Raw genomic sequence first — 144,179 nt, 5'->3', positions numbered from 1 at the left:
TCCTGTGCGACTGGGAGCGATTTGAAAATTTACCCTGTCAAAGTCTATGGGAAAAAAGGGGGCTTCCGGGGCCCGCCACGGGGGCCCCGGGGGTGGGATCGCTCCACAAAGTAATAGCAATCCGATCGGGTACAATCTGCATGTTTTGGTAAATTTTTGTCTATGTAGTGTAAAAACTGTGGGAGGAGTTAGGGTGGCAAATTTGGCTATAATAAGAAGAATAATAATATATATGTGAGATAACAATATGTGGTCTTGCTATGCAAGAACACATAATAACTAGAATGTGTCGTTTCTGAAGAAACCACAAGATGTTGGCTTGTAGTCTGATTGGCTGTTGGTGGCTCCACCCACTTTTTTGAATTTTAATCCCAGTCCTCCAGTGACCAACTGCGCCAAGTTTGAAGACTGTGCCAATCAAGGTCTAAGAGCAGTGGCAGTTTGAATTCTTCCCATTTAAACACATGGCTGAAATTTGATTGGCCGTTGTAGACTCCGCCCACTTTTTCATTATTTTTTGAATCCAGTCACCCAATGACCTACGGTGCCAAGTTTGGGTATTCTGGCTTAAATACTGTGAGAATGACAGCAATTTAAAAGTTTCTCATTGAAGTCAATAGGGAAAATCTGATTTGTTGTTGTTGGCTCCGCCCACTTTTTAAATTTTTGAATCCAAAGTAATCTATCACCTGATTTCAGCGATTTGAAGCCCCTGACATCAATCATGGCAGCATTTTTCAATTTTCTGAATTTTTTTTTTCCATATTGAAATCAACGATAGAAATCTGATTGGTTGTTTTTGGCCCCGCCCACTTTTCAAAATTTTAATCCTAATCCTAAATTGTCCAACTGTACCAAGTTTGGGAAACCTGCCATTAACAGTCTAAGAGCAGCGGCAGTTTGAATTTTTCCCATTTAAACAAATGGCTGAAATTTGATTGGCCGTTGTAGACTCCGCCCACTTTTTCATTATTTTTTGAATCCAGTCACCCAATGACCTACGGTGCCAAGTTTGGGTATTCTGGCTTAAATACTGTGAGAATGACAGCAATTTAAAAGTTTCTCATTGAAGTCAATAGTGAAAATCTGATTTGTTGTTGTTGGCTCCGCCCACTTTTTAAATTTTTGATTCCAAAGTAATCTATCACCTGATTTCAGCGATTTGAAGCCCCTGACATCAATCATGGCAGCATTTTTCAATTTTCTGAATTTTTTTTTTTCCATATTGAAATCAATGAAAGAATTCTGATTGGTTGTTTTTGGCCCCGCCCACTTTTCAAAATTTTAATCCTAATCCTAAATTGTCCAACTGTACCAAGTTTGGGGAGCCTGCTATTAACAGTCTGAGAGCAGCGGCAGTTTTAATTTTTCCCATTTAAACAAATGGCTGAAATTTGATTGGCCGTTGTAGACTCCGCCCACTTTTTCATTATTTTTTGAATCCAGTCACCCAATGACTTACGGTGCCAAGTTTGGGTATTCTGGCTTAAATACTGTGAGAATGACAGCAATTTAAAGGTTTCTCATTGAAGTCAATAGGGAAAATCTGATTTGTTGTTGTTGGCTCCGCCCACTTTTAAATTTTTGAATCCAAAGTAATCTATGACCTGATCTCAGCGACTTGAAGCCCCTGACATCAATCATGGCAGCATTTTTCAATTGTCTATATTTTTCAATTTTCCCATTGAAATCAATCAAAGAAATCTGATTGGTTGTTTTTGGCCCCGCCCACTTTTCAGAATTTTAATCCTAATCCTAAATTGTCCAACTGTACCAAGTTTGGGGATCCTGCCATTAACAGTCTAAGAGCAGCGGCAGTTTTAAATTTTCACATTAAAACATATAGCTGAAATTTGATTGTCCGATATAGACTCCGCCCACTGTTAAACATTTGAATTCTAGTCACCTATTAACCGAATATATTAAGTTTAACAACCCTGCCATTAACAATGTTGAAATGGCAGCAATTTAAAATTTTCTCATTGAAGTCAATAGGGAAAATCTGATTGGTTGTTTGTAGCTCCGCCCACTTTTTAATGTCCCCAAAATGTGACAGAAATTTTCAGGTTGACCCCATGACTAAGTGACCCAAGTTTGGTAAGTTTCACTCCGAATCTGTATGAGTGACAAACGTTTGCATTTTTCCAATAAAACTCTATGGGAGAAAAAAAGAGGTTTTCGGGGGCCCGCCCCAGGGGCCCGGAGGGTAGGATCGGTTAACAAAGCACAAGCAAGATACTCGGGTATGTGCCGACCAAGAGTGCAAAGTTCGGTATTTATACTCCTAAATCTGTGGGAGGAGTAGCAATTTGAACGTCTCATTGTAGTCAATGGGGAGAATTTGATTGGTTCTCTGTGGCCCCGCCAACATTTTCGGGTCTCCGAAATGTTCTAACAAATTGCGCGTTGACCCCATGACTAAGTGACCCAAGTTTGGTGACTTTAGTTTAAAATCTGTGCGACTGGGAGCGATTTGAAAATTTTCCCTGTCAAAGTCAATGGGAAAAACGTGGATTTTGGGGGCCCTGTCCCAGGGGCCCGGAGGGTGGGATCGGGTAACAAAGCAAAAGCAAGGTACTCGGGTGGGTGCCGACCAAGTCTGCAAAGTTTGGAATTTGTACTCCTAAAAATGTGGGAGAAGTAGCAATTTGAAGGTCTCATTAAAGTCAATGGGGAGATTTTGATTGGTTGTTTGTAGCTCCGCCCACTTTTTAATGTCCCCCAAAATGTGACAAAAATTTTTGGGTTGACCCCATGACTAAGTGACCCAAGTTTGGTGACTTTAGCCTCAAAGCCTGGCGAGTGGGAGCGATTTGAAAATTTACCCTGTCAAAGTCTATGGGAAAAAAGGGGGCTTCCGGGGCCCGCCACGGGGGCCCCGGGGGTGGGATCGCTCCACAAAGTAATAGCAATCCGATCGGGCACAATCTGCACGTTTTGGTAAATTTTGGTCTATGTAGTGTAAAAACTGTGGGAGGAGTTAGGGTGGCAAATTTGGCTATAATAATAAGAATAAGAACTAGAAAAGGTACAATTTCTGGGGAAATTGTGTGATGTGTTCTTGCCTCCACCAGTAGCTTACAACTGGAGTGGGCGGAGTAACTGGGTGGAGTGTAGACTCCGCCCACTTTTATAAATTTTGACCTTTGTCTCACACTGACCCACCTTGCCGAGTTTGGGTGCTGTGAGAATGACAGCTGTTTAAAGGTTTCTTATTGAAGTCAATAGGGAAAATCTGATTGGTTGTTTTTGGCCCCGCCCACTTTTCTGAATTTTAATCCTAATCCTAAATTGTCCAACTGTACCAAGTTTGGGGATCCTGCCATTAACAGTCTAAGAGCAGCGGCAGTTTTAAATTTTCCCATTAAAACATATAGCTGAAATTTGATTGGCCGTTGTAGACCCCGCCCACTTTAAAACATTTGAATTCTAGTCACCTATTAACCGAATATATTAAGTTTAACAACCCTGCCATTAACAATGTTGAAATGGCAGCAATTTAAAATTTTCTCATTGAAGACAATAGGGAAAATCTGATTTGTTGTTGTTGGCTCCGCCCACTTTAAATTTTTTTGAATCCAAAGTAATCTATGACCTGATCTCAGCGATTTGAAGCCCCTGACATCAATCATGGCAGCATTTTTCAATTTTCTGTTTTTTTTTTTTCCATATTGAAATCAATGAAAGAAATCTGATTGGTTGTTTTTGGCCCCGCCCACTTTTCAAATTTTTTATCCTAATCCTAAATTGTCCAACTGTACCAAGTTTGGGAAACCTGCCATTAACAGTCTAAGAGCAGCGGCAGTTTGAATTTTTCCCATTTAAACAAATGGCTGAAATTTGATTGGCCGTTGTAGACTCCGCCCACTTTTTCATTATTTTTTGAATCCAGTCACCCAATGACCTACGGTGCCAAGTTTGGGTATTCTGGCTTAAATACTGTGAGAATGACAGCAATTTAAAAGTTTCTCATTGAAGTCAATAGGGAAAATCTGATTTGTTGTTGTTGGCTCTGCCCACTTTTTAAATTTTTGAATCCAAAGTAATCTATCACCTGATTTCAGAGATTTGAAGCCCCTGACATCAATCATGGCAGCATTTTTCAATTTTCTGAAATTTTTTTTTTCCATATTGAAATCAATGAAAGAAATCTGATTGGTTGTTTTTGGCCCCGCCCACTTTTCAAAATTTTAATCCTAATCCTAAATTGTCCAACTGTACCACGTTTGGGAAACCTGCCATTAACAGTCTAAGAGCAGCGGCAGTTTGAATTTTTCCCATTTAAACAAATGGCTGAAATTTAATTGGCCGTTGTAGACTCCGCCCACTTTTTCATTATTTTTTGAATCCAGTCACCCAATGACCTACGGTGCCAAGTTTGGGTATTCTGGCTTAAATACTGTGAGAATGACAGCAATTTAAAGGTTTCTTATTGAAGTCAATAGGGAAAATCTGATTGGTTGTTTGTAGCTCCGCCCACTTTTTAATGTCCCCAAAATGTGACAGAAATTTTCAGGTTGACCCCATGACTGAGTGACCCAAGTTTGGTGAGTTTCACTCCGAAGCTGTATGAGTGACAAACATTTGCATTTTTCCAATAAAACTCTATGGGAGAAAAAAAGAGGTTTTCGGGGGCCCGCCCCAGGGGCCCGGAGGGTGGGATCGGTTAACAAAGCACAAGCAAGATACTCGGGTATGTGCCGACCAAGGGTGCAAAGTTCGGTATTTATACTCCTAAATCTGTGGGAGGAGTAGCAATTTGAACGTCTCATTGTAGTCAATGGGGAGAATTTGATTGGTTCTGTGTGGCCCCGCCCACATTTTCGGGTCTCCGAAATGTGCTAACAAATTGCGCGTTGACCCCATGACTAAGTGACCCAAGTTTGGTGACTTTAGTTTAAAATCTGTGCGACTGGGAGCGATTTGAAAATTGTCCCTGTCAAAGTCAATGGGAAAAACGTGGATTTTGGGGGCCCTGTCCCAGGGGCCCGGAGGGTGGGATCGGGTAACAAAGCAAAAGCAAGGTACTCGGGTGGGTGCCGACCAAGTCTGCAAAGTCTGGAATTTGTACTCCTAAAAATGTGGGAGGAGTAGCAATTTGAAGTTCTCATTAAAGTCAATGGGGAGATTTTGATTGGTTCTGTATGGCCCCGCCCACTTTTTGGGGTCCCCGAAATGTGCCCAAAATTTTCGGGTTGACTCCATGACTAAGTGACCCAAGTTTGGTGACTTTAGCGTCAAAGCCTGGCGAGTGGGAGCGATTTGAAAATTTACCCTGTCAAAGTCTATGGGAAAAAAGGGGGCTTCCGGGGCCCGCCACGGGGGCCCCGGGGGTGGGATCGCTCCACAAAGTAATAGCAATCCGATCGGGTACAATCTGCACGTTTTGGTAAATTTTTGTCTATGTAGTGTAAAAACTGTGGGAGGAGTTAGGGTGGCAAATTTGGCTATAATAATAATAATAACTAGAAAAGGTACAATTTCTGGGGAAATTGTGTGATGTGTTCTTGCCTCCACCAGTAGCTTACAACTGGAGTGGGCGGAGTAACTGGGTGGAGTGTAGACTCCGCCCACTTTTATAAATTTTGACCTTTGTCTCACACTGACCCACCCTGCCGAGTTTGGGTGCTGTGAGAATGACAGCTGTTTAAAGGTTTCTTATTGAAGTCAATAGGGAAAATCTGATTGGTTGTTTGTGGCTCCGCCCACTTTTTAGCATCCCCAAAATGAGATATACATTGGCACAGTCCTCCAGTGACCAACTGTGCCAAGTTTCGGGAACCCTGCCATTAACAGTCTAAGAGCAGCGGCAGTTTGAATTTTTCCCATTTAAACAAATGGCTGAAATTTGATTGGCCGTTGTAGACCCCGCCCACTTTTTAATTTTTTTTGACCCCAGTCACCCAATGACCTACGGTGCCTAGTTTGGGTATTCTGGCTTAAATACTGTGAGAATGACAGCAATTTAAAAGTTTCTCATTGAAGTCAATAGGGAAAATCTGATTGGTGGTTTGTAGCTCCGCCCACTTTTTAATGTCCCCCAAAATGTGACAGAAATTTTCAGGTTGACCCCATGACTAAGTGACCCAAGTTTGGTGACTTTAGTTTAAAATCTGTGCGACTGGGAGCGATTTGAAAATTGTCCCTGTCAAAGTCAATGGGAAAAACATGGATTTTGGGGGCCCTGTCCCAGGGGCCCGGAGGGTGGGATCGGGTAACAAAGCAAAAGCAAGGTACTCGGGTGGGTGCCGACCAAGTCTGCAAAGTCTGGAATTTGTACTCCTAAAAATGTGGGAGGAGTAGCAATTTGAAGTTCTCATTAAAGTCAATGGGGAGATTTTGATTGGTTCTGTATGGCCCCGCCCACTTTTTGGGGTCCCCGAAATGTGCCCAAAATTTTCGGGTTGACTCCATGACTAAGTGACCCAAGTTTGGTGACTTTAGCGTCAAAGCCTGGCGAGTGGGAGCGATTTGAAAATTTACCCTGTCAAAGTCTATGGGAAAAAAGGGGGCTTCCGGGGCTCGCCACGGGGGCCCCGGGGGTGGGATCGCTCCACAAAGTAATAGCAATCCGATCGGGTACAATCTGCACGTTTTGGTAAATTTTTGTCTATGTAGTGTAAAAACTGTGGGAGGAGTTAGGGTGGCAAATTTGGCTATAATAATAATATATATGTGAGATAATAGTATGTGGTCTTGCTATGCAAGAACACATAATAATATATATGTGAGATAATAGTATGTGGTCTTGCTATGCAAGAACACATAATAAGAATATATATGTGAGATAATAGTATGTGGTCTTGCTATGCAAGAACACATAATAATATATATGTGAGATAATAGTATGTGGTCTTGCTATGCAAGAACACATAATAATAATAATATATATGTGAGATAATAGTATGTGGTCTTGCTATGCAAGAACACATAATAAATAGTCTGAAAGTATATCAAAAGATACTCATATGTGTATACCTATATACACATACACCCATACACATATACACATGCATGCATATATTTCTACTGATGGTATGGGGTTTATTACAAGATAGTTTCACTGATCTCGTTTAGTCCAAAAGGGGTCAGGGTGTCCATTTGGAATATCCAAAACACCTCTCTTCTCTGAAGGCTCTTGAATCTATTGTAAGGATTTTCGGGTATACAGGGAGTGCAGAATTATTAGGCAAATTAGTATTTTGACCACATCATCCTCTTTATGCATGTTGTCTTACTCCAAGCTGTATAGGCTCGAAAGCCTACTACCAATTAAGCATATTAGGTGATGTGCATCTCTGTAATGAGAAGGGGTGTGGTCTAATGACATCAACACCCTATATCAGGTGTGCATAATTATTAGGCAACTTCCTTTCCTTTGGCAAAATGGGTCAAAAGAAGGACTTGACAGGCTCAGAAAAGTCAAAAATAGTGAGATATCTTGCAGAGGGATGCAGCACTCTTAAAATTGCAAAGCTTCTGAAGCGTGATCATCGAACAATCAAGCATTTCATTCAAAATAGTCAACAGGGTCGCAAGAAGCGTGTGGAAAAACCAAGGCGCTAAATAACTGCCCATGAACTGAGAAAAGTCAAGCGTGCAGCTGCCAAGATGCCACTTTCCACCAGTTTGGCCATATTTCAGAGCTGCCCAAAAGCACAAGGTGTGCAATAGTCAGAGACATGGCCAAGGTAAGAAAGGCTGAAAGACGACCACCACTGAACAAGACACACAAGCTGAAACGTCAAGACTGGGCCAAGAAATATCTCAAGACTGATTTTTCTAAGGTTTTATGGACTGATGAAATGAGAGTGAGTCTTGATGGGCCAGATGGATGGACCCGTGGCTGGATTGGTAAAGGGCAGAGAGCTCCATTCCGACTCAGACGCCAGCAAGGTGGAGGTGGAGTACTGGTTTGGGCTGGTATCATCAAAGATGAGCTTGTGGGGCCTTTTCGTGTTGAGGATGGAGTCAAGCTCAACTCCCAGTCCTACTGCCAGTTTCTGGAAGACACCTTCTTCAAGCAGTGGTAGAGGAAGAAGTCTGCATCCTTCAAGAAAAACATGATTTTCATGCAGGACAATGCTCCATCACACGCGTCCAAGTACTCCACAGCGTGGCTGGCAAGAAAGGGTATAAAAGAAGAAAATCTAATGACATGGCCTCCTTGTTCACCTGATCTGAACCCCATTGAGAACCTGTGGTCCATCATCAAATGTGAGATTTACAAGGAGGGAAAACAGTACACCTCTCTGAACACTGTCTGGGAGGCTGTGGTTGCTGCTGCATGCAATGTTGATGGTGAACAGATCAAAACACTGACAGAATCCATGGATGGCAGGCTTTTGAGTGTCCTTGCAAAGAAAGGTGGCTATATTGGTCACTGATTTGTTTTTGTTTTGTTTTTGAATGTCAGAAATGTATATTTGTGAATGTTGAGATGTTATATTGGTTTCACTGGTAAAAATAAATAATTGAAATGGGTATATATTTGTTTTTTGTTAAGTTGCCTAATAATTATGCACATTAATAGTCACCTGCACACACAGATATCCCCCTAAAATAGCTAAAACTAAAAACAAACTAAAAACTACTTCCAAAAATATTCAGCTTTGATATTAATGAGTTTTTTGGGTTCATTGAGAACATGGTTGTTGTTCAATAATAAAATGAATCCTCAAAAATACAACTTGCCTAATAATTCTGCACTCCCTGTATGCAAATTGCTATTATAAAAACTTAAGCAGCAACTTTTCCAATTTCTAATATTTATGTAATTCTCAAAACTTTTGGCCACGACTGTATGTTTGTGTCACTTCTGGGTTAGTATTCTCTATTATTTCTTTCGCTTGGTTCTTTTTATATTCGTATTCGAAATGTCTTTTTATCGTCAGACTTTTACGAAATTTTTGCATATCTAGATATAATTCAAAGGCATTAACTTTGTTGTATGGGCAAAAGGAAAGGCCTTTTTGTAAAAGGCTGTGTTCTGGGTCTGTAAGGTTATGGGATGATAGATTGAAAATCTTGACTGTTGGTATGGGGTCGTTTTAGTTCTTTATTTTGTCCTGTCTCCTTTTTATATTGGCTTTCCCTTTTTGGTGTTGCCCTCCTCTACATCCTTGTGTTCTAATTTTCTTTTTCCCGGAGTGGGGTTGAATAACTCTGTTATGTGTGGTGTAGTTATTAATTGTTGTTTGGGGATCATTTTTTTTCGTAGTTGGTGGTGGTAGGGGTTATATATCTGATCGAATGCGAATGTGGCCTCCAACACAGCCGCTACACTGCAGAGTCAACCAACATAGATATAACATACAGAAACAGAATGTAAAACACAGCATCTCCAGACACTGCATGACCACAACAGAAAAAAATAAACATGCAATAAAAATCACACCTATCGACCATATACCCGAAAATCCTTACAATAGATTCAAGAGCCTTCAGAGAAGAGAGGTGTTTTGGATATTCCAACTGGACACCCTGACCTCTTTTGGACTAAACGAGATCAGTGAAACTATCTTGTAATATACCCCATACCATCAGTAGGAATATACGCATGCATGTGTACATGTGTATGGGTGTATGTGTATATAGGTATACACATATGTGTATCTTTTGATATACTTTCAGACTATTTATTAATATTATTATTATTTTATTATTACTATTTTTGGATCCCAAAAACTTCTTTTGGGACCCAATTTTTATGCATTCCTCTATGCATGTCTTCTAGAAATGTTTTTACACCTTTTGTATATATAGAAGTTCTACCAATGTCCACATATACATATATATGCTGACACACATTCAACAACCCTCCCCCCTTTTTTACTCATTTTTTACTCATTTTTTACGCATTTTTAGATACAAATCTCAAGCACATCCAAGCCCCTCTTCGACTAACACATTCATGCCCGAAGCCAAGAATCCAGGCTTCATACAACACACAAAAAACCCTGTGGATAAATCTCCAAAGAAGGGAAAAAGATCCCCCCATAAAACTCTTTTTCTTCGCTCTATTTTGCTTTTTACCACAATCCTCTATTTTTCTCCCAACATCCAATAGTGACGTATGGGCCCATTAGCGATATTTTTCGCATACATCCAGCCAATCATCCCTTCAGTACTCCCACACATACTGTTTGTGACAACATAAAAATAAAAAATGGTCTCTTCACACGCACCTTGTGTGAAACATAACAATTGAAAACAATAACAGAATATATATTCTCTCATATAATACAATATGCAAGCGACATCGGGGTGCCCCATTCTCTTGTCTGCCCCCACAGTCCAAGCAGCAGCAGAACTTTTTTCGCACACACCTTAACATCGTAGCGTATTTCAGTGCGGGATCCCATTGAAAAATCCAACATCCACTCCACCCAAAGGAGTGCATCTGAACACAACGCACCGCCCATAAACATCGCGGCCCTAGCAAACATATCATTATGCGGCTAAGACCCTGCCCAGATAGGACACCACCCACAAACATATCATTATGCGGCTAAGACCCCTCCCAGATAGGACACCACCCACAAACACCACGTCAGCAAGGACCGCAGAGTAAACTTCAGGCCGGCATCCAGCACACCTCCTGTGGGCGTCACACACACAACGGAGACCACGTGCGCTCACGCCCCTGTCCCCTGTCCCCTCCCACCTCCCCGCCCCCCAGAGGCCGGAATTAGCGCACCCAAACAGAGTGAATAAAACAATCGCACCCATAATAGACACAGATTTATTGTCCTGATGAAGGGGGCAGTTCGCCCCAGAAACGCGTAGATGAAACTATAAATAAAGATCCTTCTATTTATCTACTGAGTCCTGACTTCCTTCTGCAGCAGCGCCGTTCCAAAAAAGGTAAATTTTTTTCCAACCTATCTACTATAATACCAATTCTGGCATACAGACTAGATACAATTCTCTCTTAGTGACTAGTTTGTAAGGGGTTCAGAAGCAGTCTGCATACTATAGATAGTGTGACGGACTGAACATTTACTGGGGCTGCTGGAGAAGCCTGAGGGCTAGCCTTCTATGGAGACCCCCTCAGACCTTTTGGGGTTACAAGGAACTATGAACCCTGATTTATGTGTGGAGTTTATAGGCCACATATTTCCTATTGACCACTAAAGGTGCAGGGTGTGAATCCAGCAACACTCTGCACTGAGACTCCCACTGATTGTGTTAATGATGGGATTAAGATAGTTGACTCTAGGAGTAGCCGACTCCAGTGTTGATGAGTAGATCACCCTATGATACACTCAGGAGATAATCTCATCACATGTGTCTCCTTTCTCTCTATTCATTCATTAGGGAGGGGGGAAGATGTCTGTTTGCATGTTGTTCATGGTTGATTGATTTATGTTGTTAGACTTCTTGGACTGTATATATACTGAGTTGGTCTTCAATAAAATGAGTTCCTGTTTTACCTTCAACATAGAGTGTCATCTCATGTGTGGGGGAACAGCTATATTTACTCTGGGGATTGCTATCAGTATTATACTCCCCTGGAATTACAACACGGTTCTACCCACTGGAAGTTTGATCCTGATCTTGGGCCCAGGGTGGGTGGAAGACAGCGAGACCTTAACCAAGCTGCAGCGGTTTGTGGGGTCGGCAGTGATTACAGTTAAGTTAAGTGCTTGGAGCCCTCTGGAAGCACTAGGAGCATCCATCAATGGAGGGACCCAGTCGGGGCGCCAGGAGATCCGTTACAGTGGTGGCAGCAGTGGGATAGCGTCATAGTGCGAGGAGAACCTGCTCAGAGACACCGGTAACATGTTAAGTATATTGAGGGCAACGCTAGTATCCGTACAGTGCCCCTCGATACAGCTGGAATCGGCTAGTATTCGGACAGTGTTCCATGACGAGGAGGAGGAGGCAGCCACGGTCTTCAGGGATGCAGACAGAAAGGAAGTCTGGTATGATGCCCTGGAAAATGCCCAGCGGCGGCTAGGTGAGAGTCTCCCCAGTTATGAACAGCGGCTACAGAAGCGTGTGGCAATGCAGATGGGTCTCTTGAAAGAGCAGCCCCTGGACGAGTGGGTAACAGAGCTCTAGAGCCTGGTATGTAAGGAGCTTTGGCTAGAGGACGCTTAGTGGGCCCTAAGGTGGCATATCATTCAACATACCCCTTGGACGGCCGAGCACGAATTACTCGAAGGGAAGGATTATGATGGACTTTGGTTACTATGGGAAGCCTTGAAGGAGGACTTTGATCTCGGCAGCATGGAGGAGTCTAGGTTTTGGGATATCTACGACTACCGGATGGGCATTCATGTTTATGCTGACAGATGAGAGGTGAGCAAAGACATGAACCACCTTGTAACAAGGGAGGGGGAGCTGGAGCAGACCTACCAACACCTGCTCAACTCTGTTCAGCCCCAAGCTACCCGACAAGCAGAGCCAGATCTGCCATCCTACAACTGGGAAGACTGGGTGGCGATACCCCCTGCTTCCCTACCAGCTCCCAAAGTAGGGAACTTCATCGACTGGTTCTGGGAAGACCTCCCGATGGCAGGTCAAGATGGGACCGAAGTCTCTCCACCGGCCTTACAGGGATGCTGGGCAGCCGGCCCCGATCCCCAACTACAGCCAGCGTTACCCGGAGTCCAGACAGTCGGTCTGGAGTTTCAGGGAGTAGGGACAGTCGGTCCTGCTCCCCAGCGGCAGTATGTTTTGCAGGGAGAGGAGAGCAGCGTCTCCATTCCCCAGCAGCAGTGTACCTTGCAGGGAGAGGAGACAACTGGTCTCTCTCCACAACCACAGGGGGACAGCACCCCTAACTCCGATGGTGCAGATGGGACTGCGGTCTCTACACCAGACCTACAGGGATGCTGGACGGCAAGTACAGATCCCCAACCAACTCCGCGGGAATGCCAGGAGGAGGAGGTAAGCGATCCCTTCTCTTCACAGCCAATCCGCAACCCGGTCCTGGGGGTAGGATTCCCTGACCCCATCCCAGCGGAAGAGCTGGCATCTGGGCAGAGTGCAGTCAGCCTCTGCCTTCCCCTATCCTCTTGTCCAGAGCCTGACTCCCCACAGGCTACCCCCGTCACTGTGGCTGCTGGAGAAGCCTGAGGGTTAGCCTCCTTCCTATGGACTATGGACCCAGAACTATGGAGACCCCCTTTTGGGGTTACAAGGAACTATGAACCCTGATTTATCTGTGGAGTTTATATGCCACATATTTCCTATTGACCGCTAAAGGTGCAGGGTGTGAATCCAGCAACACAAAAAGGGTTAACTCTGCACTGAGACTCCCACTGATCGTGTTAGTGATGGGATTAAGATAGCTGACTCTAGGAGTAGCCGACTACAGTGTTGATGAGTAGATCCCCCTATGATACACTCAGGAGATAATCTCATCAAATGTGTCTCCTCTCTCCCTATTCATTCATTAGGGAGGGGAGGAGAGATGTCTGTTTGCATGTTGTTCATGGTTGATTGATTTATGTTGTTGGACTTCTTGAACTGTATATATACTGAGTTGGTCTTCAATAAAGTGAGTTCCTGTTTTACCTTCAACATAAAGCCCCATCTCATGTGTTGGCAAGACCCCAACCAAGCTGCAGTGGTGGGTGGGGTCTGTGGTGGTTATGGTGTCAAGTGGAGTGTTTGACAGAAAATTTAAATGGTCTCTTGGACCTGAAGCGTGTGTCTGCAACCTCTCTGATAATATAACTTAAACTAAATCTAATAATAATTCTTTATTGAAATCCTTAGATTACACAAATGTATAATGTACACTTAGGGACAAACATTTAAAACTATCAGGTCTGGGTAGATTCCAGGGTGAATGAATCTGCTGCTGATGCGTGTTTCACATGTGCATTCATATCCTCCCCATTGGGGGAAGGGGACCGCACTCTGATACTTTAATGATACGTATGTCTGAATCTACCCTTCCTGCCTAAAAGCTATAGACCTGCTTCCCTACATGTTTCGCCGAGCTATTCGGCTTCTTCAGGGGAAAACAGCACAGGTACGAGTGGAGTGTTTGGGGTCCTCGGGAAGCACTAGGAGCATCCATCAAAGGAGGTACCCGGTCGGGCTGCCAAGCGTTCCGTGACAGATAGTCTTCTGCAGTACAAAGTGAAATGATAACCCCTATGTTGAGGTAACCAGTTTTAGACTCCCTTTTGAGTAGCACCCATGGCTTCACTGACTTCATATAGACTTACATATACTTAAAATGTAATATTTGTTACTATAAAAACCAGTGTTACTCCCAAAGTTATGATACAATATCATAGACTACTATGCATTTACAACAATTTTATGTGGCATAACCCTTTAAGTCAGCAATTAAATCATCTCAGGCATCTTTTTGGTTTTGTATATATATATTTTTTTTAATTTTCATCAGCATTAAAGGAAGGAACATTGATTGTCATTTACAGAAAACATTCAAAATCATGTGTGCTTTATAATGAATGCTAACAATTCAGAAAACTAATAATTTACATGACAAGAGACAAAATCTATTACATTCTAAATTAATCATGGATCGCTTTGTTTTAAATTAGACGCTCCATGAAAAAATAAAAAGGCAAAGACATACAGTAAGCAAAAGGAAAGGAAAAAGACCCGGCAACTTGAATTTACTCATAGCAGATTTAAGAACTAAGATAGTAACAAAAGGGGAAATTAAATATTTAATACATCACATTACTGTGCTGTAAGCCTCACAGGCAAGTAGAAAGCAATACACAATTTTACATATAGATTCTAAAAAAAAAAAACATTTTCACTGTACAGAGCATACATACAGAAGTCCTTTTTATGACCTTTTAGAGAGTAGTTTTCTATACAAGAGTTTTCAAGAATCTGGAGAGTCTATAACTAAACATCTGCAATCCTGAGATGCAAGAGTTGTGGTTGACTGTATATATCCGTCCTTCATCAGTAAATGTATTGAGTTTTATCCTGAAAAAATGTGATTACTTTTAAAATTCAAGTGAAAGGTTACTCACAACTCTAAGATCTGTAATTAGAAGACAAGAAGAGAGCTGACTGGGATTAATGTCCATACAAATATCCCAAAAGTTGATGTTTTACATCACAAATTAAATGAACCAGAAAGCTATATAAATAGCTCTCTAAGCAACAATGCACATAAAATAAATTATTTTTGTAAGATATAAAATTACAGATTTTGAAGAGAAAAAAAAAACAATGCAGAATAGACATACATTTTTTACTGTACTAGACATTTCCATATTCAGGTATCATAAATTCAATAAACAAAATAATATAATGTTCATGTGGGTCTCACTAGAAGACTAGCGGCTTTCAAACATGGGTCCATTTATATTTTCTACATATAAAAATATGAAAAACTGAAGAAAAATTTCCAATTATCTCATAATCCTCTAATAACAGTATTGAATTTTAATTCAACGCAATCATTTTTACACATACAGTGAGGAACATAAGTATTTGAACACCCTGCTATTTTGCAAGTTCTCTCACTTAGAAATCATGGAGGGGTCTGAAATTCACATTGTAGGTGCATCCCCACTCTGAGAGACAGAATTTAAAAACAACAATTCAGGAAATCACATTGTATGATTTTTAAAGAATTTATTTGTCTTGCACTGCTGAACATATATATTTGAACACCTGAGAAACAGCAAGAATTCTGGCTCTCAAAGACCTGTTACTGTGCCTTTAAAAAGTCCACATCTACTCCACTCATTAATCTCACTTAGTAGCACCTGTCTGTGCTCTTTAAAGACACATGTCCACCCCACAGTCAGTCAGATGCCAACTACTACCATGGGCAAGACCAAAGAACTGTCAAAAGACACCAGAGACAAAATTGTGGACCTCCACAAGGCTGGAAAGGGCTACGGGGCAATTGCCAAGCAGCTTGGTGAAAATAGATCAACTGTTGGAGCAATTGTTAGAAAATAGAAGAGGCTAAAGACGACTGTCAGTCTCCCTCGGACTGGGGCTCCATGCAAGATCTCACCTCGTGGGGTATCACTGATGATAAGAAAGGTGAGGAATCAGCCCAGAACTACAAGGGAGGATCTGGTCAATGGCATAAGGAGAGCTGGGAACACAGTTTCGAAGGTCACTGTCGTTAAAACACTACGCTGTCATTGTTTCAAATCATGCATTGCACGGAAGGCTCCCCTGCTCAAGTCATCACATGTCCAGGCCCATCTGAAGTTTGCCAATGACCATCTAGATGATCCAGAGGAGGCATGGGAGAAAGTCATGTGGTCAGATGAGACCAAAGTAGAACTTTTTGGTCTAAACTTCACTCGTCGTGTTTGGAGGAAAAAGAAGTGTGAGTTGCATCCCAAGAACACCATCTCTACTGTGAAGCATGGGGGTGGTAACATCATGCTTTGGGGTGCTTTTCTGCGAAGGGGACAGGACAACTGCACTGTATTAAGGAGAGGATGAATCGGGCCATTTATTGTGAGATTTTGAGCAACAACCTTATTCCCTCAGTCAGAGCATTGAAGATGGGTCGTGGCTGGGTCTTCCAACAAGACAACGACCCGAAGCACACAGCCAGGATAACCAAGGAGTGGCTCTGTGAGAAGCATATCAAGGTTCTGGAGTGGCCTACCCAGTCTCCAGACCTAAATACAATAGAACATCTTTGGAGGGAGCTAAAAATCTGTGTTGCTCAGCAACAGCCCTGAAACCTGACAGATCTAGAGGAGATCTGTGTGGAGGAGTGGACCAAAATCCCAGTTGCAGTGTGTGCAAACCTGCTCAAGAACTACAGGAAATGTTTGACCTCTGTAATTGCAAACAAAAGCTTCTGTACCAAATATTAACACTGATTTTCTCAGGTGTTCAAATACTTATGTTCAGCAGTGCAAGAGAAATATATTCTTTAAAATCAAATCAGTGATTTCCTTATTTTTTTTATTCTGTCTCTCAGAGTGGGAATGCACCTACAATGTGAATTTCAGATTCATCCATGATTTCTAAGTGGGAGAACTTGCAAAATCGCAGGGTGTTCAAATACTTCTGTTCCTCACTGTATGCATAATATGGATTTTATGTTCTATTAAAGGGAATGTGTCAGCAGTTTTGACCATGCTAAACTGCTGACAGCACTGGGTAGGGGCCCAAGAGGGAAAGTTAGATGGTGTGCAGTTAAACAGTAAAGAGGACACAGTGCTCACATCAGTGCCATGGCTTCCTCAAAAAACTGATTACAGTGTTCTGGGAGTTATATCCGCACCAATCTGATATTGATAATTGATTCTGCGGACAGGTTATCAATATACTAACACTGCACAACCCTGCAAAGTGCACTGCAAAGTGCCTTTTGCATTGAGTTGCTTCACATCTGCTCCCCTTTGCTCTAAGTGACAGATGTACTGGACTCCTGGTTGGATACTATAACTGTCATTTAGACCAGAATGGAGGGGCTGTGCAGCAGCACAATGAAGCTTCACCTCCAGTGCACTTGGTAAGAGCAGACCCTGGCAGAATGAAACCTCATGTTCACACTACTCTTGAAAGTTTCAAATAAGGTATATATGTCCTGATATCCCCAGCCCCTACCTAATACTGTCAGCAGAGTAACAAGATCAAAACTGCTGACAGATTCCCTTTAATATAACATACAATCCATATAATGTATATGTTTAAAAAGATTGCACCGAATTAACACTAATGATTATAAAATCTCCACAAAAAGTATGTTATTACTGCTCTCTCCAGCTCCTACCCAGTTTTTCATGGTCAATACTGGTGACAGATTCCCTTTACAGATATTTTTTGGATGGAGTATAGAAAATCTGGAGATTGCTATCTTGAATTATTTGTGCCTTTAGGTGTAAGAAACATGTTAAAGGTTAAAAGTTTTGTTAGGTCTCCCTCACAAATGTTTGGCCCTAAAGTTCAGTCTACCCCTTCCCCCCAGAGTGAATTAGAACACGCTATTGGACCACTTAAGACAGAACTGATCCTATAGTTTTCTATGGGATAGTTCTCATAAATCTGGCGCATCAGTTTTTCTGTCTGGCGCCATCAGTGTCTAGAATCTGTGAGCTGAAGCGCAGTTCACGTATATCAGTTGTGTCTCGCTCCTGACCTCAGACGGCTGGCCAAGCACAACTCATACGTAAAGAGAGCCTAAAAAATAATCCAACATCTCATGAATCATGAAGAGTAACCTATGCACATCAGAAAGAGAATATACTAGTTGGGAATGACGGGTTCAGTAAATTCCTTATATTAAAGGTTAAGTACGTATGTTAGTAACAGATTCTGCACCTTTATACCTTGCCGTGTGGCTGTATAGGGAAGAGAACATTTCAGACTGAAAATATTACATGTGTGTCTCTCATTTAATATTAGCCCATCCTATTCTCAATAAGAAATTTACTGTAATCTAACAGATAAAGCTCATCTGAAAATAATCTATAGCTACTGTAATATATAATGTTACATTTATAGGACTTTATTTATTTCGTATGGGGTGTCCAGGCATGTATTGCTAATGTTTTGCTGGAGATGACTTCACTGGTAAACCATACTCTGCTTCTTATTTGTTTCTGTAGGATGCAATTAAGGCACTACAGATAAAATATGTCACGTACATACATATGACAAATGCAGCAGAAGACTAGCCACCCAGAATACAATAGGGTCTGATTATGATGACATCATTCTCTCGCTTTTGTTTAGATTTATGGTTTATAAATTATTATTTTTGAAAAAACATTTCTTGCAAATATTTTATGTGTATGTTTACCTCAAGTATTGATTTCAAGACTATTTAGATTTAAATACTAGTATGACACTTATAGCCTTCGGAGACAGGAAAAATAAGCCATTTCGAGTGAATTTTTTTGAAATATTTAATTTCTATTCATTTTTTTAACAATTACTGTATTAATGTTAATGTTTTATATATATTGTGGTGAAATGGATGATAAATATACAATAACATCGTCTTATACAATAAAGGCATGTTCCATAGATATGTGAAGTTTAATGATAATAAAACTGGTAGGACTGACTATAAAACTGACAAATTTGTATGTTGTTATTATAATTGTGGGAATTTTAGTTAACGCATATATTTGCAGTATTTCAGTTTTGTACAACCTCTGAGTTGTATATAGGTGTAATGAGACACCTATAAAAGTCTATGGGGCTATTGTAACTTTTTATGCCTCAAATTGACTTTGACTGAAAAAATGGGGCATATTCATTTAAATGCACTTTTTTACTGAGATATCAATGTGAAATTATGCCATATGGAGGTATTATCCAACAACACACGTTCTTATGGGTCTTTAGTATGGAGTCAAAGGAGACCCATCCATTGGTGGCTTTTAGTGAATAACGCTGCATATGATACTGCGCATGCGCTGTTGTCTATGTACCCCCATGTATTCTTAATGCATGTGAATTAGGCCATAATAACAACCCTTAGTTGTAAAAGTGTTAGTAGAAACTATTTTTGCTATGAATGTGCTCTGCATTTAAGATTTGTTAAATACCTCATATGGCTTATGAGTACAGCTAAATTAATAAGCTGATCATAATAAGATTTAGTGCAAATTCATATATATATATATATATATATATATATTAGGTAAATAACTAATAACTAATGCATTTATTAAGACATTTCTTCACAATCTAATGTTATATTTTTGATACCAAATTAATTAAAATAAACCAAACTCAGAGGGGAAATTTTCAAACATGTTATCACTGGATTTTTGATCCACGGGGTTACCATCTCTATGACTGGGCTGCTCATATTATAAATAATATGCAATATGGCACCAGTGTTTTCTAATACAGTTGTAGATTAAAATAAAAGTTGTAATCTAGAAGGTTAAATCTATAAAGACACATACCTTGTGAGACCATGCTACAATTAGAATGCTACATCCATCACTACTGATAATTAGCAATAATCATTGTCAATGCTATTACTATGACCTTCCTGAGGAAATAGACTGATATCCCACCGTGCACAAAAATTCTTTCAGCCCGGACATGTCATAAAACACCCAAAACAGGCATAAAAAGACATTCTCAGTTTTAAAGAACCTAAAGTATAAAATAATTTGGAAGATAAGGTGCCTGCCCATCTCCAGGAAAAAAGAACACAATTGTGATATTTCAAGATTCCGACTTTTGATTTTCTATGGAGCTTATTCTCCTACAACCTGTGTTGTGCTTTTGTTATTACCGTTTCCTATTTATTTCTTCATAGAGTTTCCATAATGTCTACCAGGCATACATAATGTCACAAAAGAAACCAAAGAGAGAAACATTTTTATGCTATCCATAGATTACACCTTCCATACAATGTATTCTTTTACTTTATTTGAGGTCTAATATAAAGGTACAGAGAATTAACCTTATATAATGTAGATTAAACTTTGTCTTACTTTACAATGAACAGGTCATGCCCATGATGATTCCACATATTATTGCTATAGTATAATCTCTTTGGTGCTAGAGGCCAAGAACCTATGGACCTGTTCATTAATGGTTTATCCGACATGGAAAACAGTATGGTCACAAGACTGACAAATACGTAAATGCTACAAAAGCCCACTGTTCTTCAGTCTTAATTGGAAATACTGAACAGTAAAACAAGAAATCACTGGAAAAAAGCCAGAAGATTTAATTACAGGTCACACGAAAAAGAAGTCATTGGAAATATACACGTTATAACATACCGTACTTATGTTTTCTCAAATTCAAAATTTTACTTTATATTACACACATTATTTTATATAGTAAAATAGAAAGCATCTCATAAGCTTCAAATGTGCAGGTACTGTAATAGAGTGTAAATTTGGGCTACAGTAAGGATCATGTCCTGGTAGACAAGATGTATAAATAGTTTTTGGACAACCTAGATCAGATGTCCTTTATGCTGAAATAGAAAAATATTAACTCACAAAACATTTGCTATTAGGCTGTACATCATCAACAAATTAGCATTTTAAGGAATAAAACTTGCTGGTGGGTCAAGTTCCAGTGATGTAAAAGTCTATAAAATGTGTGCTTTCATTTCATAACCGACATGTTTTATTAGAGTCATACATAGACATCATGCTTTTATTAAGTATTATGAAAAATCTGGGGGTCATGGTTTGCATTTCTGCAATTTTAAGGTGTTTTCCCACAACAGTATTCCGTAGTTCACTGATCAGCTGTGATCTAACCGCTGGGAACTGCATAGTCTTCAGAATGAAGGGGCTGTTACTCTAGTTGAAGAGGATCTGTCACCTTTCTGGACATGTCTGTGTTAGTACATCATTGTATTCACCATAGTATACCACGTTTCCTAAACTCTGGTTGTTAACAATAGGTGATTGTTCTTACACAGTCTTTCAATGTCCAATTAGTGATGAGAACATCAGACTTTGTAGGGAGACACCCTTTTGACAAGGAGAATGATAACGTCCAGTTGTTAATTTATTGAAGAAGTAGGAATAATAGAAGAATGGGACAATGAAGAGTTTTAAGAAAAAATGCCCCAGAATTGTTATACTATGGGAAATACAAGTATGTACTAAGACAAACAGGCCAGGAGAGTCAACAGGTCCTCTTTGAGTAATAAAACTCTCTTCCAATTATAACCTAAAAAGTGTGGTTCTTGTCCATTCATAGTGCACAATAGCACAATTCACATAATTCATTGTGTCAATGGCACCTGCACTGGTTATCGGTTCTCCTGCAGGGCAAGATAGGAGAACCAGGTTGGGCTCCATGATCATGAAGTGATGGCAAATCCTTATGCTATGCTATCAAGGAGGTCAGAGAGATCAACCTTTCCTTTAAACTGCTCCTTTTAATAAGATCATCTAATTTTCACTAAACAAACTGCAAGTTATGACATAACCTTATATGTACATATCTATGTATGTGAGCATAGCTTGAAATAGACAAAATCTTTATAGCGACCCACCAGTTCAAGAAAAAAACTCAGATTAACTGGTTGACCTCCTCTTCATCTTTTTATCTGCAAATCTATGTATTTTGCATTCCTCTTCTGTCATCCAAAATGGCTGCACTGCTTCTCAGACTACCTGATGTATGCTGTACTTTTAGTAGTCCATGATCTTTCCTGCCGGCCTCAGATTGGCTAGCTGGCCTTGAAATGGCTAGCACTGTTCATGTGAGCAGTGATGACCATTCCAAGAGCAGGAAGTATCTTGAACTACAGATGCACAATGTTAACCAGGTAGTCTGAAAAGAGCCCAGGAATCAGTTAAATAGTATGGTTGAAAAATGACATGTCATTTGTTTTTCTTGATCCAGAGGGTTGCTTTAATAATTCATAAATGCAAACAGATTGGAACAACAGTTCTACAGTCTGCAGATGAACATGGTTTTACAGCATATGTATTAAAGTGTAACTGTCATTTCAAGAGATTTTTAATATAGTGTAGGGAAACGTAACATTTTTGTAAGATTCGTTATTAGGAAAAGATGTTTCTTTGTACTAGAAAACAGGGCGTGGAGTCTTCTTAGCAAAGTTCTGAGTGTTGCTTAGGAGAACTTGTCTTTAGTCTTCAGTTCTACTGTGTGCTGAAGACACCTGCATGTAACATATAGAGGCTTGCAGCCTACCTCTTATCATTACCTCAGTCCCTCACTATGGACATGTGACCTAACTATTCTGCCTATATGACTTGTTACACACAGGTGTCTTCAGCGCTCAGTAGAATGCTGAAGATTGAAGACAGACTCTCCGTAGCCACACTCTGTTACAGCTTTGCTAAGAAGATTCTTTACACCTTTTTTTTCTAGTACATAGAAACATCCTAAAATATTATACAAATAAACTATATTTAGAAATAAACTGAAATTACAATTACGCTTTAAAGGGATTTTCTGGTAGAAATGAGTTTTAACAAGTTCCTACAGCATGGCCCCTGAAACCATTCATACATACCTGTTCCACACCACTTCAGTGGTCCGCGATACCTCTGCTTTCTTCATTTTCCAGTCCCTGCACTGTTTACATCCAGCTGGCTATGAGTATGGCTGACTTCAACGGTGACATGCTGATTGTAGTCACATCACCTGAAACAAGTCATTGACTTCAGTGGTTTATGTGACCATGGTCATAGCTAGCCAGATGTAAACAGTGCTGGGATCAGAAGATGGAGAAAGTGGAGGCAGTGCAGAGGAGTGGAGTGGTATGGAGCAAGCAAGTATAAATCGTCTGTTTCAGGAGCCATGCTACAGGAACTTGTTAGAAAATCATTTTTACCCAAAAACTCTTTTACATATGCTTATCAGTGATCCTTCCCATGTGCATGACCAAAAATTATATTTAAACAGGACGAGGTTGACCTGTATTTTAAAAGGGTTAAATGTATTTAAAGGTGTCTGGTAAATAAAGTTAAAATAGAACAGATCTAGTGCTCTTGAAATATATTCTGTATACTATATATTTATCTGTCCCATAATGCTGCACTATAATTAAGATTCATGGATATCTAAGGAAGTATTCCATGTATGAACCAAACCTTAGGAACAACTGCTCACCACTGTGGTCCCTTAGATCAACACTTAGGGTCTGAATTATTATACAGTGAGTGGGGAATAGGACACATGTTCAATTATTATAGTTTATAAACACCAGCAAAATATTTCTCTGTTATATGACTACATTAATATTTATTGATTAATAAAAAATTCTAAATGACTCCTCACTGCGCCCCAAACTGGGGATTAGAGAATGCATGGTTTGGCAGCACTGTTGCTTTAATCTTTTATTATGGGTGGTGCACCTGTGTCCAAAACATTTCATCTTTTTTAGTGTTTTAGCCTCAAATAGCCACCTGGCAGAAGCCCCATGGATGAAGGCTGTACTGCAGTTAATTTTTGTAGTTTCCAATTTCTGTGATATGACAGGTCTGAAAGTAATTAGGCCCCAAAGCAGAAGACTCTATAGAAGTAAACCCAATCATGAATGTTGCAAGGGATATATATAAAAGCTATCACAAAACTAAGGTCTTCTGAAGGTAAGACAGTATATGTTGAGTTGTATAGCACACTTAAGCAATGCATTGGGATATTAGTCACATCATATAATGACTGGTTATATTCTTCAAAAAATAAGAATAATTTTGGATATTGATTGCTTCAGAACAAGAATCCATTGAATTGCATTGTATTCCCCAAAGAGGCTGACAATTTAATCCCCTTGCTTCTGATTTGCTAAGCTCACAGTCTAATCAAGACAGATACAAGTGATTTTTATGAGCTGGGTTTTAAGGCAGACCAGCCTTTAAGGTATAGTCTGCTCTCTGTAGTCTCCCATCTGTCCTTGCCTGCTTCATAATCCTTTTGAAGGTTGCTACTTCAGACAGGAGAAAATAAACAGATAGTAAAGTGGAGAAGAGAGCAAATTAATTCTACTGAGGCCCAAAATATGCCGATGAGTCTGACCTTAATGTGGGTTTTTTGAAACAAAGGAGCTATTTTGTTAATCATTCATTTAATTCAAAAATAAAAAGCGGCAGATATTCTTTACACAAAATTACAAAAGACAGCGTACATATCCACAATTTTAACAAGTTGGTACTGTGCATTTACAATTATTGCTGCTGTGTTTTAACCATCTTAAAGCACAATTACGAGCCATTGAATTTAAACAGTGCAAACTACGTATGTATACATGACACCAACCACTCTCCATCAGTTTGTGTTTGCCTGTTACATTCCCCAAGTGCATGCATGGAATGTGATGTATCAGTAGTAGCAATAATGAAATAATTTTAGAAGCCTCAATGATAAGCTAGCCCTGTATGTATTGAGTTGTAGTAATGCAAGTCCAGTTTTATGGGTGATGGCACTATGGCACTTTCCATACTAGCCTTTAAAAACAGTGAACAATTCACCCAACCATCCATTCATGGAAGGCGGGCTGTGGTACGCCAGCTGGAATAGAGCTAAGGGTACTTTTACATTAGCGGCAAGGAACTCCGGCAGCACGGATCCGACAGGCTCCGCCGGAACAGCCTGCAGGAGTTCCTTGCCGCTAGTGTAAAACTAGCCTTAGACTGATTTATAATTAAAAGAGGTGGTGCAGGCATTTAATATTGATGATCTATCTTTAGGATAGGTCATCAATATCAGATAGGCGGGGGTTCAACTCTCACCTCCCCAATTGATAAACTGTTTGAGGAAGCAGCTGTGATACTGTGAGTGCAGCGGCCTCCTTGCAGTTTATTAAGTGACATCCATTGCATAGCGGCTGTGCTTGGTATTGAAGCTCAGCCCAACTCACTTGAATGGAGCTGAGCTGCACATAGGCCATGTGACCAATGAATGCAAAGTCACATGCATTGGAAGAAGCCGTAGTGCTCACTGGAATGCCGAGGACTCTTTAAACAGCTGATCGTCAGGGTGCCTCGAGTCGGACCCCCACTGATATGATATTGATGACCTATCGAGAGGATAGGCCACCAATATCAAGATCTTGGACAACCCTTTAACTCCACTACCATGAAAAGTGCCCATATGTCATCATTCTATAAATGGGGCTCCTTGGCAGTGAATTGACTTCTATATACATCCAGGTTGAATTTACTTGTAAGGGCTGGTGAGCCCAAGTAATTAAAATTTCATCCTGAAACCATCGTGAATTGAGAATTTGGACGGATATATGGCATTTCGGGTTTGAATGAAATAAACGCCCCATATGCTATGAACTAAAAGGTTAATTGCTTTATTTCACGATTAATTTGAGTAGTATGTCAATGTACTTCAGATTTATTTAGCTAATTACTGCTTGTTATGCATAAGCAGATGATTTGGCATAGAAACTGTATTATTTTGCTAATTAGTTGGAATTTAAATCAATTCTTAGCTACCATTGTGTGATGAATGCATTTAACAGTTCAGAAAAGTATGGATATTTTCTTTTCTGGTTTAGCTAAAAGGGCATGTTTCAAAGACAAAATATTGTCCAACTTTCAGAATTTACCTTGCAGTAGGAGGCAACACATATTAATATTATATTAACATTTGTATACTTTTAACAGTCTTACATCTGGTAGCATTAGAGGCAGAGTTTCTTAAGAGCTCATTTGTATCCCTTTCTTCCCAGAATTTTAGAAGATCATGTATGGCCTATAAGTCTCCTCACGCCAATTAAGGCACTCTCTCCCCATGGAAAGATAGTACCTCCGAAATCCTGATTTAGGCCTTTCACCCAGTTAGGCCAGTACTCTCTGCTCTGCACTGATGTGGGGCAATCACCCTGAAATGTCTGTCTGCAGATGAGGTGCTGGCTTATTTAATATCCAAGTCATGTCTCAAGGCCTATTTAGGGTTGAACATTGACTTACATCTGGTGACATTAGAGGCACAGCTTGTTAAGAGCTCATTTGCATCCCTTCCGTCCCAGAATTCCAGAGGAGCATGTATGGCCTATAAGTCTTCTCACGCTGATTAAGGTGCTCTCTCCCCAAATCCTGCATATAACTGTCATTGCACAATATGGTTAGATGTTCTCACCCTGCTGGTATCATGCCTTTACTTTATGCTATACTTACAGGGGTATTGCAGTTATAAGAAGTTATTCCTTATCCACAGGATTGTGGGACCCACACCGATCATGAGAATTGGTGCCCTGTACCGCCCCCCCCCCCTAAGATGGACAGAGTAGCTGGTCAGAAATGTGTGCTTTCACTACATTGATTTCTAAGGGAGCATCGGAGATAGCAGAGTATAGTGCTAGGCTAGCTTCGGCGCTCCCATAGAAATACCTATACAGAACATATGGGCCACATATGAAAAGTCTACCCAATACAATTAATGTAAAGTATAAAGTGCCACCATTTTAAAGGCTTCTTGTATGCATCTTATTATGCTATTATGCTTATACGCATTCTTTACTAAGCTTTTTAACTAGCTGGATACATACATCAAAAGCTAAAGAAAACTCACTGCATGTTTGACTGATATCACAGAGTGATGGACATGAACTTCATTACTTTTGTCTACATTTACTTTCAGTTAATAATTACTAAAGGGAATCCATCATCATGATAGATCTATTTAACTTAAGACATCGAAGAGTTTCCCTGAGAAGTGGGTGCAGTGGACTGGTAAAAAACTGCAAAATGTACAGAGTGGGACCATTTTGGCACATTAATAGGACTTTATTATATAATGGTAATGTGGTCCCGCTGAACAAATTTATGTACAAGGAGAATTTTAAAGCGCTTCACACATTGCTTCCCGAAGCTGAACCCATCAACCAGCACCAGGCAACCAGCTAATGTATATGGAGGAGTCCTGACTTTTCCCTAATGGCAGATGTTGTGGAAAGAAGGATTGGGCTGCTGGATTTTAACATGACCAATCATTTTGTGTTCTGGGAAATAAGCCATTGCCTCTCCCTCTCCCCATTCAGAACACATGCATGCTCTGCTGGTAGGGATAGTAGCTGGAGTTATGCGTACAGGTTATCTTTTTATACCTATAATTCTAACCATGACAAGAGGACATTCTCTATGTCCAGACAAAAGAATACTTCTTCATCAACATAGAAAAGGTTTCTTTACTATAAGAACAGTGAGACAATTGAATTCTGTATCAGAGAAGGTTGTGAGGGCTGAATCGTTGAACAAGTTCCAGAAGGGTCTATATGATGGCAAAAATATTGTAGGCTGTGGGTACTAAATTTCTGGAGATAGGACTTTGATTCAGGGATTTTTCTGTGCTATAGGCAACTGCCTCATAAGGGTTTTTGCTTTCATCTGGATCAACCCTATAGGAATATAGATTGGACTTGATGGAGCTATGTATTTTTCCAATCTTAGCAACTATGTAGTAAATGACTTAAGTTAAAAGGATCTTTGCTCTTGAGATATTTATGAAAGGATCTACTACCTCGAAGATATTATACTGGTATGCCTCCTACTAATTAGCAATAAAAAATTGAAAAAAAATATATATTTTCCATTTTCTTTTTCATTGTTCCTATTCAGAAATAATAAAAGTCGCCAGGATGTGATATACACTTTATACCACCAATTTCTGTGGGGTCATTGTCTATATTACCATATAGTGCCATTATACTATTAGAAACAACCCTTCTTCCAGCTATACAACTTTTTGAATGAGTATACAACATGGCTGGCTATTGGTTATGTAAAAAGTTCTGTATAATGTGAATGTTATGAAGGAAAGCATTGTTTTTTGTCTGAGAAATAAATTCGTTGCTACCTCAAAAATGGCTAAACATTTTCAGAGTGCCACATAATGCAAGGTAAATTCAATATTGCTTCAAGAAAGCTAAAACAAGGTTTCTCATCATTTTTTTAATGAAAATCAAGGACTTGGCTTGTGAAATCCTTTGACCATGTGGTTATTATTGATTGCGTATCTTAGCTACTAAAAAATTTCTTCTCCTGATTATCTTCCAGTTTTCACATAGAAAACATGGTCATTTGAAGGAAAGTTGCATATGTCCTTAACTCCACTTCACATTATTTAACACTAAACATCCCTGAGTGGTCAACAGTGCAACTTCTGCATCAAGCAGTGATTGTCATCATGAATATTAAATGTTACCGAGATTGAAAAAGTTAACTAGACAATTCCTTCATCTTTAAGAACATGCAACCCTTTAGCTGTAGTATTATTAAATGTGTCACATAAGGTTATTATGATGTGTTTATTTCTCACAATATCGATCAAGTATTGGTTGTGCCTTTATTAAAAAGTGACAGGACAAATGAATTTGTAATTGTATTAGAAATCGATGATTGTAAAAAGAATACTTTTGAGATTTGGAACCTATAGTTATATTATGTCAAATATTTTGCTCGTTTTTGTGTGTGCAAGTTTCTATATGAAACATATAACATATAGATACTTGATAATACCGCAGAGTCTAAAATTGTGCTACTTCCCTCAAAAGGCAAATCATGACTTAGTACATCATTATAGTCGCTAATAAATCTAAAAGTCTATGTGGTGCTATATGACTAGGAGACATGGACCAAAATGTTTAATTGACCACTGTTTGTTACACTGGTGTTCTAGCAATCTGTAAAGTGATCTACCATTGACAGGGAATATGACCCTTGGAAGTAATTCTTGAAACAAAAGGCCCACAGAAGTGACATTTGCTCTAAATAGGATTAGGCCCTTGATGTACATGAAGACATGGCTACATCTGTCTATTGAGTCCCTGGCTACGTCATTTACTTGTATGGAATTATGAGACTGGATTGCCATTACAAATTGTAAGCAAGACTTTTGTCAGACTGAAGACAGGACAATAAATTATGGCAAATAAGAATTGCATATTAGATCATGCAAGGTTAATGTAGTGTATGCCTGTAGTATATATATCTTTCAATAGAGATTACTGACATTTCATATTTAATGAAAAATAGGAATTTTATTTTTTTCCCTACTTTACACAAAATATACAAGTCTCTTATTCTCATATTATTTACCTTATTTGAGCTACAGCAGGAGTGGACAAAATAATATATAGTTTAGAAGCCATATGCAATAACACAGGAATAGATTTAAAATTTGTTCTGGCCTGGTGATTAGAAATTTCAGCCCAGTTACCTACCTAGTCCCTGGTATGTACTCAACACTGACCTATGAGTAATACTTCTGAAATTGCGAGATGGACCTAATTGGTAAGGAGCCCACAAGATCTTGGCAAGCTGGGAAGGCAGTTTTAGCAACATTAGTTACTTCTTTTGAGCTTATTTTTAATGTTATACTGGGTTCAGGAGACAACTTGCATGACCTTTTCTAATGATAACACCTAAGCATCACCATGTTCCTGCCCGGTGAGTCACTAGTACTAAAAATTGTTGAGAAACCCTAAGTGAAAAGATTCATCCATCTAAAAAGGTATGGTTTTAAGATAAAACTCTTGTGGATTGCGCTGTTTGTACCAGAAGAGTATGAAAAAATAATTTGCTGAAGGCCAGATCTTGCAATAAGTGGTCATGTGACAAGTAGTAGTTAGTAGTATGGATCAGGTATGTTATGCTCTTAGATAGGTACAAAACACTGTATAAAATGTCTTTGCATGCTTATGTTTTCTTATTATTCCTGTGTATTAGCATGGCATGTAGAGCAAAAAGTGAGCATGTTCCATTGAGTATGAAGCGCTGTTAGATGACCTTAGTAAAGCTGCACATTTCCAGTAACTTGTGTATTTATTGCTCTATGTGCTACATATTATTAGACAAGAAACAGGATTGTGTAGCTGGCACATGTGTCATATTTTACTTTATGAATACAAGGAAAGCTGAAATATAGAATATAAATAGGGTTTAAAGGTTTGTCACATCACTGTCTTGTGTCAACTGGATTTTGAAAGGGGATAACTACGAGCTTCCAACTGTTTGATTGGAGTTTACTACGTTAAACACTGCCAAGCTAACTGATGTGCAAGTAAATCTGGTTTACCCAATGGCACAAATATCTCGTGTTTGACGGAGCCAAACTCTCAGTGCAATTATTCTGTTTCTATCTGTGTATCTGAAGTACAAAGGTAAATACTAAGAACCATTCAATAAAAATATATACTTTCCTCAAAACTATATCTTGTACTTTTACCATTTACAAGAGCCTGTACCAGTGTTTGCTATTGTCAATTGCCTTTGTAGCTGGATATTTGTTTCTGTATGGGAGTGTTGTGTCATTTTCAACCATTACACACCTGGCATGCTTCTACTGTACATAACCCAATGTGACATTTTTACCATTTGGTAGGTATACAATACATTGGCAATTATTGTTCAAACAATGGCTTTTTTGATTGAAACTTGATTGCCCAAACATAAATTAAATACATAAATTCAAGGGGAAAAAACACAACATCATCAAAGAAAGACAGAAAGAAAACTAGCAGAATTTGAGTGTAAGTACAGGATTACACCACGGCAAAGGTGCAGTTATTGGTGTGTATTTATATATATATATATATATATATATATATATATTTATAGATATACACCATTACCATCTACACATGCATCTAAAACATAGAAAGAATTCAAATTCACTTAAATTAGAGATGAAACGGTAATCCAGAAAGAAGAGTAATACTGTAGAAGTATATGCTCATAATGATATCTACAATAAAATTCTATAAATTGTCGTCTCTCAAATTATATATATAAAAAAAAGTAAATACACCCAGTGTTCTATATATTAAGATAAATGCTTCGGCTACCAGAGGGCTTTGCAATACCTTTTATTTTCTGCCGCAGCCTCTGGCAGCAAATGTGTTAAACGGTCAGTTCCAAAGGAAAACCAAACAGTTAATAAGAAGAAGAGCCCCACTCAGAGGTGCATATTTACATTCTTCAAACTGTAGCGGTGAAAAATAATTCTAGTAAGTGCAGGACATTCCTAGTGCTGCTGTAGTGATGTTTTTTTTTGTTTCTTTTGTAGTTTTCATCAGTCCTTTTGAGCACATTTCTTTTGTCTTAGTAGTGATGCATTCCATAGCTAAGTGAAAAATCCCACTGTCTTCACTTGCAGCCAGTGCTTGAGTCAGGGTTAAATAGCTCCTTGTACAATGGAGGAAATAGCGTATTCACTATTTCTGGGTGGGATTGCTTAAATACCTGCAGCTTCTCTCCATGTAAGTTGCAAAGTGCAGTTAAGTTTGGTATCTTGGCTATTAACTGTGAAGAAATCAAAGAGATGGTTAAAATCACAAACCAGGGTTAATCCTCAGATGATGGCATTAAAAGTAAGAAAAAGGAACAGCCACATAAAAAAAAAAAAAAAAAAAAAAAAAAAGGGCTAGAGGTTAAGGCGTCAATTCAACAATGCACATGCTGGGCGAATGTGAATCTTTTTTTGATGGGGAAGCGGGAATAGATTTTTTTCAAACCCCTTTGGAAAGGACTTTTCTCCTGTGGGATTAAATTACATTGACATAAAATATACCCGATTCTAGTGTTGGGCGTGAATATTCGAATTGCGAATTCTAATCGGGAATATCGCCACTTTGAGAATTTGCGAAGATTTAGAATATAGTGCTGTATATTCCTATTCACGAATATTCTAGATTTTTTTTCATCTGAACCCATGATCCCTCCCTGCTTCTTGCTTGTGGGCCAATGAGAAGGCTGCAATGTTTTTGTCTGAGCTTAGTAACATCCCTAGCAACCAATAGGAAAGTTGCCTACCCCTTACTACAGTCCTGATCAAAAGTTTAAGACCACTTAAAAAATTGGCAAAAAATCATATTTTACATTGTTGAATCTTAACAAGGTTCCAAGTAGAGCTTCAACGTGCAACAAGAAGAAATGAGAGTGAGACAAAACATTTTTTGAGCATTCAATTAATTGAAAATAACGATTAAACTGAAATAGGCTGTTTTCAGCTGATCAAAATTTTAGGACCACATGCCTTTAAAAGGCCAAATCTGTGGAAAGATGTGGATTCATTGTCACTTTCTGTCAGGTAGTCACATGTTGTCATGGCAAAGGCAAAAAAACTCTCCCTTTTTTAACGTGGTCGGGTTGTTGAACTGCATAAGCAGGGTCTTCAAAAGTCAAATGGAAGACCCAAAAAAGTTTCACCAGAACTGAGCCGGAGGATCCAATTGGCTGTCCGTCAAGACACTGGATGATACTCGACCCAAATTAAGGCCCTTACTGGTGCTGACTGCAGCCCCATAACCATCAGACAGCATCTGAGACTGAAGGACTTAAAAAACAAAAAACGTCTTCAAAGACCTTGTCTCCTTGAACGCCACAGAACTGCTCGTTTGGACTTTGCAAGAGAGCACCAAACATGGGACATTCAAAGGTGGAAGAAAGTATTATTCTCTGATGAGATTTTTTTACCTTGATGGTCCTGATGGTTTCCAACTTTACTGGCATGACAAGCAGATCCCACCTGAGATGTTTTCTATGCGCCACAGTGGAGGGGGCGCCATAATGGTCTGGGGTGCTTTTTCCTTCAGTGGAACAATGGAGCTTCAGGAAGTGCAGGGGGGTCAAACGGCCGCTGGCTATGTCCAGATGTTGCAGAGAGCATTCCTCATGACTGAGGGCCCTTGTCTGTGTGGTAACGACTGGGTTTTTCAACAGGACAACGCTACAGTACACAATGCCCGCAAGACAAGGGACTTCTTCCAGGAGAATAACATCACTCTTTTGGCCCATCCTGCATGTTCCCCTGATCTAAATCCAATTGAGAACCTTTGGGGATGGATGGCAAGGGAAGTTTACAAAAATGGACAACAGTTCCAGACAGTAGATGGCCTTCGTGCGGCAGTCATCACCACTTGGAGAAATGTTCCCACTCACCTCATGGAAACGCTTGCATCAAGCATGCCGAAACAAAGTTTGGCAGTAATAAACAATAACGGCGGAGCTACTCATTACTGAGTTCATGTTTGGAAGTTGGATTTCTGTTTTGGGGGGGGGGGTTGGGAGGTGTGGTCCTAAACTTTTGATCAGCTAAAAAACAGCCTGTTTCAGTTTATTCATTGTTTTCATTAAATTGAATGCTCAAAAAATGTTTTGTCTCACTCCCATTTCTTCTTGTTGTATGTTGAAGCTCTACTTGGAACCTTGTTAAGATCCAGCCATGTTAAGATCCAGCCATTTCAAGTGGTCTTAAACTTTTGATCAGGACTGTATATAAGAACCTCCACAGCAGCCATTTTCTGTAGTTTTATGGAGTTCTTAGAGAGACAGCAGTGTCATTGCTGCGCTCTGTGCTTTGCTGAGTAATTTAAATTAGATAGATAGTTAGCTTTGTTAGCCATTGTAATGTTCTGTCGTGTCAACCATGTTCTCCAGTCTCAGGAAACTTCTAGCAGCTTGAAAAATCTAGCAAAAGTGACCCACACCTGTATTGTGTGCGCAATACGGGCATATTACATCGGCTATTTTCACAATCAAGAAAATAATGGCGAATTCTAGAATTGGCAAATGTATGACGAATGTTCGCCCAAATATTCGCGAAATAACACAAATTCAAATATTGCCCCTGCCGCTCATCACTACCCGATCCCTCTTTCCCCATCTGGTTTCCCCTGACATCTGCTGTCGGGGGAGAGTAGGGAGGTCCCCATACACATATGATCAGCAGCTAGCTGATCCTGAACAAATTTGGCAGGCTTGATGTATGTTTATGGCCAGCTTCAGGATAAAATTGGAATATATATCTGAAGCTGGCCATACAGTAGTCTGTAACCATGGAAACACAATGGTTTACATAGAAGCTGGACAAATGGAAACAAGTATGATATCAGGATTAGATTACACAAAATGTGTCTGTACTCTGTAACCATGGAAGCACAATGGTTTACATAGGAGCTGGACAAATGGAAACAAGGATGACATCAGGTTTAGTTTACACAGAATGTGTCTGTAGTCTGTAACCATGGAAACACAATGGGTTACATAAGAGCTAGACAAATGGAAACAAGGATGACATCAGGTTTAGTTTACACAGAATGTGTCTGTAGCCATGGATGGAAACACAAAGGGTTACATAGGGGCTGGACAAATGGAAACAAGTATGACATCAGGTTTAGTTTACACAGAATGTGTCTGTAGCCATGGAAACACAATGGGTTACAAAGGGGCTGGACAAATGGAAACAAGTATGACATCAGCATTGGATTAAACAAAATGTGTCTGTAGTCTGTAACCATTGAAACACAATGGTTTACATAGGAGCTGGACAAATGGAAACAAGGATGACATCAGGATTAGTTTACTCGGAATGTGTCTGTAGCCATGGAAACACAATGGGTTACATAGGAGCTGGACAAATGGAAATAAGTATGACATCAGCATTCGATTAAACAGAATGTGTCTGTAGTCTGTAACCATGGAAACACAATGGTATACATAGGAGCTGGACAAATGGAAACAAGGATGACATTAGGATTAGATTACACAGACTGTGTCTGTAGTCTGGAAACAGAATGGTCTACATAGGAGCTGTATATACAAAGTGGCAGGATATTTCTAATCAGTAATATATGCAAAGTTGCATAATTTTTCACTTTAGATCTATGATGCATGGGAGCAATATAACTGGTTTCAAATAATCCTTGTTTGGTATATTTCACTGAAAAAAAAAACGAAAAGTTAATAGCAACTGCTAAAAACAAAAAAGATGAAAATGAACTAGAGAATAGTAAATAATTAAAATGCTAGCTTTCTAATCAAGGACTTTATGTAAAGTATACCGAATGTCAAGCTCCAGAATCCCCCATTAAAGAAATGTTTAGCTAAATCTGAATAAGGGTCCATTCACACATCCGCGGATCCGCAAAACACGGACACCAGCAATCACTGGCACTATAATAGAATATGCCTAATCTTGTCCGCAATTGCGGACAAGAATAGGACATGTTCTATTTTTTTCGGGAACGGTCCGCATTTCTGGATCCGGGCAGCACATCGTGTGGCCCCATAGAAATGAATGGGTCCGCAATTCCGTTCCTCAAAATGCGGAACAGAATTGCGGACGTGTGAATGGACCCTAACTCTGATGCCTTTTAACACTGTTATATGCTATCACACAGCCTACCGTAACCAGAATAATATTTTTAGCCACTTGTCATGTGTTATTTAACTTCAGTATGTCAAGGATGTATTTCTACATGAAAATGCACTTCTTATGACTAGTACATACCTTTGCCAATGTCTCATCATCTAAGTGGTTCTTCTGAATCACATGCTGAAGTGCAAAATAAATTCTCTCTTGAAGCTTCTGAACTTTCCTTGGTTCTATGAGCCATGGCCTTTCTAAAAGTAAAAAAAAAAAATAGATTTATATAAGTGATTTATAAGGTTAGCTACCTGCATAGTCTTAACAGGATGTATATACCAAAGGCTAAATTTAAATTTTTGGTCTCCTCGTATGACCCATTTGGATCATGTCTTTAATTGTATAATAGACATAAAATAAACATTATAGATAAAATACATCTTATATGGATTATTGCTAAGGAATGTACAAAATGAGACCTATAACTTCTTCATATCCAGTACTTTGAATGATATGACCTTCCTCTGATAAAAGGGTCTGCATTCATGTAGCAATAAGATATACAGTAAAACTTTACAATAAAACCACCTATTTGAGAAGATCAATCCTGATCTAGACCAGATTTATCTGTGATATATTGAGCAGGGTCATGAGCTGAGCCAGCTACATATGTAGCAAGTGATAGCTATGTAATACAGCTCACATCAGAGATTACTCTGATCCTGGTCCTTTTCCCCAAAGACAATATTAAATGTGGCCTCTGGGGAGTTAGAGGGAGAGGGCTCCCTCTATCCTCTGATTATAGGTTATGTAGCACAATTATGGGGTTCAGATTGGATGCTATGGCAGCCTAGTTCCTTGTGAAGGCTCTCAGGCCTGCCATAGCAACTGTCTGTTAAGCCCTGCTCCCAACAGCACTTAATAGGAAGTTTGTTGAAATCCCATGGACTGCAATACTATTCTATTGCAGTATATGGTACAAGTAATCAGAAAATTGCATATTATAGTCCCCTTAGAGGACTAAAAATTAAAGTAGAAAAAGATTTTAAAACTACGAAACACAAAAATATTAAACATTCAAAACCCTTTCCCAATTTTACATAGAAAATTAATAAATAAACATTGATTTTAAAGCTGTTTAATCACAAACCCTTTACAAATCTCTTCCTATTCAACCCAGTTGCTAACATCCCACTTCCTAACTCTACTATGCGCTGGTTGTGATGGTTCTGCGCTCTTCCTTTAAATGGTGCCATAGGGAGCTGCCTAATCTGTTGACCTGTTTTCTGGGCACTGAATATTCACTAGAATATATCAGCAGTGACTAGAGCCAACCAGTAAAATACATTCTACGGGACCACTGTACAGCTACATGCAAATATTACCTGACCTCTGATGAAATCCCTAAAACTGCACCAACACACTTGTTTTTTTACCTATACTAGCATGCTACCTAGCCTGTTCCTCATACAGCTCTGTCCTGGAGACTCTGGCAGTATTCTGGTGACTTGCTCTTGCCTTATACTAGGCGTCTCTTAGATATGTGAGCCAGGAACATATGCTTAGACAACGATATGCAGTAGCAAGACGCTGCAAGATTATTGATTATGGGCTTCTCTGCAGCGACTTTGAGAAGGCAGGTCCCTAGGGAAAGTGGATACTGGCTGGCAGCTTCTGTACCTAGAGGTTATCTCAGACACCTTTTCCATCTATAATAATAAACGGTGTAATTTGTTCAATAATCTACCCAGTTTTCATATGAACACAGGATGTTTGAGATGCTGTACACTATCTACATGTAGTGCAGTCTACTGTGCCATCTGCAACTTGTGCAGGAGGTGGGAGACTGGGGGTCCACCCTTGCTCAGGACTCACCAGGGGATTCACCTGTTCCCTGTGGACCAGCCCAAACCTGTACATAACAGTAATTTCTGATCACACTTGTGTTTTAGCATTAAAGCCAATGAACGCAGTTATCAACAGACGTCACCTGCAAACGCAGGCATGTAACATGCTGAAGGCAATACTTATTTATAAAATAATACATCATGCTAAGATTTTTAATATTTTGGTAATTTTGTACATATTTGCTAAAGGATTAGGCTTAATTAAAGCTGGGGCAATAGTCAAAACAAACGCAAGTAGAAAAGAATGGATTAGTACTCTGACTTCACTCTGATTACAAATGTTGGTCTCTCAGAAGGAACATTCTTCAGTCAGCTAAATGAAAATGCACCATGACAGTCTGTGGTTAAACAATTTAATCATAAGAATATCCCCAGAAGGATTCTCTTTCACTCTGTGTCTCTAATGCTTTCTAGTTAGCAACAAGGAAAGAGGATTTGGTGTAAGAGGACTGGAGACTTAGAACAAATGTATTGACAAAAAGGAGGATGTGTTACTCTGCAGAGAGAACAACTCCTGTTGTTAGAAGAGGCTCGGTGCATTTGCACCACTTTACTAGACAACCACTATACTAGAAACTGAATTGAAGGTTATTTTATATTGTGGAGAATTGTGAATAATGTACAAACCAGAATCAGTATAATTATTTGCTTTCAGTCAATAAATTGAAGCAAGAGCATTTGTAGGTCAGGTGGTTGACATCGGAGAATGGTTTCAAAAAGTGTAATATTTGCATGGGACTTGATGTAACATTGAAATATTTTAGAATATATTTTTGATATATCAAATACCCAATGCAATGCATAAGACAATGTGGATCTATCATACGGTGTGCAGCCTAAATGCAAAATGCATATGATTAGCCGTATGAAGACTGATTGGAGATATGCTGACGACAATATCATTTTTATGCCATAAATTGGCTTGTGATGCGTTTATATGGCTGTGACACTCCACTTAAAGGTTCAGAAAATTCTTAGAATTAGTACTTCTAAGGAATTTTGCGACATTAAATAAGATATTTCTTACTTCTTTCTACTCTTTTCGACTACACCATGTTGTAGGGAGGGTATATAGTTACACCTTATCAATGGTGTGTGATGTATTACCTTTTGTGTGCTGTGTATGCTTTTAGATGTTTTTAATTGTTTTCTGACAGCGCTTGTTGCTTAATAAAGATTATAAATACTTTACTTCGGAGTGCCCTGTCTGATCACATGTCCTGTCTGCTTTTATGGTGTTTTCTTTTTTGGGGCACATTCACGGCACCCAGTGTGTCTATTCATTTCTTTTATATTTGGTGGTGCCAGCTGATTTATTGGTTGTGATGAACGGCAAGTGACAAACCCAGAGGGGATCAGAGAGGCAGGGACATGAGCGGCAGAACAAGGCTTTTAAATGGTGTGTACTTTTTTGCTTTCTGGTAAACTTAAAAAAAGAAAATTGAAAAAGCCATTTAATGATTGTGTGTGAGCCTCTTTAATCTTGCAATCCTTGAATACACTGCAAAGCAGCCATGCAATGACTGTCCTACAGGTAGAACGTTTTACATCTAAAACTTTCACATTTAATAAGCACTGATCTCCCAGAGAGAGTCTTGAAATCTATATCTAATCTCACAATTTTGTGGATAATGTTCATCACACTTTTCACAAACCCAAATAAAATGATGCAATAAAAGGACATCACATTATGTCCCCATAACCATATTCTGTATATGCTGGCAGTAGACTTCTGGTCCATTGTAAAAATACTACCCTAAATTTTTACACCTGTGGCCATTTGTCATCAAATCATAATTTTTTTCTTGAAATAAAGCATGAAATGTCATATTTGTGTCTAAAGGTCTGACAAAAGCAGAACTTCAGATGCACCACATATTTTAACAATACAAGACCGAAATGTGCAGAGTCCATACATGTTACTTTTGTCTAAAGGGCCCTTTACACGGGCTGAGAATCCTAAAGATAATCACTAACGAGCATTCATAGGAATGCTCATTACCAATTATCTGGCAATGTAAATGTACCGTAGATTACCCGATGAACAAGCAAAACTCTTGTTTGTCATTTGCTGGCAGCAGATTCTGCTGTGTAAACATAATCTGCTGCTAGCAAATAACAATTCAGTAAATGCAGTGGTCTCCTCCACCAGCGAGCAACAAATTGTTGGGAAGGAACACTTCCTTTCCGATAATCTGCTACTCTGTCATCCCACGTAAAGGGACCTTAGGTCTTATCTTCACATAGTCACCAGAACTAAGTAAGCAAAAACTTTCCATGATCCAGATTCCATTTGTGGACATTTGAAGTCAACAAATTAACTTATTAGGTGGAGTAGAGATTAAACAAGCACGCGTTCAACTTCTCACTCCTTTAGTAGGAAAAGAACCTCTTACTACATGTGACAACCAGACAGCACATATCCTTGCTGATTGGTAAGAGGGGTGATAACATGCATAAAAGTACCTGTTTTTCCCCCTGGGGCCACTGGACGCCGAGAAGGAGAGATGACAATAACAGGCTGTGACCTTTTCTTTCTGATGTCATTTTGTAGCTACCTCTCATAAATGCACAGAACCAGGAAGTATACCTTGGTCGCAAATTCATTTGAGCTATGTCATTCTAGGTTTTTAGGTTAATATTGCACCTAGAATATAGTGTCTTGTGCCTGGTATCATTTGAAAGCTAAACTTCTGGGCTTTGATATGATATCAAGATCTACCTTGATCCCCCACAGTTTTGTCCATTTTTGGCTGACCTCAATTATTGACAGTTATTAGCTCCCATGGGAATTTCCAAACACTGATCCTGAGTGTTATGGAAATCTGTATTAGTTTGGAATATAATTTATAGCTCGTGCTGTTCAAGTCCTCACCAAACAAGTAGGGAGGATTATGTTAGAAAGTAATGCCTTATTTCTTTCTCGAAAGGAACCAGAAGGGATGGGGATGCAATTCGGGCATGGCTTTTCTGCACCAGGATGGTAGAGTGTGATGGCATGAACCAACACCAGCATGTAAGGGCATGTTAACAGCTAAGACCTTCTCCTTCAGTCACAATTGAACAAATCTGAAATTATGTGTTGTGTCTAGCCCCCCTGCTGTCTTGTCTACAATGTTTGTCTTGTCTATCCTCTTTTGTTTTCTATGAGAGCAGAAAGCTACCAGTCTGATGCATCTATAGCTCAGGGGAGGCATTTAGGAAGGCAGCAGAGGAGTACATTGGTCCTGTGAGGCTCTGTGATTTGTTGCTTAGCAACAGCTTTTACGGAGGACGGGCTGATTGCCTAACTGGATATCACACTGAATGTTCTGGAAGGAAAGTGTGAGTGTGTGGGGTGCTGGCTGAGAGTAGGGGAGTATAGGCATGAGTCACTTCAGAAAAAGTGAGGCCTGGTTTCAGTCTGGCACTGATGAAGTGCCAAAGGACAGAACAACTATATATATATATATATATATATATATATATATATAAAAATATATATATATATATATCTATAGACATACATTAAGACTGTGAGGTAATAAGGTACAGCTGCCAACTTCTGTCACTAGTGGTCTTCCTGTATCACCGTTTAGCCCCTAGCTATATACTGAAATTTTAGATTTGTTGACAGGTTGTGTTATAGAACCTGAAGGTATACATGTGGCAAGGTGTAAGTCAAGAGAACCCAGGTACAAAGAGGGAGAGGGAGACACAACATTAAGTGAATTAAAGGAGTTCTCCAGGAATGGTTTAAAATGACTGCAGCAACCTGCCCCAGAATGTGAGCAGGACTGGTTGCCTCCATTTTCAGAGCAGCCTAAGGGGAGGGGGGTGCGGATATGCCCTCACTACACACTATACTATGGCACCTGCATATACTACATGTCAGGTTGCTCCACAATGACGGCATATTGTAGGCAGGATGACATCATTACCAGGCAGAGGTTTCGACTGGAGCCTCTGTTGCAGATTCCAGCAAAAAAAAAAAAAAAAAGATGTAATACCACAAGATTACACCAGACACTCAATGGACCCCATTATAATAAATGGCATTCATGAGGTACTACCAATGTCTGGTACTTGCCGGATCTGGGAGTTCTAGTATTCTATTCTTATGCTGGAACAGAATACCATAATCCTAACGCTGATGCACACTTTAGCATTCGGTGCAGTAGGTGATGACATGATGACATGTGACAATCAGAGATCACATACAACCCATGGTTACTAAAGGGAGTGATGACATGAAGAAAAGTTCCTGTATGAAGCAAGTAAATCTTTTCATGCTGCTCCTAAAATTCAAATTTGTGCTGCACCCTAAATCAGTCTAACAAGGGCTTTTATGGGGTCAAGATCCCCAGGCTTAGTATGGCTACCTACACTTCAGTGGTGTTAATACAAAGTGAATAAAAAAGTTATATTTATTGCTGGTCTCACCCATATAGAAACAGGAGACTTCATTTTGATCTGTAAATTCCCTAACAAGTCTAAATTTTGTTAGATTTTTTGACATTTTTATGATTTTTGACTTAGGGAAAACAGGGACTTTCTACACTAAATACTTCTATGAACGGCTCCTAAGAATATATCGTCTTTATTCAATGCACTTTATATAATATATAAGTTTGAGCAATTGATATAAACAATCCATATTCGTGGTTAATATCCGACTGCGTACCTGGTGATATCAGTACAGCCGCAGAAAACAAGGCAATTTCTTCCTCCGTCAGCTGAAGTGAACATAAACTCTTTGCAAAGTCAAATGCTTCATTCACTAAATCATCAGAACCTGCAGGCCAAGCAAAGCAGAGTGAGAACTAAATGCTAATCACGGTTCCATTTTTCTTGGAGCACAGCTTGTAGTCCTGCCAGGGAAACAGGTGCTAGCAGAAAATAGTATTTTGTTTAGTTAAAATTTCAGATTTTCAATCAACATCATGTGGAGAGATAAAACAAAAAGACTAGATCTAATTGTCTTTTAAAACAGAGTTTTTTTTAATGTCTATATTATACTTTTTAACCAGCGGTTATATTTTCTCATGAAATTGCAGCACTATTTAGAAATCCTTTTATTCCGGAGTAATTGACTGAATAATTTAAATTATAATTTGTATGATAATAATGCAGATAGGACCTCTGAAGGCGTTCTGACAACCACCTTGCATAGGCCAAAAGTACGTATAGAATCCCACTGTTGATTACAATTAAAGCACTGTGGTTGATATCTAACAGAAAATATGGGACATAAATGCGCTAAAAATATAATTAATAATGGCATGTAAGATTTTTTATTTTATTTTTTACTCAAAATATCATAATAATAACAGCAACAAAGTCATGCCAAAGTGTAATTAAAGTACAGAATTTCAAGAAAATGCAATGTTATCTCTTTCCTATGGGTCTAATAGATAGAGCAAACTTTGGCACATTTCTAAAATAAGACAATTTACCAGACATATGGATAGTAAGAATTATAGTGGCTTACCTCTCCACTGTCATGTGTTAGGTACTCTATGTCTATCTGACTCACCCAGTCAGTGGTTAATGTAATTGGCTATTATATAGATAGGCACTCTACATCTAGGGTCACACGGAGGAATTGGATATATAGAGTTGCAAGAAAAAGTATGTGAACCCTTTGGAATGATATGGATTTCTACACAAATTGATCATAAAATGTGATCTGATCTTCATCTAAGTCACAACAATAGACAATCACAGTCTGCTTAAACTAATAACACACAAATAATTAAATGTTACCATGTTTTTATTGAACACAGCATGTAAACATTCACAGTGCAGGTGGAAAAAGTATGTGAACCCTTGGATTTAATAACTGGTTGAACCTCCTTTGGCAGCAATAACTTCAACCAAACGTTTCCTGTAGTTGCAGATCAGACGTGCACAACGGTCAGGAGTAATTCTTGACCATTCCTCTTTACAGAACTGTTTCAGTTCAGCAATATTCTTGGGATGTCTGGTGTGAATCGCTTTCTTGAGGTCATGCCACAGCATCTCAATCGGGTTGAGGTCAGGACTCTGGGCCACTCCAGAAGGCGTATTTTCTTCTGTTTAAGCCATTCTGTTGTTGATTTACTTCTATGCTTTGGGTCGTTGTCCTGTTGCAACACCCATCTTCTGTTGAGCTTCAGCTGGTGGACAGATGGCCTTAAGTTCTCCTGCAAAATGTCTTGCTAAACTTGGGAATACATTTTTACTTCAATAATAGCAATCCGTCCAGGCCCTGATGCAGCAAAGCAGCCCCAAACCATGATGCCCCCACCACCATACTTCACAGTTGGGATGAGGTTTTAATGTTGGTGTTCTGTGCCTCTCCACACATAGTATTGTGTGTTTCTTCCAAACAACTCAACTTTGGTTTCATCTGTCCACAGAATATTTTGCCAGCACTGCTGTGGAACATCCAGGTGCTCTTGTGCAAGCTGTAAACATGCAGCAATGTTTTTTTTTGGACAGCAGTGGCTTCCTCTGTAGTATCCTCCCATTAAATCCATTCTTGTTTAGTGTTTTACGTATCGTAGATTCGCTAAAAGGGATGTTAGCATATGCCAGAGACTTTTGTAAGTCTTTAGCTGACACTCTAGGATTCTTCTTCACCTCATTGAGCAGTATGCGCTGTGCTCTTGCAGTCATCTTTACAGGACGGCCACTCCTAGAGAGAGTAGCAGCAGTGCTGAACTTTCTCCATTTATAGACAATTTGTCTTACCGTGGACTGATGAACAGCAAGGCTTTTGGAGATACTTTTATAACCCTTTCCAGCTTTATGCAAGTCAACAATTCTTAATCGTAGGTCTTCTGAGAGCTCTTTTGTGAGAGGCATCATTCACATCAGGCAATGCTTCTTGTGAAAAGCAAACCCAGAACTGATGTGTGTTTTTTATAGGGCAGGGCAGCTGTAACCAACACCTCCAATCTCATCTCATTGATTGGACTCCATTTGACTGACACCTTACTCTAATTAGCTCTTGGAGATGTCATTAGTCTAGGGGTTCACATACTTTCTCCACCTGCACTGTGAATGTTTACATGGTGTGTTTAATAAAAAAATGGTAACATTTAATTCTTTGTGTGTTATTAGTCTAAGCAGACTGTGATTGTCTATTGTTGTGAGGAAGATCAGATCACATTTTATGACCCATTTGTGCAGAAATCCATATCATTCCAAAGGGTTCACATACTTTTTCTTGCAACTGTATATACTTGTGTATCTTTTTGATAGCAAGATAACAAAAAGGATAGCAAAGCAGTGTATTTCGTCTCGTTATCCCCGTTGTTTGGGGTATAGTCAGCAGTGATAGTTTTATCAACAGTAGTATGCTGCTGTAATATAGTCTTATACAATGATTGTCCTGTACTGTGCAGCAAACGACGGAATACGCTGTTTTGCTATCTTTTTTGTTATCTTGCTATCAAAAAGATACACAAGTATATATTATCTTCTCACAAACCAAATTCCTGGAACATTTCCTTTATATTCACCATATAAGGACTATATGCATGCAGGATTGTGTATATCTATTGGCATTGCAATAGTAGTCAGTATATATTAGTGACATTCCAAACAGTCATTATCCTTTTAATAAATTTGTATCTTTAGGTGGTATATACGTATGTTCTTATTTATACTGTTTATGTTTTAGGGGGGGATAGCTATAGGTCTGTTTTAGAAAAGTTTTATTAATATTTTACTACTACTCAATTAACCAGACATAGCTAATTCATAAAGCTGGTATACAGAATATAGATGTATGTGATAATAAGGTGCATGCAATTTATGTTGGTGCATGCTCTGCAAAACTTGAAATTTTGCTAAATAAATGTCACTTTAAGGTCTTGTTCACATTTCCGTATGCACATTTTTCATTTTCATAGACAGCGCAGGTATTGATTTTAATGTGATTGTTTACACATCAGCATTTTTTATTACTTTGCTCCATGATGCTGACCAAAATTTCCTATTGAAGTCTATGGGTTCATGAAAAAACACTGATATAACACAGGTGAAATTCATGTTTGGTCTGTTTTTCACTGACCACTGGTAAGAGATGGTCTGGAAATTAATTTTCAGCTGATCAGTTTCTATGGAATATGGATGATACATGGGCATACGTACAGACCAAAACACAGATGGCTTTTTCCACTGATGTCAAATGGACACAGAAATGTGAACGAGGACAATGGTCACTATTAATTGTGAGATAAAACCAGGTGCGAGTCAAAAACAGAGGACAGGTGCAGATCTTTCCTTTATACCTTATCCTTGTGTAGGCTCCACTCCTAGTTTTGGCTCACAGTCACTGACGAAACACTGACTGTATGGAAGCGGCCTAATTTTGTTGTCTGTGGTCAGTTCTAAAAAGTGGCATTTTACTGAAGTTTCTCAAATTCAAAAAACTGGCACACAGATTGAAACAATTACCGGTATATACCGTAATAAAGGTAAATGTCACATCTGAAACATTTTGTAAATTTAGACACTGCTTCTATAATGTACAACGTAACAGCATCACTGAAAATTATTATTTTTTTATAATTTTGCTCTTTTGTACCCAGTCATTATTATATTGGACCTTTTTGATTCTTCTTTTCTTTCAGATCATGGTATATGAAAATATAATGTTACAGATACATACAAATGGCCAAATAACCAGTTACCTAGTGACTTGAACATCTGCATTCCTCCATATTTTCCTTCAAAAAGAACAGTGTTGTTTAATGGATTGAAGGCACGGCACATTCTTACTAGAACTACTTCCAAACAGCCTGGCAGAGAAAAAAACAAAACAGGTCAAAAAAATTACAGAAGCAGTTCAGCTCACCTCGGCCGCTAACAGGTTCCTCCTGTGCACGGCAACCCATAGGATTGGTAGTAAATCCAGAAAATTTAACCACTGGTAAAATATTCCAATATAAATGTCTTTTTTTACTAAATAAACATAAAATCCTTTGCCAGTATGAACCTTATCAGCCAGGCTTGGCTTATACGTTTCAGATGATTAATTCTTACTTGCGTTTTAACACCCCCTTTAAATATGCATGCATTTCCATCACATGATCAGTATATACAGTATAAAATCATTGGTATATTGATGAAAAGACTAGTGTGAAGATACAGTAACTACAGCATAGAGCGATAGTAGGTCTTAAAGGTGTTGTCTCAGGCTAGCAAGTGGCATTTATCATATAGAAAGTTAATACAGGGCACTTAGGCCGAATGCACACAGCCGTGTTCCGCGGCCGAGAGCGGTCCATGGTATACCGAGTGCACAGAGTCATTGGTTGCCATATACGAGTGCATTACTGTACAGCAGCGGCGGCATGAAGCTCACGGCGTCATAGCAACCAATGACGCTGTGCGCTCCTGCTCTAAACAGGAATCCAGCCCGACATACCACGGACCGCTCTCGGCCGCAGAACACGGCCTTGTGCATTCGGCCTTAATAATGGATTGTGATTGTCCATATTGCCTCCTTTGCTGGCTTGATTAATTTTTCTATCACATTATACACTGCTATTTCCATGGTTACGACCACCCTGTAATCCATCAATGGTGGTCGTGCTTACACACTGTAGGAAAAATTGCTAGTCTCTCTGGTGGCTGGGACCATGGGCACTCACATAGGCTGGAGCTTTTTCCTATAGTGTGCAAGCACGGCCACCTCTACCGGATCGCAGGATGGTCATAACCATAGAAATGAGAAGTGTATAATGTGATTGAAAAATTAATCAAGACAGAAAAGGAAGCAATATGGACAATCACAATACATTAGTAAATGCCTTGACTTTCTCTACATGATAAATGCCTCTTGCTAAAATGAGACAATCCCTTTAAGCCCCCCAATAAAGGCACAGGGGTAGAGCAGACCAGGAATTTGTACTTTGTACAATCAATACCAGTTACTGCAGGACAACCAGAAACAACTGTAGCTCATAGGCAGTAAATTCGGCAACTATAGCAAAATCACAAATCATTTTAGGACCAGCTTTTTGTTTTGTATGACCTTTTAGAAGAATGAATAAAGGTTCATTTTTGCATCTTCAATAACTACCAGTGAGATACAGTTACATATAGGTATATTCTGCCTGGCTAGAATAAGTTAGAAATAGTTCTTATTAAAGAAAAATAAGGCAAAGCTACTCTAAATAATGGAGTTTCATTTCTAAATACAGGGTGGTCCACAAAAAAAGTGGCCCGCTTCCAGCGATAGTATGGCAAGATGAACGAGCAAGTAGATTATTTATTTTATTTATTTTTTATTCTTACCCACAAGTCACAAAAGATGCTGCAGTGGTCCTTGTTCACGTCTGTGCATCTGTGGGCACGTCGGATTATGTTGGCTGATACTGCTTGTGACACTGCGGATAGTGTTTGTGATGTTTCCCTTGAGTTCATCCAGGGGATGTGGATTGTTAGAGGACACTTTCTTTTTTAAATTTCCCCACAGATAAAAATCGCATGTGGACAAGTCTGGGGAACATGGTGGCCATAACCCCTTGCTCACAGTTCTCTCCTCTGTAAACAGTTCATGAACCTGTATCTTTTTTTAAAAAGCAGGACATTTTGTCTTCTGGTGTTAGTTGGTTGTAAAACTGTTTAAAGATATCCAGGTAAATTGCGGTATTCACAGTTGATATGAAGAAAATTGGGCCCACTATTCCTGTTACTGACACTGCGCACCAAACGCCAATTTTCTGGTCGTGAAGTGGTGTTTCGTGAGTCAAATGGGGATTTTCAGCCGTATTCTGGGAATTTACGTGACCTGATAAATGAAACCAAGCTTCGTGCATCATGAAGAACAGAGATGGGTCCAAATGTCTGTCAGTAATCATAGTCAGCAACCAATGTCCGTGTTCCCTTTGTCAGACTCTTTCAGTTCCTGCACACGTTATTCAGTACGGTTTCAGGTTCGTGATACACCAACTTGCTGAGACAGTCTTCTAGTTGACTTTTGCAATCTGCTGCTGAATTTCATGCACAACTTCAGCAGTCCTGATCGATGAAGGTCTCAGTTTCTTCATGTTTGCAACAGAACCAGTTTGATGCCATTTCTGAACCAGACTCTGAATACAATGTTTAGCTGGTGGTTTTGTTCCTGGGTACTTGTCGGTAAAGGTCTCTTGCTTTTCCTTAATCAATCTGCTTCGCACATAGCCTTCCACAATCACTATTCACCGTTCCAGGGAGAACAACATCTTTCTGACACAATAGGCCACTTTTATCAAACAAAATAATAAATCAGTCTTAGTTGCCCACAGCAACCAATCAGAACTCAGCTTTCAGTTCCTACAGGGCTCTGAAAAAATGAAAGCTGAGCTCAAATTGGTTGCTGTGGACAACTAAGACAGATTTAATATTAAGCAGTTTGATAGATATTGGAAGCGAGCTACTTTTTGCGTGGGCCACCCTGTATAATGAAGAGGAGAATTTCCTTGTAGCCTTGATAAATAAATCTGGAATTTTGAAGTAGAAGAAAATGAGGGATTTTGTAACTATTTTCATATTGGAATTATTCTTATAATCCAAAAATTGTTTTAGTTGATAGGAAAAATGATCATATATAGTATAATCATTATGTTACATTGGTTGGAAAAAGACACAGGGTCATTGAGTACAATATAACTATCTTGTTAGATTTATTATAACCCTTAGTAGCTTTTGCTCTAAATAAGCAACTAGCCATTTTTTTTAAAGCTGACCTAGCATCTGCCATTACTACATATCGGGGAAGGGCATTCCATACTTTGATTACTGCAGTTAAGCATTGAGAGGAGTAGATAATCATTACAATTTGTATGCTAACAATTCAGGTTGGATGATAATCGTGCAGTGTAAATGTATGTAGCGACTGAACAACTCTACTGAAAATGCTCATTCAGCACATTATTGATGTAAACTATTAAATAATCGTTTGCCATTTTTGTACTTTTTTTTCAATTTTTTAAGCTCTTTATTTATTAAAGTTTGAAATCTAAAAAAATTACAATACAATGAATTATTATACCGCAAACAAATTCTACCTTAAACAATTCCCCACTCTAACCTCTTGAAGCCATGCTGGGGAGAAATAAAAATCTTATCCGTCCCATTTACATCATATTCCCCGAATCCTATAAGCTGAGGGGTTTAACTTTACATAATCTTTTTCAATTGCATCACCCTACCAACCTGACGTTTCCAATTATTCAAATCATTTGTCGTTTTAGAATTGTGGTAATGTAAAGGTACACAGTGTGATCTCTCATGCGATGTAAATTATGTAAATAAAAAATAGATTTTTTTTAATTGAAATCATTGCTCTCTAAATACACTGAACGATCCTTGATTGAGCGAGTAAACAAATACATTTGAATTAATTTGTACATGATAATCATTGCATGAAAATGCTTATCTGTTATCAGCTTTGAATCGTTAAATGTGACCGTACTGTTAGTCACCTAAACGATTATCTATTATGTAAATAACCCTTTAGTGTAAAGAATCATTTTCTATGTACCGATGTACCGATATCTACCGTATTTTTCACCCCATAAGACGCCCTTCCCTCCCCCAAAGTGAGGGGAAAATGTCACTGCGTCTTATGGGGAGAATACTAATGAGCTCTTTCATTACACGTCGGGTCACAGCACAGCCGACGGCAGGAAGAAGAAGACAAAGCGCTGGAGGCCAGGAGTGGTGGTGTCCAGAGCAGGCGAGGTAAGTGGATTTTTTATTTGATTTGCTGTGAGGCTGGGCCCTAATCTGAGGCTGGGCGCTGATCTGAGGCATGGGGACTGATCTGATGCATGGGTGTTGATCTAAGGCATGGGGGTCTGATCTGAGGCATGGGGACTGATCTGATGCATGGGTGTTGATCTAAGGCATGGGGGTCTGATCTGAGGCATGGGGGATGATCTGAGGAATGGGGGATGATCTGAGGCATAGGGGATGATCTGAGGCATGCAACTGATCTAAGATGGGGGCTGATCTGAATCATTGGGGTCTGATCTGAGGCATTGGGGACTGATCTGAGGCATTGGGGTCTTATTTGTGGAATGGTGGCTGATCTGTGGCAATGGGGGCTGATCTGTGGCATGGGGGGCAATCTTTGGCATAGGGGCTGATCTGAGGCATGGGGGGCTGATCTAAGGTCTGATTAGGGGGTCATTCGCATTGGGGTCTGAGCTGAGGTCTTATTGTGGGTCTGATCTGGGGTCTTATTAGGGTCTTATTAACATCGGGGGTCTGATCTGAGGTCTGATTGAGGGTCTTATTAACATTGGGGGTCTGACTGGGGCTATGAGCTAAGGTCTAATTAACATTGAGGGTCTGCTAGGTGGTCTGATCTAAGATCTAATGAAAAACATTTTTTATATTGTCCTCCTCCAAAACCTAGGTATGTCTTATAGGCCAGTGAGTCTTATAGGGCAAAAAATACAGTATATCATTTTTCCTCCACAGTTAATGAATGTCTCTTGGTCCTTGGTAAAGTTCTTGGAAAGAATAAATCATGTGCCAGTTCTTGATATTGATCACATATGTATCTATACTGTACATATAAGTGAGATAACCTCTAAGATGCCTTAACTGTTATTATCCTTGACTATTATTAATCTGTCACTGACAAGAGACCTCTTATCACATGCTTGGTATGAATATTTTACTCTGAGGAATAAACTAACCAATAGGAAATTATTATTTGCTATAGAAAGCCATGGTATGTCCAGATACAGCTGCAATGATTATGAATATGAATTACGGCTAAGTACTGTGCCGTTTGCAATATTAATGTCATATTCAGAAAAGCACGATTGATTATAGCAACAATCTGTTTAAAGTTCTCTGGAGATAAGTAGAATATGACCTTTCTCAAAGAAGCATTTCAGATGCTCAGTCCCCTTTGCACATTACATACTATATAGCATTTTTGTATAATGTCAATAGTTTCATTAAAATTAACCTTTATCTAGATGCTTCCAATAAATATATACTATCATGCTGTTCAGTAACAATAATTCTAATAAAGCATAGATTATCTACATGAGTAGTTAGTGCTACATGTCAAATCATCTCTTTCATATTCTGGCCTGGCCGTAAAGCTGACCACACAAAGCCTAATATTACTTTCCAAATCAATATGACCCCTCCTTAGATCGTCCCTAAATAAGGGTCTCTCTATAAGGAAGCCAATAAAATATAAAATATAGTTAGAAGGACACTGGATGACAAGTCTTCTGACAAAAGTTTCCAAATGTGATCTATTCCAACTGTACATACAAATCAGTACAGGCACAGCAAGGAACAGTATGCAGATTTATTAACACTAAGATTTATACAGTGTCAATTTATACTAGACAGTCTAAAGCTATGGATGATAAATCTGACACACTTTAGACTCTCTAACCTAAGTTTGTACCACCAGTTACTTGGCTTACGTTATGATAGAATATTGAACCAATATTTTAGTGTCTGTTTTAATAGCTCCATGCATTCCCCATGTAATAACTCTGGACCATCTATTCTTATGGCTCTATGTTCTGCCATCCCATTATTATCTCTACTAGAAGTTATGAATCAATTGCTAGCAGTCTGCAGTAAGGGTACAGAGGGGAGGTAACCAGTTGTAGGTGTGTACCTGCACAGTCTGACAATGGCAGCACTGATTGGATAGAGTGAGTCTGTGCAGGTACACCCCCCCCCCACTTGTTACCACCCCTCTGTACCCTTACTACAGACTGCTAGCAGTTCATTTATAACTTATAGTGCAAATAATAAAGGAATGACACAACATAGAGCCATAAGAATAGATGTTCCAGAATCGTTATTACATGGGGAATGCATGGAGCTATTAAAACAGGCATGTCAGGAGTGGTGACAGGTCCTCTTTAACACCATTCAAGTATTACCCCATTTTTAAAAAGCCACATCCCTACCCACTACGTCAAGCCTGCTCGCTGAGCGAGGCACAAAAGAGTGCAGGGAGGATTTCTCAATGTATACTTTTGACGGATGCAGATATAGGTTTACAATGACATCCCTCTCCAATAGGCTCCCATGCTATATAAAACCATAAACAGCTCAGTATACATTATTCTATTGAATGCTTCTATATGGAGTAATGCAGATGACTATACAGTGGAAAAGGTAGTTTACCAATGTATACCAGCCTGACAGAGACAAAAAAGGGCACTGTGGAAACATTTGGCATGGGTGACATTGTTTATGTAATTGTAAATTTATTTGTGAATTTCAGTTTGTTAGTAGCAAGATAAAAATGACATAATTATTACTCATGTATTATATTTGCTGCTTCAAGTATATTAGCCGATAAACGTCATTGGCGCAGCTTTACTACTGGATGTCCTAGATTTCTTATTGAGCCATAGTTCCTTAAAGGGGTTGTGCAGTGTCAGAATATTGTTGGACCTATCCTCAGGATTGGTCATCAATACCAGATCGGTTCGGGTCTGATTCCTGGCACCCCCGTCGATCAGCTGTTTGAAGAGGTCGAAGCATTGCATCCTCTTCAATGTTTACCTGCATGCCGTCTAGATTATTCACATGAATGGGGGAAGCAGCTTTAATTACACAGCACAAGGGAGACAGCATGCAGGTAACAATTGAATTCTAATTCTAAAAAGTGTATCAAATAATACTCTAGAACACCTTTATAGCCACATAAAATAAAAATGCAAACTTCTTACCTGACTTAAGTAACAATATTTGATCATTCTGGCATAGTTCCATAAAGCCTGTTATTCGCTTTGCAAACTCCACGACGTACTGTATTGCATGGGTAATCTGAATGGCACACTGCTGCCACAGAGCTTCTCTCGACTGCAAAACCAGAATAAACAGATATTAGAGTAAAAGAACAACTTAATGATGACCAGTTGCCGAATTTTATGAAAAAATTCCCTTCACGATGAATTACTTTGTCACAAAGCCAATTTCTTTGTAAGTAATGGGTGCAATGATGGGGAATGGCGATTGCGCTGTCCCCCATCATTGAACTCCTCAGATGCTGCATTCATTGCTGATTATGGCATCTGAGATGACTAGTAAGGCCTTTCAGTAGTTGATCAGTTAAAAATTTTTTTTTATTAAATTGTACTTACCTTATCCCTTTGAGTGCGAAGAAGCCACCATGGCCATCTTGCTTTGAGATCCAGCACAAAAACTTGCAAGGTCCACGATGACTTCATCACGCTGGCCGACGTGGTGACGTCATACTTCACCGCAGACGAGTATAAGTGCGGGATCTTAAAGCAAAATGGCTGCGGCCTCCTCTTCGCTCTCTAATAGATGGGGTAAGTGTTTTTACCGCCATTTTAGGGAAAATTGATTTGTTACCACGAAGCATGAGGAAATTCGAAGTACACTTCGTCAGCTTAAATTCGCTCAACACTAACAATAATATTCTTAAATCAATATTAAAAAGTGGCATCCCAATACGTGACCACTTGTCAGAGGACGTGAAAACTGCATTTACATGCAGCAATCATTTCTGTATTTTGAGGACATTTCAGCAGTTCCCTGTTTACCCTGCTGCCCAGAGATGATGCTGATTTGGGTTTTCGCATCATAGACGCTTACACTCAGTACAATTGAACATTTGCTAATTTACCATGTGATGGCGTCACCTTTACATGGGCCAATTATCAGGAAGGAGCATTTGTATGAATGTTTGTTCCTGATAATGAGCCTGTGTACAGGGCCCTTAATATCTAGAACAGACATATGCAGCAAAATATGTACCAAATGTATCACTCTGGAACATACATTACATTATGATGGTACATCTTTAGACACGTTTGTCTACATTTACACCACCCAATCTTGGCTCACTTTGCACTAGGATTTTTCACCAAAACTTTGGCACAAGTTTGTCATCTATTGGTCGTCTTGAATTACTCCCCTTTCCCGTGAAGCCATGCCCCCTCATCTAGCAAGGCACTAAAAGTGTCTAAAACACATACTATATGTGGTGGAAAGCATGTTCTTTGGTGCAACTTAAGCCAAAATTCTGGTGCCTTCAGCTTGGTGAATCTCAGGGGTTACATTTTAATATTTTATAAAGGCTGATGTACAGTAAACGTGCAGCAGAAGATCAGCTTTATATGAATAAAGAAGAGACAATAAGAATATAAAAATTGTCCGGAATGTTTCTTTAAGTGAGAAGTCACCTCTCTGACAGTTGTGGAGAAGAGCCAGACTTCCCCCCACTTGTTTATAAGCCTGATTTATTGGACTATTGTAAATGTGAATAAACTGAGGATGCTGGTTAATCAAATGTACATAGATACAATGTGACATTTCCAGTGGGTTTTGATCCTGGATATTTCTCAGAAAGCCTTATGGGCCTTGATATTTTACAATTGACATAGCTGTCAGGAAGAGTGTAATTCACCATGGCAACTTTTACTGGTGTCGTCAATTGGGCACATTATAAAGACTTTTAGAAAAACTACACATATATACACATGTATAAATATTTTGCAGTTTAATAATAAATGATGCAATTTTTTTCAGAGATTACAGTAATTTATACAATACCTTGCTCTGGTATACTTTAATTTCTTCATATGAATGAGTCTGCCAAGCTAATTGATGAAGCTCATCCATTGTGTATTGACACGTCTCCAAATGGGACTTTATGATATTTTGTGCAATTCGATCTGTGAAAATCACATAAATCAAACAATCATTATGCAAACATGTGCAAGTAATTCACTTTACTGCGCATGCGCAATTCTGCTGTGGTTTCAATGCATAAGCAGTGAAGCACTGCCCTCTGCTTCATTAGTAATGTGAATGAAGATGAGGACAGCTCACTTCACTGCACATGCGCTTTTCTGCTGTACAGTGCCTGTGGGAAGTCAAACATCGAGAAGCAAGTTTAGAAACTGACTGCCTGCCTCTTCTGCATCATAGCTACACCTAGATGACCCTATTCAAAGTATTTTCTATAGGTTATGCTTTATTACTCAGGACATACCAGAGAATCTTGGAAACATATTAATGTCTTGGATTTCAGTAAGGTGGCAATTATTGCTACTCAAAACTATTGCCATAATCCCTTTAATTGTACACGTTAGATGAACTGGTACAATAAAATATGGTTGTGAACCGTACATAGACTTTAATAACAACCTAGGTATAATTGTGTTGGAGCAACTGGTATGAGCTATTAAAGGGAGCTTCCCTTTAAAAATCTTGTGCATGGTAATGTATGATGTCACCACGCCAGCCAGCTTGATGATGTCATCATGCACCGTGCAAGGTTTCACACTTGATCTTCAAGCAAGATGGCTCTTTGCGATCAAATGAATAAGTTGAATATATTTTTTTTTTTAACAGATAAACCCCTGAAAGCTCTCAATGGTCATCTCAGATGCTGCGATCAGTGATGAACGCGGCATCTGAGGGGGTTCAATGACGGGGGGCAGTTCCCTGTCATTGCTCCTGCTACTCACAAAGAAATGCGCTTCATGACAAGGTAATCTATCATGAAGCGAATTTCTTTTTGAAAATCGGTGAAGAAGCTGAATCAAAGTTTTGAGAACTTCGCTCATCTCTATTGATTATCATTATCCCTATTTCACCGACTGGCAAAAGTCTGTTATAATTCAGCTAAAGTTACTTTATTGAGCAATTAAATAGACTTAGGGAACATATGTTGAACATAGTATCTGATCTGCAGGCAACATGTTATAGAACAGGATCGAGTAGATTGATAATACATAGTATTATGGGAAGATATTCAATATAAATTTAATTTCAAAGTATTTAATTCATTTAAGGCTACATTCACACGTATTTTGTTTCCGTGTCTGTTCCGTTTTTTTTTTGAGGATTGGATCCGGATCCATTCGGGTCTGCAAAAAATGCGGACAGCACACCGTGTGCTGTCCGCATCTGCATGTCCATTCTGTAGCCCCCCAAAAAATATACAGCATATCCTATTCTTGTCAGTTTTTTTTGCAGATCAGTGTTTTGCGGACTGCAAAACACATACGGTCGTGTGAATGTAGCCTTAATCTCAGCTCTTTTTTTTACATTTAGGAGTCCAGTGGACGGTCCTTTCAATGATTGTATAAGCATGCACACAGAGATAGCTGTTAATTGCTGATCGTGCCACGCACTGGACTCCTATACACAGAGCAGGAAAGCAAATGAATAAAGTACAAGTTATCAGATTAGCAGATACATGATTTCACTGGCTTATAGTTGTGCATAACTTAATGTAGGATGTAATTTCTTCTCTTTCATCATTTATTTGTATGAACATAATGGGAAAAGTGAGAACATCAACCCTTTCAATTCATCAAAAATAAACCTACAAAGTTACATATAGTTACATAGTTGATATGGTTGAAAAAAGACATAAGTCAACCAAGTTTAACCAAGCGATAGGTGGGGACGCGAATCCCAGAATGAATTGAGACTCAGATTTCTACACATTTTCATAAGCATTAATGTTGTTTACTTTTAAGAATTCATCTAAACCCTTTTTAAAACTGTCCACTGTTCCTGCTGTGACCACGTCCTGAGGATGTCTATTCCACAGATTCACAGTTCTTACAGTAAAGAAGCTTTGACGCTTCGGGAGACTGAATTTTTCTTCTCAAGTCATAGGCAGTGTCCCCTTGCCTTTTGAGGGCATTTTACATGGAACAGTTTCTCACAGTATTTTTTGTATGGCCCATTTATGTATTTGTATAGGTTAATCATGGCCCCCCCCCTTAGACGAGACGTCAAGACTAAATAAATGTAATTCTTTTAATCTTTCTTCATAACTAAGACCCTCCATGCCCCTTATCATTTTAGTCACTCTCCTTTGTACTTTTTCTAGCTGCAGTGCATCCTTTCTATGTACTGGTGCCCAGAACTGGACTGCATATTCCAGATGAGGCCGCACCAGCACTTTGTGAAGTGGTAGTATTACATCCCTGCCCCGCGAGTCCATGCCTCGTTTAATGCATGACAATATCCTGGTGGCCTTAGAAGCAGCTGATTGACATTGTTTGCTGTTATTTAATCTACCATCTACAAGGACACCCAAATCCTTCTCTATAAGTGACTCTCCCAGTGCTACATCACCTAGGACATATAAAGCACAGAGATTATTACTACCAAGATGCATAACTTTACATTTATCCACTAGGGATGAGCGGGAGGTGCCATATTCGATTTCGCGATATTTCGCGAATATTCAATTGAATATTCGTGTTATATTCGTCGAAATCGAATATTCGTAATTATTCCAATTATCGCAAATAATATGCGATTTAATTAATCGCGTATTGCGATTTTTTTCTTAGGCAACGTTCCTATGACTAATTGACTATGGTTAGGCTATATGTGTATTTTACGAATATTCTTAATATTGCTCTAACTTCGTCTTTTAGAATATTCGTAATATTCTAAAAGACGAAGTTAGAGCAATATTACGAAATTTCGCAAAATACACATATATATTGTAATTTAGCTAATATAGTGCTATAATCCTTTTTTTTGTTCTCAATTTTTTTTGCCTCTTCAGAATTAAGTTTTGTTAAAGATGTACACTATTAAAAAAATTACTATAGCAATATATTAGCTAAATTACAATCTATATGTGTATTTTACGAAATTTCGTAATATTGCTCTAACTTCGTCTTTTAGAATATTCGTTATATTGCTATAACTTCGTCTTTTAGAATATTACGAATATTCTAAAAGACGAAGTTAGAGCAATATTAAGAATATACGTAAAAAGTTGAAATCGCAATTCGATTATTATAACTTGAATGAATCGAATTGCGATTTCAACTTAGCACTGCTATATTCCATAGGCTAGAATTAACGAATATGGAATATAGCAGTACTAAGTTGAAATCGCCATGCGATTACTTCGAGTTATATTAATCACATCGCGATTTTAACTTGGACCTAGTTTACTATGGTTGGCTTCAATGGCTTGGTAGAATTAGCGAATATGACGAATGTATTCGTCATATTCCACAAAACGAATATACGAATGTATTCGTCATATTCCACAAAACGAAGATATTCTCCATCTTCGTTTTAGCTACCTATTCATCAACTTCGCGAATTCTAGCAATCATATAGGAAAGTTGACTATAGAGACAGCTAAGTTTAATTCGCTATGCGATTATATTACTTAGCTTTTTTTTCATAAATAGAATAATTATAATAATTATCAGGTATTATAATTATTCTATTTATTTAAAAAAAAAGCTAAGTAATATAATCGCATAGCGAATTAAACTTAGCTGTCTCTATAGTCAACTTTCCTATATGATTGCTAGAATTCGCGAAGTTGATGAATAGGTAGCTAAAACGAAGATGGAGAATATCTTCGTTTTGTGGAATATGACGAATACATTCGTATATTCGCAAATTCTACCAAGCCATTGAAGTCAACCATAGTAAGCCAGGTCCAAGTTGAAATCGCGATGCGATTAATATAACTCGAAGTAATCGCATGGCGATTTCAACTTAGCACTGCTATATTCCATAGTAGGCTAGAATTAACGAATATGAAATATAGCAGTGCTTAAGTTGAAATCGCAATTCGATTATTATAACTTGAATTAATCGAATTGCGATTTCAACGTAATTCTCATATCCGACAGTACACTCTAGTATATGGAGACGTTCCCATGGTGATGGGGACGCTCCATGAGCACGGAAGCAACGGGCACTGACTGGAGCATTAAAAAAATAAATAAAAGAATATTCGATTTCGCGAATATATAGCACTATATTCTAAATATTAGCAAAATCTCGAAATCGCGATATTTGAAAAAAATATCGCAATTCGAATATTCGCGCTCAACACTATTATCCACATTGAACCTCATTTGCCAAGTTGATGCCCAATCAGAGTGTTCAAGTCAGCTTGTAGTTTATGGAGATCTTTCATAGACTGTACAGTACTACAGGTACACAGCTTAGTGTCATTGGAAAAAATAGAAATGGTGCTATTAATCCCGTTCTCAATATCATTAATACATTAATTAAATAATAAAGGGCCCAGCACTGAACCTTGGGGTACACCACTTATAACCTGGGACCATTCTGAATAGGAATCATTGACCACAACTCTCTGGACACGGTCCTTCAGCCAGCTTTTAATCCAATTACAAACTGTACTTTCCAAACCTATAGACCTTACTTTACCGATTAAATGTCTATGAGGGACAGTATCAAAAGCCTTTGCAAAATCCAGAAACACTACATCCACACCCGCCCCTCTGTCCAGGCTACTACTCACCTCCTCATAAAACCAAATCAGGTTAGTCTGACAACTTCTGTCCTTGGTAAACCTATGCTGGTTATCACGTATAGTATTATTTATAGTCACATACTCCTGTATATAGTCCCTTAAGATTCCTTGAAACATTTTTCCCACAACAGAAGTTAAACTAACTGGTCTAAAATTAGCTGTGAAGGACCTAGATCCTTTTTTGAATATGGGCACCACATTTGCCTTGTGCCAATTACTTGGCACTGTACCAGTACCTAGAGAATCTTTGAAAATTATAAACAGGGGCACAACAATGCCTGAACTGAGCTAAGCACTCTTGGGTGTAATCCATCTGGACCTGGAGCCTTGTTCACATTTAACTTATTTAACTTATCTTGGACCATATCTACAGTTAGCCAATTGAGTATATTACTGAATGTACCAACAGCCCCAGCACCACAGATATCAGCTCCTTTCTCTTCTTTTATATATACAGAGCTAAAAAAAACATTTAGTAACTCTGCTTTTTCCTTATCTTTATCTTAGTGACTACCCCCCCCCCCCCACCATGATTTAGGGGACTTACCTGCTCGGACCTTGGTTTTTTAGCACTTATATATTTAAAGAATGTTTTGGGATTTGTTTTGCTCTCTTTTGCCACCTGCTGTTCGTTTTGTATTTTTGCTAATTTTATCTCCATTTTAGAGATTTGATTGAGCCCTTTGTAATTTTCAAATGCTACAGCTGACCACTCAGATTTGTATTTTTTAAATGCCCTTTTTTTGGCCTTTTATTGCCTTTTTTACAGCAGCTATAAGCCATGGGGGAGGGGTTAATTTAAGTGAAAGTGTTACCCAAATAATACAAATGACAGGCAAATGGTTTCCTAATGTTTGTTGTTCAATTTTTGAAAATTGAATGGAAAAAATCTAGTGTGTAACCTTTTAATAGGTATCTTATTATCATATGCAGGATCTGAATGAGAGATATCACCTATATTTATAGATAAGACAGGCTCCACCATTCACAATAGGTGATGGCACAGCTTATCTACTCCCTCCTGACCTATGCATAGGTCACAGAGCAGCCTAGAAAACTCTCATATAGAAATCAGTCAAGTCCATTTGTCTATGACCCATGTGGCTGTTCTCAAGGAACAGGAAGTGATTTTTTTTAAGTATAGATAGTGACAAGGAAAATTTTAAATAAAATCACCAAAAAAATAAATAAAATATGTTTAACATAAATTCTTGATTTAATAGGTTGTTTTCTGATGACAAATTCCCTTTAACATTTGGGATATAAGAAACTTGTGGGGTTATCATAATGAGGATGTTTGTTGTGTCAAGGTTTCTTTTACTGTATGTCAGAAAGTTTAAGATGCAGTAGTAGACAAGAACGTGATCTACGAAATTTACATGACATGCAGTTCTCTTAGTTCTTAGCCCACTCTGCTCATCTAATCCTGGCATAGTACATGGGTACAGGCTACCCATGTGCTTTGCCAAGAGTTAGTAATAGTCCAGGGAGCACAGCGCTGCTGTGGCCCCATTGATAAAATGTACTCCATACGCCATACACCACTGAGTAGTGTTGAGCGAACCCGAAATGTAAAGTTCAGGTCCATACCGAACTTTGCCGGAAAGTTCAAGTTCGGTGTTCAGGCATTTAATAAAGCCTTTCAAAGGCTGCAGGGCAGCCAATCAACAAGCTTTTAAGCTGTGGGCACTTAGAAGCCATCACAGCCATGCCTAGTAATGTCATGACTGTGATTGGCCGGTGCATCATGTGACCCAGCCTCTATACAAGCTAGATCATGTGTAGCACCGCCCATCAGCTCTAAATTGTTCAGGGACAGGAAGAATGCAGCTGAAGCGAGAGTGTTAGGAATCTGGCTTTTTGTTTTATGGGTGACCTATAATGATTTTTTTGTTGGTGCAATATACCAGCTTTGCACCCCTGACACAGAAATATAATAATAAATCTGGCTGTTAATTCTGTGGGTGACCTATAGTGATTTTTTTGTGGGTGCAATGCACCATCTTTGTACCCCTGACACAGAAATATAATAATTAATCTGGTTGTTAATTCTGTAGTTAATCTGACTGTTAGTACGGCCAGTAACATATACCCATTGTGACAGGGAAATTAATATAGTTAATCCGTCTGTTAGTTCGTGGGTGACATGTACCCATTTTTGGTGTGAGGCACACCTGCACTGCATATGTGACAGGGAAATGAATATAGTTAATACGTCTGTTAGTTCGGTGGGTAACCTCAAAGAATGGGGAGAGCATCAAATAAGGGAATTGGCCCTCATCATGGTGCTGCTGGTGCTGGCGGAGCTCCTGTTGCAGGGAGAGGACGTGGTCAATCTGTGCCAGCTACATGCCAAAATGAAACACCTTCCTCAGGTGCACATAGGCAACAGGACGTTCAGCATCATTTTGTAGGCCCGAATACCAGTAGAGGCGGTAGTAGATTGGATGGCTGACAGTGCCTCCAGTTCCTTTACATTGTCTACCACCCATTCCCCTGCTGAAACCGCAGAGTTGGCAGCTGCAGCCCATGGTCATCTGTCTTTCACCTCACCCCCTTGCAAATTAGCCAAGCAGTCTGAGCCCCAAGGCATACAGCAGTCTCTTATGCTTTTTGATGACTCTCCTGGTGGGGTTTCCATGGGTCATCCAGCTTGCCCTGCCCCAGAAGTGGAAGAGAACGAGTGCACTGATGCCCAACCACTTATGTTTGGTGGTGCAGAGGTTCCTGAAAAATGACCCCGATATGTCAAAGCTGCTGCAGAAAGTGCGGACGTCTGTGCAGCGTAACTTCGGCCTTCCCGCTCACCTCCTCATATGCAACATACCCACAAGGTGGAATTTTCACATGCTGGAGAGACTGTGCGAGCAGCAGTAGAGTTTCAGCTGCAGTACGGGTGAGTCACTCTGCGGAAAAGCACCACTTCACCACCAACGAGAGGGCCTCCATGTGGGATGTGTGTGCCGTGTTGCGCTGTTTTGAGTACTCCACCAACATGGCCAGTGCCGATGATGCAGTACTCAGCGTTACTATGCCACTTCTATGTCTCCTTGAAAAAACAGTTTGGGCAATGATGGAAGAGGATGTGGCACAGGAGGAAGAGGAGGAGAAAGAGGGATCATTTCCACGGTTATCAGGCCAGTCATTCACAAGTGGCTCGGAAGGTGGGTTCCTGCACCAACAGAGGCCAGGTACACAACTGTTCAGACAGGGCACAGTTCTGCAGGATGATGATGAGGAGGATAAGAAGGAAGAGGAACTGTGTTCATAGCAGGATGGCACCCAAAGCAGCTTATGGGCATCAATGGAGCATGGCTGGGGGAATGGCTGAGGACACAGATGATACACCTCCCACAGAGGACAGCTTGTCGTTGTCTCTGGGCAGCCTGGCACACATGAGCGACTACATGCTGCAGTGCCTATGCAATGACCGCCGAGTTGCCCACATTCTTACCAGTGCTGATTACTGGGTGGCCACCCTCCTGTATCCCCATTACAAGGGCAACGTGCTGTCCTTAATTCCGTCACTGGAGTGTGACCGGAAGATGTGCGAGTACAAGCGCACACTAGTAGACGCGCTGCTGATGGCATTTACACCTGACAGTTGGGGCTCAGTGGAAGCACAAAGAGAAGGCAGAGGAAGAAGTCACCAACGCAGCACCTCAGAAGGGAGGGTTAGCGTGGCCAAAATGTGGAAAACTTTTGTTAGCATGCCACAACAACCAGCACCACCAGCTGATACAGAACATCTTAGCAGGAGGCAGCATTTCAGCAACACGGTGGAACAGTACATGTGTACACGCCTACACGTACTTACTGATGGGTCTGCCCCATTCAACTTCTGGGTCTCCAAATTGGGCACATGGCCTAAGCTTGCCCTTTATGCCTTGGAGGTGCTGGCCTGCCATGCAGCAAGTGCATTGTCCGATCGGTGTTTACCACGGCATGGGGTGTAATCACAGACAAGCACAGCTGCCTGTCCACAGCCAACGTGGACAAGCTCACGTTCATTAAAATGAACCAGGCATGGATCCCACAGGACTTGTTCGTACCTTGTGCTGAGTAGACAAGTATACCGGCTGCACCCAGCCATTGTTATACTACAGCCATTGTTATACTACAGATTTCTCTTTGCATTCTCTTTTCTGTTTCCCAATTTTTTGGGGTCTTCCCAAATTTATAAAAAAAATAAAAAAGCAACAAAAACAGTGTTGGCTACCTCCTCCTCCTTCCCCGCCACTTCCACCTACACCACCACGTCCTCTGCCTCCTCAACCTCCTACTCCACTTTGACCTCCGCCTTCTAGTTCAAGATTATTTTGTCTTATTTTTTCTATTCTATGTTATTTTAAGTCATTTCCCTATCCACATTTGTTTTCAGGGCAACTGTCCTGCTCTTACCCCCATTTTGATTCCTTTTGCAGCTCTCTAGCCCTTACTACGACTATTTTACAGCCATTTTAGTGCACCAAAGTTCACGTCCCCATTGACTTCAATGGTGTTCCGGTTCGAGTTCAGGTGATGTTCGAGTCTTGTGTAAAAGGGAAAAGTGTAGTAAAAATAGAAAATTAATTAATAACGTATATTAGAGATAGTATTAGGGAATTAGGAACAACATATTACAAGTTTATATAAAGGTTTAGTTACTCTTTAAACAGAGGCAATAGCCACTCTACATTAGGGACCATTTACACATGTACATTGGCTCATAATAAAAATAGCCAAATACATCAGTATCAACATCCCAGCTTGTCTTGAAGAGTGACAAATATGAGTGTGACTATATGTGAACTTTGATGTAGATCATGATCCAAACCACACACTATCTCTATTACAACACTGCAGCTATCAGGGACCATAAGGAAAATGCTGTCATCAGAATCTCTTTGTAATGGCGTAATTACATTAATATGGTCCTCGTCAACTGTAAGTCACTTTTATTCCGCTTCTAAAGTCACAACATATTGATATGCCCGATTGTATCAAGAATGAGCCAGTCTAGCATCACAGTAATATATATACTGAGTGAATACAAAGAAGTAAAGTATGAAAGGTAATGTGTGCCCACCCATACATTACTTCTTGATGTAAAAGAGTGTAAAAAATAAATAAAAAATAAAAGTATTATTGTCTACAATGCAGCACAGAGGATAACGATGCACTGTAGCTCGTCACTCGCTGTCTCTTACTGGTACTAGCAGCACTTTACATAACCTAACAGCGAATGTAATACTTTTCTAGAGAGAATTTTGTATTGTTTTCATCATCTACACATATTAACACATTTAGCATTTTAAGTACATAATGGCAAATAATAAGGCATTCAGAGGAAAACATACAATAAATGGATTTGGGACCAAAATAACCTTGAATATTTTGACTGAGCGCTTGTTCTGGCACATTTTCTGCAGTGGAGCCAACCTGTTCTGTTCTTAACAATGCATAGACATTCAACAAGTTATCCGCTATCTCATGTTTATTGATTAGGATGAAAGAGCAGAGATGTGAGCGTACACTGCTTTGCAGCACAAGGCCTGTGAAATGAGGCTTCATTTATACCTCTCCAATCTCATGGAAATGTTTCGAAAAAGGTGGGGGATCAGCATCAAATTCTGTCCTGCTGGCAGACACTCTGTCTACCCCACCAGACTCCATTCATGGGTATACTGTACAAGAACACTGATATATGTGACCAGAGGATTAGGTGAGCATAGCTATTAAAGCATGACAGCTGTTTCTCAGCCAGTGCTACTGAATACAAAAGAACTATAGAATTTAAAAGCATGGCATCCTTAGTTTTTGTAATCCCCAAAAATAATAGGGAAGAGGACTTTATTTTTGGAAATGCTTATTTTTGGATTAAACTGAGTGCACACGTGGCAGGTTTATTGCAGAAATTTCTGAAACAGTCCCATTCATCTGAATGGACTGTCAGAAATCTATGTGAATACTGCAAAAAAATAAAAATAATAATAATAATAATTGTGATTTTCATTTGTATAAATTTCTGTGAAAGTCTGCCACATTGAATATATCCTAATACTGTAGGCATATGTTGCAATAGAAAATACAATATATAACAAATAATTATGATCAGAACACTAAACCTACAGTAACTATAGGCCAACACTTCTTGTTTCAGGAGCATGGAGACAATTCTGCGTCCTAGTCTTGGGCTAGATTAAAATAATTGTTTTGCTGAATTCTTCGTAGTGATTTTGTTGTATAATATTTAAGTAAAAAACAAAAGTGCTGCCAAATGTTACTTTAAAGTTGATAGTAAATAATACATAAGACTTTTTTTTGGTTTCTGGTATTTCTGGCATTTTTTATATCGGCTATGAACTTTTACTGCCATAGGCTTCTTTATTGAACGTCAAAAACACCAGGAAAAAAAAAAAACTTTACAAATTAAAGAGGTCACTAAAATTGCTTGTAAAATAACATTATAAGGGCTCATGCACACGGACGTATGTATTTTGCAGTTTGCAAAAAACAGATCAGCAAAAAATACTGATGACGTCTGTGTGCGTTCCTTATTTTGTGGAACGGAACAGCTGGCCCCTAATAGAACAGTCCTAGCCTCGTCCATAATGCGGACAATATCAGGACATGTTCTATGCTTTTGTGGAACGGACATGCGTAAACGGAATGCACACAGAATAACTTCTGTTTTCTTTGCGGACCCATTGAAATGAATGATTCCGCATAGGGTCCACAAAAAAAAACTGAATGGACAGAGAAAGAAAATATATTTATGTGCATGAGCCTTAAAGAATATTTGAAATTCATGGCTCATTTTACAAGTGTTAGAATGTGCTGAAAAAAGAGTGCAATTGAAAGAGCACTTTGTAAATCTTGAGAAAACACAGGGGTGCCGATCACTTCCAGTTTTAGCTGGCCAACAACTAGCAGGGTGAAGGGTTTGTTGCATGAAAAATATTCTACAGAGTTATTCAATAAAATATATCTGCATAGCACCACCTGCTGTTTTTTTTTTCTTATTTCTCTGACCTGCTCACTGAGAAGGCCGCACATGCTCAGTTCCATCCTTCACCTGCCTCCTGAGCTGTGATAGGGAGACAATGGACACGCCCCCTTAGCTGCAGCAGAAAAGACACGCCTCTTGAGCTGTCAGCTTGATATAAATCTAGTAGAGCAATGAATGAGGAGATCTCTAGATCCATGTGAGGTACAGGGCTGGTTCTAGCTTTGTTAGAAAGAGGTTGTTATATACTATATGATGTCTAATTTTCATAGGATAACCCCTTCAATATTCATTGGGGGAGACTTATCAAACTTGGTGTAAAGGAAAACTGGCTTAGTGCCCATAGCAACCAATCAGATTCTTCCTTTCATTTTACAGAGATTTTTTGGAAAAGGAAAGGTGGAATCTAATTGGTTGCTATGGGCAACTAGGCCAGTTTCCCTTTACACCAGTTTTGATATTGCAGATAGAACAATGGGAAAAGGCTCCTTACAAAGCAAATAGCCCAATAAATATAATTATTCTAAATATATATACAGAATAATTCTTTCTAATGTATATTTCTCAGTTTTAACTGCAATATGATACAAAATGGGATCAAAGGAAAACAGGATATAAAATAAACATGGCTGCTTTCTCCAAAAAATAGTGCCACTATATACAGATTGTGTTTGGCATTGTAGATCATCCTCATTCACTTCAATGGGTTGTGAAACAAGTCACATTCTATGGACATGTGTGATCCAAGTTCCTGAAAGACAGAAGCTGCACTGGTTGCACATATGGCATGTCCGCCCCTGACTTTGTCCCAGAATTACTAATGGAAATGTACCTAGAATCTGTCTAAAAAGTGGAGCAAACTGTCTCAACTAGGATTTCTGCACTTTTACCCCATCTTGCTTGACAAGGGACTGGACTTAGCGGAAAGGAGAGGAGCTTCATGGAAAAGGGGCATATCCCAAGATTTGCGCCACAATTCTGGTGTAAAATTCTGTCTCAGAGTAAAGCCTGTATTACAGAGGCCGATTGAGCAAGCGATTGTCAGGAGTGAAGCGCTCCCTTCTGGCAATCGCTTGCTAGCTAGCGGAGGAGACCACTGCTATGACATGCAGCGATCTCCTCTGCACAATTGCTCATCCCCATACTGTCTAGTGGTTTGCATGCTTAAAAAGCAAAATTTCCCAATGAATGAGCGTTTTCTTGATGAACGAGCGATTATCAGCTGAAAAATCAGCCAGTGTAATACAGCCCTAAACCAACCAGTAGTTGGTATAAAGTCAGAGAAAATTGTCTTTGCTTGCACCATATTCCTAATCCTGCCTGATTATTTCTAATAAATCTGGTGCAGATCTAGAAAACCTAAATTTATTCTATCTATAGATCTGTAGATCTGTAATTTGTAAATGAGTAAATTAGGGTCTTTGTGTTGCAGTGGTTTGCTTTAGGCCCCACCATTTAAGCAACATGAAGTGTAGGAGCTCTCCTGTTATTCCTTCTGTACATTGTTATCACCATATGGGATAAATTACATAATAATTCTGTATTAAAGGTTGTTATGGACACAGAAATACCAAATATGTGCAGGGGATTTCATTTTTGCAATTTATATCCATTGAAAGGCTTTTTCTCAATGGAAAGATGTGCCTTTTTAACTTGGAGACTTTTTAAAGTTTAATACAGGACTTTGACAGACGATGGCTTCTACAGTACATTGTACTGCTTATGCAGGACATTGTATTATACTGTCAGTGCAATACTGACATTCACCATCAGGGTGCACCAGAGAGTTGTAGCCTGGCGAGCATACACTGCAAGCAGGCCTAGGGCCTTTATTGGTCCCTACTCCCTAGGCTTCCATGCTAAGACATTGGCACCCTGGGCTTTGACTTGCAGGGTGCTGATAGGAGACAGAAGGAGCCCCCTCCCTCTAAATCACTTAGATGCTGAGGTTGCTATTTTCTGCGGGAAAATCTAAGAGGTTAAATGGCCTGCATTGTCACTTCTGCCAATTCAGGCCATTAGAGCATTAGCCTGGCTCTCAAGTGAAAGCCGAGCTCCGCTGCTTGGGAGACACATGTAGGGCTTAGACTAGGCCATCGTGAAAAGGTGCAGGTGTAGCCTAGGGCTCCATAGGGACCATGGTACTAAGAGTTTAATAATTGCAGGTTTTTGTTTCTTAAATCACAGATAATCACAGTTCTACTAGACAAGAATATGAATGGGTTCAGGCACATTATCAAGAATCCAGTCCCTTTCTTATGATAGTCATTGGGGGTCTCAATGCACTAATATCCACCATCATAATATTTTGATGTTTAAGCTAACATGTGAATGCAGGGTAGGAGAAACATAGTGAAGATGAAAAACCCATGCATTCATAAAGTTTAAGATACATGGGTTCCTTCTTCTATTATAAACCTTCAAGGCCACATTTCCGTTATGAGCATCAGATCAACTTACCTATTTCACTCATGCTTATTCCAGTTGTGATCTGTCCACTGTTGAAAGAGCTATACATAAATAAGTTTGGTACGGACGTAAGGTCATAAATAGGTTCTTGCTTTATTTGTTTCATTCCAGTTATGTCTATGCCTGATTGGTCCGGGGAGGGCTGTGAAGAATCCACACTGTAATACGCCTCAGACTTGGGCAAATCAATGATGTGTCCATTGGAGTAAGTGGCTCCAGTCTCATTGTTGAGATTACTTAGACCATTGCTGATGTTGCTACTATATACCCTGGCTAAGGCTTCTGCCTCTCCACTTTGCTGTTGTCTCTGCTCTTGTAACCGTTGTTGGTGTTTCTGGACTTCAGCATACAGACTATCTCGCTGTTTTTTTGACATTCGCCCAAATTTTACAGCTGGAAAAACAAAAGTGGATGTTATTATATGCAAATATCACACTTATATTCTTTTCATGACATTCTTTCATTATTATACGTTGGGAAATGATATAGTGATGCCAGCTGCAATTTACAACCTTTATGTTTCAGATGTATTAGATTATATTGGGTCAATAGACAGCTAGGAGTTGAGATGCTTTCAGGCGTTACCAACTTAAGTTTCCTATGCCAGTATAAACCCAGTGTGCTCAGGAGTGAAATAAGCCAAATTTATTTAGCGGTGCATGCCTCTTTAAAATTATGGCACATCCATGCACCACCAAATCGGTTTCTAGTAAGTTTGTTGGACCAGCCCAATACCACTAAGCCCTGCCCACTTTTTTGAAAATGACAAAAACGTACACATTTTTTTCACAAAATTGGCTTCCAAACAGCTATTGATAGTTCCCCCCCTATAGTGTTTGGTATGAGCTGCTTTCCAGAGTTAAGTTTTAGTTCAATTTTAAAGAGACACTTTTATCAGAGCGTGGTATTTTTTTTTTACTCAATATTCATAGAAAACATTTTTAAATAATTTGTTGATTTTTATTTTGGCAGTACTACGCCATTGAAAATGAAGTTTAAAACATTGAGACCTTCTTTATAGATAGTCTCTTGATTGTAAGAAATGTAATTCTCATTATATTAATAAATGTAGAATTGGGATAATATTATGACAGCTCTATGGTTCTCCTGACAGGTCTAGATAAAAATATCCAGAGAACAGCATTGAATTTGTTTGTGTAATGTGTGATGCTCTAATTGAATCAGTACAGGGGGTTCTCTCTGGTCACAGAGATGGTCTAACTGAGAGGGTTAAGTGAGACTGTCTGCCATGCTAATAATCCAAACAAAGGGGAAGTTAAGGAGCCAGGACAGGAAGAAGAATACATGTGACTTGAAATACAGAAGACCATCTACCCATTTTTTTTTTATAACAGAATTAATACAATATTCGCATACAGGTTATCAATATGGGCCCAAGAGTCAACTATCTGTGTTTTTCACTGACTAATGTGGCATTAACTATAAAGGTGCTACCGCAAGTACCAGCCACCACACGATCATTGCAGGACCGAGCTGTGGGCATGATATGGCCAAAAGCAGTAGGGTTGCCAGATTACTAATGAAAGAAGTGATCACTCCTTGCAGTTTGTTAATGGCCATGCGGTTTGATAAGAAACGGAGCGACAGTATTGATATACAGACAGGGTCTCCCACAAAATATGACCTAGGTTGCAAGCGAGCTTTTGACTGAATCCTCTCTAAAAACATAATTACCTTAATGTCTATGGGATGCTCCCCACTGTCCACTGAAGATGTCAGAAGAGAGAAGGATCAGGCGAAATTAATATTTTGACCTTATCCTTTTGTTCTCTCAGATAAGCCACTGCCAAAAGTATCTTGGCAAAAGCTTTGTCCCATCTCCAAATTGACTACACATACACATTTTAGCGGAGGTGAACGTGTGTGTGTATGGGGGAGCCGGGAGAGATAGTCATCTACCAAACAAATGACAGCTATTGAATGTGTATGGTCATCTTTATTCCCCTCTCTTGAGGAATAGCTATTGTTCGGCTTACAGCTATCTATGATATATAGCCACCTAAAAAGTGAGACTTGGAAGATGCAGAATGACTGTTGAAAACTGAAAACAATGCATGCTCTGTCATGCATTTACATTCCCGTTCTTCCCCATCTACAAGCAGCTGATCAGTTGGCTCCCAGACATCTAGTAGTGACAGGTCCGAAGTCATGGCCCCTTGTTTGAAGTGTTTCTCAGTATAGTCTTTAAGTGGTATTCTTTCATTACTTTCATTGGGATGGCTGGATTACTCACATTAATAAACATAATTTTAAATAAACAACATGGCGGCTGCGAAATGGTGGTCCAACAGGAAGAAGAACAAAACATATAACAGCCTAAATATATTATAGTAAAAGCTATTTTTAGACAGAGCTGTTAACAATAAGTAGTTGTTTGCGCTATTAGCGAGAGCAATTTTATGAACAATGTCACATGCCTATTTTGCTTACATTGAGTACCCCACTGTTTTCATACTTGTACAAACTGTTCTAAAAGCTTCGACCATGAAACATTCAGAGACAGTAATGTCTGTGGTGAAGAGACTAATTGTTCTGCTAATTCTTTGGCCTGAAGAGCGATGTTTCAACACAACAAAGACCAGAAGAGAGTGCACTGCTTTAAAGAGCTTGTTAAACTCATTCATTGTTTAGCTGCCAAATTCTAACTGGTATCTGATGTAATCAATAGACCAGACATGACAATAGTAACAGTCCTTTATCGAATGCTCCTTAGGGTCTGTCTGGAACAATTGATCAACTGCTTTCAGCTGAGGAATACATTTACGTAGGGTTGTCATTATTTCAATGGTTTTATATAGTTGTTCCAACACTTGAATAACTATATCACACGTACACTGTGAATAATGCTTATTATATATAAGTTTTTTTTTTGCTGGAAATAAACTGAAATATTGTAAAGTACAACAGCAAAACAGCCTTTCAACAGTGAATCTACTATTGCATCTTAAACAATTCAATCATAAGACTTTTCATAGACAGTATTACCTGTATAGTTGTTGTAAGTATTTGTGCTATGAGCATTTATAATTCACTTTTTGAAATAACTATGATAAACCAAAAAAATGTAATTCCATAATATGGTAAAATACATCCCCAATGCTAAAAAAGTATATATATAAACTAAGCACATTATGAGCAATGCTTTGCATAAGTTTTTCATCTTGATTATATATGTTGTTAATATAAAAGATGAAAATCCCTAGAGAAGCTGGTGGCGAGGTTTTTTTTTGCAAATCTGCCCTCCAAGAGCATAAAAGGAAGTCTCCGAGACCAGGAACTTTGGTTGAGATGGCTGGAAAGAATGCAAAAGCTAAAAAAAAAGTCACAGGTGCTCCAAATCCGAACTCCTTTCTCCTCCACTTCTAGTAACCTCTGGACTGCACATGTGACGTCATCATAACCTCCACATTCATGTCAACGCTACAGACCAATCAGTGCCATCAGTAGTTATATGTTAAGGCGGGCATGTGACTAATGCCACTGCGGAGGCCATGGATTGACCAGCAGCAGTGACAGTATGTCATACCTCCGGTACAACGAGGACCAGAAGAGGAGAAGAAGGGACCTTGGCATAATGGAAACGGGACAAATCGGTTTTGCAGCCCAAAGACTTCTGTTATGATGGAATGAATAACAGAATGCCTCTAAAAGCATTCCGTTATGCATTCCGTCATAGAATTGCGTTATGGTCCGTGGTAGCAGAATTCATAACACAATTCACCTTTAATCAACAAACGAAGTGTGAATGAATTTCAAAATATAAAATCCGCTCATCTCTATTCATCACCATGCAGGAACAGGTTAAACTTTCACGTATTGAAAATGATTTGCTTGAACAAAGCGAACTGTAAGACTTAAGACTCAGATTCCCAGCTTCTTTTTTTTTCTAATCCAACCTGCACAGAGAGGTCATTTGACCTTCTCAAACATCATCATTCCAATTTTCTACTTCATACAAGTTATATTGCTCTTTCCGTGCTCCTATTGCATCTCGACTGCATTAGATGAGAGGTTCAAAAGAATACAATTTTTTAAAGGAAGTTGACTTACCATCTCTAGACATTCCCAGGGCAAGACACTTTTGCAGTCTACAGTGTTGGCAGCGATTTCTATTTGTTCTGTCAATTAAACAGTTCCTCTGCCTTGGGCATGAGTAAGAGGCATTGTTTTGTTGACTTCTTCTGAAGAATCCCTGAAACAGTAATATATGATAAAGTATGAGCCTGTTATTCATGTTAATTAGAAAGTTTGCCTCAGTATTAAAGAAAAACTGAATTTTCAGGCTATTGATTTGTATATAATTTGCTGGATAACATTTTTGGTTTACACAACTCCTAATAGGATGTCATATAGCCTCAAACTAAAGTCTATGTAATGCAGACAGATAAAATGAAGCACAGACTAAAATTTATCAAGTGATTAAACTCTACAAAAGTGGTATATAAAAAGCCATGACTTCCTAATACTGAGCAAATTCTATGTACTACCTTATAGACTCTGTCAGATTCCCAAGAAATATACCTCTGTACATATGGCATTTGATGGAACATTCAAGAGAATTCAATAGAAAAAATTATGACATACAGAGTAAAAGTAGTGGGGTTCATACATCCCTATGGGAGCCTTACTAGAGCTCATACCAAAACAGAACTGTGATTTGGCTGTGTACATTAGGTCTATGGGGGAATTTATCATAGATTGGTGTTTTATGCTGGTCTATGATTCTTGTGTTGCTGGAGGATGTGCCTAATTTATGACGAGGGACAGGTTTCATCATGATTTAGGAGCATGCTATGGCAGTCCATATGCTTAGACTGAAATCAATGTGCTTAGATTTCAGTCTTCTTTTACAAAAGAAAACTGGCGTAAAGGAAGATAAATATGCAGGATCCACTGGCCATGCTGGCTCACTGTCCTCGCAATGTCTTCTTGGAAAGTTGCGAGGGTGGTGTAGAAATGCCACCTCATGTAATGGACTAGTGGGTCTGGAAATAAAACTTAACCTTTATTATGATACAAAAATGAGTAGAGATGAGCAAATCAATTCTAAACAAATTGGATTTGACCTGATTTTTGTAAAAAATGTCAGTGGGTCCAAATCTGAATTTTTAGTGATTACATTGGGGTGAATTTTGGAAAGAAGGGTAAAACATATTTGAAAAAATAAAAGTTTGAGAAACAGGAGAGCAAAATAATTGAGTTCTAGGAGACCTTAGCATGTCATACACAAATGTTTAGGCCAGTTGGGGCACTCTTGATTTGGATATAATCAATTCAGACCTGAATGAATTTGGTCATCCAATTTGACCAAATCAAACTCTAATTGGATTTTGAATGATTCAATCATCTAAAAAAATGTGTATCTTAGATTCAAAGCTTCTATACATAAAACAATTTTCCCTTTGTAAATGGGGTTGGGTATTCATGTGGTTCACAACTACTGTGTAGGGTCAATATTCTTCAAGGACTTACATGTCTTAATCGCACCTCGATCAGAGAAAGCTTTATCCTCACTGTTCAGGAGATCACCGCCTTAAGAAAGGGGACCCTCAGCCACTGCAACATAACCCTGACCTGTCTACCAGTCCTTAATTCCAACTGCAGCATAACCTACCATTGTCCTACAAGTTTTATCATGCATAATAGGCTCATCAAGGAGTATAGTCTTAAGTGGTCTCAATATTCAACTAATCTCAGCAGTGGCCCTTTGTATGTGGTCAGGGTTCTCCATATAAGGAGCTGATCCTGCCCATCCAAGAGGCAGGATCCCAGTACCGGTCCTATCAGAGCCAGGAGGCCGTGGTTACTGAGAGCCATGCTTCTGCTACAAGGAAGAGCATTGGAAATTACATAATTGCAATTAGGGGAATCTATCAACATACTGTCACGGCTGAGGATGGGAAAAACCCTCAGCCGTGCGATGTCAGAAGAGGGTCGGTCGCTACTTGGCCAGGACCACAGAATTAGGGAGCAGGTCACCTCCTAGAGCTTCCCTAATCTGACCCTGACTCCTAGCTACATGAGCCGACCTTGAAGGTAGGAGGGCTCATGCTCAGGATCCCTACTCACCCTCCGCAGATCCCTGAGCTAGGAGCTGGGTAGACAGCCCGTTTTTCCATGACGCGGAGAAACAGGAGTCTAAAGTGGCCAAGCTGCAAGGGGATAGGAACATGAACAGCCTATGGATATGGCAGGAGGATGAAGAGTACTTCCACACCTACCTGCCACAGACACACAGACTGTATCCCGTGCAATACAAGCTAGTGTCCACACCCAAACATAAATGGACACAGCACACACACAAACACACAGGAACCCAGATCCATAGGTGCATAAAATATGAAAGATAAAATAAAATCAACTAAGCATCGTGTATAACATTTTTATGACCACAAGGGTGGCCCTCACTGGCAGATGGTATTAGAGACCAGGAGGGTGCCTCCAGCTTACTACAAGGCTATAGTACCCCTCAGACATCAGGTCTCAACTGAGGTTAAATAGGCCATGTAGCCACACCCACACAGACACACCCAGTGCACACACACTAGGAAGGAAGTTAACCCTTCCAACACCAGGCAAGGGAAGAAAGCCACTTAAAGGGAACATGCACCCATAAATAAACCTCTTGCACAGAAACAGAGCACACCTAAATAGACAGGTTGCCAGGTGCAACCGCATGCACAACATAGCAAGTTGCCTCGCAACAGCTCAGGCTGCTATGCTGCCACATAAACAATGTTGCCAGCGGCAACCACAGGTGAGGCAACATACTTCAGCCCTCACCTGTGATTGACAACCAGACCTAGACCGCAGGCAACTGCGTGCGGTTACAGGAGTCACGACCATGACCATGGTCGTGACACATACCCCCCTTTGCAATATGAACAGAAAGCCAATGATTCTATCATATCAGATTTTTATTTTTTTTAAATGTTATTTTCTTTGTTAAATAACGTGTTACATTGAAAAAAAAAATATTATTTCAATAAGAAACATATATGCCTAATATATGTGCTTAACACTATGTAAAAAAAAATCATATCTATATCAGTCAGACTCCATGTAATAAAGAATTCTGAATATTATGAGAATGACAGGTGTCCGACACAATACAAGAAAGGTGTACCTAATGAAGTACTTAAAATGTACTATTAATTTACCTCAAGGTCTTTATAATGCACTAACATATTCTGCAGCCTTGTACAGGGGCTGTAAGGGGCTCAGATAAGTTACAATTGCAATCTTACCTCTTCACAATCTTTACAATATGATATGCTTGTGGCTACTATACTCACTGCCGACAGTGATAAGATATACAAAAAAGTAATTTGCATGGGATGTGTTATAGTTACAGGTATATTTTTTATTCAGGTTTTGCAAATTCCTAAGTAAGATATTCAGTGAAGGTATACTGTTCTATACCTTTAGCAGATGCATTAACAAATAAACTTACATAAAATCACATAGTAGAGCTCTACATGCCATGGATCAATGTACAACACACTAAGGGGGATGTATGAAAATGTGTAAAATAAATTTTGTTGTCACCCATAGCAACTAATCACAGCTCAGCTTTCATCTTTTTCGGAAAGTGGCAAAACTTTGCGCAAATGCCTTTGAAAAAGTTGTAACCGTGCAGTTTGTGACTTTTTCACACCACAAATGTGGCGTATCTTTATGATAAATCTGCCCCTATGAGTTTAAAAGTGTTATTAATGGGATACAAATTACTGGGAAAGGCTTCCAACTGAAATAAAAAATTAAAATAAGCTATACTTACCTTCACCCAATGACCACCTCAGCTAGTGATTAACTAAGAAAGCATCTCAGGGCTTCTGTGTGTGTCGAGATGGGACCAGGAAGCTGAAGCCAGCAGATACCCTGTAAGCATCTGAATGGGATCAGCTGAGGATCGATGGGGGTAAATATTGCTTCCTTTATTTTGTAATTTCCACTCTGAGGTTTTCTCCAATCATTAAATTGGCGCATTTCTATAACAGGTATATGTATATGTCCAACAATGAATCTATTTCAGCCATAAGGTCAGGGACGGATGTCTTGGGCCCAACAGAGAAAATTATTTTTGGGTCCAACCTCAATATCATCAATAATATAATAGGTTTTGATTCAGAGATATAAACACCAATGGCAAGTTCTTGGCTCCAAAGGCATCTCCAAATGTTATTTTTTTTCTTGGACCATTTGGGACCCACTATGGTATAAAAGCCTTGGCCCACCAGAGGATCCTGTGGTGCTCTGGTGGATCAGTCGGACGCTGCGTATTATGTTGGTTGGCTATTGGTTATAATAGTATCATAAAAATGTAATTTATTTTGGAGAATTTAATTTAATTTTTTACTTACTTGCTTTTGATAAATACTGTAATTCCCATCCCCAGGATATCCTATGTTTTGAGGTGGGTGATTATAGAATAAACTGTTGTCAATCAGATCAGTAATGTTCCCTGCAGCAGAATGAATGTTAACCATAAACCGGTGTCACAGCCACTAAATTAGCATGGACGTGACTTCACGTGATAAAGGTAGTACACTATGGACGAAAGCAGGAGCCATAGACTGAGAGCAGTTTAATGTACTTTAATGTACTTCTAAACAAAGTTTCTACATCCAACTTGTTTCTGCTTTAAGGTGTGTTCTATCTTCCGTAGCTAGGTGTATACTCAAAATGGTAGCCTCATTAACCATGACCTAGTACAGTAAAAACCTAAGTATAACCTTGTGGCTCAACTAATGAACCAGTAGAAAAAGTGTAATATATCACAGCAGCTTCCCAGTATGTGTATCCAACCTATTATAGGTCTCTCAAATGGAGGAGAACATTCACACGCCATTATGCCATTATTGTATAGTCTATGTCCACATGGTGATATGTGGAATCCTCTCGTTTATAAACAGTTGTAACGGTTTTTCATTTCCTCTAGCTTTTTCTTGCTTGTTTCTAAAGTCATTTTACAGATTGCTTCTTAATACGCCATCAGTTTAAGTGGTGCTACTTGTTTTCCCTCTCTTCCAATTACATGGCTTTGCTTGTTAGCTTTAATACTTTATGTTGCCGTCATTAACAGGAGTTTACTTCTGAAAAGTGTGTCATTGGGTTTTATTGTGATGTGAGCATGGCTCTGCTGGAGCAGCCTACAGCACATAGCTTTGTGAAGGGTAAATAAGGCTTCGTTTTGTACTCCACTATTATTACATGATTTAGGCAATTAGGTAGTGATGCAAAGAGAGCAAACAGAGAACACGCAGAGGAAGGATCTGTTAAAAGACTTGTCCATCAGCCAATATCGAGCAAACACAAAACTGTCCTAGATTTTGTGAAAAAGTGACTGAACACTAATCAACTGGTAGGTTTATATCAGATATAAGTAAACAGCTTGGAATTACAAAGTTAAAGAGCTCATCTAATATTTTTTTTTAAACATGATCGCTGTCTTCCAGAAACAGCGCCACACCAGTCTATGGAAGATGACTGGTACTGCAGCATGGCTTCTCTAAAGTGAATGGTGCTGAGCTGTATTACCACACACAACCTGTGGACAGATGCTGCTTTTTCTGAAAGAAAGCAGCCAACACCTAATACATCACCTTTAAAGTGTCAGCTTCCTTTTTGTATCTGTTTAGTAAATACTTGTTCCTATGAAACAACAATTCTTGAACATTCTTTCTTAGAACTTGTCAATATGTTGTCTCTGTTAGTATTCCTAAAAATGCATGACTAAATTGAAAACTGGCTGTTAAGAATACTAATTATTAAAATGGTGTGTTCCTACACAATCTGATACTATCAGCACTGGTTGGCTACTATCAGGCTGTGTAGGAAAACATCCTTTTTACACGGAGAATAGTAAACCTCAATGGTCAATGTTTTCATCCATGTACATGATAAACAGCACAGTGCGGTGTTCTAAGAAAATATATACAGCGATACAAAAAATATATATTTTTAAGTTTTACAACTTTTACTCAAGAAATACCCTTGGAAAAACAAGACCCAAAACTTTTTTTTTCTTTCTACTAAGCTGTGTGGGCTTGATTTTTACAGGGCGACTTGTCGTTTTCATTGGTATTATTTTGGGGTACTTAACATTTTTTGATTGCTTTCAATTCAGTTTTTTGGTGGTGAGTATGCAAAAAAACTATAATTCAGGTGTTTTCTTGCGCCATTATTGTACAGTATGAACTGCATGTGTTGAGTGGGTCATTATGTATCCGGCAATACCAAATATGTGAAGGGGTTCTTATTTTTGCAATTTTTCCATCGGGAGGCTTTATTTCAATGAAAAAAAGGTATATTTTTTTAACTTGGATTTTTTATTTATTTAATAAAACTTTATTTTTTTAACCATTTACTAGTCCCCCAAGGGGATTTTAACATGCAGTCTTCTGCTTATGCAGTACAGTGTATAATATTGTGGGTGCTATACTGACAGAAGCAGGCTGTGACAGAGATGTGCAGCCTGATGGGCATACACTGCAGGCAGGCCTAGGGCCTTTATTAGGCACAGGCTGCCATGCAAAGATACCCTCACCTCGCAATCTCATTTAAAGGGTGCCGATGGGAGACAGAAGGAATGCTGTCCCTCAAAACCACGTAGATGCCGAGCCCCTACTGTGGCACTAATTCTAGGCTGCCGTAAAAACACAATGCCCTAGAATAAAGCCCATTGATAACTACTGTAAAAACATATATTGGCAGTCATTAAGGGGCTACAATAGTGTTCAATTTATATACTATTATAAGTTGACTTTTTAGCCATTTCAATAGTCAACTTTGGCATATCAGTCTGTTAGTCCACAGCCGAGCTTACTATAGATTTTGTTGCTGAATTCTGCCTTTTTCCACAGGATCAGTGTCTACTGTTGGTGCAAATAAAGATTCCAACTAATTCGCATTTACGTTCTAAAAATATGTTTCTTCTTGACCTGGGACAAAGTTTTGCACTTCCTTGGTAGTTATCCCATTGTATGACACTACAATAGAGTGTATAGAAATGCACATCAAATGGTAATAATATATAATTTAGAGTTCTCATAAAGGACACATCACTTTTTATGTTACATTCGAAACAATTGAAGTACTTTTATATTGCCAGACTAGTCATCCATTTCACTTGTCAACATAACTTTTTGCAAAATTTTAATATAATTCATATATTTATCTGCACTTTAATCTCCCCAAAGGGCAATTTTCTAAAATGCATTCAAGCATATGCCTTTAATCTAGCAAGATCTTTAATCTTACAAAATCACATTTTACATTATAATTTAATAGCGAAATAGGCATTTTTCAGATATACTGTCAGAATTATCTGTCTATACATAACTGCTGGCAGTTGCTGATTGCTACCACGGCCCTGCTATCCCAGGAAGGAGAAGGCATTGCTCCACTCACCCTGTGTGTATTGGAGCTAGTATTCAGTGAAACTTCTCTGTAGTCTACCCCTTTGTCTGAGCTTTAGGTTCCTAGCTTGCTAGTGTTCCAGTGAAGGTGTACTTATCTGTTTGCCCATGAGCTATACCTCTTATTGTTCATTGACACTTATGATTCACTGCCTGAACCGACTACAGTGTGACAACTGTTTTGAACTATTTCTGCCTGTCCTGACCTCAGACCAGTTTCATAGATATGCGCAAACTCTACCTTTCCTGACTGTGGCCTGATTTTGCCTACAAATTTTGCTTGTTTCCTTGGTGAGACTATTCCAAGAGGTAGAGGAGGCCTGGGTGGTTCACCTGCATCATAGTCCAGATGCCTGTACAGGGATTAAAGTGTGTAAACCAGGGAATTGCCAGGATAATGTCCTTAGGAGCCCAAAGTCAAACCAGTTAGTTGGTACAGTTGGTCTACAACCAATGATTATTACACTGATAGTTTCTAAAGAAAGGGCTTTATTAAAATGACAAGTAATCATTATGTCCAAGGTTAAGGTAAAATTTGGCAAAGCAGACTGATATTATGGACTAAACGTGCATTCATGACACTTCTCTACTGAAGCAGTTGGACCCTAACCAATCAAACAATTTGGAGTCTTCCCTCTGTTGTCCTGCCTTATACTTCTTCTACATGAATATTCTATGAAATAAACAAATACATAAAAAGATGAATAAAGAAAATATCCTAGTGAAGATAATGCCTAGGGCTTTATGATAAAGTGAATGTGGATCTGCTGTGCTACCAAACTGATTTCACTGGTTCTCTACTCTTACGTTGGTTATCTAAGGGCCCCTCTTGCTCTTCACCATTTAAACCTTATACAGTGATCTGGACTCCACTTCAGGGGAACTACAAGGCCACTACCTCTAGAAGTAGTCTCTGCTTAGTGTCTGCTGACCCAAGGGGTCTAGAGGCACTGGTGTGGAGCACCAAAAGATCAAGGAAAACCATAGTTAGGGACAAGACAATGTCGAGGCAGGCAGAGTATGTGAAATCTAGTAAACAGTCCAAAGGTCAGGTTGGGCAGCACAAGGTTAAAATGAGTAACAGCCACAAATCAGCCCAGACAGACAAAAAATAGCACACCTTTGCAGGAAACTAGATAAGAACCTTTTGCCCAGACACCCTCCCACAGGAAAAGGCACCTTATATACTCTGAGGTGGCCAGCCATAGGCTGGGGAAGATTAAGATGTGTGCACTGGCCCGTTAGAAGCAAAAGAAAGCGCGCCCTATGGTTAGTGAGAGGCAGTGTAGGACTCAGCATTCATGGAGATGGCAGTGCAGCTCTCCTCCAGCAGACGGACCTGCTGGAGGGAACAGCAGGAGAGGCAGGCACAGGCTGCCAATATAACAATCGTGCATCCTGTTTCCTGTCTTATGGAAATAGGGGACAGGGTCCCTACAGTCTAGGGATTGGTAGGAATTTCAGCTGCTGGACATCTACAAACCAAATATTTATGGCATATTTTATTGATAAAATGTAAATGTCTGTGGTGGGAAGATTTCTTACCATGACAGGGAAGGCCTGTAACAATAACATCATCAGTGTACATAATTTTATACACACATATTTATTTATCAAAGATAATTGCTTCTGGAACATTATAAGGGAAATTTACTAATTAGCTGAAGACCAACCAAGATGACTTTTTTACTTCTACATTTCACTTCTACATTATGGTATCCATTATAAGAGATGGATACCACTTGCTCTTTTTCTCATCAAGCGTGGTGGAATTTACAACACAGGGAGTTCCAGAGGTTCCTGTGCATATGGGTGGCTATCCATTTACAAAGTCTGACTTTACCTATTACATTTTTTGGTCATAAAAATGGTTGTGAACAATTCCTGTAATTAGGTTCTCATACACTCACAACACCAGTAAGCCCCTGAACTGCATCTGCAGCATTTCACCCAAGCATCCAGTATCCTGTCTTTGTTGACAAAGGGGCAAGGTTCCCTGAAACTGCTGTGTGCATATGGGTTGCTCTTCCTTTTTAATGAGTGTCTGTCTGGTTTGGGTGACATGAGCTAATTATCATCAGTGTTGTTGTTCAGTGGCTCTGCTAGGACTACACCCCTGGGAATACATAGTACATAGTACTCTACCAATGCTGCAGGATACCCCAAAACACTCAACATTGAAGCTGCAACACTAAGAGGGACATGCTGGAAGATTATGCAAATCAAGGAAGTGGCAGATGTTGTTAAGATCTGCAGCAGATCAGATTTGGAGCACCTAGCTCCAATCTGTGGCATGTGGGAGGAGCATAAAAGCCAGATTGAAAGCAACGTTTTTTACTCACGTGAAACCTCAAAAATTGGATCAAGTCATGTGGAATGATTGTGTGATGCCTCCTGTTCGTCAACGTGCAAGTTATCACCACTTGTCGTAAGCTGGGAAGGACAGGATACTTGAACTGAGAGGCCTCAGTTTATCACTCTGCACAGATGGATCTTCTGATTAGAAGTGATCCATACTTTACCGCAAGTGAAGTTAGATGTCACATCCCAAGCTTAGGGCAGCAAACAGTGTCTACACAAAACTACCAGAAGGTGTTTGCATGACATTTGCTTATGAGCCAGATGTCCAATTACAGGTGGTTAATTCGTCTCTAAAAGGCTATCAAGATGCACAGCAAGACAGCAATGGAGGCTGAATTGGTGGTCTATCCTCTTCAGTAATGAGTCTCGCATGCAATAATAGCTGGGGATTGGTCTGAAGACCACATGGGCAACATCATGTAGTACGGCCATTTCTCCAAGTGCCCCAGGTGCCAGGCAGCCTTCATTTAATAGTTCAAATCAGATGTAAGGTTTAATGAACAAAAAAAAGGGGTTTATTAGCTCATATCCATGAAACTTTTCAGTTCTATCACAGGACATTTCTCAAGCAAAGGGATACTGAAATCTCCTCTGCTGCGTAATTTGCATATGAAATGGATGAACTGTTTTTGTCATTTATAGTACTTTTATAGTAATGCACTTTGCAATAACTGAAGATTTTCATCATGTGATATTTTGATTGTTACATGCACTGTGGACACTTTATTTTGTATTGTATACAAATTCAACTTGCAATGTATATATAATCATGGTTGTTCAGTATTGCTTTGCTTCAGAAAGGTCCTGCACTTCAAAGGGGTTATCTGAGACTTTAAGATGATCTGTTCTCTGGATAGGTCATCAGTATCAGATTGTGGGGGTCCAACACCCGGGACCTCTGCCAATCAGCTGTTTGAGAAGACACTGGCACTCGCAGTAGTGCTGCAGCCTTTTTTACAGCTTTCTTTAAGCCACGGATGACACGTTTATCGGTCATGTGGTCATGTGGCCTTGGCACAGCTCAGCCCCATTGAAGTGTATGGGACTGAATGAGATACCAAACACAGCCGCTATACAATGTACAGCACTGTGCTGGATGAGCATGGAGAAGGTGTGCCTGTGCCTTCTCAAACAGCTGATTGGTGTGGGTCCTGGGGTATAAGACCTCCACTGATCAGATGCTGATGACCTATCCAGATGACAGGTCATCAGTATAAAAGTCTTGGAAAACCCTTTTAAACCTTACGGGAGTGCTGTGGATATATATATATATATATATATATATATATATATATATATAGTACAGACCAAAAGTTTGGACACACCTTCTCATTCAAAGAGTTTTCTTTATTTTCATGACTATGAAAATTGTAAAGCATCAAAACTATGAATTAACACATGTGGAATTATATACATAACAAAAAAGTGTGAAGCAACTGAAAATATGTCATATTCTAAGTTCTTCAAAGTAGCCACCTTTTGCTTTGATTACTGCTTTGCACACTCTTGGCATTCTCTTGATGAGCTTCAAAAGGAAGTCACCTGAAATGGTCTTCCAACAGTCTTGAAGGAGTTCCCGGAGATGCTTAGCACTTGTTGGCCCTTTTGTCATCCTTTCCTGGGGCGGTCCGCATGTGAGCCAGTTTCTATGTAGCGCTTGATGGTTTTTGTGACTGCACTTGGGGACACTTTCAAAGTTTTCCCAATTTTTCAGACAGACTGACCTTCATTTCTTAAAGTAATGATGGCCACTCGTTTTTCTTTACTTAGCTGTTTTTTTTTTCTTGCCATAATACAAATTCTAACAGTCTATTCAGTAGGACTATCAGCTGTGTATCCACCTGACTTTTCCACAACGCAACTAATGGTCCCAACCCCATTTATAAGGCAAGAAATCCCACTTATTAAACCTGACAGGGCACACCTGTAAAGTGAAAACCATTTGAGGTGACTGACTACCTCTTGAAGCTCATCAAGAGAATGCCAAGAGTGTGCAAAGCAGTAATCAAAGCAAGAGGTGGCTACTTTGAAGAACCTAGAATATTACATATTTTCAGTTGTTTCACACTTTTTTGTTATGTATATAATTCCACATGTGTTAATTCATAGTTTTGATGCCTTCAGTGTGAATCTACAATTTTCATAGTCATGAAAATAAAGAAACCTCTTTGAACGAGAAGGTGTGTCCATACTTTTGGTCTGTACTGTATATATATATATATATATATATATATATATATATACTATAATTATGACCACCTGCTAATTTTCAGAGTAACTGCCATGTGCAGCACAGACAGCAGCTAGAGGAGCTCGGAGTGGGTCAATAAGGTCCTGGTAGGTTGTCATAGGTATCTGGAACCATGCTGACAGAAGTGCATCCCACAGCTGCTGGAGAGTGCAAACATAGAGCAAACACGACCATCAATGTGGTTACCTAGAAGCTCAATTGGTTTCAAGTCAGAGGAATTAGGGTGCCAGGGTAGTACCTGAATGTCTTGGTCTTGCTTTTACAACCACTGTCGGACATTTCTAGTGATGGGACATGCAGCTTTGTTTTGCTGTAAGATCCCATACTCTCCAGGGAAGACAATCAGCATGTACAGTCAGGACGATAAATATTGGGACATCAACACAATTCTAACATTTTTGTCTCTATACACCAACACAATGGATATGAAATTAAATGAACAAGATGTGCTTTAACTGAAGACTGTCAGCTTTAATTTGAGAGTATTTACATCCAAATCAGGTGAACGGTATAGGGACCAAAAGTAATGGGACAGAATAATGATCATAAATTAAACTTTCACTTTTTAATACTTGGTTACAAATCCTTTGCAGTCAATTACAAACTGAAGTCTGGAACGCATAGACATCACCAGACGCTGGGTTTCATCCCCGGTAATGCTCTGCCAGGCCTCTACTGCAACTGTCTTCAGTTCCTGCTTGTTCTTGGGGCATTTTCCCTTCAGTTTTGTCTTCAGCAAGTGAAATGAATGCTCAATCGGATTCAGGTCAGGTGATTGACTTGTCCATTGCATAACATTCCACTTCTTTTTCTTAAAAAACTCTTTTGGTGGCTTTTGCAGTATGCTTTGGGTCATTGTCCATCTGCACTGTGAAGGGCCGTCTAATAAGTTCTGAAGCATTTGGCTGAATATGAGCAGATAATATTGCCCGAAACACTTCATAATTCATTCTGCTGCTTTTGTCAGCAGTCACATCATTAATAAATACAAGAGAACCAGTTCCATTGGCAGCCATACAAGCCCACAAAATGACACTACCACCACCATGCTTCACTGATGAGGTGGTATGCTTAGGATCATGAGCAGTTCCTGTCCTTCTCCATAGTCTTCTCTTACCATCACTCTGGTACAAGTTGATCTTGGTCTCATCTGTCCATAGGATGTTGTTCCAGAATTGTGAAGGCTTTTTTAGATGTCATTTGGCAAACTCTAATCTGGCCTTCCTGTTTTTGAGGCTCACCAATGGTTTACATCTTGTGGTGAACCCTCTGTATTCACTCTGGTGAAGTCTTCTCTTGATTGTTGACTTTGACACACATACATCTACCTCATGGAGAGTGTTCTTGATCCGGCCAACTGTCGTGAAGGGTGTTTTCTTCACCAGAGAAAGAAATCTTCGGTCATCCACCACAGTTGTTTACCGTGGTCTTCCGGGTCTTTTGGTGTTGCGTTGCTGAGCTCACCGATGCGTTCATTCTTTTTAAGAATGTTCCAAACTGTTGTTTTGGCAACGCCTAATGTTTTTGCTATCTCTCTGATGGGTTTGTTTTGTTTTTTAAGCCTAATGATGGCTTGCTTCACTGATAGTGACAGCTCTTTGGATCTCATCTTGAGAGTTGAAAGCAACAGATTCCAAATGTAAATAGCACACTTGAAATGAACTCTGGACATTTTATCTGCTCATCGTAATTGGGATAATGAGGGAATAACACACACCTGGCCATGGAACAGCTGAGAAGCCAATTGTCCCATAACTTTTGGTCCCTTAACAAGTGGCACATATGCAAACTGTTGTAATTTCTACACCGTTCACCTGATTTGGATTTAAATACCCTCAAATTAAAGCACATCTTGTTTGTTTCATTTCAAATCCATTGTGGTGGTGTATAGAGCCCAAAATTTTTGAATTGTTTCGATGTCCCAATATTTATGGACCTGACTGTATGTGTGTTTGTGTATCTGCAAGGATGGATTCATACCCAAATCAGTTGAGAGTACCTTCCACATGGATGAGTGGGCCCAGAGAATGCCACAAAAACATTCTCCAGACCATAACACCAGCTTATGTTCTTCCAGCAATGCTAGCAGAGTGTTTGTCCTCTGATGTTTCTCACCTGACACACCAACATTTATGCGTTCGATGAAGCAGAAAACGTGACTCATTGGAGAAGACAACTTTTTACCAATCAAAGGAGGTCCCATTCCGATACTGCTGTGAAGATTGAAGCTTTTTCTACTGATGCAACTTTAATCTTTAGCAGAGGTGCCCCATAGCAGTCAGGTTATATATATATATATATATATATATATATATAAATAAATATATATATATATATATGTATATACTGTATATATAATACAAATATTAAATAACATTTGTTGCACAACTCTGTAGTGCTGCCTAGTTACCTACAAGAGCAATCTAATCTTAGATTCGGCTTAAATTTGTTCTAGTTTTTACAGCACCTACATAACAAGAATACAAAGTTTACATAATCTGATAGGTGGAGTTGCTGGACTGACCTACTTCATTTTAACCTTTTCTTGTTGTATGTGGCTACAAGCCAAGATGTTCCTGATGACAAAATCATGAGGATTAACACAAATTGGCAAAATTAAATGTTAATAAAGGAACATAGCAAATAAATGTGAAATGATAGTTCATATAAACATCATTATGTTTATAAGGGATAAAGATAGCAAATCCTTGTTGTACTGGTTAGGACACAGACCTCCCCACATGTCTAGTAATCCTATACCAAGCTTCTGTCAAAATATATGCAATGCTAAGAAGTGTCCAACTACAGGAGCAAAAGCCAGTATTCTAATAAAGAAAATTCTGATTTGGTTAAGAGGAAAAAACACATGACATATAACAGGTTATATCAGTGTTTTACACCAGTGGTTCTTGATGTATTGTTGGCCACTAGGGACAGGAAGAAAAAGTACATATGCGACTATGCATTTCTTTGGCCACTATTATAGAATGAAGACTAATTTCCTTGTCTGAGTATACAATGGATTTGGGCAAATTTTAAGGGTATTACTTTTTATTAATATTTTAAATTTTTCACTTGTTCAGACAAAGTATGTCAATGCAAGTTGTACAAAATAGAAAAACATACAGTGAACGATTATACAACTATTTTACATTAAAAGTAATAACTCCCTGCCCCAGTCATCTCCCCTCTCCCCATCTGGATGTCTGCATATCACCCCTCTCCACCTCATTTGATCATATAATTTTGGTACCGGCATGACTTTCAGTCTACCTAGCATTCCCTTCAAATCAGCAGTCAGGTACCACTCTGGGAAACAGAAATTTTTGAGTTTCCGTACCTCACTTATTGAAAAAGTGTTTAGATTTGTATTTCTTTTGTCTTTCCATCTTTAACTGGTCCATAAGTAGAAGTTCGTCTCATTTGTTTGTGGATATCATTACTTGAAGGAATGTGTGGTACCAACTAGGTCATCATTAAACATCTGAGGGCTACCAATAATGCTCCATCTACTAAGTGTCTATATGCCTTCCTCATCTACAAAGGCTGTCTGCATGCTGTATTGATTGTTAAAGGGCAATTCCATTCACTGCCATTTTTGGTCTTTAATCATGTCTTGTTGGATTAAAAAGTTATATTTTAATGGGGCTGTCTTAATAGGATAGGTCATCATTATGTGATTGGTGGGAGTCAAACTCCTTGTACACCTGGCATTCAGCTGAGTGTAGAGGCTGTGGCACTCTGGTGAGCCCCCTTGCAGTTTACCAAGCACAGTGTGTCCATTGGATAGAGCAGTGTTTCCCAACCAGTGTGCCTCCAGCTGTTGCAAAACTACAACTCCCAGCATGCCCGCACAGCCAAATGCTGTCCGGGCATGCTGGGAGTTGTAGTTTTGCAACAGCTGGAGGCACACTGGTTGGGAAACACTGGGATAGAGGCTGTGCTTGGTATTGCAGCTCAGCCCCAATCATCAGAATGGGAATGAGCAGTGCATAGGCCATGTGACTGATGAATTTGATGTCACTGACCTAGGAAGAGGCCGAAGGCATTCACTGGAGTGCCACAGTCTCTTCAAACAGCTGATCGGGATAGGTGTTGGGAGTGGGATCCACGCCGTTCAGCTATTGATGACCTATCCTGAGGATAGGTCATCAGCATTAAATACTTAGACAACCCCTTTAAAGAGAACATGTTGCCACAAGTGCAATACAATCTGCAAGCAGCATGCTATAGAGCAGGAGGAGCTGAGCAGACTCATATATAGTCTTCTGAAAAAATATTCAGCAAAGCTTATAATTTATGCCTTTAAAATAAATCTCTGCTCTTTCTGAGCTCAGTTGGACACAGGGGTCGCCTTATCAATGACAGCGATCTATGTATACACATTCACAGAGCAAGCTGTCAGTCACGTCACTGACAAGATGGCCCTATGTACAACTGAGCTCAGAAAGAGTGGAGACTTAAATGTATGTATTATAAATTTTACAGAATCTTTTCCCCAAAAAATATATCAATCTGTTCAGCTCCTCCTGGTCTATACCATGTTGCCTGCAGATTGCGCTCCATTTTTGGTGACAGGTTTCCCTTAAGTAATTAAAATGTGGTCATTTTTTTTTACAGACATATCTATCCTTATACAAACATTTTACTAATTTTCACAAGACCTTCTGATTGGTAGAATACTGTACACTCACCTAAAGAATTATTAGGAACACCATACTAATACGGTGTTGGACCCCCTTTTGCCTTCAGAACTGCCTTAATTCTACGTGGCATTGATTCAACATGGTGCTGATAGCATTCTTTAGAAATGTTGGCCCATATTGATAGGATAGCATCTTGCAGTTGATGGAGATTTGAGGGATGCACATCCAGGGCACGAAGCTCCCGTTCCACCACATCCCAAAGATGCTCTATTGGGTTGAGATCTGGTGACTGTGGGGGCCATTTTAGTACAGTGAACTCATTGTCATGTTCAAGAAACCAATTTGAAATTATTCGAGCTTTGTGACATGGTGCATTATCCTGCTGGAAGTAGCCATCAGAGGATGGGCACATAGTGGTCATGAAGGGATGGACATGGTCAGAAACAATGCTCAGGTAGCCCGTGGCATTTAAACGATGGCAAATTGGCACTAAGGGGCCTAAAGTGTGCCCAGAAAACATCCCCCACACCATTATACCACCACCACCAGCCTGCACAGTGGTAACAAGGCATGATGGATACATGTTCTCATTCTGTTTACGCCAAATTCGGACTCTACTAATTGAATGTCTCAACAGAAATCGAGACTCATCAGACCAGGCAACATTTTTCCAGTCTTCAACAGTCCAATTTTGGTGAGCTCGTGCAAATTGTAGCCTCTTTTTCCTATTTGTAGTGGAGATGAGTGGTACCCGGTGGGGTCTTCTGCTGTTGTAGCCCATCTGCCTCAAGGTTGTGTGTGTTGTGGCTTCACAAATGCTTTGCTGCATAACTCGGTTGTAACGAGTGGTTATTTCAGTCAACGTTGCTCTTCTCAGCTTGAATCAGTCGTCCCATTCTCCTCTGACCTCTAGCATCAACAAGGCATTTTCGCCCACTGGACTGCCGCATACTGGATGTTTTTCCCTTTTCACACCATTCTTTGTAAACCCTAGAAATGGTTGTGCGTGAAAATCCCAGTAACTGAGCAGATTGTGAAATACTCAGACCGGCCCGTCTGGCACCAACAACCATGCCACGCTCAAAATAGCTTAAATCACCTTTCTTTCCCATTTTGACATTCAGTTTGGAGTTCAGGAGATTGTCTTGACCAGGACCACAACCCTACATGCATTTAAGCAAATGCCATGTGATTGGTTGACTAGATAATCACATTAATGAGAAATAGAACAGGTGTTCCTAATAATTCTTTAAGTGAGTGTATACACCTAATAATAAGTAAATACTGGTGTATTAATCAGATTGTGTCTACTATACACAGGATGTACTTTTCTAATCATATAACTGAACACATGGCTGAAAATACTGTACAAAGGCTTTTCAGTAGTTAAATCATGGCAGATGATATATGATGCAGTATATATAAATGTATATATAACTTACATAGAACTGCATGCAGACCTACTAAGTAATCCTATTAAGATATGCAACATAGAAATAGATAAAAAAAATAATAATAATATATACTGCATTTTGCCTTCACATCTTGTCTTATTCTTACCTTGCAACCTTCACAAGTGATGACACCATAGTGGATTCCTGAAGATTTATCTCCACAAATTTTGCATGGTATCACTTCAATTTGTGCTGCAAAATAGAGAAGAGACAGCTCAGCTGACACGGCATATTTTTATTTAGCCTCTTCTATCTTTGGTCAATGACTAAAGCATCAGATTTAGATGAATAAAAAGAAGCAAAATGTAGCATTTAGAATGCACCAGTAGAAAAACATATCTTACATTTAAGCTTCTCCTCAAATACATAATTTAATAGCAATATCCAATATTTGCATGCTCTAAACCCCAGCACAAACATTTCTCTAATCCCTCTGCAGTTAGAATAAACATTTTAATGCAACTTGTAGTTTTCATGTTAATACGTTGCTTTTTGGGCTGATGTTTATATTATTAAATGGTTTACATTCACATTTACTTGTCTGTTATTATAACAGTAATTGAAATAAGAAAGGGTTTGAATACCTAATACAATCAATCTCCCATGTATCTCCAGTGTACTTATCCAGCATGTTTTTCTTTTATAATCAAGAGGGATTATTAGAATATGAGGAATGTAATGAAGTATTATACAATCCTGCCTCGCAACGATTTACTATATTTTACCTCTGAATTGCACCCATACAAAGATACTTGAAGATAGTGATTGTGTTCTTGCCTGAGAGCCATTATCCTTTGTGTCAAAGCAGGACAATTGGAGGGATGTGTAACTGAAAACTCCTGTTATTAATTGTATACACAAGGTGAAAAGAAGCTATTGCTTTCCTCGAAACATCTTAAATTACTGTAACCAACACTCTCTGTACCAAGTTTCCTTTGCAGTGTTAATGAGTGTCACAGTCTCTAACATTTCCTTCACAATGCATGTCTAATCGTGTAGGGTTGCAAATGTTTCACTTTTTCTAAACCACATTGTCATCAATTCACTTAAGGGTGTTTTTACACCCAACCATAACATCATGCCCAATGTGTATCACAGTTGTCCACAATTAGAAGAATTGTTTGGGTTACACAATTTTTAGGTGGAGTTATCAAGGTTTTCCTTCAATCAAGCCAAATTTTTCCATCGAAAGGGGGCCATGTTTGAATACTCGAAAGAGCACTTCTTGTTAGAGGAGCTGGGTCGTGGATGAGGATCCTGATAACAGCAGATTTTCCCATACTTAATGCATGCAATATCTCTTTACCAACAGGAAAAAAGAATATTGCCATATGAAGATGATAATCCCTGCCCCTACATCTTCTTATGGGCCTTCTCTTATTGGCCAGAATGGAGAGATGCTCTGTTAGAGCAACTCCAGCTGTGGCAGTTCTGACCTATCCATGTATTACTTTGATGTCCATTCTTTCGAATGTCCATTATGTAATGCTACATTTAATCTGTCTGACTAAAAATATTTAGCTACACTGATAACTGCTGATAGCAAAGACTTAGAAAGAGACAAAGCAATCAGAATCAACCAGAACAGGAAAATGTCTCATAATCCATGAAAGATCTACTGTTTGGGACTCCTTTCTAGCCATAAACTTTAGAAGACTATATCTTCTGACCCCCATCCCTATCCTATAGGCAATACAGAAAGAGAATGAGCTTCTGGTAGTAAATTATTTTCACAAGAATTAAAGAGCCAGGCACATTGAAATATAAAATCTGTTCCTTCTCTCTCCTGACATTTTGTGTCAGGAGGCCCTCATACACATTAGATGGTCAGCTGGTCCCAATAAAATCAGTAGGTTCTGTCAACATTACTCTTATGTGTATAGCGAGAGCAAACAGTCTATTACAAATGTGTCACTCTGTGATACATTCATTTTCAGTGTAAAGGTGCCACTGATCACACTGGGAATGAGCAAATGCTTGTTCATCTAGTAAAAGCTTGCTAACAGTGATGGCCAGTTTGCCGTGTTTGCCCGCGATTCCGCGAACACATGCGGGCTGCCATCTTAAATCACAAGTCCGGCGTAAGTCCTTACCTGTGCCTGCGCCGCGAGCCGGTCTGAAACAAATGCGGTCATCGGGAGCAGGCAGTTCTGGGAACAGCCCGATGAAGGCCCCCGGTGGCTGTTCTCGGAACTGCCTGCTCCCGGTGACCGCATTTGTTTCAGACCAGCTTGTGGTGCAGGCACAGGTAAGGACTTACCTGTGCCTCTCCGGACTTGTGATTTAAGATGGCAGCCCGCATGTGTTCGTAGGCGAACACGGCGAACTGGCCATCACTGCTTGCTGATGTGGCACACAAGTTTCAGGTAGTCGCCACGCTCACGGGAGCTCTGTTGAGTGCAGCCAGCTCCAATCAGCTTTCCAAACACTGCAACGTATATTGTATAGTGGATGTGCTTGGTATTGCAGCTCTGCCCCATTGACTTGAATGTGTCTGAGCTGCAAAAAGGCCATGTGATCGAGGCCTAGAAAGAGGCCACAGTGCTCACGGAGGACCGGCATCTTCTAATAGCTGCGGAGGGGGTCCCGGGTGTCGGACCCCAACCAATCTGATATTAATGACCTATCCAGAGGATAGGTCATCAATATATATTACCAAATAATCCCTTTAAAGTAGATTTTTGGCACAATTACAAGTTGGAAAAAGAGAATAAGTGTCACTTCGGGAGAAATATAAGCAAATTGCAAAGGTACTGTGGGCAGCTTGCAGTATATTACCAAAAAGAGCAGACAGGTACCCTTTAATTCTACTATGCAATGGGATAGAGATAGATAGGTAGATTACAAATATAGCTTTTTATGCCCCATTCTTGTATAACTACCACAATGCTACAGTAAATGAGTATTGAGTCATACTATTTTGCACATCAGAAACAAGTTACTCTACTTCATTTCTGATCATTCTTAGTCTCTATCTCTAGGCAGGAAACAGCCACTAAGAGAGCAAGCCTACCTGTACTGCCAAGAGGGAAATTGTCAGGTTGTACAGGGGTCTTCCATTGCATGTTAATCTTTCATGCCAAAAGCAGAGTAAAGAGCAATTCACCACTCAAGGGAGACAGGTAGCAGAGGGAAGAACACATCATGCTCGACTAAGCATAATCCTTACAATGCTCCTTGAAGGAAATTTATAACATTTTTTGTCAATACGACTACAGCACAATGTGTTTCGAAATGTAAGGCATGAGAACCGTTTCACGTTCAGCAATAGCAAATCATGGCCATTATCAAATATTAGTAAAACATCTTGTGATGTAGCAGATATTTAAGTAGCACAATTAGTCAGGTAAGCAAATATTCTAGAAAACCTCCACTATCAGCATTTATACTCATGAATAATCTGGCTTTTGTTAAATTTAATATCAAATTTTCCTATTAAGACTTAAGGTGGAATATGTAATAAAACTTGTTTTAGTGTTACAAAAAATGACTTGAGTACAGTTTTCTACATAGAGCTGTAGGTCTATTCTGCTGATACTGCACACTTTCCCTAAAGAGATTAGGATTCTAATCCCAAATATTATACAGCACAGCCTATCTTATATTTGAGCTCATCAGATCCAGCATTCTGCATGTAATCTCCTGCAGTATTACCTAGTGTTCATATAAGCTTCTGCTGTTTGAGCAATGATGACTGAGCTCTTTCAATACACCTGGACAAAAAGAAACAAGACATGCTTCCACCGATATGTGATATATTTGCAGCAGGGTGTGCTCAAACGTGACTTCCTTGCATTGTCTTTTGAAAGGATTCTCTGGGACCAAGAAATAGCTGTCATTTAATTCAATACTTTAACTTTCTAATTTACATTTGGTTCCGAAGCTGAGATCTTGGTATCCACAGCCATTGGATGCCCCATATTACTTTTCGGATGGTGCTATCCTTCTATTGATCTCCTGCTTCAGCAGTGCATGAACAGCTCTTTACCAACTTCTTTTCATGTGATACCCACTGTTATAAATGTATTTTTGATGTTGTGACATGACAAGAGGTCCAGGGACAGGCATTTATGTCACTATGGCAACTTCAAAGCAAGCAAAATGTTCACATAACTCCATCAGACAGAAAATCATAAGAAGTAGAGGAGAAGCAACATGTATATTCATTATCAATCTACTCTGCTAAATTTTAAAGTTCAGAACTCACTTAAATGTGTCACATAAATGTCACCAAAACCAGTGGATGGTGAAACCATTCCTTGTTCTTAAGCAATACAATCAAAATGAGATTTCTCATGGCTTTGTGGAATTTCAATGTGAATGCAGTTCATTCCATAAATCCAGCACTTGAGTTCTGTAAAAGCACATTATACAGTAATCAAGCGAAAATTTAAGATTGCATTTGTTTCATATAGTTCTAATAATCTAAAACCTTTGAGTGGGAATACCTCTCACTGAAGAAATCCATCAGTGTATGGAGACCTACAAAAGCCACCTTGTAGCAACCAAATCAAAAAGAAAGTGACCAAAATAAAGAGTCATCCATCTATAGACACCTTTTTCGGGGTTCTTGACCTTTCTCAGTACAAAGCATTGTTGGCTGGATGAGATACCCTTGACTTATAGAAATTTATATGAAATAAATATCCATATACTGCTGGATCTCTCCAATGAGAACCAGTATCCCCATGAGATGAATCAAAGGTATCTCATCCGGCTAGACAGTACCCTGCTCTGTACTGAAGAGTGACAAGAACCTTGAACTATCTTTCTACAGATTAGTTTCTGTTCTATTTAGAGGAGTCTCTGGTTAGTTGGTATGAGGTAGTTTTCTTCCATTTGGAGGAGAACTAATTTATATTATTTTTTTCCATGAGGCATTGCCTAAAGTAAGTCTCCATAATCCATAGGATTTCTTCAATGAGTACCAGTACCTCCCAGAGCTACGTCAAATGCATTTCATCCAACCAGTCAGTACCCTGCTCTGTACTGATGTGGACAAGAACCTCAAAACAGCTGTAGGAGTCTCTGGTTTTGCTGATATTGGGTTTTCTTACTTTTTAGAATAGCTAGTTTATAATAAAAAAAAAACATTGCTGTGCCAGATAGAGAATTTAATAGTGTTTACACCTCATAGTCCTATGGTTGATTGAGTGTCTTCAAGATGACCACAGTCACATCTACAGTAAAGCTATGACACTGCATGACAGAAACTGGTAATTCTAGTAATAGCGTTATAGCTGCCAGAAGCAAGATTCTTAAAAAAAAAAAAAAACTGTTTACATCTATGGAAAGATATTGGTGCTAAATGGTGCAAGTTTTTCCATTTCTTAATGATTTGTTTTCCCCTTGTATCATTGCTCGTAGTCACCACCCTGATAAGGGAGAACACAATAAATATACAAAAATGTAAAAAGTTTCCTAGAATTAGAGCCATTTAAAGACCAATGTATAACATTATTTGACTTCTAACCATTTGAACAAAGGGTAGAAAGTCCTTTAAAAACAACTTCAAACTTACAGCAAATCTCTAGTTACTGAGGTTTTTTCATTTATGCTTAAGTTTTGAAAATAAAATATCTTGTAAGAGTCTAGAAAGAAGTTCTCAGTATCCTTTATGCCATTTAAAATGGGAAAAAGTGGTAGCATGAACTCGTGTCCATCATCTTACCATAGTAACAGATGTCATTGCACTAGTGTCCATTAGCTGATGGACTAATTACTTCACAAATAGTACGTCAGAACTGAATTTAACTGTTCACATCCTGACATTTACTACTTTTACATGTGTACAAGATATCCGCTATAACTGATCTTGTGCTTCTTTGTATAAATAACTAAATCCATTAGGTACAATTACTTTCCATGCAGTAGGAAATATGGTCAAAATTATGATTGCAAAATACAAAAGGAATATGAATGTATTGACAGCTGTTAAATATATAATACACTAATCATAATTAACAAACACCATATTTCATAATTTCCCTCCGCTTCTGGGGAGCAACAAAAATGTATAAAACAGCAAAGATGAACCGCATACGATCTGGTTGCGTCTACCACTTTTCAACTTGCTTGAAAAATAAATATTGTAGTTTACAGGATATGAACACAGATGTTACAGTATTCACATTGGCTTTCTAGGTCTTCTCCAAGGTACTGAAACACTATCCTTTGGACTATGTACATGTGATGCCCTAGAACAGGGATCAGCAACCTCCAGCACTCCAGCTGTTCAGAAACTACAACTCCCAGAGTGCATCATTCACCTCTATGGGAGTTAGAAAAGCAGCCGAGCATGTTTGCATGCTGAAACTTGTAGTTTCACAACAGCTGGAGTGCTGAAGGTTGCTGATCCCTGCCCTAGAATGTTTTAATACAGTGATGCAAAGGTTTAATGAGTTCCCCCCACACCGAAAATTATTGATGAATCTTATTAAATGGATGCATTTTTTAAAATTATTTACAGGCAATTTTTTAGACTTGTATTTTAGTATTGATGGGAAAGGTTTGGATACATATCCAGGAAAAGTATTTAAAGCTCATGCTGCCCTGAAGCTTTGTGGGTGCACATGTAAGGGTACTTTCACACTAGCGTTATTCTTTTCCAGTACTGAAATCCAGTAAACGGTCTCAATACGGGAAAAAAAAACCACTTCCAATTTGTCCCAATGCATTCTGAATGGAAAGCAATCTGGGATGTCTTCCGTTCTGTTCCTTGTACGGTATTTGACCGGACAAAATACCACAGCATGCTGCGGTATTTTTTCCGGCCAAAATCCTGGAACACTAGCACACTTGTCGGATCCGGCATTAATTTCCATGCGCAGTTCTTTCTAGCTTTGAAAAATCTAAATACCGATCCGTTATTCCGGATGATACCGAAAAGACGGATCCGGAAAAAAATAAAGAAATCCATTTGCTTACGGATATCAGGATATGGCAGGCTAGTGTGAAAGTACCCTAAATTGTGTGGAGTACATCAGTACATGCTAAAAAAAAAAATGGGGGGGGGGGGAAAACTGTAATTCCACCACTGAGGTTTGGATTTTTTCATAAATTGCTGACTTTTCTCCGCAGGTTAGTACCATGACAATTCAAAATGTATATATATATATATATATATATATATATTTGCTTTACTGCTTTTGAGCCACAACCCATATCAGCTTGCCTATTCTGGGAGGAGCTGCAGTTTTCATGGATAACATTTAGTGTTAGCATAAACAGAGATTTTCCCTGAGTAGGGACGTCCATGCTACCCTTATAGTGTAGGGTCATATCTCATAGATAAAGACCTTGACCCTGCACTGAGATGCTATATATAACTCAGTCACAGTACAGTATGTGATTGTTAACCTCTGACAGATGTAGGCTTGAGCAGTACTGCAGGCATCCCCTTCATGTGTTCCTAGCACTGCTGTATGTCAATTATAGCAGTGTTGTTCTCTACATGTCATGAAAGCCATTGGCACACAGCGGCTTTAGTCAACCAGCAGATTGTTTGCCTGTTTATATATCAGTGGTTGCTCATTGGCGGACTCAGTGATTAGGCTGATGAGGGGCCCGGCTCTTGTGTGGTGTAGAGAGCAGCAGTTTGGGGAAGAATCCATAATGATAACCTACTGTGCTCCTGGCCCATGCTCTGCTAGCTCCCCTCCCTTCTCCCAGCTATACCTTGGAGTCTTTATAGACTCATGCCTGCGTCTAGCTGTCATCTATATTTGCAGGTCGGTGCTACTGCTGGATAGCCTGACTGCCAGGGGGCCCATTGCAATTGCCCTTGCTTGCCATATGGTTAAAGCAGCCCTATCCACACCCAGTGTCACCTCTGAAACCACAATAACATTGTTTTAACCAGATAATAAATATTAACATTAACAAGAAGAGCTTTTTAAAATAATAAAACAAATACACCACAATATACAACAAAATATTAGTATAGTAAAGTGGCAAAATGCATATAAAAATGTGTAATCTGCTTTTTCATGTGACCTATGGACTTTTTGCATTGAAAACACAGCGTTTTCTCATATTTTTTTCCAATCTTGTCCTATATCATTTCTGATATCTGAAATTATTCTTATTGCTGTCTTCCATTTTACTCCGAAAAGTTGATTTAATTAAAAAAGACTTAAATCAACAATAAAATATGTACTGTATATATTTTCAGGCTCCAAGCAACATCAGCTGATAAAAAACTTTCTCCAATCCAACACGTTTGTCTCTGTGCTTTGAAGCAGGCCGAATGCACATCCCCCACCAGATTCAAGCTAAATAAGATCATGTCCAGTGGATGATCTGTGCTTTTCCTGGAACGGATGTCCAATAATCGCATAACTGAGTACTTTTTATTACAATATTTACAATATTACTATGAAGTCTACCCTCTAAAATGAATGGTTACAATGGGCATTCCGTTGTGTGATAATAACAGAGCGCAATGAGAAGCATTAGCAGGACCTTTTTACCTGCTCTGATGGAATCGACTCAGCCTACTTGATCACCTGGTAGGAACTAGTGGGAAACATTTGACATATCTAAACAATTGTTCCAAATAGATTTTCTGCAGAAAACATATTGATTAGTCTAAGCTGAAAATCTATACCCTTCAGATCAGCAGTAATCCCTTTACTTATATAATCACAATATAAGGTGACCTAATGCAATCAGAACATCCATGAATGGAAAGGCCTTATGTGCCTGATGTTATGTACTACTTTAAGTCCTTAAAAAACAAAAACGATAGAATTACTGCCCACAAAACCATAATCACACTATGTGTACTCTATAGTCTTATAGTATGACAGCAATGTAGACGTCAACACATTCAATACTAATATCAAGTATGTTATACAAATAGCACTAAGACCAAAAAATGCTTTATAGCTCTATGTGTAATAAACACTAGTATCAAACACCTACTGCAACATTAACACTCACCAATCACATCAGATTTCAGCCTGAGATAGTTGTCACACATTTTGTGTTGGTAAAAGACTGAAATGGAAATGCATTCCCTGAACCATCCAGTGCACACAGTGCTGTTGCTTCAGGAGTCTATTAGACTGCATTAATGAGATTAAAGGAAAGGGATGTTAAAGGCATAGACTATTCCATTCCATTACGTAAGGATGAGTGACAGCAGCGGTGAAGAGAAATCGCAGGATTATTTCTCCAGGAAAGGATTCTGAAGTAGTCCTTCCATTTGCAATGATGATTAAAAAGGTCCATTACTAACGCCACTGATATTCATTTAAAGTCATTAAGATAAAATTGGGATAATAAAGTAGGGATATATTTTCACCCAAGTAAATCTTTATGAGATTATATTATATTAGTATTGAGGGAAAAACAGATGCATGTATATGAACTATGATGTTGTGAATCTTATTTAGTAGTAGTGTACCCCAAGTTTTGAACACAGTTTAATTAACATAGTGAGAAAATAAGGTCCTCACTAAAAAATATTTGCTGTCTGTCAACTGTATAATGCCTTAAATCCATATAAACGTCTACATGCTCCCAACGTTCAACAGGAATAAATCTGGACGCACACCACATTCCAAGAATCCGCCATAAACACTGCTACTAACAGTACAACATGACGGCATCCACCCGATTGTCTAAATTTCCAGTAAACTTTATTAATCCTCATAAATATGCATTGTTTGACTTGAAACTTGAGAGATACCCCTGTACAGGTCGAAATGTTGCATATATTTTGCTTATTTATTAAAGCTCATCAAAAATTGTAACACTCGGCTAGATACCGTCATGTTCCCTATATTTAATGATTTATCTGTAGCTACATACTGACCACTCTGGGGACAACAGCTGAGAAGATGCAGCAAGTTTGGCTTTTCTGATGAAAATGGATTGAAGAAATGTGCATAATGCAGTATAATATGTCATGTAGGTTCTATACTCATAGAAAAATGTAAAAAATAATGTAAAAGTGAGGCATGTTAGTAAATATGGTTACATCCTACTAGTTAATACTATATATATGACCATAACAACTATATGAGTACTAAGTTTGCTACTGTTGCACATGCTGCATACAAATATTGTAAAATAAATCAGCCTTCAACCATGATATCTTTGAAATGTTTGGATTGACACCTGTGGAATAGCTCTGGTTCTTAAAGAAACCTATCACCACAAAAATGCAGTGTGAGCTACAGGCAGACTGTCATATAGCAGGAGGAGCTGAGCAGATTGATAGTTTTATGGGAAAAGATTCAGTAAAACTTATAATGTACTCATTAAAATTCCTGTTCATTCTGGGCTTGAAGTCAAGTAGGAGGTTCTATCAGTGATTGACATCTATCTCTGTATACACAGTCATAAAGGGAAGGCTGTCAGTCACTGATAGGACCGCGTCCATGACTTCAAAGCCCCGAATGAGCAGCGATGTAAATGAATAAATTACAAATTTTACTGAATCCCATAAAACGATATCTCTGCTCAGCTCATCCTGCTCTATAATATGCTGCCTTCAGTTCACACATCATGTTAAATATGGAAATGTTTCATTCTTGTACAATCTATCAGTGTCCAATCACCCCCAACTGGTAACACTCAGTTAGTAATTCATTAATAAATATATAGTAGCAATTACAGAGCAACAACAAAAAAACAAACAAAAAAAAAACGAGTTATACGAAAAGATGTCCGGAATCGTTGTGCCGAGTATTTTTTAAAACAGAAAGGATAGGTGACAGGTCCTATTACAAACTCAATGCCAATATTGCCCATAGTCAAACCCAAGCCATGGTTGTGACTTCACACATCATTTTTACAATTTCATTATTGCACACTATTGCTTTTCTCCTCTGCCTAATCCAGTGACTTTTTCATTGCCTGGTCATAGTAAAAATTAAGAAAAAATTTCAAATAAAGTAGACCCTTAATTATTTATTGTGCCTGCTGTTAACAGGATCTAGATAGTGAAACTGAAGTGAAGAGAACTGTACTGGCTTCATATATATTTTAAGCACAGAGCACTCTCACCAAAGAAAAATGCAGAAGATGGATTTGGTGGGATGCATACTTCAGTATGTGAGGTTGTTAACAAAAGTGAAATGCCACAATAAATAACATTCTTAAACATGATGGGTAACCCTTTCACTTCTAGAAGACTTGATAGTAAGCTACTTCCAAGTCCAATGCCAATCGCTTATTGACAATGCTCATTTTGGTTCAATTAATTTTCAAACTTTTAATAAATGCTGTCTTTTTATTTTCTTGTCTCAAAATCATTTAGTTCATATGCATAATTCAGTTCACATATTGTGATTGTGGTGTGTTATAAAAGTTGGGTTCATGTCTGAGAGCAAAAATGGTGTTCCAATGGGAGCAAAAATCTGATTCTAGAGCAACAATTAGGGTGTGTACACATAGAAGAGGCTATCCTATAGCAAAAAATACAATTAGTCATGTACTGTATATCTCACTGCCTAGATGGAGAGGTCCAGTGATTACCCTTTCACCCCACCATCTCATCCTAGGAAGAATAGATAGTGTTTGGTAATGATGAAGTGCTTGTGAAAAGAAAAAACCCTCAACAAATTCATGTTTTTGCAGTATAAATTTGAGTGGCTGCCTCCATCTTTGGTTGTGCACTCCGAATAAACCAATCTTTTTAACAGTGCAGCGCTGAATTCATTTAAGACCTACTGACACAAGAAGAGGTAGGTTCCAATTAAAAATAGGTCACCTTGCTGTGGTGGATGGGCACAAAGGATATTGCTAAAAAAATATTTGCTAAGTACCTCATATTAATTTTATATACTGAATATAGCAATAATGAATATGTCCTATGTTTGTGGAATGCTGTTACATTGTTTTTGTGTTAATAAGTTCATAATATTCATGGGAAAAGGGGATTTAGATGAAAAGTATAAACTCTGGCTGACACCTCACTGGTTCGCATTGGCAACTAGATTATTGCCATTTGCTTTACTAATTTTATATTAGTGCAAGTGTTGTAAAAAATAAATAGGTACCACAAAACTGACCATACATTGTAATTAGCAGAGGTACTTTTAGACAATTAACAAAATGTGATCCAATCAGGAGGGCACAAAGAAACCTTCGTAAGGCACCCATTCACCTCTGCTGAAGATCAGGCAATTATCTGGAATGAGTGTTTTTTTTACTGATAATTGTACAGTCAGTCCATGTAACTTTGCATACAAAGTTACTTAGCTCAACAGTAATACATAATATGTATGCATTAAGCTCCTAAGATCCACCTAATGGTGACTGCAGGTAGCTGGAATTGTTTAATGTTTATCTATAGCAAGGATTTCAAAGTTAGCATCAGAAAATTCACCAAATCCCAAAAGATTATATAAAAAGTGGAGATTCACCTAAAGTTCTGGAGCTGGAGCAATTATAAACTGTAATTTGCTGACACACATGATGTGGAAAAGTTGCTTACATAAAACCTTGTCATTGCTGGTTTGGAAGTTCTTTCTTATCTTTCTTGTTTAAACCAAATTCCAAACTAGAGCATAAGGAAAACTTTACCCAAACTTAACTTTGAGACACTTTTTTCTTGTTGCAACCTTAGTTATGTGTAGAACATTTTTGAGTACAGAAAGCAGCGGAAAGAACTGGTCCCTCAAATTTCACCAGGATTCTAATCCTAATTTAAGTGGTAGTAGATTCAGTGCCTTCATGCCTGTTTTTTTCTCTGGTATAGAAAAAGTGGTTCTAATTAACATACTGTATATGAAGATATATTATTAGTAATTTTCCAGTAAATTAGGTGGGAAATCTATTAATGATAGGTACACTAAGTGTCTTGTTCTTAAATGCTGTTCAGAACACTGGCATCACTATAAGCACATGTTCTTATATCCTACAGTAGTATATGGTGTTATTATTCATTCCGTTTTCAATATTAAGAGAATGAGAGATTTATGGAGGTAAAGACAAGCTGATCTAAGACCTCTGTGTCCTAGATCCTGGAATACACTCAACCTCCTACTGACAATATTCTGCACCTTCTTTCAACTTTACCCTTTGATTGTACATTTTTAGACATACCTATAACATGCACACATCATGGGAAATGATAAAAAAATGTTAAAAAATATATATTTTTAAAAGTTTTATGGGACTGAGTACTCTTACTGTAGATTTGTATAAGATGCTAAGCAGGAGAGCACATAATATATATCCTTCGTCTTTGGTCTACCTTTGAAGACTGGCATTTTTTAAAAGAAAGCTGCGCACTATTTAGCCCTTTTACTCTACTTTTCTTCTGTCCTTTGTAGATAATACCATTGCATAGACTTCCAACCCTTCAGAATGACAGCCGTTTTTCATAAGCATATACTGCACAGGGAAGAAAAGAGGTTGGTGTCAGAGAACAAAAGAGACTAGGTCCTTTGGCCTGATGTTCATGTTACCCAAAATAACAGTGGATAACAGGGGAGGAAGCTCAAATATTATTTGAGGTGGGCAAAGTGTATTCACCGCTTTGATGCTTTCTGTGGCTTCAAATCTTTCATTTGTGTGGTTTTATAACTGAAATCACTTTTTTTGGAAGTAGGATAAGGCATAAGAGAGCTAAGTGTCATTCTTTAAATCATTGCATTATTGTATATTGATACTGGATTTTATATAAAACATTGTGGAGCATTATAACTTTTGCTAAACATACTTTATTTAAGTTCATTCTAATACAATGTAATTAAATCTACTTTGACTTCAGAACTGTATGCTATAATATATGTGAATATTCTTTGCAATTAACAAAAAAGGATGATTTATCATTTTAATTTCAAGCCCAAGCACGCCTACTCCTTGTGAAATATCGTCACACAGCTGAGGTGAACAACGCCACCCCATCTGCGACTTCAAATAATACATTCAAGCTACACCCTTGGCTTCTTTCTTTTGGCCGCCGGAAATCTTGCGCAGGCGCAGTACCGCCGACTGCCTGCGCCTCTGCGATAAAATAGCTCCTGGGGGCAACAGCTTCAAAAGTGTCATTGGGCATGCGCCGAGCCCAGTGACATTTTTGAAGCTGTTGCCCTCAGGAGCTATTTTATCGCACAGGCGCAGGCAGTCGGCGGTACTGCACCTGCGCAAGATTTACGGCGGCCAAAAGAAAGAAGCCAGGGGTCCAGCTTGAATGTATTAGTTGAAGTAGCAGAGGGGGCGGAGTTGTTCACCTCGGCTGTGTGACGATATTTCATAATGAGTAGGCGTGCTTGGAATTGGAAAACAGGAAACAAAATTATTTGTGGGGTAAAATTGAAGAAAAGAAAAAACACAATTCCCCCAAGGTTTTTGGGGTTTTGATATTACAGCGTTCACTGTGCACTAGAAATGACATGGCGTCCTTATTCTGTAGGTCAATATGATTACTGTGATACCAAATTTGCATAGTTTATACTTTGTTTTATTACTTAAAAAAATAAAAGCCTTTGAAAAATCTAAAAAATGTCTTTGTATCACCAGTTTCTGACAGGCATAGCATTTTTATATTTCCATCTACAAAGCTGTATGTGGGCTTTGCAGAGCGCAGTTTTTATTGTTACCATATTTGGGGTGCGTATGACATTTGATCACTGCTATTTAAATTTATTTTGGGGGGGTAGGTGACAAAAAAATGGCAAATCACAGTTTTTCTTTTTTTTCTCGTTATGGCGTTTACTGTCCTCTGGATCAACTTGCAGGATAACAGGCTGAACTGGATGGACAGATGTGTTTTTTTCAGCCTTATGAGCTATGTTACTAAGTAACTGTATAATGAAAATATTCTTAGATTTTAATAGTTCTGACATTTTTGGACATGAAAATACTTGTTATATTTATATGTTATAGTTTTTTTAATGTAAAATTGGAAAAGAGGAGTACTTTGATTTTTTTTAAATAAGTGTATATATATATATATATATATATATATATATATATATACACTCTTTTTATTTTGCTCAATAACTTTTGAGCTGTAATCTTCTGATTGTTTTTCCTATAGACTATACTAGAGAACTATTACGGCTATGAGATTTTCATTGTCTGCCTTTGAAGTTGTGCTTCAAGCACAAGGAGGAGGCTCCCTCTGCCTTTCTGATTGGATCCCCAGCAGTGAAATCACAGAGCTCCGATCAGTTACCATGACAGCCTGGGTCCTGGTGAAGGTTCCCAGGCCTGTCAAAGTAGCTGCCTGTAATGCTGCATTACAGGCAACTACTATGACAGGCCTGGGAACCTTCAGCGGGACCCAGGCTGTCATGGTAACTGATCGGAGCTCTTTGATTTCACTGCTGGGGATCCAATCAGAAAGGCAGAAGGCGCCTCCTCCTTGTCTCTAACATTACAGATAACTGTGGTGTCTGAGGTTAAATGACCAGTTTCGTCATCATCGCCAATTCCAGGCATTGTAGGGGGGTGTCTGCTGTATTGTACAGCCAGCACCTGCCATGTATGTGTTAAGTTTTTTTTTATTAAGGGTTAAACCACATCATGTATGGAGCTGGCTCAGTGCAGCATCCTGCTCCATACAACCCCTTGTGCATAATGCCACATATGTACGGCATTATGTGTTACGGGGTTAAACCCAGCATTAGATGTTACCCTGTTTAAGCATCACTTAGCCTAAGAAATTCTCTGACTTTACAAGTTGGAACTAAATAAAAGTTTTAAAGTTATTGGAATTTTGAATATGTATTCTGATTCCAGCAAATACAGCATATTATTGTATTAAAAAGTTATGCAATTTTTGTATCATGTTCTAAATCTTTGTTTATAGGCATTCAATGGGATCGATCACATCCATGTGGTTTTTTTATTAAGGGTTAAACCACATCATGTATGGAGCTGGCTCAGTGCAGCATCCTGCTCCATACAACCCCTTGTGCATAATGCCACATATGTACGGCATTATGTGTTACGGGGTTAAACCCAGCATTAGATGTTACCCTGTTTAAGCATCACTTAGCCTAAGAAATTCTCTGACTTTACAAGTTGGAACTAAATAAAAGTTTTAAAGTTATTGGAATTTTGAATATGTATTCTGATTCCAGCAAATACAGCATATTATTGTATTAAAAAGTTATGCAATTTTTGTATCATGTTCTAAATCTTTGTTTATAGGCATTCAATGGGATCGATCACATCCCTTAATAAGTTATTTTACAGCTACAGTACTGTTCTCAGATCTCCATAGTATTAATGACATTGCATTAATGTGATCATCACATGACTAGGACAGAATTTCTAACTTTTGGGCACACCTTTCCATCATTTTTTTTTTCTACATTGTAAATTCATATTGAAGACATAAAAATGATGAAGGAAGTACTAAACTAAAAAGTGGTAAGGCTGGGTGGAGGTCATGTCATCTGACACAGCACTCCATCACTCTCCTTTTTGGTCAAATAACCCTTACATAGCATGGAGGTGCTTTTGGGATCGTTGTCCTGTTGACAAATGAATAATTGTTCCACTAAACAAAAAACACATGGGGTGGCATGTTACTGAAGAATGCATGATAGCCATGCTGATTAAGAGCACCTTAAACCTTGAATAAAACACCAACAATGTCATATGCTAAGTGCTCCCACACCATCACACCTCCTCTTCCATGCTTTACAGTGGGAACCACATATGTAGAAACTATCCTCCCACATTTTGTTCATCTCACAAAGGCATGGTGGTTGCAAACAAGAATCTCAAACTTTTACTCATCAGACCAAAGTACAGATTTCCACTGGGCTAATATCCATTCCTTGTGTTTCTTGATGTAAACAATTCTCTAGTTCTTGTTGTTCCTCGGTAGTGGCTTCTTTGCAGCAGTTTGACCAAAATAGTCCTGATTCTATTCGTCTCCTCTGAACAGTTGATGTTTAGATATGTCTGATACTTAATCTCTGGAAAGCATTCATGCAGACTCTAATGCTGTTAATTTGTGGTTTCTGAGGCTGCTAACTTTAATGAACTTGTCTGGTTCAACAGGCTACACTATCATGGGTAAGACTGCCTACTCAACAGTTGTCCAGAAGACAGCCATTGACACCCTCCACAAGGAGGGTAAGCCACAAAAGGTCATTGCTAAAGAATCTCGCTGTTCACAGTCTGTATCCAAACATATAACCACAGCCTTAAAATGATTGTCAAGAAAAGGACATTCAAGAATTTGAGGGATACAAACCTGCCTGGACACATATGTCTATAATCTGTATCATCAAGCCTGATTCTATGATTTTTTCTTTCTCATGGATATATGTGATTGCTTAGTTAAAACAATAAAAAATTGTTAATATAAAAAAAAAAAAGAATTTGAGGGATATTCACAAGGAGTGGACTGCAGCTGCAGTCAGTGCTTCAAGAACCATCACACACAAACGTATCCAGGACATGGGATACATTATGGGATAGCATTACTTGTGTCAAACCACTCATAACCCAGAGACATCAGTAGCGTCTTACCTGGGCTTAGGAGAAAAAGGACTGGACTGTTTCCTGATGAGAGTACATTTTGTATTTCATTTGAATATGAAGGTCCCAGAGTCTGAAGAAAGAGTGGAGAGGCACAAAATCCAAGTTGCTTAAGGTCCAGTGTGAAGTTTCCATGGTCAGTAATGGTTTGTCATCTGCTACTCTTGGTCCACTCCGTTATATAAAGTCCAGAGTCAGCACAGCCATCTACCTCAAAATTTTATAGCACTTCATGCTTGCTTCTGCTGACAAGCTTTATGGAGGTGCTGATTTCATTTTCAGAAGGACTTGGCACCTGCCCACACTGCCAAAAGTACCAATACCTGATTTAATAACCACAGAATTGGTGTGCTTGATTGGCCGGCAAACTTGCCTGACCTATACAGAATCTATGGGGTATTGTCAAGTGGAAGATAAGAGACACCAGACCCAACAATGCAGACAAGCTTAAACCAGCTATCAAAGCAACCTGGGATTCTATAGTACCTCAGCAGTACCACAGGCTGATTGCCTCCATGCCACACCACATTGATGCAAAGGGAGCCCCAACCAAGTATTGAGTGAATATACTTTACATACTTTTCAGTAGGTCAACATTTCTGCATTAAAAATATTCTAATTTTCTGAGATACTAACTTTTGGGTTTCCATTAGCTGTAGGCCATATTCTTCATTAAAAGAAATAAAGTTAGAAATAGATCACTCTGTGTGTAATGAATCTGTATAATAAGAGTTTCCCTTTTTTAATCGAATTGCTGAAATAAATTAACTTATTAGATTATATTCTAATTTGTTCAGATGAACTTGTATTCAATATGAATACAACATAGAATATAACAAAGACTAACCATGGAATCGAAAGGTGTGTGCAAACTTTTGACTGGTATGATATATGCATAAGAAACTGAACATTTATGTGATGTATAAAGAGTTTCTTAACAATGCAGTGTGTGTAATTCACAAAAAAATCTTATTTAAATACATAATGTAAAATGGTATTACAGTATTTTTTGCTTTCATTTTGCAATTAATAGTAAGAAGTCTTTTATGCTGTCATTTGAAAACCCAGGCATTTCTACACCTCATCAAGCTAAACTTTTAATTGACGATTTGTAAAGACTAACGGGAAAATAATAGCTGCTTAAATACCATCAAGAGGAGAGCAAATTAACTTAACATAGAACAATGAATAGGTAATTACAAAATGTCAATCCTTGTTTACTTAATGGAACCCATGCAGAAAATAAAGTAGGTGATAAAGAAGTGTTTTTGGAAAAGAACATGGTGTCATGATGTACAGATACAACAATTAAAATAATTCAAGTCAACTAAGAGAAGACACTGATGAAACATACAATTTTATTTAAATTCCTGCTCATTCTGGGCTTTGAAGTCAAGGAGACGGCACTATCAATGATTGACAGCTATCTCTGTATACACAGTCATAGAGGGAAGGCTGTCAATCACTAATAGGACCGCCTCCTTGAATTCAAAACCCAGAATGAGCAGGAATTTAACCCTTTCAGTACCAAGTCATTTTTCATCTCTCTGCCCAGGCCATTTTTAGCAAATCTGACATGCGTCACTTTATGCGGTAATAACTTAAAAATGCTTTTACTTATCCAGGCCATTCTGAGACTGTTTTCTCGTCAGATATTGTACTTCATGACAGTGGTAAAATTGAGTCAAAAAATGTCATTTAAATTATTTTTTTTAATACCAAATTTACCAAAAATTTTGGAAAATTAGCACATTTCTATTTCTCTACTTTTATAATAGATAGTAATAACTCAAAAAATTGTTACTACTTTACATTCCCCATATGTCTACTTCATGTAGGGATCATTTTGTGAATGCCATTTTATTTTTTGGGGACGTTAGAAGGCTTAGTTTAGGAGCAAATATTGCAATTTTTCTGAAAATTTCCAAAACCCGCTTTTTGAGGACCAGTTCAGGTCTAAAGTCACGTTGTAAAGCTTCCATAATAGAAACCACCCAAAATGACCCTATTTTACAAACTACACCCCTCAAGGTATTCAAAACAGATTTCACAAACTTTATTAACCATTTATGTGTTCCACAACAATTAATGGAAAATGGAGATAACATTTTAGAATTTCACTTTTTTGGGCAGATTTTCCATTTTAATCCATTTTTTCCACTAGCAAAGCAAGGGTTAAGAGCAAAAAAAAAAAATCTATATTTATTGCCCTGATTCTGTAGTTTACAGAAACACCTCCTATGTGGTAGTAAACTGCTGTACGGGCACATGGCATTGCGCAGAAGGAAATGAACACCATATGGTTTTTGGAAGGCAGATTTCACTGGGATAATTTTAAGCTGCCATGTCACATTTGAAGACCCCCGATACACCCATAGAGTATAAACTCCCCAAAAAGTGACACCATTTTAGAAACTACACCCTTCAAGGTATTCAAAACTGATTTTAGAAACTTTTTAACTCTTTAGGTGTTCCAGAAGAATTAATGGAAAATGCAGTTTCAGAATTTTCCATTTTTGGCAGATTTTCCATTTTTATAAATTTATTTCCACTAACAAAGCAAGGGTTAACAGCCAAACAAAACTCAATATATATTGCCCTGATTCTGTAGTTTACAGAACCACCTCATATGTGGTAGTAGACTGCTGTACGGGCACATGGCATTGCGCAAAAGCAAATGAACACCATATGTTTTTTGGAAGGCAGATTTCACAGGGATAATTTTAAGCTGCCATGTCAAATTTGAAAAACCCCTGATACACCCATAGAGTAGAAACTCCCAAAAAATACCCAATTTTGGAAACTACGGGATAAGGTGGCAGTTTTGTTGGTACCATTTTAGGGTACATATGATTTTTGGTTGCTCTATATTACACTTTGTGTGAGGCAAGATATCAAAAAATAGCTGGTTTGGCTGTCTAGCAGTTTTTTTATTTTTTGTTTTTTACAATATTCATCTGACAGATTAGATCATGTGCTATGTTTATAGAGCATGTTGTTACGGACTCGGCAATACCTAATATGTATACTTTTTAAATTTATTTATGTTTTACACAATAAAAGCATTTTTGAATAAAATAAAATCATGTTTCAGTTTCTCAATATTCTGAGAGCCCTAGTTTTTTAATTTTGGGGGGCAATTGTCTTAGGTAGGGTCTCATTTTTGCAGGATGAGATGACGGTTTGATTGGTACTATTTTGGGGGGCATATACCTTTTTGATCGCTTGGTGTTGCACTTTAGTGATTTTTGTTTTAGCACATTTATTTATTTTTTTGACGGTGTTCACGTGGGGGATTAGGCAATGTGATATTTTTTTTTAGAGCCGGTCGATACAGACGCGTCAATACCTAATATGTCAATATTTTTTTCCCTATTTTTTACCATTTTTTTACTTTATTTTGGGAAAAATATGCTTTTAGTGTTTTTTACCTGAAAATGTATTACTTTAAACTTTTTTTTAACTACATTTTTTTGTCCCACTCTGGGACTTTAACTTTTCGGGGCCTGATCCAATTTACAATGCATCACAATACTTCTGTATTGTGATGCATTGGCTATAAGTGCATTAAACACTGTAATACACTTACAGCCTGCTTGCCTGTGAGATCCAGGGGGTTGGATCTCACAGGCTCTCTCGGAAGGCAGCTACGATGCCTAAGGAATGCATCAGGCTGCCTTCCCTGCCATCGGGTCCCCGTCACAGCAGCGTGGGGACCCGATGGCTGCTTCCTCCCTGCACGGACATCCCTCGTGCCGCGGTCAGCGCTGACCGTGGCCGTGCAAGGGTTAATGCGCCGGCATCGGTGATTTCACTGATGCTGGCACATACAGCAGGAGTCCGGCTATCAGTGACTGCCAGACCCCTGCCACGGATCGGGCGGGAGCAGCTCCTGCAGCCGCCAAATCAGCGAGCTGTACATGTACAGCACTGGGCGTTAAGTCATGTACAGTTGCACCGTACATGTACGGCGTCGGGCGTTAAGGTGTTAAATGAATGAAGTACAAGTTAGAGTGCATTCTCATCAGCACTATCGGAACAAAAGAACAAAAACAGAAGGGGAAGAGGAATGGAGCCTAACAGAGCTCACTGACTAAAATGGGATCAATAAGGTTTTCATTTGAGCGAACGTTTTTTGTTAGTGGAGAAAAAAGTCCATGCAGGACTTTTCTCTCCACTGTATTTGATGAACTCTATGACGGAGCCCCCAAACAGAGCCTCTGACGTAGATGTGAATGTAGCCTTATGCCGAATTTGTTTCCTGCACATCTATATATCGAACTGCTCAGCTCCTTCTACTCTATAACATGCTGCCTGTAGATTAGACATAATTTTCAATGAGCCATACATAACTGAATAAGTCACATAAGTGCAGTGAGAGGCCAATGTTGACTTATGTGACATTTCTTTAACTGAATACACAGAAATACTTCTAGCTTCAAAGCTAGAGGTGATAAATGTGATTGAGAGAGAATATCCATATATAACATGTGCAGTGTCCCACTGAAGAGCAGCGGTACACTGGAAAGGGGTTCACTAATATATTTTTATATATTACTATGCTTTTCATATTTTTTTCTGCACATAGCATTAATAAGCCATATTTAAAGCCACCACTAGATGGGGCTGGTTTTACCCTCTGTATATAGAGAGGAAGGTCTTCAAATCAGCCAGTCTAATCAAGTCATTTTCAAGTCTAGACAGCAAAGAGAACAGATGCAAAATGTTGAGTTGTCAGATGGGACACCCCTGGACCTAGGTAACAGCCAGGGCAAGACAAGAAAACACAAGAGAAAACCTACAAAAAGCAGGCCAGAAGAAAGAAAGAGGGGTACAGAATAAAGTTCTATAGAGGTTAATAGCATTACAAGAAGCTTATAGCCTCTACACCCAGATTGTCCAGTAGTATAAAGGCTTCCAGCCCTGGACACGTATCAGTTTCAGAAATCTGGATGTATCCATTGACATGTGCATGAAGCCTAACTTAATTAGCTCTGTCTTGCTGACCAATTCCCATTACAACTTTCTGTGCGTTTGCATTACTAATAGATAAAAAGGTAAAAAAAATGATATAAGAAAAATTAAAGAAGTTGTCCACTCTTTTACATGTGATGGGGAATCCTCATGATAGGACATCACTGTCTCATCTGCAGGTGTCCAACACCCCGCACTCCTGACGATCAGCTATTCTGCAGTAGCTTCTGCCCCAGAATTTTACAGCTTTGTCCATTGTGCTATAGACAGAGCTATTTACACCAGTACTGGTCCCATTAACTTCAATGGAAGAAGTGCTGCAGCAACCAACTCCATCCACTGGACAATGGATGGAGCGGTGTAATTCCAGCTGATAACAGGAGGTGTGGGTTCAGACCCTCGCTAATCAGTAAATTTCACTTGTGGACAACTCCTTTAAGGAAAGAAAAACTGTTCCCATAAACGGTTCCCATATAGAGGTTTTCTATTAAACACCTTAATTGTGCGCCATCTTAACTGAACAAAAGAAACAGGATTATGAGAGGTCTCAAACAGAATATCATATAATAGAAGTATGATGAAAGAAGTATGATAACAGATTAAATAGAAATTCCTCAAGCGCCTATTATAAGGAATATGGTTTCCATGAATCCAAGGTAATGCAGAAGATAAAAATTCAGCTATCTCAAAAAAATGCTTCTCAAATATTTTTTATTAACTGCCTATGCACATTAGAGAAAACAAAATCTAAAATAGATGGTTTGAACTCATGCAAATGATTATTTGCAGTAACTGATAACCCACCATAAAGGTGATTGCAATTTTTACAACTGGTTGATAATATGACTTTTTCTATTCAGACCTTTTTTATGATTAGAACCCAACAAAAAAGCCTCACTATAACGCCGTAATATAGGGCAAAGTAGAGAACAACCATATAAACCTAAAGTGTTGTTAAACAAACAACAAATGAATGCCCAATGTATTCAAAATATGTGCTTTATTTCATAATAATAAACAGATCATGATTTTTAAAATATTGGAGATAACAAAAAAAAAGTTTGAAGAGTCAGCAGAAAACCCGGATGCCGCAGTCCCCCGGCCAGTGTCTCTGTAACCCACCAAAAGATGGAGCACATGTCAGGTATGTGTATATTATGCAGTAGGGTGATTCACAGGAAAGGGGTATACAATGCTAGCCACTAAGATATAATAACTGTGATCACCACTCTAGTGCATAGTCGCTAGATGAGTCTCAAACACTGGATCCTAATAATGCACAGATAGAAACATAAACAGAATTATATCTATCTGGAGTTCTCAAATGAGACCCCACGCACCAGACCTTCAAATAAAGGCTATAAACAGAGCTCATCTATAGGCACCTGATGGAAAATTACAACATACCAAGAGACATGATGGAGGGCAGAAACAGCAGGCACAGGTCAGGCTGAAAAACCTTGACGCGCGTTTCGCCTTAGCTTCGTCATGATTATTTTCACTTAAACCCCCCCCCAAAAATCACTTATTCTTGTCCAACACCCACAAAGCAATGCATTATCAATATCTCTCAAATGCCTTAATATTATAGTGATATTCCAACATGTCCAGGTATCTTTCTTTGCTAATCAGACAGAATTTCACTCAAGCAATAATACAATTAAGCTTAGCGTTCATCTTCTATTCTTCAAAACCTCCTTTGGGAAGGAAGGGGGGGGGGGGTGTTGTCTCATCTTATACATTGGGGACACATTTCTAGAATATGCCACCAATGTCTCATAGGTGCAGGTCCTACCTCTAGGATCCACAATAATCTCCAGATTGGGACCCCTTAAAGTAAGTGGAGAGCAGCCACACATGCAGACAACCCCTTTAAGATCCAGCGGTTGGTTCAAAACACAGTTGAGGGGAAAAACCTTTCCATTATATTTTTTCTCTGTCAGTTCCACTCCTGGGTTTGGCTTACAAATACTGACACAAAATACTAATAGGCCTCATGCACACATCCGCTGTGTGTTTTGCCGTCCGCAAATTGCGGATCCGCAAAACACAGATTACGTCCGTGTGAGTTCCGCAATTTGCGGAACGTCACGGACAGCCTTTAATATAACTGCCTATTCTTGTCCGCAGAGCGCGGACAAAAATAGGACATGTTATATTTTTTTGCGGGGCCACGGAACGGAATTGAATTTAAGTGAATGGATCCACATCTGATCCGCCAATACTCCGGCTGGGATGCGGACCAAAACAACGGCCGTGTGCATGAAGCCATAGTCAAATATATGCGCTTACCGGATACTGTTGTGAGCTGTTGTGATACTGTCGCTGGTCTTTAACTCTGTTTTTAATATTGTCCTGACGAAGGGGGCGCTCTGCCCTCGAAACACGCTGACTGTTCATCATAAAAATAAAGAAGAATCTCTTAAGACCATCGTCTACTCACCTGTATTGCTGGCAGCGCCTAGAATCCAATTTTTCCTGAAATTTGGATCGAAGTCAACTTGTTCAACAGTAATTGTGATCAAAGTATTTACCACTAATTGTGGTACATTTTGTGAAAACCAAGCCTAGGCGTAATATTCCGCTACCATTAATAACACACAGCAGAGTTTGTATGCCAAAAATATGTGTTTTTTTTTTATCAGTTTGGAGTCAGATGGGGGTTCCTAACCCCCAAATGTTCAGAAGGGGGTATAAATGTTACAGAAGTTAGGACCTTTAATGTGTTTGTATCCATATGTGTCTGTCTGTGAATGTTTCTATCTAGTAATTAGATCTCAAACAGCTTCCCTAAGGCAGCATCTCTGATGGTAGTTAAGTATAGAATATCCACCATTACGCTGCAGTAGTTATGTAACTTGACAGACTGCCTGAATGTACTTACTTCCCTCTTTATCTACACAAGGGATCATCAATAATGGATGCTAATACAAATTGATTGGATTGTACTGGAGAAAGGTTTAAGTGAAATCAGAGTCAGATACATAAATACTGTAATAGTGTTTTTAACAGTGGCGGAATACAAAATAACACAAGCTAGCTTAGACTATTACACAGTGTAACAATCAAACAATACTGAGATAAAATCCTGATGTGTGGGGGTCATTAGAGGTGGTCACCTAGTACTCAGACTGTCGCCTTTACTCCAATATTTGTGTGTTTTCACAGGTTTTATACCCAAGAGAACTGCTTGTGTGCAAACATTAAGAGAGATGTGCTGGCCGACATGCGCTTCCATCAGTCGTCTTTGTGGCTCTTTAGATTTCAGTGATCAATTTGTAAGTTTATTTGAATAACAAAACATGGAGAAAAGCAGACATATCTCTAGACATTCCCTCTGTGAATGAGACACTACAGGACTTAAAGCAAAATCAAATGTTAATGTAACTTGAAATAAATCATTTCTTTCCACCTGCCTTTATTCTATACACTTCATACTCTTCACACTGTGCTGCACACTATATAGAGAACAGCTCAGATACACATCACAATGTGCTGCACACTATATAGAGAACATCTCAGATACACATCACACTGTGCTGCACACTATATAGAGAACAGCTCAGATACACATCACACTGCACTGTGCACTATATAGAGAACAGCTCAGATACACATCAAACTGTGCTACACACTATATAGAGAACAGCTCAGATACACGTTACACTGTGCTGTGCACTATATAGAGAAGAGCTCAGACACACTTTACACTGTGCTATGCACTATATAGAGAATAGCTCAGATACACATCACACTGTGCTGCACACTATATAGAGAACAGCTCAGATACACATCACACTGTCCTGCACACTATATAGAGAACAGCTCAGATACACATCACACTGTGCTGTGCACTATATAGAGAACAGCTCAGATACACATCAAACTGTGCTGTGCACTTTATAGAGAACAGCTCAGATACACATCACACTGTGCTGCACACTATATAGAGAACAGCTCAGATACACATCACACTGTGCTATGCACTATATAGATAACAGCTCAGATACACCTCACATTGTGCTGCACACTATATAGAGAATAGCTCAGATATACATCACATTGTGTTGTGCAATATATAGACAACAGCTCAGATACACATAAAACTGTGCTGCACACTATATAGAGAACAGCTCAGATACACATCACACTGTGCTGCACACTATATAGAGAACAGCTCGGATTCACTTGACACTGCACGGTGCATTATATAGAGAACAGCTCAGATACACATCACACTGTGCTGCACACTATATAGAGAACAGCTCGGATTCACTTGACACTGCACGGTGCATTATATAGAGAACAGCTCAGATACACATCACACTGTGCTGTGAACTATATAGAGAACAGCTCAGATACACTTTGCTGTGCGCTGTGCACTATATAGAGAACAGCTCAGGTACACTTTGCACTGCGCTGAGCACTATATAGAGAACAGCTCAGATACACATTAAACTGTGCTACACACTATATAGAGAACAGCTCAGATACACGTTACACTGCACTGTGCACCAAATAGAGAACAGCTCAGATACACTTTATACTGTGCTATGCACTATATAGAGAATAGCTCTGATACACATCACACTGTGCTGTGCACTATATAGAGAACAGATCAGATACACTTTACACTGCACTGTGCACTATATGGAGAACAGCTCAGATATACACCACACTGCGCTGTGCTCAGATACATATCAAACTGTGCTACACACTATATAGATTACAGCTCAGATACGCTTTACAATCCGCTGTGCACTATATAGAGAACAGCTCAGATACACTTTACACTGTGCTATGCACTATATGGAGAATAGCTCAGATACACATCACACTGTGCTGCACACTATATAGAGAACAGCTCAGATACACATCACACTGTGCTGCACACTATATAGAGAACAGCTCAGATACACATCACACTGTGCTGCACACTATATACAGAACAACTCAGATACACATCACACTGTGCTGTGCACTATATAGAGAACAGCTCAGATACACTTTACAATGTGCTGCACACTCTATAGAGAACAGCTCAGATACACATTACACTGTGCTGCACACTATATACAGAACAACTCAGATACACATCACATTGTGCTGTGCACTATACACAGAACAGCTCAGATACACATCACACTGTGCTGCACACTATATAGAGAACAGCTCAGATACACATCACACTGTGCTATGTATTATATAGAGAACAGCTCAGATACACTTTACTCTGTGCTGTGCACTATACAGAGAACAGCTTAGATACACATCACACTGTGTGGCACACTATATAAAGAACAGCTCAGATACACTTTATACTGTGCTGTGCATTATATAGAGAACAGCTCAGATACACATCACACTGTGCTGCACACTATATAGAGAACAGCTCAGATACATATCACACTGTGCTGCATACTATATAGAAAACAGCTCAGATACACATTACACTGTACTGCACACTATATAGAGAAAAGCTCTGATACACTTCACACTGCGCTGTTCACTATATAGAGAACAGCTTAGAAACAACTCACACTGTGCTGCACACTATATAGAGAAGAGCTCAGATACACACCACACTGTGCTGCACACTATATAGAGAACAGCTCAAATATACAGCACACTGCGCTGTGCACTATATAGAGAACAGCTCAGCTACACATCACACTGCACTGTGCTTTATATAGAGAACAGCTCAGCTACACATCACACTGCACTGTGCTTTATATAGAGAACAGCTCAGATACACTTCACACTGTGCTGGACACTATATAGAGAACCGCTCAGATACAGTTTACACTACACTGTGCACTATATAGAGAACAGCTCAGATACACTTCTCACTGCGCTGTGCATTATATAGAGAACAGCTCAGATACACTTTACTTAATGGAACCCATGCAGAAAATAAAGTAGGTGATAAAGAAGTGTTTTTGGAAAAGAACATGGTGTCATGATGTACAGATACAACAATTAAAATAATTCAAGTCAACTAAGAGAAGACACTGATGAAACATACAATTTTATTTAAATTCCTGCTCATTCTGGGCTTTGAAGTCAAGGAGACGGCACTATCAATGATTGACAGCTATCTCTGTATACACAGTCATAGAGGGAAGGCTGTCAATCACTAATAGGACCGCCTCCTTGAATTCAAAACCCAGAATGAGCAGGAATTTAACCCTTTCAGTACCAAGTCATTTTTCATCTCTCTGCCCAGGCCATTTTTAGCAAATCTGACATGCGTCACTTTATGCGGTAATAACTTAAAAATGCTTTTACTTATCCAGGCCATTCTGAGACTGTTTTCTCGTCAGATATTGTACTTCATGACAGTGGTAAAATTGAGTCAAAAAATGTCATTTAAATTATTTTTTTTAATACCAAATTTACCAAAAATTTTGGAAAATTAGCACATTTCTATTTCTCTACTTTTATAATAGATAGTAATAACTCAAAAAATTGTTACTACTTTACATTCCCCATATGTCTACTTCATGTAGGGATCATTTTGTGAATGCCATTTTATTTTTTGGGGACGTTAGAAGGCTTAGTTTAGGAGCAAATATTGCAATTTTTCTGAAAATTTCCAAAACCCGCTTTTTGAGGACCAGTTCAGGTCTAAAGTCACGTTGTAAAGCTTCCATAATAGAAACCACCCAAAATGACCCTATTTTACAAACTACACCCCTCAAGGTATTCAAAACAGATTTCACAAACTTTATTAACCATTTATGTGTTCCACAACAATTAATGGAAAATGGAGATAACATTTTAGAATTTCACTTTTTTGGGCAGATTTTCCATTTTAATCCATTTTTTCCACTAGCAAAGCAAGGGTTAAGAGCAAAAAAAAAAAATCTATATTTATTGCCCTGATTCTGTAGTTTACAGAAACACCTCCTATGTGGTAGTAAACTGCTGTACGGGCACATGGCATTGCGCAGAAGGAAATGAACACCATATGGTTTTTGGAAGGCAGATTTCACTGGGATAATTTTAAGCTGCCATGTCACATTTGAAGACCCCCGATACACCCATAGAGTATAAACTCCCCAAAAAGTGACACCATTTTAGAAACTACACCCTTCAAGGTATTCAAAACTGATTTTAGAAACTTTTTAACTCTTTAGGTGTTCCAGAAGAATTAATGGAAAATGCAGTTTCAGAATTTTCCATTTTTGGCAGATTTTCCATTTTTATAAATTTATTTCCACTAACAAAGCAAGGGTTAACAGCCAAACAAAACTCAATATATATTGCCCTGATTCTGTAGTTTACAGAACCACCTCATATGTGGTAGTAGACTGCTGTACGGGCACATGGCATTGCGCAAAAGGAAATGAACACCATATGTTTTTTGGAAGGCAGATTTCACAGGGATAATTTTAAGCTGCCATGTCAAATTTGAAAAACCCCTGATACACCCATAGAGTAGAAACTCCCAAAAAATACCCAATTTTGGAAACTACGGGATAAGGTGGCAGTTTTGTTGGTACCATTTTAGGGTACATATGATTTTTGGTTGCTCTATATTACACTTTGTGTGAGGCAAGATATCAAAAAATAGCTGGTTTGGCTGTCTAGCAGTTTTTTTATTTTTTGTTTTTTACAATATTCATCTGACAGATTAGATCATGTGCTATGTTTATAGAGCATGTTGTTACGGACTCGGCAATACCTAATATGTATACTTTTTAAATTTATTTATGTTTTACACAATAAAAGCATTTTTGAATAAAATAAAATCATGTTTCAGTTTCTCAATATTCTGAGAGCCCTAGTTTTTTAATTTTGGGGGGCAATTGTCTTAGGTAGGGTCTCATTTTTGCAGGATGAGATGACGGTTTGATTGGTACTATTTTGGGGGGCATATACCTTTTTGATCGCTTGGTGTTGCACTTTAGTGATTTTTGTTTTAGCACATTTATTTATTTTTTTGACGGTGTTCACGTGGGGGATTAGGCAATGTGATATTTTTTTTTAGAGCCGGTCGATACAGACGCGTCAATACCTAATATGTCAATATTTTTTTCCTATTTTTTACCATTTTTTTACTTTATTTTGGGAAAAATATGCTTTTAGTGTTTTTTACCTGAAAATGTATTACTTTAAACTTTTTTTTAACTACATTTTTTTGTCCCACTCTGGGACTTTAACTTTTCGGGGCCTGATCCAATTTACAATGCATCACAATACTTCTGTATTGTGATGCATTGGCTATAAGTGCATTAAACACTGTAATACACTTACAGCCTGCTTGCCTGTGAGATCCAGGGGGTTGGATCTCACAGGCTCTCTCGGAAGGCAGCTACGATGCCTAAGGAATGCATCAGGCTGCCTTCCCTGCCATCGGGTCCCCGTCACAGCAGCGTGGGGACCCGATGGCTGCTTCCTCCCTGCACGGACATCCCTCGTGCCGCGGTCAGCGCTGACCGTGGCCGTGCAAGGGTTAATGCGCCGGCATCGGTGATTTCACTGATGCTGGCACATACAGCAGGAGTCCGGCTATCAGTGACTGCCAGACCCCTGCCACGGATCGGGCGGGAGCAGCTCCTGCAGCCGCCAAATCAGCGAGCTGTACATGTACAGCACTGGGCGTTAAGTCATGTACAGTTGCACCGTACATGTACGGCGTCGGGCGTTAAGGTGTTAAATGAATGAAGTACAAGTTAGAGTGCATTCTCATCAGCACTATCGGAACAAAAGAACAAAAACAGAAGGGGAAGAGGAATGGAGCCTAACAGAGCTCACTGACTAAAATGGGATCAATAAGGTTTTCATTTGAGCGAACGTTTTTTGTTAGTGGAGAAAAAAGTCCATGCAGGACTTTTCTCTCCACTGTATTTGATGAACTCTATGACGGAGCCCCCAAACAGAGCCTCTGACGTAGATGTGAATGTAGCCTTATGCCGAATTTGTTTCCTGCACATCTATATATCGAACTGCTCAGCTCCTTCTACTCTATAACATGCTGCCTGTAGATTAGACATAATTTTCAATGAGCCATACATAACTGAATAAGTCACATAAGTGCAGTGAGAGGCCAATGTTGACTTATGTGACATTTCTTTAACTGAATACACAGAAATACTTCTAGCTTCAAAGCTAGAGGTGATAAATGTGATTGAGAGAGAATATCCATATATAACATGTGCAGTGTCCCACTGAAGAGCAGCGGTACACTGGAAAGGGGTTCACTAATATATTTTTATATATTACTATGCTTTTCATATTTTTTTCTGCACATAGCATTAATAAGCCATATTTAAAGCCACCACTAGATGGGGCTGGTTTTACCCTCTGTATATAGAGAGGAAGGTCTTCAAATCAGCCAGTCTAATCAAGTCATTTTCAAGTCTAGACAGCAAAGAGAACAGATGCAAAATGTTGAGTTGTCAGATGGGACACCCCTGGACCTAGGTAACAGCCAGGGCAAGACAAGAAAACACAAGAGAAAACCTACAAAAAGCAGGCCAGAAGAAAGAAAGAGGGGTACAGAATAAAGTTCTATAGAGGTTAATAGCATTACAAGAAGCTTATAGCCTCTACACCCAGATTGTCCAGTAGTATAAAGGCTTCCAGCCCTGGACACGTATCAGTTTCAGAAATCTGGATGTATCCATTGACATGTGCATGAAGCCTAACTTAATTAGCTCTGTCTTGCTGACCAATTCCCATTACAACTTTCTGTGCGTTTGCATTACTAATAGATAAAAAGGTAAAAAAAATGATATAAGAAAAATTAAAGAAGTTGTCCACTCTTTTACATGTGATGGGGAATCCTCATGATAGGACATCACTGTCTCATCTGCAGGTGTCCAACACCCCGCACTCCTGACGATCAGCTATTCTGCAGTAGCTTCTGCCCCAGAATTTTACAGCTTTGTCCATTGTGCTATAGACAGAGCTATTTACACCAGTACTGGTCCCATTAACTTCAATGGAAGAAGTGCTGCAGCAACCAACTCCATCCACTGGACAATGGATGGAGCGGTGTAATTCCAGCTGATAACAGGAGGTGTGGGTTCAGACCCTCGCTAATCAGTAAATTTCACTTGTGGACAACTCCTTTAAGGAAAGAAAAACTGTTCCCATAAACGGTTCCCATATAGAGGTTTTCTATTAAACACCTTAATTGTGCGCCATCTTAACTGAACAAAAGAAACAGGATTATGAGAGGTCTCAAACAGAATATCATATAATAGAAGTATGATGAAAGAAGTATGATAACAGATTAAATAGAAATTCCTCAAGCGCCTATTATAAGGAATATGGTTTCCATGAATCCAAGGTAATGCAGAAGATAAAAATTCAGCTATCTCAAAAAAATGCTTCTCAAATATTTTTTATTAACTGCCTATGCACATTAGAGAAAACAAAATCTAAAATAGATGGTTTGAACTCATGCAAATGATTATTTGCAGTAACTGATAACCCACCATAAAGGTGATTGCAATTTTTACAACTGGTTGATAATATGACTTTTTCTATTCAGACCTTTTTTATGATTAGAACCCAACAAAAAAGCCTCACTATAACGCCGTAATATAGGGCAAAGTAGAGAACAACCATATAAACCTAAAGTGTTGTTAAACAAACAACAAATGAATGCCCAATGTATTCAAAATATGTGCTTTATTTCATAATAATAAACAGATCATGATTTTTAAAATATTGGAGATAACAAAAAAAAAGTTTGAAGAGTCAGCAGAAAACCCGGATGCCGCAGTCCCCCGGCCAGTGTCTCTGTAACCCACCAAAAGATGGAGCACATGTCAGGTATGTGTATATTATGCAGTAGGGTGATTCACAGGAAAGGGGTATACAATGCTAGCCACTAAGATATAATAACTGTGATCACCACTCTAGTGCATAGTCGCTAGATGAGTCTCAAACACTGGATCCTAATAATGCACAGATAGAAACATAAACAGAATTATATCTATCTGGAGTTCTCAAATGAGACCCCACGCACCAGACCTTCAAATAAAGGCTATAAACAGAGCTCATCTATAGGCACCTGATGGAAAATTACAACATACCAAGAGACATGATGGAGGGCAGAAACAGCAGGCACAGGTCAGGCTGAAAAACCTTGACGCGCGTTTCGCCTTAGCTTCGTCATGATTATTTTCACTTAAACCCCCCCCCAAAAATCACTTATTCTTGTCCAACACCCACAAAGCAATGCATTATCAATATCTCTCAAATGCCTTAATATTATAGTGATATTCCAACATGTCCAGGTATCTTTCTTTGCTAATCAGACAGAATTTCACTCAAGCAATAATACAATTAAGCTTAGCGTTCATCTTCTATTCTTCAAAACCTCCTTTGGGAAGGAAGGGGGGGGGGGGGTGTTGTCTCATCTTATACATTGGGGACACATTTCTAGAATATGCCACCAATGTCTCATAGGTGCAGGTCCTACCTCTAGGATCCACAATAATCTCCAGATTGGGACCCCTTAAAGTAAGTGGAGAGCAGCCACACATGCAGACAACCCCTTTAAGATCCAGCGGTTGGTTCAAAACACAGTTGAGGGGAAAAACCTTTCCATTATATTTTTTCTCTGTCAGTTCCACTCCTGGGTTTGGCTTACAAATACTGACACAAAATACTAATAGGCCTCATGCACACATCCGCTGTGTGTTTTGCCGTCCGCAAATTGCGGATCCGCAAAACACAGATTACGTCCGTGTGAGTTCCGCAATTTGCGGAACGTCACGGACAGCCTTTAATATAACTGCCTATTCTTGTCCGCAGAGCGCGGACAAAAATAGGACATGTTATATTTTTTTGCGGGGCCACGGAACGGAATTGAATTTAAGTGAATGGATCCACATCTGATCCGCCAATACTCCGGCTGGGATGCGGACCAAAACAACGGCCGTGTGCATGAAGCCATAGTCAAATATATGCGCTTACCGGATACTGTTGTGAGCTGTTGTGATACTGTCGCTGGTCTTTAACTCTGTTTTTAATATTGTCCTGACGAAGGGGGCGCTCTGCCCTCGAAACACGCTGACTGTTCATCATAAAAATAAAGAAGAATCTCTTAAGACCATCGTCTACTCACCTGTATTGCTGGCAGCGCCTAGAATCCAATTTTTCCTGAAATTTGGATCGAAGTCAACTTGTTCAACAGTAATTGTGATCAAAGTATTTACCACTAATTGTGGTACATTTTGTGAAAACCAAGCCTAGGCGTAATATTCCGCTACCATTAATAACACACAGCAGAGTTTGTATGCCAAAAATATGTGTTTTTTTTTTATCAGTTTGGAGTCAGATGGGGGTTCCTAACCCCCAAATGTTCAGAAGGGGGTATAAATGTTACAGAAGTTAGGACCTTTAATGTGTTTGTATCCATATGTGTCTGTCTGTGAATGTTTCTATCTAGTAATTAGATCTCAAACAGCTTCCCTAAGGCAGCATCTCTGATGGTAGTTAAGTATAGAATATCCACCATTACGCTGCAGTAGTTATGTAACTTGACAGACTGCCTGAATGTACTTACTTCCCTCTTTATCTACACAAGGGATCATCAATAATGGATGCTAATACAAATTGATTGGATTGTACTGGAGAAAGGTTTAAGTGAAATCAGAGTCAGATACATAAATACTGTAATAGTGTTTTTAACAGTGGCGGAATACAAAATAACACAAGCTAGCTTAGACTATTACACAGTGTAACAATCAAACAATACTGAGATAAAATCCTGATGTGTGGGGGTCATTAGAGGTGGTCACCTAGTACTCAGACTGTCGCCTTTACTCCAATATTTGTGTGTTTTCACAGGTTTTATACCCAAGAGAACTGCTTGTGTGCAAACATTAAGAGAGATGTGCTGGCCGACATGCGCTTCCATCAGTCGTCTTTGTGGCTCTTTAGATTTCAGTGATCAATTTGTAAGTTTATTTGAATAACAAAACATGGAGAAAAGCAGACATATCTCTAGACATTCCCTCTGTGAATGAGACACTACAGGACTTAAAGCAAAATCAAATGTTAATGTAACTTGAAATAAATCATTTCTTTCCACCTGCCTTTATTCTATACACTTCATACTCTTCACACTGTGCTGCACACTATATAGAGAACAGCTCAGATACACATCACAATGTGCTGCACACTATATAGAGAACATCTCAGATACACATCACACTGTGCTGCACACTATATAGAGAACAGCTCAGATACACATCACACTGCACTGTGCACTATATAGAGAACAGCTCAGATACACATCAAACTGTGCTACACACTATATAGAGAACAGCTCAGATACACGTTACACTGTGCTGTGCACTATATAGAGAAGAGCTCAGACACACTTTACACTGTGCTATGCACTATATAGAGAATAGCTCAGATACACATCACACTGTGCTGCACACTATATAGAGAACAGCTCAGATACACATCACACTGTCCTGCACACTATATAGAGAACAGCTCAGATACACATCACACTGTGCTGTGCACTATATAGAGAACAGCTCAGATACACATCAAACTGTGCTGTGCACTTTATAGAGAACAGCTCAGATACACATCACACTGTGCTGCACACTATATAGAGAACAGCTCAGATACACATCACACTGTGCTATGCACTATATAGATAACAGCTCAGATACACCTCACATTGTGCTGCACACTATATAGAGAATAGCTCAGATATACATCACATTGTGTTGTGCAATATATAGACAACAGCTCAGATACACATAAAACTGTGCTGCACACTATATAGAGAACAGCTCAGATACACATCACACTGTGCTGCACACTATATAGAGAACAGCTCGGATTCACTTGACACTGCACGGTGCATTATATAGAGAACAGCTCAGATACACATCACACTGTGCTGCACACTATATAGAGAACAGCTCGGATTCACTTGACACTGCACGGTGCATTATATAGAGAACAGCTCAGATACACATCACACTGTGCTGTGAACTATATAGAGAACAGCTCAGATACACTTTGCTGTGCGCTGTGCACTATATAGAGAACAGCTCAGGTACACTTTGCACTGCGCTGAGCACTATATAGAGAACAGCTCAGATACACATTAAACTGTGCTACACACTATATAGAGAACAGCTCAGATACACGTTACACTGCACTGTGCACCAAATAGAGAACAGCTCAGATACACTTTATACTGTGCTATGCACTATATAGAGAATAGCTCTGATACACATCACACTGTGCTGTGCACTATATAGAGAACAGATCAGATACACTTTACACTGCACTGTGCACTATATGGAGAACAGCTCAGATATACACCACACTGCGCTGTGCTCAGATACATATCAAACTGTGCTACACACTATATAGATTACAGCTCAGATACGCTTTACAATCCGCTGTGCACTATATAGAGAACAGCTCAGATACACTTTACACTGTGCTATGCACTATATGGAGAATAGCTCAGATACACATCACACTGTGCTGCACACTATATAGAGAACAGCTCAGATACACATCACACTGTGCTGCACACTATATAGAGAACAGCTCAGATACACATCACACTGTGCTGCACACTATATACAGAACAACTCAGATACACATCACACTGTGCTGTGCACTATATAGAGAACAGCTCAGATACACTTTACAATGTGCTGCACACTCTATAGAGAACAGCTCAGATACACATTACACTGTGCTGCACACTATATACAGAACAACTCAGATACACATCACATTGTGCTGTGCACTATACACAGAACAGCTCAGATACACATCACACTGTGCTGCACACTATATAGAGAACAGCTCAGATACACATCACACTGTGCTATGTATTATATAGAGAACAGCTCAGATACACTTTACTCTGTGCTGTGCACTATACAGAGAACAGCTTAGATACACATCACACTGTGTGGCACACTATATAAAGAACAGCTCAGATACACTTTATACTGTGCTGTGCATTATATAGAGAACAGCTCAGATACACATCACACTGTGCTGCACACTATATAGAGAACAGCTCAGATACATATCACACTGTGCTGCATACTATATAGAAAACAGCTCAGATACACATTACACTGTACTGCACACTATATAGAGAAAAGCTCTGATACACTTCACACTGCGCTGTTCACTATATAGAGAACAGCTTAGAAACAACTCACACTGTGCTGCACACTATATAGAGAAGAGCTCAGATACACACCACACTGTGCTGCACACTATATAGAGAACAGCTCAAATATACAGCACACTGCGCTGTGCACTATATAGAGAACAGCTCAGCTACACATCACACTGCACTGTGCTTTATATAGAGAACAGCTCAGCTACACATCACACTGCACTGTGCTTTATATAGAGAACAGCTCAGATACACTTCACACTGTGCTGGACACTATATAGAGAACCGCTCAGATACAGTTTACACTACACTGTGCACTATATAGAGAACAGCTCAGATACACTTCTCACTGCGCTGTGCATTATATAGAGAACAGCTCAGATACACTTTACACTGTGCTGTGCATTATACAGAGAACAGCTCAGATACACTTCACACTGTGCTGTGCACCATATAGAGAACAGCTCAGATACACTTCACACTGTGCTGTGCACTATATAGAGAACAGCTCAGATACACTTTACACTGCGCTGTGCACTATATGGAGAACAGCTCAGATACACATTACACTGTGCTGCACACTTTATAGAGAACAGCTCAGATACACTTTACACTGCGCTGTGCACTATATAGAGAACAGCTCAGATACACTTCACACTGCGCTATGCACTATATAAAGAACAGCTCGGGTACACTTCACACTGCGCTGTGCACTATATAGAGAACAGCACAGAGACACATCACACTGCTCTGTGCACTATATAAAGAACAGCTCAGGTACACTTTACACTGCGCTGTGCACTATATAAAGAACAGCTCAGGTACACTTCACACTGTGCTGTGCACTATATAGAGAACAGCTTAGGTACACTTTGCACTGTGCTGAGCACTATATAGAGAACAGTTCAGATACACTTCACACAGCGCTGTGCACTATATAGCGAACAGCTCGGATTCACTTCACACTGTGCTGTGCACTATATAGAGAACAGCTCAGATACACTTTACACTGCGCTGTGCACTATATGGAGAACAGCTCAGATACACATTACACTGTGCTGCACACTTTATAGAGAACAGCTCAGATACACTTTACACTGCGCTGTGCACTATATAGAGAACAGCTCAGATACACTTCACACTGCGCTATGCACTATATAAAGAACAGCTCGGGTACACTTCACACTACGCTGTGCACTTGATAGAGAACAGCGTAGGTACACTTCACACTGCACTGTGCATTATATAGAGAACAGCACAGATACACTTAACACTGCGCTGTGCACTATATAGCAAACAGCTTAGGTACACTTTGCACTGTGCTGAGCACTATATAGAGAACAGTTCAGATACACTTCACACAGCGCTGTGCACTATATAGCGAACAGCTCGGATTCACTTCACACTGCACTGTGCATTATATAGAGAACAGCTCAGATACACTTCACACTGCGCTGTGCATTATATAGAGAACAGCTCAGGTACATTTTACACTACGCTGTGCACTTGATAGAGAACAGCGTAGGTACACTTCACACTGCACTGTGCATTATATAGAGAACAGCACAGATACACTTAACACTGCACTGTGCATTATATAGAGAACAGCTCAGATACACTTCACACTGCGCTGTGCACTATATAGCAAACAGCTTAGGTACACTTTACACTGTGCTGCGCACTATATAGAGAACAGCTCGGATACACTTCACACTGCAATGTGCATTATATAGAGAACAGCTCAGATACACTTTACACTGCTCTGTGCACTATATTTAGAACAGCTCGGATACACTTCACACTGCCCTGTGCACTATATAGAGAACAGCTCAGGTACACTTTACTCTGCTCTGTGCACTATATAGAGAACAGCTTAGGTACACTTCACACTGCACTGTGCATTATATAGAGAACAGCTCAGATACACTTCACACTGCGCTGTGCACTATATAGAGAACAGCTCTGATACACTTTACACTGCGCTGAGCACTATATAGAGAACAGCTCTGATACCCTTCACACTGTGCACTATATAGAGAACAGCTCGGATACACTTCACACTGCACTGTGCATTATAAAGAGAACAGCTCAGATACACTTTACACTGCGCTGTGCACTATATAGAGAACATCTCAGAAAAACTTCACACTGCACTGTGCATTATATAGAGAACAGCTTAGATACACTTCACACTGCGCTGCACACTAAGTAGAGAACAGCTCAGATACAACTCACACTGCGCTGTGCACTATATAGAGAACAGCTCAGATATATTCAACAATGTCCTAAACATTCACTGTACTATGTATATACAATAGACATAGTATATCCTAAATGTATTTAATTAATACAATGTTATTTTAAAATATTGAGACGTGATCAGTGCCATGAGGTATGTATGTTTCCAAGAACATTGATAATGCTTACATGAGGTTATAATACTAATCAGTCTGACTCACATTTAGTCCAATTTCTATCCCCAGTCATCCCACTTGTAGTTGTCTGATATAGTTCTGCCTCTAACACCAGTCCTTTCTAGTGCTACCTTCTCTTCTCCCTTTTTTTCTTTGAAGAGAACACTTTCAAAAATGTCTATAAACTATAAAATCGTTGTTGTTTTTTTAAGCAAGTAGGAAATCCCAAAGAAGATCGGTGACAGCACACACTTGCAAGATCAGATGTTTAGAACAGCGTCTATTTCTTCTAAGCCATATAACCTATAGACCTTTCACACACTGTGTAGATTAAAGAGAAGTCCTTCCAGTTCTTCCAAATTTCTAATCTGGCTGCTGTGTACTGCTGCTGATCTTATTTGAAACTTGGTATGACAGCATGAGTAAGACAGACCAAGCCAACCAGGTGATGTGCACTGGTATGAAATCTCAACAGGGTGCTGCTTCAATCCGGTATTTTTTCCTTACTAATCAGTTCGATATGAATGGAAGCTCCATTAATGCCCACAATTGATGAGATAAACCTAATTTTACACAAAACCTTTACCCTTTGAGTTATTCCTAAATATACTTAAAAGAATTATACTTTTTTTTTTTTTTTTTTCAAGAGGAACAATATACAGAAATTATCCTTTACAGAGGTGATTAGAGAAGGGTATCAGGTGTTCAAATGCACTAACAGGGTATATGGTCAAAGGGTTGTCCTAATAGGAAAATGTGTCATGTGCTTAGGTCACATTACTGCTTGAATTCTGTCAAGAATAAACAGAACTTATCTCTAATTGTAAGAGTGTTGTCCAGTAGGGCAAATTTTTTTATAAAGTGCTAAGATTGGTTTAAAAAAAATACCTCAAACCCTCACCAATCCCCCACTGCTGGTCCTTGCTGGTTTCATTTTTTCCTGATCTGGGCTTGGCACAAAGGAACTTGACTGCTCAGCCAATCATTGCTTACAGAGGTGACCTGCCTCAGCCTGTGATTGGCGATTACGTCTTGCCTGGCATTTATTATGTATTGGGACCAGATTAGGAAAGTGGGGATCTGATAATCATCTGAGCAGGATCAGTAGTGGGTGTATAGTGAGGGTAAATACCACTCTGAGTACTAAAAATGTTACATCTCCGGACAACTCCTTTAAGATAAACTCCAGAATTTAGAAAATGTAGTTTACACTGAATCGTGCACCAAATATACAGTGTGCTCTCTCTAGAAAGTTTATTTTTCATGTGTGTAAAAAAAAAATTTAAACAACTTTTTATAGGTTGAGCAAAGATCACAAGAATTCTGTAGTTTATCGTACGTTTTTAAGTGAAATTATAAAATATAATTTCTCGAATGCTATTTTTGATGAAAGAATAATTATCTATCAATAGGTAATAATAGAACTGGATAATAAAAATACATATGAGGTGGTTCGTGCTCATTATAAAATCTCTGGTTTGGTATGTAGCACCATGATTTGCATAGATTGAGGATGTCATGGAAAGAAAAATGTGCGACAGATAACTTATTTAGAAACATGCCACATAAAACTGACTTTTCCCGTTGTGCAATGCTTTGTGTGTATCTCCCGAGGCTTTCTTCTTTCAGTGGTGAGTTATTTAAGATGAGTGATGGATAACTTAACACAATTCAGACGTCTTCCTTTCCTTTGCTAAGGATCAGGTGTGGGAAGAACTGCATGAATACTTAATGGGAGGATCGCAGTTATAGGTGAGAAAGTTGATGTGTGATCTTTGATCGTAGAACGTATTAATGCTTAATCCTTTGTTATTGACATAAAAACCATTCTGCTCTTGTTAATTGTTACAGCATGGACAAAGTCCAAGAGTTCCTTGAATGTCTTCTGTAGACCCGATGAAGGGATAATCCTGTTTGTGTCTATTAATTGCACTTTTCGACGTGTATTTTTTCTTAATTTGCTGAATGTGTGTAAGTGCAAGCCTCTGTGCTAAAATGATTTGCTCGATTTTCGTTTCAAGAGCATTCAAGGACAAAGAAAAAGCTTCTTGTTTCATTCTGGTTTTATCTCAAGCCCCTCCCGACTCTTACATTGGTAAAGAGATTAGCTTGTAAAGCATTAACTCTCTTCTCATGAAAATCCCAAAAAGCAAGTATTGACAACTTGATCACATCAAACCCATCACATAACCTATTACAGGTAAAGTACAACCCTATATTCCATATACTCAGACAGCCGAGGGTTACATTCACTGTTAGAGGAAGTCCAGTCCTTTTTTCCTTGCTCTAAACACAGCGCTGCTCTGCAAAGCAGCATATAACTCATTAGCACAATCTTGCTAATTGAATTTGATTTAGTGTCAACACTGTCACGGTCACATAGCAGCATACCAATAAAATTTCAGTTTGGCTTGCTGTGATCATTAAACCCAGTTATCTAACAACAGGAGCTTGGCCTCTGTGCTGTAGGTTGTCAGATCAAACTTGCCTGAACATTGGATTTTTACCCGGAGGCACATTGGGGAGAGGGAAGCTATTATTGCTTTAGGTTCCCTGGAAATTATTAGGACATTTCAAAAATTCTAGATAAAGAGCTGAGCTTATTGCCACTTTATGCTGAGATCCCTATTATTATCAAAGGCATTCTCTGGCTGCTAGATAAAGCCTCAGAATGTATTACCATAAGGGTGAAAGACACATGGGGAACATACTTGGTAACATTTTCCATGTCTTTATGCTCTTTTACTCAATATCTCTTCTTCTATTATATCAGGCATGGCCAACCTGCGGCTTTTCAGCTGTTGTAAAACTACAACTCCCACCATGCCCTGCTGTAGGCTGAGAGCTGTAGGTAGTCGGGGCATGCTGGGAGTTGTAGTTTTGCAACAGCTGGCGAGCCTCAGGTTGACCATCCCTGTATTATATTTATATGTATTTTATGCCACTAAGGAAATTCATAGCGACCAACAATTTTAAAAATACTTTTTACAACAACCTTAAAGGGTTACAGTTATTGATGACATATCCACTTGAAAAGTCTTCAATATTAGATCGTGGGGGTCTGACACCAATGAGTTGTTTCAGGCCGCCATTGCGCATGAAAATGGAGGCAGAAAGCTCTGTACACTATGAAGTGGCCAGGCTGGGTACTACAGCTCAACTACCATTCCAGAAATAAGTTATGGCATTAAAGGTATTCCAATGAAAGCATTTTCAGACATGTCAACCAGGCATTTCAAAAGGTCATACTGGTGAGACTCAGATGACGTGGTCTACAAGCTTGTTTTCAACATGGAAGCCTTACCACTGGAACCAATGGATATTCTGGAAACAAACCTACAGAAGTTTTTACAAATAGGAACATGGAACAAAGATATTATTCCTAATATTGAAAGTGAAGCAAGTAATTGTAGATCAGACTTTTATTAGAGCCAGGTCAACGAATGTTTCTGGCATAAAAACCAATACACATACGGGTTATAAAGAAGGGTCGACATGATGTACTGCATTTATCACCTCAATTATGAAGTCACCCATTCTTACCTTGATCTATAACTGTTATAGCTAACTGAGATATGAAATATGGTTATTACCTTTAAAGAGGACCTGAAACATCCAACACAAACTCTATCCTTCAGAATCCATTATGCAGCTCCATGGATTCTTGGCCTTCTTTTTCTCTAAAATCCCCCACCCCCGTTCCTGAGCAATCAGTCCTGTTTGGTGTCCATAATAATAAGAGCATACGTTGTCAATGGGGTGGTCACTACCATGTGTTTCTTAAAAAGGAACCTGTCACCATGAAAGTACAATGTAAGTTATTGAGCAGGAGGAACTGGAGTCAGACTGGGGAAAGATTCAGCATAACTTGTAATTCATTTATTTAAATTCCTGCTAATTCTGGGCTTTGAGGTCAAGAAGCCGGTCCTTTCAATGATTGACAGCTTTCAATCTATGACTTTGCATACAGAGATAGCTGTAAATCACTGATAGGACCACCTCATTGATTATAGCTTGCTGACCATGTTCAACATGACAGGTTCCCTTTAAAGGGAAGTGAACCTGAGTGCTTAGACACTTCCAAACCAGCTCAGACAGTGGCGCTACCAGCATGATCCTGTGGTCACTGGACAATGGCAGAGAGCCCAGGTTCACTCCCTTGAGAAATAAGCATTGATGACAACTCCCTTAAAAGTACATTCCTTCAGCAGCACTTTGGACACCAATTGCTCTGAAATGGAGGGGAGAGGATGTGAGGGTTGAGTAGTTAGCCCAAGAATCAGAATCTTTAAATGGATCCTGAGAAGTTTGGGGAGATTTTGGAAAACTAGACAGATCTTTTTGGATTTTGAGAATGGTTCCATTTTAAACTTTAGCAGGGGCCTGGTATAACAGGAACTGGGGAAGCCGATGCAACAGGTGTTTGGAACCCCAGAGGGCCTGCAGACCCCTTTGATACTTAAGAAAATGACAGTATTATAAACTATACCTGGGGAACCAGTTAGAGGTTTTGCAATTCGGTCCAGGAGCTTCAAGTTTCATCTCTGTCCGGCACCCTAAAAAGGATGGATTAAGTTTTTTGTCCAAATGTAGTCTATAGCTTGCATATTACAGTCTTCTTCATGAATGATTGTCTAGTCTAGTTCACACAAGCAGGTGGCATGATTTGTGTATCCTGTCCCAGTCCTGCCCTGGTCTTTATCAAAATGTTATGTGATTGCAATAAAGCCATTTAGTCATTACAAGATATGTTGAGCCTATCCTTCTGTTTTGTTGGCGTACTCACCCCCCAGCAAGTACAAGCAGTTCTTAGTACTTTAGCGTAGAACCTGGACTCTTGCTGTTTTAGTAAATTCAGGAAACACATAGAATTTACTGTTTGTGTCGTGACTGCCTGGTGTGCCCTCACAGTGTATTAATTCAGCAGCTCAACCCCTGAACACCTCTCCAATGTTTTGTAGCCTTCTTAGCAGTAAAAAGGATAAAGTACAACCATTTAGCAGTATACACAAAACTTGAGATACTGACACCAGGTTTAGAGATAAGCCAGAAAAACAGTAGCTTTATCATAGCACTTGAAGCACAGGAAGGAATATATATCAAATTTACTATACAATATATTTAACCCATTGTAAAGTACAAACACAGAAGGCAGACAATGGCTGCAGTACATGACAAAGATGAATCTGAACTTACGACCCACTGCACACTATATGTCTTTTTGAAGGGTGAATATGGCAATTATACTTCAAAAATCAATAGAGCACACACTATTTAACAACCCTTTTATATTACATATCAACGGGTCTTTGTGGTAGAATATAATCCTGTGACCTTGTGATAAAAGCTTGTGTGTAAAATTGCTGTAATTAGCCCTTCCTTGGTACAAACTAAACAGTTTCAATCTTAAAGATAGATTATGTACAGTATGCTTTCACTGACAGTTGTAGAAAAGGAGAAATATTTTAGCAATGGCTCAAGTAAAACTCCAAGGGAATGGCACCGGCTGGAGTTTCCTTCCTTTCGCCTTCACATAATAAATGGTATCTATCTATCATCACCGTTTCATCACTCATAATTCAGAAACCCTTATGCAATACACCAAATTACTGAGTATAAAAAATATTCTTTTCTGCCCAAGCTTAGAGAGCTTCTTTTTCATTGTGGGGGAAGGGAAAGGAAAACTGCTCGGAGCGCTATAACATACAGTAGCTGTGGTGCTTTCATGCATAATAACTGAAGTACAGAGAATTACGTCTCCATTAAGCTGCATGTTCCAGAAATCAGACGAGGGTCATCCCCATTCTAACTGTATCTCCTCAGGCCAGCCATTTGCATGTCCAGTCTCACTGACAAGTACACAAAAAACATTGCCTGCATAAAATTAATAAATATAATTCATGATATCTTATGTATAATCATGCATTTTTAGATAAGATGCAAATGTCCATCTTCTATTTACAGAAATATTTGAACTCCTGTCATCAACATTGACCACCAGCCGTGGAGTAGATCTGTGGATCACAACACAAATCCCCATGGCAGTTGGGAGCACTGCTTTGTTTTCATACATGTGAGCCAACATAGTCCTTAAAAGACACAGTCTCTAGGCCTGCTCAATTCTGTTGTACATGTGTCCACTTCTGAAAATTCAGTATATTTCGACATTGATAAATATGTTTCACAGCTGTGACTAACAAGTCAGACCCCATCATATCAATGATTATACTCCTGCAACCCCACCTTTTCAGTAAAAGCAAGCATGATTTAGACCAGTGATGGCTAACCTCCGGCACTCCAGCTGTGGTGAAACTGCAACTCCCAGCATGCTCCATTCATTTCTATGGAGTTCTGAGAACAGCCAAGCAAGTGTGCATCTTGGGAGTTGTAGTTTTACCACAGCTGGAGTTCCGGAGGTTAGCTATGACAGCACTAGACGATCCTGACTCCTTAGCAAATATTGCTGCCTGCAAGTGCATATGCATTCACTGTTTACCTCTGGCAAAGGTGAACTAGGCGACCTGTTCCTCTGGAACACATACCGTAGTGTTAAAGGTGAAATGTATTTGGCAGCACTGTTCTGAGTCAAGAGAAACCCAGTGCTGAACTTCTTCTTTTTTAGGACAAGAAAACACTTCATTTTCATGCAGCTAACACTATGAGGAGCTCAGTACAAAAAGATGATTACAGTTTCCATTCCAGTCAATGTAAAGATTCCATTGCACTGAGCTCCCCCTAGTGGTGGCTGTAATAGAAAGGAAGCAGGAGATTTATCAATGTATGTATACCAGTTGATTGGTGTAACTGCATTGAGAAATATAGTGTTCAGAATAAACGCTGTATTTATGTAGAACATATTCTACTTTTTCCAACATAGAAGTCGGCCAAAATGGGTAAGGTGGAGGACAACTTTTTATTAATATTTTATAAATTAAAATTTCTTCTACTTATTTAAAAAATATATATAATTGTCAGAAATCTGGTGCGTTGCCTGGGAGTGATTGTAGTACACAATGTCCCTGATTCTATACCCATTTTCAACTAATAACACATTTATAAATCTGCCCCAATGTGCAAAAAATAGAAATTGAATAAATGATATATCCTCCGATGAGAGGACCCAACCACCTTTTAGCTTTTATCGTACCCAAGCCGATTTAACAGCATACAAATATTAGGACTTTGTACATTTATAAAAATCTGGCAACGGATTAAAAATGACCACTGGAGGTTTTAGATTCACCATGTCATTATTTTGGAAATGACCATGGACCCTTTATGAAAGAGATTTTCCCTGCTTTGTACTAAGCCTTATTTACTGTATGTTATTTAAGCAGATTGCCTGAATGTTATTTAATTGCCTGAATGTACATTAATTTGAGATATTTTCCAGCTATTAGGCTTTCAGTCGTGTTCTAAGGTGAGGCGTGAATAGTCAGACAAGGGATACACGTATGAATAGAGGACAACATAACACATACACATTTTCAGAAGAGGCATTGAAAATGATGGTGGATGTGAAATAAATTGTATTCAAGATAACTGAATTAAAAGACTATCTCACATCATGTAGCTGGACTCATTTTGATAATTTGATGCTGGGCATGAATGTTTGCAGATAGTGTACTGCAGTAGATAAAATATGGTAAATGGGAAAAATCTGAATAGGAAATCACAGACAGGACATAATTAGAAATAATGGTCCTAGAAATGACTATACCTTTTGTCAGGCAAGAGATGCTCATTTAAAACCTGAACTTGCTCTTCTATGGTCACATGTAAGAAAGTTTGGCACTAAAAGCAAAAACTAAAAAAACTCCATGTATGGACACATCTCTAAAAATTGCAAGAGTAATGGAAAATGATTACATTTATTACTAATAATTACATCTCCAGTAAGTCCTGATTACCAAATAACCTTAGATGAATATATAAACCGGAAGACACGCAGAAAAAATCTAGATGGTTCCCTCAAAGGCCAGGAGTTTTAACACTTGACACTTTTACAGGGCAAGGAACTGGTGGTTATGTGCTGAGTATAGCTTGTGTAAGGCTAGACATACAGGAGATATCTCTCTGATATATCCGATGCCACAACTTGCATGTGTTATGACAGATAAAACCATCTATCTCCCAGGGATCAAAAGGTTCGAACAGTTAAAATCCAATTGCTCAATCCTTATTTCCCCTTAAATCTGATATTATTGGAGAGTATGGAGGCCACCATACAAAATAGATTGCTGGCCAATCGAACCAAAATTAAATATATGTATGGCCTGATTAAAGGGATTATCCGATATTTATTGTAAATAATGAAAATCAGACATCATATAGTACACGACAATCTCTTCCTAACAAAGCTAGAACCAGCCCTGTACCTCACATGGATCCAGAGATCTCCCCATTTATTGCTGTGCTAGATTTATATCAAGCTGACAGCTCAAGGGGAGTGTCTTTTCTGCTGCAGCTATGTGGGCGTGTCCATTGTCTCCCTATCACAGCTCAGGAGGCAGGTGAAGAATGGAACTGAGCATGTGCGGCCTTCTCAGTGAGGACAAATAAATAAGAAAAAGAAGAAACAGCAGGTGGCGCTATACAGATAGATTTCAAGTGAATTACTCAGTGGCTATACAAAATTTTAATTACATGCAATTACAAAAGTATCCAGATCCAGGTGCTGGTTTGAAAACTGTAGAATATTTTTCATGGTACAGCTCCTTTAAGGCATTGGAAACTCTGGGTTCCTGTCACATTATACATATATGCTTGCATTGCAGACAGTGAAATGGCTGGGTCACATTAAATTAGACATGGATGATTTGTGTAGTCAGTTTGTAGTCTCATTTTGAGGCCTCCTTTCCTTAGATCAGAGGATGTTCCCTAATACAGGCGCAAAAAAGCTACTTTGTCATTTGGCACAAGTCTTTGTTATATTGTTGGTTTTACACAAGACTAACGTATCCATGCTCAGAAAGCTATCACAATCTATTAAAAAATCCCAAGGAGTAGGATGATATATTCAGCACTGTTACATATGTACTTGGTGCCTCAGGCTTTCCTCACATAATTATAATTACTAGGGAATCTAGATACGGGGGGTGAGAAGCAGATGGGACAAATGGCATAGTCAAGGTGCAGAATCTGTTGGCGGAAGAGATGTAGCAGAAGTCAATATCAAGCTGGTAGTATGAAGGTCGACAATATTAGCAAGGTCTACAATGGTAATACAATAAAATATAATATTCTAAATTCTGCTTATTAGCAATGCTAATGAAAGGCTTTTGAAGTCTACAATTGTGCCCAGATTCTTGGACGCGGAGGTCCAGAACTAGACATGAGAGATGACAGCCAGACAATCACATGAAAAACCTAAAGGGACACTTTCATCAGAATCTGTTTATCACATATTAATAACCTACATGTGTATTTTTTTGTTAAATATAAAATCTGTTTATCACACATTAATAACCTATATGTGTATTTTTTGTTAAATAAAAAGTGGGTGAATGTTTTTCTGAGAGTCATTTTCAAATCATTCCATGTATTCTGCTTCCTGTCCTGGCTCTTTAAATTCCTCTTTATCTTTATCATGGCACATAACATCGCTTCCCTTTCTCAGTCATGTCCTCACTGCAACCAAAGACAGCCCCCTGTAGGGACTCAATTAGAACATCACTAATTCATCAGTGTAATGCTCTTCTGTGGGCATCTATAAGCAGGCCTCTCCACAGAACAATAGAGGTGGCGTACCGGCATCTTACTCTACACCTATGATGCCCTTCAGATAACATCCTCCCCTCACAGCAGCAGTAAACTGACAATGGATTACCTATTATAAAGAAGTTTTATCTCTATGTGCTGACTGCTAAAGAAGGACTTTATTTTGTATTTCATTTTCAGTGAAAATGAAAAAAACAAAACAAAAAAAACAATTATAATAAAATGTGTTTTCTATCAATCTTAAGTAAAAAAAAAAATCCCTTTATTATGGAAGTGTCCCTTTAAGAAGATGAGGGGACAACTGTAGAAGATTACAATAAAAGCAGTACCATGAAGTTGGCAATAGAACAATTTTCTTTTTCGGATGCATGTAGCATAGTGTCACTTCTGTAGCACTTTATACAGCTCTGTTCACCCTTATCATCATGCCATCATCCCATTTATATTGGAAGCCATGATGCTGTGACGAATCTGTTGTCTGCTCCGGGCAGTCACCGACAGACCCTGTTAATGTTGATGGAGTCTGTTGGGTTGCAGTATTTTGGTAGTAAGATTATGTCACGATGCTTGTCAGAAATTCCAAAGACTCGCAATGTGTGAACACAGCATCAGTAAGGCCCCTTGCAGACGAGCGTGAACGGATTAGGTCTGGATGCATTGCGGATGCGTTCAGTGATAAATGCGTGATTTCACAAGCAAGGTCATTCAGCTTAATATGCGATCGCGTTCAGTTGTTCAGTTCTTATCGTGCGGGTGCAATGCAATTTAATGCGTTTTGCACGCGCGTGATAAAAAACTGAAGGTATACAAACAAAATCTCTGAGCAACCATCCGGGAAAAGGCATCGGATACACACTTGCTTGCGGATGCTTGCAATTTTCAAACAGCCCCATTCACTTCTATGGGGCCAGCATTACGTAAAAAAACGCAGAATATAGAACATACTGCGATTTTCACGAAACGCACAAGTAATGCATGAAAACCAACGCTTATGTACACAGCTCAGATCAGATTTCATGCAGGCGTTCATGGAACGGACATAGGGATGCGGACAGCATACAGTCTATCGCGGCCCGATTGAAATCATGGGTCCTCATCCAATCTGCAAAAAATGCAGATTGGATGTGGACTGAACTCACGGTCGTGTGCATGAGGGCTACTATAATACTAAGGTGAAAGAGGGTCAGATTGTGAGACCAGGGAATGTTCTTGAGGGTGAGATACAAATTGTATCAGGGCCTATGCACACCACCGGGATGTTTGTCTGCATGTGATCTGTATTTTTTGTGGAACGGGTGCGGACTCATTCACTTCAACGGGGCTGCAAAATATGCGGACAGCACTCTGAGTGCTGTCTGCATCCGTATATCCCTTCCGCGGCCCTGCACAAAAGATAGAACATGTTCTATTCTTGTCCGTTTTGCTGACAAAGATAGGACTTTTGAGAAGGTATCTGTGTTTTGCGGACCGCAAAAATGGCTTCAGCCGTGTGCATGAGCCCTAACTAGCATAAAACTAAGGGTCCATTCATATGACTATATTTTTCTTTCCGCATCTGTTCCGCAATTTTGCAGATCGGATGCGGAACCATTTATTTCAATGGAACCGCAACACACCGTGTGCTGTCTGCATTCAAATGTTCATTCTGCATTCCTGCAAAAAGGATAATACATGTCCTATTATTTTATCCGTTTTGCAGACAAGAATAGGCATTTCTATCTTAGGGCAGGACGTTCTGTCCCTCAAAATGTGTAATCGACAAAAACGGACGCGGACGTGTGAACTCTTATAGAGAGATATTTGACTTGTGTTGTTGTGAGATACAAGGGGACATCTAGCAAAAATGGTGCTAAGGAAAACTGGTTTAGTTGCCCATAGCAACCAAACAGAATTCATGTTTCATTTTTCAAAGCTCCTTTGAAAAATGAAAGGATCAATCTGTTTGGTCCTTTGATTGCTTAGTTTTCATTAGCACCAGTTTTGATAAATGTCCCCCTTAATATCACTCTTATCCTGGGTTCACATCATGTTTTTCCCATGCGTTTAACATATCCGTTAAATGGATGTCTTATACTGATGCCATACAGTGGCATCCGTCCACCATAGAGTTCCACTGTAAAAAAAAAAAAAAGTACTTTTGATCATTGTAAAAAAAATTATAAGTATATTTTTTTTTTACCGGACAGTGCAGGAAACAAGAACGTGGTGTCCTTTTTTTTCTAGCGTGTACGTCAAACAGAGGCATAAAATGTGATGTGAACCCACCCTTAGCAGTTTCATACATTGTAGTGCCAAAAAAATCGAGACATTTCGCACAAACATTTCTGCTCCACAAAGTCACATTGCAGACAAAAAGGTAATGACGACTAATAAGCTGTAAAAGCAGAGAATACAAATCGGACTAATTCATCTGTGACGCAGACAAAACAATCCAGTCTGTAATTCACATGTTCTGCACAACAAGCGGGATGCAGGCTGCTTGTTTTCTTGCGACTGCCTACCCAAGAACAGCTTCGTTTACACTGGAAATCAAGGTAATTAAAAGCCTTCCAGCAAAGACAAGAGACAGTGATGTAAGCGGCAGCATTGTGTTGTGCTGAGCCCTGGCTGCAAATCTGCTTGTTAGCCACATGATGTCACTGAAATCTACAATGTGAACCAGACCTCGCCTAATGCGAAAACTTGTTGGATGACAAATTTGCAAATCGAAAAAATAGCTCAAGGGATAAAACTGGAGGATTTCTCATTAGTTATAAATTGAAATACTGGCTTACTGTACAGAGAGTACATTAGTTATTGGGTTAAATCACACAGCTGACAACCGATATGATCACTGTTTATTCTTCTGCTTTTAGGTGTGGAGTGAAAATATTGGTACAATTAGAGCAAAGTAGAAATCTAACACCAAACAAGATGACTACAAGCCATTAGCTTCACCCAACGTTAGTGCCTGAGTGATGTTCTAAATCTTCACATCTGCCCGTAGAAACCAATGATTGTACTAAGAATTGTTAGTACCCCGGGCAGTCTGCATTGATCCATGTTTAGACCCTTTAAAGAGGACCTGCCACCCCTACTGACCTGTCTGTTTTATGGACTATGTGTATTCCCCATGTTGTGACAATTCTGGAGTTGTGTCAATCCTCTAGGAGTTTATGA

General features: G+C 39.1%; 1 protein-coding gene across 1 annotated transcript; it reads right to left on the bottom strand.

Moving 5' to 3' along the window:
- Window positions 1-31,493: 31,493 nt before the first annotated feature.
- RORB (RAR related orphan receptor B) lies at window positions 31,494-100,287 on the bottom strand. The gene is made up of 10 exons (XM_044287361.1): window positions 100,248-100,287; window positions 91,411-91,496; window positions 73,223-73,364; window positions 69,143-69,544; window positions 54,957-55,078; window positions 53,105-53,237; window positions 46,079-46,186; window positions 42,079-42,189; window positions 35,653-35,765; window positions 31,494-31,664 (listed from the first exon to the last, which is right to left on the bottom strand). Exons 1-10 carry the CDS (start codon window positions 100,285-100,287, stop codon window positions 31,509-31,511), a joined length of 1,413 nt encoding a protein of 470 aa, XP_044143296.1. The 3' UTR covers window positions 31,494-31,508.
- Between the last annotated feature and the right edge of the window lie 43,892 nt (window positions 100,288-144,179).

Source organism: Bufo gargarizans, chromosome 1 (assembly GCF_014858855.1).
Source record: "Bufo gargarizans isolate SCDJY-AF-19 chromosome 1, ASM1485885v1, whole genome shotgun sequence".
Classification (NCBI taxonomy): Eukaryota; Metazoa; Chordata; class Amphibia; order Anura; family Bufonidae; genus Bufo; species Bufo gargarizans.
The sequence above is the reverse complement of the archived record's forward strand: the minus strand, read 5'-3'. Positions and strand labels throughout refer to the sequence as shown.

Bases quoted from the DNA above. Each gene is read 5' to 3' on its own strand.
- RORB (XM_044287361.1), bottom strand. From the start codon at position 100,287: ATGTGTGACAACTATCTCAGGCTGAAATCTGATGTGATTG. The intron at 91,497-100,247 runs GTGAGTGTTAAT...TCTATTTTGCAG, and splicing joins GCTGAAATCTGATGTGATTG to CACAAATTGAAGTGATACCA. The intron at 46,187-53,104 runs GTAAGAAGTTTG...TTTCTCTGCCAG, and splicing joins AATATTGTTACTTAAGTCAG to GCTGTTTGGAAGTAGTTCTA.